Here is a 144179-nt window from a genome sequence, read left to right on the forward strand (position 1 = left end):
TATATATATATAGATATAGATATATATAGATAGATATATATATAGATAGATATTAGATATAGATATATAGAAAAATGCTATAATCTATCCCCTAATCCCCTATTTGGTTTGCGCAAAAGTTATAGCGTCTACAAATCAATATACGCTTATTGCAATTTTCTCAAGTCATCTTCCAGGACGGCACACCTGAGAGATGAGAGGCTCCTCCCTACAGGAAACACAATCAATCGACAGCTGTTTTAAGTCCCCACCCTTCCCCTTGATCCTCAGTTTTTGATTGTGTTTCTCCCTACACAGCGAAACTGTTTGTTTTTTTCCAAATGACCCGAAGCCTGGGGCTGGTGGTCTCCCCCTGGGAGCCGGACCACAAGCCTGGGAAGCCTCTGGGTCTGGTAGGATATTCTTGTCCTTCCTGGGGGGTTCCCCTATCTTTTCCTCAGGGCGGGCAGCAGAAATTGGAAGAGCCCCCCTGAGAGCTGAAGGACCCTGGGTACAGTGGTGTACCCAGAACTTCAGGGGCCATTATCCTGTCTCCCCCTCCTTACCTGTACAGGTGGCTGTTCAGACGGGGGTGCTGGCCATCGGTTCTTTCCAGGGGGCTTGTCCCCGACTCCTGGGTCCCCGGTAGCTCGCGTGGGCTGCCGGAGAGGGCGTGGCAACAAGCACCCGCGTCATTTTCAAACTTCGGGAAAATGGCAGCGGCGTTCTTACCCAGGAGGGAAGGCTGAGAGTCAGTAGGAGCAGGCGCCCACATCCTCCTTTCTCTAGAGCGAGGAGGCACCAGTTTACTACGGTGGATGTCTGCCTTAACCACCTCAGATATGAAGATAGGAATGAGGAATGGAAGGCATTGCCCCCCCCCCCCCCCCCCCCCCCCAATGTATATAGACTGACTGGTACAGTGCAGGACACAGCCTAACCTGGCACCTCCCTATGGGGACAGCAGTTGGGGGGGGGGAGCACTTTGGCGGCTATCCTCCTTGCGTGTGGACCATAAGGATGGAAAAGCAAGCCCGCTGGCTGTGGCAAAAAGAGGAAGACGACAACGGTGAGTACTTTACTTTCCTTTTGCCTTGGGAATTTAGCTGCAAAATCCCCAATTCCAGCCAGAGGGTTCCTGGGCATTTGAGATCTCACCTGGGGTCTGGATTCAAATAGCCCTTAAGCTTCTGCTAAAAACACCAGCCGCAGCTCCCTCTTACATCAGAGAAGCTGTATGGTGGACAGGTGGTGCAGAGGAACGAGTGTGCCTAAACCAGGTAGGCCATTGCTCCCCCTTCCCCGTGTATATACTGACTGGTGCAGTGCAGAACCTGGGGTCGGGATACAAATAGCGCAGACGCCACTGCTAAAACCACCAGCCACAGCTCCCTCTTACAGCAGAGACACTGTGGTTATCGCAGCAGTAGGTTGCCAGCCTCTCCCTACATGCCCAGTTGTGGTACATTAGTAGGGATGAATATAGCGTACAGAGGGGACCTGGTAGATACAAAGTTACTTACAGGCCAGGTATACCACTGAACAGGTTATTAATTGGGCAGTGGTTGGTGGATTCAGAAGCTCCCCTGGTCAGCAGGTGCACTAGGTTACCGGCCCTATTAGCCCAGCTGCTAGGAATCTGAAGTTGCTTCACAATGTTTAAAAGCTGACCTAACATTCAAGGATGGGCAGAGACCAAGCTATTGTGTGGCACAGTAGGGGTTCCCTTGTCACAGATCCTCCTTTTGGGGGTTGCCTGCTATAGTTAACTTTCATAAGCTCCAACCTCCCACTCCACCTTTACACTGTGTTTATATTATAGTGTAGGAGGTAAGAAGAAACTTTTTTTATTGGTTTGGGCTACAATCCACTCAGTGGCAGATCTAAAGGCGATTCACCATAGATCGCTCCCTACATCCTTTTAATTGAGGATTTTCTGTGCAAACCTATGCAAGAGCTACATAATTAATTGTTTGAAGCCTGCAAATAGCTATTTACCTCCCAGGCTAAACTGGTAACCACCTCTTCTAGAGAGGTCTTAAATTGGTCTCTAGGGCTGGGCTCATTGAGACTTTAGTTGCTAATCAGCACCACCTGGATATGTGCTGGCTAGCGTTTGCTCAGTCTATGGAGGTAAGGTAGGACAACAACTACTACTAATAGTAGGGTGTCCAACCATTTTAGGATCTGTTCCTTCTCTGGTGGTGAAGGTTTAGTATCTACAGCCCAGGCTATGCCTATGAAATAAATTGCCTGTTGGTTATTTCATAAAGGGATAGACCATGACGACTCATTGGCTGCACACCAGTAGACCTCAGTAGTGAAAGTTTGTCCTTGCTGGGATGTTTTTGTGGCACAGCAGAAATACACATTGAGATTTGTGACATCTCTGCTTATAAGGGCTATATTGCTGTACATCAGAAATGCACTGCACTGAAGCTTGTTTGCTGTCCTTTATATACTAAAGGTACTGCTTTGTTTGGCTACAGATCAGAAAAATACAACAGTGAAGGTGGTCTGTACTTTCTGGTTTTGTGTTGCACAGCAGAAATGCACATCGTTGAGTCAGGTGACATCTCTGCTCATAATGGTTATATTGCTGCACATCAGACATACACAAGATTGAGGTCTGTCTGTGGGGCTTTGTGTCCTGTTTTACTGCCTTGTTGGTTACTTATCAGAAAGGCAGCAGTGAAGTCTGATGATCCTGATTTGCGTGGCGCTGTGCTGATTCAGACAGTGCTATTAACGGCAATGGCTGCCGAGTTTAAACATGCGATTTGACATGTTGAGTTGCATGACAAATCATTTCAATATTGGTGTGCTATCTCTATTCATAGTGTTTTATTATTGCACATCAGATTTATACAGCATTAAGGTCTGTGAGGTTTTGTGTCCTGTATTACTGCCTTATCAGAAAGGCAGCAGTGAAAATTGATGGTTCGAATTTGTTGGGCTACATAGTAGAAATACAAATTGAACCCCTGCCAGGTGTAGTACATATACTGCCTTTGGTAATCCATGTAGCACCACAAAGTGGTGTTGTGCTGATTTTAGCCATGCGATTTGACATGTTGAGTCGCAAGGCCAAATCGCTTCAATATGGATGTGCTATCTCTATTCAGAATTGTTATATTGTTGCACATCAGACATATACAAGATTGAAGGTTGTCTGTCCTTTGTCTTGCATATACTGCCTTATTGGCTGCATATCAGAAAGGACACAGCAGTGAAGGTTGCTTGTCTTTTTCTGATTTTGTTTTTGCTGCTCAGCTGAGAGACACATTGAGGATGCTGGTCTCTCTGCTCAGTATTGGTATATTGCTACACATCAGACATACACAAAGATTGAATGTTTGTGTCCTGTATGTCCTATATTTACTGCCTTATCGTTTGTATATCAGGCTAAGCAGTGTTTCTCATGGATCTACCTTTCTGCATCTTAGGGATACACAGCAGGGGTTTGTTGGCTGCAATCCTCCAGGGAGTCACAGCATTGGGGACCCCTTACTTGTTCGACCTGAAAATTGCTATTTGTTTTTTTCCCTGCGACCTGTGTAATCTTGAGGTCTGTGGATCCAGGAATCAGGGACTGCTGGTGTTGCACAGACACAAATGGTACCCATTGGAAGCCATAGTATATGACTTCTCATGCGTCTTGCAGTCCCAAGTCGCAGGTTGGGTCGCACGGGTGTGGGAACCCTAAACTTATCTGTCCCTTCTGATTGAGGTTTTGCTACACAGCAGGAATACTCATCATGGCGTTATTGTTTTATTTTGCAGCAGACCAGAAAGATTGCAGCTGTAAAGGCTGTCTGTCTTTTTCCTCAGTGTCTGCTTTTATGTTGTTGCACAGCAGAAATACTCAAGATTGAAGCTTGTTGGTGCTTTCTGTTTCAGAAAAACACAATGCTGCAGGTTGCTTGTGTCCTTTCTCAGTGTTGGTTCTATCTGAACTACACTACAGAAGTGCATGACAGAAAGGATTGTCTTGTGTTCCATATTTTTCCCTGTGGCATAGCAGAAATGCACAACACGGGAGTTGGTGTTCATATTAATCTTATAACTGTGGTGGTTTGTCAGAAATACACAACATAGAAGTTTGGGTCTTTCTGTCTTTATAGCCTTATTTTGCTGTACATAGGTAAAGCACAACAGTAAAGGGGGTTCCTGTCCTTTCCGTATTTATATATCAGTTATGACCTAGCTAGCTGCACTAAAGAAATGCGCAGCATTTAGGGTTTGCTTGAGTCTTAATGTTTTTACGTCTTGGCAGCACATCAGAAAACCAGACTATGAGGACTGTTTGTCTACGTTGAGGTTCAGATTTGGGTCTCTTCCCATATTTGATATATTGGTTTAGCTAGTCACACTCAGGCACACAACATTGTTGTCTATGCTTGTGTCCTTTCTGTCTAAATCTATTGTGCCGTGCCCACAATCTATGATCATTTTATTTGTGATATTATTAATGCATGTATCACCTTTTGTATTTCAGCCTTCTTTTCCATGGAGGGGCCAGGAGTTCGGGCTGCAGCTGCCACATGTCAGAAAACCTTGACCACTTGCATTCAGGGATGCCAGAACCATTTCCTAGGGTTGAAGCCCTGTAGGGTTATGGGACACTGGAGGAAGGGGATAATGAATCGCCCTGTTTAGTAAGAACTTGGAGAGTTCTGTTCAGAGGAGTATTAGGGCCTGAGGATGAAGTATAAAGATGTATACCCGATCGAATAGGTTTCGGCTCGGTGCATGGCCTTCATTTTGCCCTTTTAGCAAAACTAGACATAGCAATATGGGTAGTCTACTCCTGCTAGGGACTTTAATCTCCTGAAGAAGGCTCTCAGGCGTAAGTAAGGACATAGATTGGGCGTGCCTTAAACCCAGGGTTCAAGCTTCTGTTAATCTATTTCCCTTAAGTAGGCTTCCCTTTAGTCTTTTGCTAACATAAAGATAAAAAGGAAGCAGTTTTATTTCCCTCAACAGGATAGTGTTAAGACAGGCCCTCTTATTGATTAATGTAGTGTCCTTGTCTTACACAGGTCTCTTATTTATCTTTTTAGTGGTTCTAAGTAGCACCTACAGGCATAATAGGCCATGGTTGTTAGATAGGCAACATTGCTAACCTACAAGTTTAACATGTTTTCTGATTCCATTTTTAAGAGCCCATTTCACCTAGATACTGCATCTGAAGCGGAAAAGGCAGGAACATCTGTGGAGCAGACCTGCAGATCAGCCGCATGATCCAGCTAAGATGCCTCCATCAAGCATATGAGCGTATGGAGTGGAGGTAAAGCTCACTGCAGAGCCAAGGTTCGCCAAGAAGGTTTTGCAGTGGCCCCACCCTAAGGTAGGCCTGAGGTACTTGTTTATCCTCTCAGGTGTGCCGTCCTGGAAGATGACTTGAGAAAAGTACCAGTTACTTACCGGTAACTGTCTTTCTGGGAAATCTTCCAGGACGGCAGGCCTACTTCCCGCCCGTTGGAGGAGGGAAAATTCTAGAACACTAGAAGGTGAGTACCTATGAGGAATGATTTCCCTTGTGAACCTGGTTCAGGAGTTACTTCTCTACAAACTGAGGATCAAGGGGAAGGGTGGGGACTTAAAACAGCTGTCGATTGATTGTGTTTCCTGTAGGGAGGAGCCTCTCATCTCTCAGGTGTGCCGTCCTGGAAGATTTCCCAGAAAGACAGTTACCGGTAAGTAACTGGTACTTTTTTTTACCAAAAATATGTAGAAAAATACATATCGGCCTAAACTGAGGGGGAAGGAAAAAAAAAAAATAATATATATATATATATATATATATATATATATATATATATATATATATATATATATATATATATATATATATATATATATATATATATATATATATATATATATATAATATTTTGTTCACTAGTAATGGCGGCGATCTGCGTTTTTTTTTTTTTTTTTTTTTTTTTTAGCAGGACCGCGACATTATATCGGACGCTTTTGACACATTTTTGGGACCATTGGCATTTATACAGCGATCAGTGCAATAAAAATGCATTGATTATTGCAAAAATGTCACTGGCAGTGAAGGGGTTAACACTAGGGGTGCAATCGAGGGTTCTAACTGTAGGGGGAACAGTGTTCCCTGTGTGTGTGTGTGTGTGTGTGTGTGTTCTAACTGTAGGGGGAGGGGCTGACCTAGAGGAAATGACAGATCGTGGTTCCCAGCTAATAGGAACACACGATCTGTCTCTCCTCACAGAGCAGAACAGCGATTTTGTGTTTACACGCACACACTTCCGTGTTCTGCCTCCCGTGCCCGCGATCGCTTGTGGCCAGCGGTTATCGCGACCGTCTGTCACGGGCATCAGCACTCAGTGGGAGGGGGCATGCGCCTCCGGCATCCCGATCCCATTAGCCGACTTATAGCTACGACGGCTCGCGGGATCGTGCCGACCTGCCGCAGTAAAATGATGGCGGCTGGTCAGCAAGCAGTTCCTTTATTACCGTGATGCAGTCAGGCTGCGTATACAGTAGTCAATCTGCTTTCATTATCGCTATGCTGGCAGCACTAGAAGAGTCAGACCACGTCTCTCATACACAAGCAATGGCCCGGCTCTCCTGAGGTCCGATACACTCAAGTGAACACTGATCTAATCGACATCACTCTCACTTCCCGAGCAGTGTAGTGGATGAGAGAAGTTTTGCAGGTGGACAGAACGGGGGGGGTGGGGGAGGGGCTGCTCCTTGTGTGTGAGCTGCGGTCCAACTCTCCAATGGGCTAACATTCCTTGCTGCAGCAAATGCAGGCAAATTAACTACTGTATGTGCAGCCTGATTGCATTAGAGTGATAAATTAAAGGTCGGGGCCTATTTGGGCGCTTTTATTGAATAAAAATGCTGGGAGGTGGAGGCAGGCATTCCAATCAAATGACAGCTGTGATTGGCTGACTCAGTACCTTGCATAATATATACCGCCACTTAAATATCCGGATAGATCACACCATGTTTCAGATCTCTGCACACATGCTGATTTTATTCCTTCGAGGGGTGTTTTTTATTTTTGGGAAGGGGGTTGGTTTCATTTATACCAGCCCCTCAGCCCTGGTTGCAGACATATGTTGGTATGCCACTGGACAGTGCTACCCTCCGCTGATAAACTTATATTGCCAAAAGTATTGGGACACATTAACTTTAATGTTGTCTTAGTCCGTAGGGTTCAATATTGGGTTGGCCCGCCCTTCGCAGCTATAACAGCTTCAACTCTTCTGGGAAGGTTTAGGAGTGTGTCTATGGGAAGGTTTGACCTTTTCTTCCAGAAGCGCATTTGTGAGGTCAGGCACTGATAGACGAGAAGGCCTGGCTCACATTCTCCGCTCTAATTCATCCCAAAGGTGTTCTATCGGGTTGAGGTCAGGATTCTGTGCAGGCCAGTCAAGTTCCTCCACCCCAAACTCACTCATCCATGTCTTTATGGACCTTTCCCCAATCGTCTTTCAGGACAGCCACCTTAGAGAGACACCGGCTCCTCCCCTCTGAGGAAACACCGCCTTCATTTTCATAATTTAAGCCTCCTCCTCCCTTCGTTCCTCAGTTATGGTGTTTCCTCCGGCGGGGAGACACCGCTAAGGAACCTTAAAGCTGAATTCGGTTGGTGAAACTGAAGCTAATCGAGCGGAGCCCCGGCCCCGTTCGGTTATCCGACCGTTTATCGGTCAGTCCGGGACAGTCCTACCAGCGGGGAGCTGAAGTGTTCGTACTGTCCATATACCCTAAACTTCGCTTGGGGAAAGTAGGAAGTTTATGGGGTCGTCCGTTCGTTCACCCGCGGGTGTTTCAACGGAACAAACAGTCCGGTCGGCTGGGGAAGCTGAACACTCGACTGACCTTTACACGCACTCCAATCTTCACTTGGGGAAAGCAGGAAGTCTTTGGGGAGGTTCATCCCTGCGTTTCGCCCAGTGGGGCGCTGAACGAAGGCGTCCAGGGCCCCCCTGTGTATGCAGCCGGCTGGGAGCTGGAAGCCGGACCGGTAGGCGGGCGACGTCAGTTCCGGTGGGGGCAGACCCCTTCGTTCGATCCGCGTCTTCCGGTTCCGGACGCGGCACGTGAAGGGGAACCTAGCGTTCGGCTGGTGCAGCCTCTCTTTCTACAGTTGCACAGGTAGCTGTTGGAGGCACGTTCGTACCACGCTTCCTCAACGGGAGAATGTCCGAAGCAGAGGCTTCAAGAACTCCTGGAGATAACAGCACCAGCCACTCAAAGGTAAGAGGAACCCTGGGGAGGTGTTCCCTTGTATCCAGTAGCTCCACTGGTGTTCCTCCTTGGTGGTCGGGGGGAAGGGTAGTGCGTCTGGGATCCTGGTGATGGTTGATCCTAGGGTGGGGCACTCCCGGTGGTCCTCTATGTAGCGCTGGTGTTTCTTTTCTTTTAGGCTTATGCTGCTCCTTCCTGTGTTTTGTGTCTTTCAGAAAGCCACGCGCAAGTCCCCCGATGGTTCTAAGAAGAAGTGCCCTTCATGTAGAACTCCTATGGGAGACTCCTGGTCTAAAGCAATTTGTAAACAATGTGTTGAGGATTTACTTAGGGAACAGGCAGCAGAGCAGGGTGCAGATCTGGTAGCTTCTATGAAGGAACTCTCTGGTACCTTTCAGTCCTTCAAAACCTTTTTCTCCAGTTTCCAATGGCCTCAGCCCTTAAGCACTCCTACACCAGCGCAGCAGAGTGTACCATCTAGCCCAGTGGACGTTCCTCCTGCAAGGGGAGAGAATCCAGGGGGTCCCAGGGAGGAAGCTGAGGAAGAAATTGACAGTGTCGTTTCAGACTCCCAGGGGGAGTCTGACGCCGAGGTGTTGGATGGGGAATCCAACAGAGTCTCGCGGTATAAGCTTTACCTGGAGGATGTGGATGAGCTCTTGGGGGCTATTCATACCACTTTAGGCATTCAAGAAGAAACTAAGACATTGTCACTCCATGATCAGATGTACAAGGGCATGGGGGAACAAAAAAAGCGGGTGTTCCCAGTGCATAACGTCTTGATCGATACCATCAAGAAGGAATGGCGGGATCCCGAAAGGAAACCTTTCTTTTCCGGGGCATTAAGACGAAGGTTTCCTTTTTCGGAGGAAGAGACTCTCGTCTGGAATAAATCTCCCAGATTAGATGCTGCTTTTTCCCAGGTGTCCAGACACACGGATCTATCCTTTGAGGATATGGGGGTACTTTCTAACCCTATGGATCGAAGGATGGATTGCCTTCTTAAAAAGGCCTGGGATTCATCACAGGGAAATCTTAAGCCAGCCATGGCAGCCACAGTGGTGGCCCGCAACATGGAGTATTGGCTCACCCAGATTAGCGCACACATTGAAGCAGGGACAGCAAAGGAGACTATTCTATCCTCCTTTCCCATGCTTCTTAAGGGGATAGCCTACATAGCGGACGCTTCGGCTGAATCCGTGAGAATATCGGCAAGGTCCTTGGCTCTGACCAACTCTGCCAGGAGAGCCTTATGGCTGAAGACCTGGCCTGGAGACAATGCATCCAAACTTAAACTTTGTGGAATCCCCTTTACAGGAGATCTACTGTTTGGACCAGGTCTTGAAGCGGTGCTAGATCGCACAGCAGACAAGAGAAAGGCCTTTCCTGTTAAAAGGAAATTTGGAGAACAAGCCAAAAGAAGGACTTGTCCCCAGAAAAGGGTTGTAGCCCCCCGTTCTGTTCAGCAGAAGAAAAGTTGGGGACTCAAAAGCAAGGGGCCCGGGGGAGCAATTTTTCGCCCTCCTGAACAGCCCAAGAAATCTCAGTGACAGGGTCACGGTGGGAGGAAGGTTGGGGGCCTTCCTCCCACAGTGGGAGATGATTTCCTCCAATCAGTTTGTCTTGGGGATCGTCAGAAGAGGTTACCATTTGGAGTTTTCAGGACTCCCTCCTCTGAGGTTCCTTGTCACCGAGCTGCCAAAATGCGCAGAAAAATCATCTGCCCTTCTTTCCTCTCTTCAGGAGTTGGAAGAACAGGAGGTGGTAGTACGGGTTCCAGTAGGAGAGACAAGCAGAGGCTTCTACTCTCACGGCTTCGTGGTTCGCAAGCCTTCGGGAAAATTCAGGCTCATCCTGAACCTGAAGCCTCTGAATGTCTCAGTTACCTACAGAAGGTTTCGGATGGATTCGGTTTACTCAGTAAAAGCACTCCTTCCACCGAACTGTTTCATGGCATCAATAGATTTGAAAGATGCATACCTGCATATTCCCATCGCAGAGTCCCACCAGCGTTTTTTCAGACTGGCAGTGAGAACTCCAATGGAAGTACTACACCTTCAGTTCAGAGCGCTTCCCTTCGGGCTATCCTCTTCCCCCCGGATCTTCACCAAAGTGATGGCAGAAGTTCTGGCATTTCTGCGTCTCAGGGGAATCTCGGTGATCGCATATCTCGACGATCTTCTTCTGTTTGCCCCTTCCCCAACACAGTTAATTCAGGATTTACAGGTCACAAGAAACTTGTTAGTAAGCCTGGGTTGGCTCCTGAACCTGGAGAAATCCAACTTAGTTCCTTCCCAGAGGGTCACCTTCCTGGGGTACGTGTTGGACTCAACAGTACAAAGGGTCTTTCTTCCTTTGGAGAAAATTCAAAAGGTAGACAAGGCTCTGTTGTTTCTTCAGGGCAACCACCAGATCTCCATAAGGAAGATCATGTCGGCACTAGGGTTGCTGACATCCGCTCTTCCAGCGGTTCAGTGGGCAGGGTTACATTACCGCCCTCTACAATTATTTGTTCTGAAAATTTGGGATCACAGCCAGGGATCTTTGGATTCTCTGGTTTCGATTCCAGATCAGGTAAAGAGGTCCCTCTGGTGGTGGAGGAAGGGAGCAAATTTGTCCCAAGGTCTAGAGTGGGTTATGCCAACCTCCAGCGTGGTCACGACCGATGCAAGCAGCTCAGGTTGGGGGGCACACCTAGACTCCCGATTAATACAGGGTATTTGGGAGAAGAGGGACTCGAGGAGATCCTCGAATTGGAGGGAGCTGAGGGCAGTAGATCTAGCTCTCAGGGCCTTTCAGAAAGAGCTCCGGGGGAATCACGTAAAGGTAAGGTCGGACAATTCCTCGGTGGTAGCTTACATCAACAGACAGGGGGGCACCAGGAGCAAATCCTTATGGGCCCTAGCGGAAGCCATCCTCAGATGGGCCGAAGCAAATATCCTGTCCCTTTCAGCAATCCACTTGAAGGGAGAACAAAATCAGGTGGCAGATTTTCTCAGCAGGAGAACTCTGAGAGAAGGCAATTGGGTTCTCAAGCAGGAAATATTCGAAATGATCACCCAGAGATGGGGGATTCCCTCAATAGATCTCTTTGCCGCAAGGGAAAACGCGAAAGTAGCCACTTTCTTCTCCATAAACAGGGGGGACGGGGCATTGGCGGTGGACGCACTAGCACAGAGTTGGGGTTTCTCCAGGTGCTATGCCTTCCCCCCTCTCGTGCTCATTCCGGCAGTATTAAGGAAGTTTCAAGTGGAGAACACTACCCTTATTCTAGTTGCACCTCACTGGCCCAGGAGGCCGTGGTTCTCGATCCTGAAGGGCCTGTCTGTAGAACCCCCCTGGATTCTCCCAGTGCAGGAGGATCTCCTGTCTCAGGGTCCGGTGTTCTGTCCTCAGGTAGGACGATGGAACCTGGCAGCGTGGCTTCTGAGGAAGAATTGCTGAAAGCCAAGGGCTTCTCAGACCGGTTGGTAGCCACTCTTCTAAACTGTAGGAAAAAGGAATTTACTTAAAGGTATGGAGGCGGTTTAACAGCTGGTGTTCAGAGGGTTCCTTCAACGTGCACAGCCCTGTAGCCGTTCTAGAGTTCCTACAGGCAGGGGCGGATAAGGGGTTAGCGCTTGGAACACTAAAGGGTCAGGTTTCCGCATTGAGCGTGTTTTTGGAGAAACATCTAGCGTCAGATCCTTGGGTCGTAAGGTTCTTCAGGGCCCTAGGTAGGCAGAGGCCGGTTTCAAGCTCCCCCTTCCCAGTTTGGGATCTTTCTTTAGTTTTACAGGTTCTCACAGGGGAACCTTTTGAGCCGTTAGAATCTTGCTCATTAAAGCTGATCACTCTCAAAACGGTGTTTTTGGTGGCGATCACTACAGCAAGGAGAGTAAGTGAACTCGAAGCCCTTTCTGTTAGGGCTCCCTTTTTTCAGGTTTTTCCGGATCGTCTGGTTTTGAAGATGGATCCGGCCTTTTTACCTAAGGTAGCCTCTAGTTTCCATAGGATGCAGGAGATTGTGCTACCTACGTTTTGTTCAAATCCAGTTAGAGAACAGGAACACATTTTTCACAGACTGGATGTGAGAAGATGTGTTCTTTATTATTTAGACTGCACAAGTCAGTTCAGAAAGACTGATTCACTTTTTGTTTTATTTTCAGGGGCCAGGAAGGGTTCCAAAGCCTCTAGACGTACGATAGCTAGATGGTTAAGGTTAGCCATTGGGCAGGCATACGTGGCAGGGGGGATTAGATCCTCCAGCTGGGATTAGAGCACACTCAACCAGGGCAGTGGCAACTTCTCAGGCAGAGTGGGCTGGTGCATCTCCGGAACAGATCTGTAGAGCTGCAACGTGGTCCAGTTTTTCTACGTTTGTGAGACACTATAGACTGGATCTTCTGTCAGCCAAAGACCAAGCCTTTGGTCGTAAGGTGCTGCAGGCAGTAGTCCCACCCTAAGGTAATATACTCGCTTATCCTCTCTAAGGTGGCTGTCCTGAAAGACGATTGGGGAAAAATGGAATTACGTACCGGTAATGTCCTTTTCCAGGAGTCTTTCAGGACAGCACCGGTTCCCACCCAAATTGTTTGCAGATCATCGGGAACTCATTACATGAGGCCGTCAGGTAAGACTTAAAAAGTTTATTTGTTTGACGTGTTCTTGTGTCTCCCCAGTTGGCCGGAGGTACTCTGGAAGAACTGAGGAACGAAGGGAGGACGAGGCTTAAATTATGAAAATGAAGGCGGTGTTTCCTCAGAGGGGAGGGGCCAGTGTCTCTCTAAGGTGGCTGTCCTGAAAGACTCCTGGAAAAGGACATTACCGGTACGTAATTCCATTTTTTTTTTTTTTTTGCACTGGTCATGTTGAACCAGGAAGGGGCCATCCCCAAACTGTTCCCACAAAGTTGGGAGCATGAAATTGTCCAAAATGTCTTAAGCGTTCCCTTCACTGGAACTAAGGGGCCGAGCCCAACCCCTGAAAAACAACGACACACCGTAATCTTCCTTCCACCAAATGATTTGGACCAGTGCACAAAGCAAGGTCTATAAAGACATGGATGAGCGAGTGTGGGGTGGAGGAACTTGCACAGAGTCCTGACCTCAACCTGATGGAACACATTTGGGATGAATTATTTATTTATTTTAGTTATAAGCGCCATCGATTTACGCAGCGCTTTTACATATACATTGTACATTCACATCAGTCCCTACCCTCAAGGAGCTTATGCTCTAAGGTCCCTAAATTTGCATTCATACATACTAGGGACAATTAACCTACCAGCATGTCTTTAGGGAGGAGACTCCGAGCCAGGCCTTCTCGTCCAACATCAGAGCCTGACCCCACAAATGTTCTTCTGAAAGAATGATCAAACATTCACATAGACACCCTCCTAAACCTTACATAGTAGGCAAGACTGAAAAAAGACACAAGTACATCAAGTCCAACCTCTGTGTGTGATTATATGTCAGTATTACATTGTATATCCCTGTATGTTGTGGTCATTCGGGTGCTTATTTAATAGTCCTTGTGGACGGCCTTCCCAGAAGAGTTGAAGCTGTTATAGCTGCAAAGGGCGGGCCAACTCAATATTGAACCCTACGGACTAAAACTGGGATGCCATTAAAGTTCATGTGCGTGTAAATGGAGGTGTCCCAATACTTTTGGCGATATAGTGTGTGTCTAGAAGAGGGCAGGCCTCGGTAATGATGACACTGCTGCCATGTTCAGTAAAAGTCAGACCTCTGTAATGACACTGATCCTTCCCGTTGTTTATGGTAACACATGTAGAAGAGGTCAGGCTTTTGTAATGATTATCATTAGACTAGGGCTGAAACAACTAATCAATTATGAAATTAATCGATTACTATTTTCATAATCGATGAATCGGCTAGTAACATAATGGGGTTAAAGCTAAAATGAGCCCAAAAAAGAGCAAATAATGGCTCCTGTAAATTATTACTTTCACAGTTCTTCAGTAAAAAAAAACCCTTACAGTACTGATTATCTTTTTTTTATTTTTTTATTTTTTTTGGTACTATAAAAGGCTAATTTTATTTTGTTATTTTTCTCTTTTCAAATATTTTATTGAATATAATGCAATAAAAAGAGTCATACAATAGATTTATAGTTAAGTAGAATGTATAAAAGTGTGAAATGAGGCTTCTAATTTTATTTAGTTATTTTTAACCCCGTTATGTTACTAAACGTCTTGGACCCGGTTCACATCTATGTGTGTTTTTTGGTGCTTTTTGCAGAAACGCACTACAGTCCATTTACATGGTTTCCTATGGGACACGTTCAGATCCCTTTTTTTTATTTTTATTTTTTCAGCCGCTGCGTATTTAGAAACGGTCGGGGATTTTTATTTTTTTTTTTTAAAACGCAACACTGAGCTTTTTTTGGTTCAATATACTTCAATGGAGAAGCTGCAGAAAAGCATGTAATGCGTTTTTGCAGCAATTTGTGTTTTTTAATCTGCCCAACAACAAATTGGCCAAAAAAAAAAAAAAAACCTGCAAATCGCAGCAAAATCACATGCGCACAAATCAAACGCACAGCAGAAACAGAGCAAAACTGCATAGGTGTGTACCGATAACGAGGCCACAACCATCAATTTTCAGACGGAAAAATCTTTGTACATTCGCTGAATGAAACAATGTTGTTTGAAATTTTCACTTGCTTTTAACATTCTGTTTTTAAAATGAATGTAATTTCTGAACGAAAACCACATACACTGTCTGAAGATTCCTGTGACCGAGAAATTTTCTGTTATTTCCAACTTTTCCCCTCACTGTGGTTAAAAATTAATGTCAATTTGACCCCACTAACGATTAGAAAATCGAACGTTCCTAAAATTTAATTGTATTTATTTTTGTTGAAGGAAGACATTGTTTTTTTATTTTTATTTATTATTATTATTTATTTATTTATTTTAAATAAAAAAAAAAAAAAGCGATCTCTGATGGTATTTACCAGATTCACCCTTTAATGGTATATACAGTATACATCTCTTCTAATAGTATATACAGTATAGCTCTCCTCTAATAGTATATACAGTATAGCTCTCCTCTAATAGTATATACGGTATATCTCTCCTCTAAGAGTCCAATCACACAGGGGCAACGTGACTTGCAGCGCGACTTTGGGAGGCAACTTACACGCGACTTGAGGCGACTTACAACACAACTTCAAGTCGCCCCCAGCCCAGGCAACTTTGGCTGTGGCCAATCACAGAATAATAAGCTCCAGGGGGAACTCCACGCAAATTTTAAATAAAAAAAACCAGCATGGGTTCCCCTCCAAGGGAATACCAGGCCCTTAGGTCTGGTATGGATTTTAAGGGGAACTCCCTACGCTGAAAAAAGGGCGTGGGGGTCCCCCCTAAAATCCATACCAGACCCTTATCCGAGCACGCAGCCCAGCCAGTCAGCAAAGGGGGTGGGGACGAGCGAGCACCCCCTCCTGAACCGTACCAGGCCACGTGCCCTCAACATGGGGGGGTGGAGGTGCGTGCTTTGCGACACCCCACCCCAAAACACCTTGTTCTCATGTTGATAAGGACAAGGGCCTCTTCCCAACAACCCTGGCCGTTGGTTGTCCCCCTTAAATAAGGGGGCCCCCAGATCCTGCCCCCCCTATGTGAATGATTATGGGGTACATCATACCCCTACCCATTCACCTGAGGGGGAAAAAAAAGTGTAAAAAAAAAAAAAATGTAAAAAAAAAAAATGTAAAAAAAAAAAAGTGCAGTGCAAATCACATCCGATCTCTGTGCGATTCGAGTTCAGCCATTCGCCGCACCCGCCGCAAATTCGCACGGGACCCTTTTTTTGGCCCGCAGCAGAATCGGATCGCATGGGTGTTCACACCATGCGATCCGAGTTTGCAGATCGCACTGCGATATGCGAACTGATCTGGGGGTGTCAGTAACATTTCACTGACACTCCCAGCAGTTCGCATAGGGCAGTGTGAACTGCCGCCGGGAGGCATGCGATGCGGGAACCCGCCGCGGATTCGCGGCGTTTCCGCATCGCTCCAGTGTGAACCCAGCCTAATAAGCGATCATTTTTCTGATCGCCGTATTAGTGTCACAGGTGACGCTAGTTAGGCAGGTAGGTATTTAGGTTCGCCGCAGCTTTTTATAGCGCCAGGGACCCCCATATACTACCGCATAAAGCCCCCTGATTGCCCCCTAGTTAACCCTTTCACCAGTGATCACCATATAACTGTTACAGGTGACGCTGGTTGGTTAGTTATTTTTTTATAGTTTCAGGGCACCCGCCATTTATTACCTAATAAAGGTTTAACCCCCTGATCACCCGGCGGGTGTCATTTGTGACTAATAACTGTTAGGGCAGTTAGGGTTAGCCCCCTTTAGTTCTAAGGTACCCCCCTAACCCCCCCAATAAAGGTTTAACCCCGTGATCACCCCCCGTCGCCAGTGTCACTAAGGCTGGGTTCACATTGCAGCGGTTTATGAGAACGGATGTGATTCGCACCGCACTGCAGTGCAAATCACATCCGATCTCTGTGCGATTCGAGTTCAGCCATTCGCCGCACCCGCCGCAAATTCGCACGGGACCCTTTTTTTGGCCCGCAGCAGAATCGGATCGCATGGGTGTTCACACCATGCGATCCGAGTTTGCAGATCGCACTGCGATATGCGAACTGATCTGGGGGTGTCAGTAACATTTCACTGACACTCCCAGCAGTTCGCATAGGGCAGTGTGAACTGCCGCCGGGAGGCATGCGATGCGGGAACCCGCCGCGCATTCGTGGCGTTCCCGCATCGCTCCAGTGTGAACCCAGCCTAATAAGCGATCGTTTTTCTGATCGCTGTATTAGTGTCACAGGTGACGCTAGTTAGGCAGGTAGGTATTTAGGTTCGCTGCAGCTTTTTATAGCGCCAGGGACCCCCATATACTACCGCATAAAGCCCCCTGATTGCCCCCTAGTTAACCCTTTCACCAGTGATCACCATATAACTGTTACAGGTGACGCTGGTTGGTTAGTTATTTTTTTATAGTTTCAGGGCACCCGCCATTTATTACCTAGTCTCACTAGTGTACCCCTAAATTTAGGGGTGTCTACTTTCCAAAATGGGGTCATTTGGGGGGGGTTTGTGCCATCTTGGCATTTTATGGCCTTCAAAACTGTAACGCCCTTAGAAAGCCTGAAGGCGGTGCTTGGTTTTCGGGGCCCCGTACGCGGCTAGGCTCCCAAAAAGTCCCACATATGTGGTATCCCCATACTCAGGAGAAGCAGCAGAATTTATTTTGGGGTGTCATTTCACATATGCCCATGGCATGCGTGAGCAATATATCATTTAGTGACAACTTTGTGAAAAAAAAAAAAAAAAAAAAAAAAGTTTGTAATTTTCCCGCAACTTGTGGCAAAATATAAAATATTCCATGGACTCAACATGCCTCTCAGCAAATAGCTTGGGGTGTCTACTTTCTAAAATGGGGTCATTTGTGGGGGTTTTGTGCCATCTTGGCATTTTATGGCCTTCAAAACTGTAATAGGTAGTGAGGAGTGAAATCAAAAAATTACGCCCTTAGAAAGCCTGAAGGCGGTGCTTGGTTTTCGGGGCCCCGTACGCGGCTAGGCTCCCAAAAAGTCCCACATATGTGGTATCCCCGTACTCAGGAGAAGCAGCAGAATTTATTTTGGGGTGTCATTTCACATATGCCCATGGCATGCATGAGCAATATATCATTTAGTGACAACTTTGTTAAAAAAAAAAAAAAAAAAAAAAAAGTTTGTAATTTTCCCGCAACTTGTGGCAAAATATAAAATATTCCATGAACTCAACATGCCTCTCAGCAAATAGCTTGGGGTGTCTACTTTCTAAAATGGGGTCATTTGTGGGGGTTTTGTGCCATCTTGGCATTTTATGGCCTTCAAAACTGTAATAGGTAGTGAGAAGTGAACTCAAAAATTTACGCCCTTAGAAAGCCTGAAGGCGGTGCTTGGTTTTCGGGGCCCCGTACGCGGCTAGGCTCCCAAAAAGTCCCACATATGTGGTATCCCCATACTCAGGAGAAGCAGCAGAATTTATTTTGGGGTGTCATTTCACATACGCCCATAGCATGTGTGAGCAATATATCATTTAGTGACAACTTTGTGTAAAAAAAAAAAAAAATTTTTTTTTTTGTCATTATTCAATCGCTTGAGGCAAAAAAATAAAATATTCAATGGGCTCAACATGCCTCTTATCAATTTCCTTAGGGGGTCTACTTTCCAAAATGGGGTCATTTGGGGGGGTTTTGTACTGCCCTGCCATTTTAGCACCTCAAGAAATGAGATAGGCAGTCGTAAACTAAAAGCTGCGTAAATTCCAGAAAACGTACCTTAGTTTGTAGATGTGACAACTTTTGCGCAAACCAATAAATATACAATTATTGACTTTTTTTTTACCAAAGACATGTGGCTGAATACATTTTGGCCTAAATGTATGACTAAAATTGAGTTTATTGGATTTTTCTAATAACAAAAAGTAGAAAATATCATTTTTTTTCAAAATTTGCGGTCTTTTTACGTTTATATCGCAAAAAATAAAAATCGCAGAGGCAATCAAATACCATCAAAAGAAAGCTCTATTTGTGGGAAGAAAAGGACGCAAATTTTGTTTGGGTACAACATTGCATGACTGCGCAATTACCAGTTAAAGCAGCGCAGTGCCAAAGTGTAAAAAGACCTCTGGTCATTTACCAGCAAAATGGTCCGGTCTGAAAGTGGTTAAGGAGAATTCTTCGCACTGACCATCACAATGTATGCGGAGTTGTAGACATCGTCACCTTTTTTCCCCTCGGGGCTTCTCGGAGAGAGGAAAGTTATTTCACAGGTTCCTCTGTGTTGAAAAGGTTGGGAAATGCAGCTCTACATTGTAGCACTGCAAAGCAATAAGCAGACTGTATATGTAATGAGAGAAGAACATGTCCGCTCGCTCCTGTGAACACATACAAGAGTTTGAAAACCCTAAACGGATCTCACCCCTTCACCTGGACTGTAAGCAAATATGCAGCTTCGGCTTGAAGGTGTTGTAGCGGGATGATATGCAGGCGCACACATCAGCCTTTTATATAAAAAAAAAAAAATCAAATAAAAAATCAAAAAAAAAATCAAAAAATAAATCAAAAAAAAAAACGTTGGCTTTTTTGGGATAACAATTGACGTGGCTAAAAGCCACTCGGCTGTTCTCACAAGGAGCGGGAGGGGAACACATTCATCATTGTGTTTACTATGCTTCAGTTTGTGAATAAGCAGGAAGCCTCAGCTCTTCCTAGTCATTCATTCTGTGCAGCTGAGGCTGTAGAGAAGGGGAATAAATCCAGGGCCCAATTGTCCTGCCTGTCAGTCAGTGCCTGGGATTAATTTATGGGCACCCGGACATGTTCGCCACTGTCCTCTTCATCGGACAGTGGCAAACGGCTGGCATCACATGGGTGGGAACCGCTAAAGGTAACTTTTTACCTTAACCAGCAGGTGATTGGTTGCTGGGCTATCCCCTCAACCAATCATCAGCCTGTTGATGTAAAAAGTTAACTTCAGCGGTTGCCAGACAGACATGATCAGTCCGACCCTGGGAAAGGGCCCGAATTGGGACACATATAGAAGGCTAGAAATTATTTAAAAAAAAAAATTATATAAATATTGTGTATATATAAAAACTTGACAGGGGTACTAATCCATCTCCACTATCCAAAACACTTTGCTTTTAGCTATACTTTAACCACTTTAGCACCAGATGACTTTACCCCCTTCCTGACAGAGCACATTTTTTTTTACAATTTGACACTGCTTAGCTTTAACTGACAATTGCGTGGTCGTGCGATATTGTACCTAAACACCCCCCCCCCCCTCACAAATAGAGCTATTTTGGTGGTATTTGATCACCTCTGCGGTTTTATTTTTTGCGCTATAAACAAAAAAAACATCAATTTTATTTGGGTGCATCGATGCACGACCGCGCAATTGTCAAAGTAACGCAATGCTGTATCACAAAAAAATGGCCTGGTCATTAAAGGGGGGTAAATCTTCCAGAGCTGAAGTGGTTAAGAAACCTCCAGTCCAGATCCGGGGCAAGGCCTGGAGCTCCAAGTTTTGCTCATCCTTCCGGTAAGGCTTCTCCAGCATGAGAGTGCCTCCCACCTTCCGAAACTTGTGCCGCTCCGTCTACATTCCAAGACAAGCGAGCAGGCGGGTGTTTAGTAAGTAAACCCTATTGCATTCTACGATAAAGGCAGATCCATTGTGCACTACAAGAGCACTTGGAAGTGCAGTCGCTGTAGATCTGAAATGAGGAGGGGGGGGGGGGAGAAGGAGGAGATCTGAAATGAGGAAGGGGGTGGGGGGGAGGAGGAGGAGGAGGAGGAGGAGGAGGAGATCTGAAATGAGGAAGGGGGTGGGGGGGGAGGAGGAGGAGGAGATCTGAAATGAGGAAGGGGGGGGAGGAGGAGGAGGAGGAGATCTGAAATGAGGAAGGGGGGGAGGAGGAGGAGGAGGAGATCTGAAATGAGGAAGGGGGGGGGGGAGGAGGAGGAGGAGATCTGAAATGAGGAAGGGGGGAGGAGGAGGAGGAGATCTGAAATGAGGAAGGGGGGGGGGGGGGAGGAGGAGATCTGAAATGAGGAGGGGGGGGGAGGAGGAGGAGATCTGAAATGAGGAAGGGGGTGGGGGGGAGGAGGAGGAGATCTGAAATGAGGAAGGGGGTGGGGGGGAGGAGGAGGAGATCTGAAATGAGGAAGGGGGTGGGGGGGGAGGAGGAGGAGGAGGAGGAGGAGGAGATCTGAAATGAGGAAGGGGGTGGGGGGGGAGGAGGAGGAGGAGATCTGAAATGAGGAAGGGGGGGGAGGAGGAGGAGGAGATCTGAAATGAGGAAGGGGGGGAGGAGGAGGAGGAGGAGATCTGAAATGAGGAAGGGGGGGGGGAGGAGGAGGAGGAGATCTGAAATGAGGAAGGGGGGGAGGAGGAGGAGGAGATCTGAAATGAGGAAGGGGGGGGGGGAAGGAGGAGATCTGAAATGAGGAGGGGGGGGGAGGAGGAGGAGATCTGAAATGAGGAAGGGGGTGGGGGGGGAGGAGGAGGAGATCTGAAATGAGGAAGGGGGTGGGGGGGGAGGAGGAGGAGATCTGAAATGAGGAAGGGGGTGGGGGGGAGGAGGAGGAGATCTGAAATGAGGAAGGGGGTGGGGGGGAGGAGGAGGAGATCTGAAATGAGGAAGGGGGGGGGAGGAGGAGGAGGAGGAGATCTGAAATGAGGAAGGGGGGGGGAGGAGGAGGAGGAAGAGATCTGAAATGAGGAAGGGGGGGGAGGAGGAGGAGGAGGAGATCTGAAATGAGGAAGGGGGGGAGGAGGAGGAGATCTGAAATGAGGAAGGGGGGAGGAGGAGGAGATCTGAAATGAGGAAGGGGGGGGAGGAGGAGGAGATCTGAAATGAGGAAGGGGGGGAGGAGGAGGAGATCTGAAATGAGGAAGGGGGGGGGGGGAGGAGGAGGAGATCTGAAATGAGGAAGGGGGGGTGGGGAAGAGGAGATCTGAAATGAGGAAGAGGGGGGGGGGGATCTGAAATGAGGAAGAGGGGGGGGGATCTGAAATGAGGAAGAGGGGGGGGATCTGAAATGAGGAAGAGGGGGGGGGATCTGAAATGAGGAAGAGGGGGGGGGGGATCTGAAATGAGGAAGAGGGGGGGGGAAAGGAGATCTGAAATGAGGGAGAGGATCTGAAACGAGGAGGGGGGAGAGATCTGTAATGAGGAGGAAGGGGGGAGATCTGTAATGAGGAGGAAGGGGGGAGATCTGTAATGAGGAGGAAGGGGGAGATCTGTAATGAGGAGGAAGGGGGGAGATCTGTAATGAGGAGGAAGGGGGGAGATCTGTAATGAGGAGGAAGGGGGGAGATCTGTAATGAGGAGGAAGGGGGGAGATCTGTAATGAGGAGGAAGGGGGAGATCTGTAATGAGGAGGAAGGGGGGGGGGATCTGCTGATTTCTATCATCCGATCACATATACTGTTTTTTTTTCCTTGCATGCCCCCCTCTATCTACAGCAACTGCATGTGGAAGTGCACGTGTAGCGCACAGGGGGATTTACCATTAAATAAATCCCAATGTCTCATTTACAATAAAGAGCGGGCCTGCTCGCAGTCCTAGGACCCCTTTCACACTGGGCAGATTTCAGGCACTTTAGCGCTGAAATGACCGCTGCTTAATGCCTGAAAACCGCCTCCCATCCATTCCAGTGTTGCCTTTTCACACTGGGGGCGGTGCGTTTGCGGGACGTTCTGAAAAGTCCTGCAAGCGGCATCTTTGGGGCGGGTTGGGATCCTTGTATTTAGCGGTCCGAAAGCACTTTTACTGTTAAAGGGGCCTAAAATGAAAGACTTTGGTTCCTCTTCAAGGCATTCACTTGTCTGCAGGTGTCAAAAGCAGTTGAGATTTTATATTCCAGTAGCAAGGCAGAATCATTTTGCACAGACATCCATCATATATACAAGACATCACAAAAAAGGAATTTCTAAAGATTTATTATAAAATGTTTAGTACAGAAACACATACAATTGTACAATAAAATATGATAAATATCCCGTTGTGTAAAAGTGTCTGAAATAAATGTTCTACCTCCCTGCAGTCAGACGGTCAGATTGACAAAATGCATTCCTGAGACCCGAACCCCAAATATTACGCGTCCCGCTCACTCCAAAAGTCCGCCAATCTCGGTCCAGCTGCATGAGATGGGAGTCAAAAATCCCTTCCGACATTCAGTTGAATTAAATGAACATCGTAACAAATAAATAAAATATGACACTTTAATCCGCTGAACATCGCTGACTGATAAATTCACATTGTGGAATATTTGACCCCCGTCTTGTCCCGTGTGGCTGCAGAGAATGAGATTTCACACACCGAAAAGCAAAAAAAGTGCCAACCTGACCCAGCACAACCCAGTATTCAAGGCTTTGGTTGGATGCACCCCCTGGGGAGGTAAGTACAAGGTCTCGAGCGCCAGGCTCACTGTGCCGTGTAGGACGTCTGCCCTGAAGTATGAACCCGGCAAAACTCCTGGCCGCTGATGGCTTTGTTCCGGCATGGCTGGCCGACTCTGGTGATGGCCTGGCAGAACTGGCGTGGAGACATCGAAGAAACAGAGCTGGATGGGAGACAAAAGAAAAAAAACGGTGAAGCTAAAGAATTCCTCTGCACTTCTTTCTGGTCAGTGACACCCAAAATGTGAGCATCACGGCCAAGAAATGAGCAAAGGCCTGCAAAGGCAGTCTCCAGATTTCACGGATTAGTTCACCTTTTTTGGAACTAAACCCTCCTTTTCTGTTTAGCCAAGGAAGCCGCCATCTTCGCCTCTGATCTGCAACTGCCGTGGTTTCTGCACATGCGATCAGTTATAACACCGGCCATTTGACTGACAGTTTTGTTGACAGCACCAGCAATGCCAGGAATCAGTGGTGGCTGGCGCTAAACTTTTTTTTTGGGTTGGGGGCAAACCACCCCCCAGGTTCTCCACGGTCGCCCCCCCCCCCCCCCCTTCCACTTAACCTCCAAGCCTCACCCCCTTACAACATTCAGCTCCTCTGTGGCTTCCTCTGCTTCTCCTCCTAGCCAACCCCGATCCACCTCCTGTCTCCTACCGGCCAATTGGGACACCAGAAGACTTGATGGCTTTAGTTCTGCTTTAAGCCCAACTGAACTTTTAGATTAACACCTTTAAATCTATTCCATGTGCATCAGAAATGGTGTGCAAAGTCTAATCAGTTACAACTTTCCATAGTACTAACACTTGCTGACCAGGTCTTTTTTTTTGGAACCTTGTTTACAAGTTAGAGCCTTGGTTCACAATGGAGCGATTTGGCATGCGAATTGACATGTCAGGTTACCTGTTTAGAGTTACAGAGGAGCTCCAGCGCTAGTTAATTATTGCTCTCACTCCAACGATCACAGCGATACCTCGTTTTGTGGTTTGAATGCCGTTTACATATGCGGGTGCAACTTGCATATTACGGAGGGATGGGGCACTTTACATTTTTTTCCCCTTATTTTACTTTTTTATGATCACTTTTATTCTTATTACAAGGAATATAAACACCCTTTATAAATCAGGATGACAGATCCTCTTTATTGAGAGATCTGGGGTCAAAAAAGACCCCAGATCTGTTAGACCTTCATTGCTAAAATTAAAACCCCTGCTGCTGACTTAGTACATGAAGCATCGGCTATAGCCACAGAGTTCAGGGTGTTTTATCAGCAGCTATATAAGGTTCAACCAACTATAGAGGATCGCAGCACCCGGGAACATGGACCCCCAAGCTTCATTCCTGGGGGCTGGGTGATGCACCCCAACTCCATCAAGTCTCTACCCCTGTAGTTCCTACGCTACTTTTTGAAAGTTCAGGTACGACTTGCATAGACATCTGTGCATGATGTGGCAGAGTTCTTCCAAGTAGCACTACTTCAATGTTGGGATCGGTGTGACCGGGGGGGCTTACTGAAGGAGTAGTGGACGCTCGACTTTCAGCAGAAGTACCAAGTCAGTCAACAGTATTTTAAAGTGATTGTAGAGTTTTTTTTTTTTTTTAACAATATTATACTTGCCTCCTCTGTGCAGTTGGTTTTGCACAGAGCAGCCCAGATCCTCTTCTCGGGTACCTCTTTGCTGCCCCTGGCCCTTCCCTCATATCGAGTGCCCCCTCAGCCAGCAACTCTCTATGGGGGCACTCGAGCCATGTCAGAGCTCTGTGTATCCACTCAGACACGTAGCCCCGACCTGGCCCCGTCTTCTCCCCTGATTGGATGCCTTTGATTGACAGCCAGTGTCCTGGGATGGCTTAGACACTTGGACATCGCTGGAGAGAGAGGGACCTCGGGTAAGTAATTTGGGGGTGCTGTGGTTCTCTCTTAAACACCTTATATTAAAAAAATAAATAAAAATCTTTTGCCTCTACAACTCCTTTAACTTTGTGATAGACGAGCCCAACCCCTTTTACTGCTCAAGTCAATCCATCTTTTCCACGATTCCCTGAAATCAGCCTGGTGCCAAAGCCCTAATCTTGCACCACTGCAATCCAGTATGCAAACAGGCGACACACCGAAGACGTTCAACTCCAGGCAAGGTTTATTGCAATGACAGATCATGATTAAGTCCTGCTGTGGGTGAAACATGTTGGGGGCATAGCTCTGGGTGGGAATGGCGTGCTACCATTGCAATATGCAGACCAACGTGGGAAGAGAAGCGCTGAACCACAGCAAAAAAATTAAGATGGACCTCAGGCGACTTAAGAATTTAATCCATAGGGAGTAGAAATGTGAAATACCAACACAACCAGCAGCCTGGAAGCAGTCAAGCAGGAACCATAATAGACCGCTGATTTGACCTGAAGGGGCTAGACCCTGAAAAACATGTCTTTCCTGGCGGCCATACCATCCTCCCTGGTTCTTTCTGGCATAAGTGCCTCTGGGTCGGTCTCAGCAGCAGGTGGTATGCCCATAGTCCATGGATTTCCCTGACTCCCACCAGGCTGTGACGTCACTTCTGGGCGTCAGGCACAGCTCGAACAGCTGCCTAGTCCCGGTTTCCTAGGCTCGGGCTCATTCCATCCAGCAGCTCCAGCACCCAGGCTCCCAGACTCTTTCTTGCTGCGGTCCCGGTTTGGACCTCCTGCGGCAATCTTGTGATATCCTGCCTCGCAGCCGAGCCGTGTTCTGAGCCCCTGCATCATCCATGCGGCTCCATCCTCCAGATACTGTCAGCTCTGGTCTATTATGGTTCCTGCTTGACTGCTTTCAGGCTGCTGGTTGTCTTGGTATTTTACATTTCTACTCCGTATGGATTAAAATTCTTTAACTCACCCGAGGTCCATTTTCATTTTTTTGCAGTGGTTCATTACTTCTCTCTCTCTCTCATGTTAGTCTGTGTTGGATGGCAACATGTTTTATTTCATAATACAAGAGGTGTTTGAAATATGAACTATGGCTATACCAAGCCTTCGCATTCTTGGGGGCTGTCTAGAATGTAACAAGTTGCACATCAAAGCTTTTATAGCATATCAGAATATTCATCTGAAAGCAGCAAGACTGAACAAAAACTTGGCTCCTGACTGACTGGTGTGATAACGCTCTGCAAGCAAGCTTTAAAAAAAAAAAAAAAAAAAAAAAAAGGACCATGGCTGACAAGATGATTGATGAATGTCCTGCTACAGAAGATCAAAGGGCCAGCTAAGACTGAAGGACCCATGTCGCATAGCAATGATACATGAACGAATGCTGCCCCTAGAGGCCAATACAGCAGGACGGACAGAAATATATATTGAGGACTGCCACTTAACTACTTTTTCATTAGAAACCTAAATGGGCTGGCAATGGGGTTGGGTCTGGACGGTGTATGGATGAAGTTTAAAAAAAGTGACCACAGAAGGGAAGTCGTACTTTTCGCTCTTGGCTCGTGCCCGATGGCTCTGTTATCATCCTGAGCCCAGCTGATGAGACCGTGCCTAGGGGGGACAGCCTTGCAATAAGTATCTTTGATGTTCTTGTGTTATATGCTCTATAGTATTTTCAAGTTAGCATCTTCCTATTTTCTTGGGAAATAAATAAGACATTGTTTTATTAAGCAGTGTGTTTGTTTTCATAGCTAACCTTATATTATTGTGCCATCAACAGTTTCATAGTTTCATAGTTAGTAAGGTTGAATAAAGACACCAGTCCATCCAGTTCAACCTGAGTGAGTGTCTACAATAGACCCCATCCCTGTACATTGCACACTCACATTGGTCCCTACCCTCAAGGCGCCCACAATCCAAGGTCCCCATTCACATACTAGGGCCAATTTTGGACAGAAGCCAATTAACCTACCTGCATGTCTTTGGATTGTGGGAGGAAACAAAAGTACCCGGAGGAAACCCATGCAGGCACAGGGAAAACATGCAAACTCCAGGCAGGTAGTGTCGTGGTTGGGATTTGAACCAGCGACCCTTCTTACTGCTAGGTGAGAGTGCTAACCACTACACCACTGTGCCGCCAGTAACTATCAGAGTTTTATAGACTAGCCAACTATAGGAAGAGACAAATTAACACATATATGGACTAAATAGAGGGAACCCATAACCACCCTCGGATAATATTTTAGAATTTTATTTCAGTCTGCTTGGTTTTATCTAATCAGTCTGAGTTTGGAAGAGCAGCGGCCTCAGCTTAATCTCCTCCCACCACTTGGGCCATTGTCCTTGCGCCTGGATACAAATTTGGTTTATACCATTGCAATAACCCTTGGATGAAGTTGATGGTCTTTGGTGTGCAGTATGTTATTTGGCTATTTAAAGCAGGAACTATACTTTTCCCCAGCACTGTGGTGTCCTTGAGCTCCATGTATGCACCTGACATTCCAACCATCTGCTTCCAGGTATTGCTGTCCAGCTGTATTCATTGGCCGGGCTGGGATGTTGTCACTCCCACACATGTAGTAAAACTTGATGTACCTCTTGGGTCTTTCTGCCATCACTATGCCTATAGGAGAATACTGAAAGAGTGACCACAACAGTGGTTCTCAATTTATGAGCTAAAGAAGGGCTTCAAATGTGGCCCCTCACATCACTAAAGGGCCACTCAATGTTTAATATATGTAATACTGGAGAGCCGTGTCAAAGACTGCCGCCCTAATAGAGGAAATGAGGGTCAGAGAGTGAGGACGGCATACATTGTTGGTGGGGAGATGCTGCAGAAGACAACACGAAGCTGGGAAGATGTTACTTGAGGCTAGTAGAGATCAACGTCATCACCCTAATCCAGGGGTCTCAAACTGGCGGCCCTCCAGCAGTTTAAAAACTACAAGTCCCAAGAGGCATTGCAAGGCTGACAGTTACAAGCATGACTCCCACAGGCAAGGCATGATGGGACTTGTAGTTCTGCAACAGCTGAAGGGCCACCAGTTTGATTAGGGCAGGGGTCTCAATGTCCCAAGACTGCTGAGGTCCGCACATCATACCAAAGTGCCGCAGGTTGGGCACCAGGGGTCCACAATAAAAGGAATTCTTTAAAATTAGTTAAAAAGAGATAACTTATTCCTGCTCTCGGAGAGGTAAGTAGACCCATTAAAACTCCTTTCATCCACATTCAAAGTGGAGCTTCTGTATATTGGAGCTCCCAACTTACAGTATTAAAAAGACTTGATACTCACAGGTTACTGGACATTGAGCTGTTTAGACTGCAATTCTTCGACTCCGAAAGTGCATCGAATGCAGCACCCAGGTGTCTCTGGGGTATTCGGTCCTGCGCCACCTGCTGGTACAAATGATCATATGTTAAGGGTTACACCATAAATCCTGGATCACACAGCACTGACCGGCTCCTATTCCTGGCTATGCTATCTAGATGTTCCTCCATCACTGGAGAGGGAGATTCAATAGAATTTTGGCCTGTGATGAGTGACACCTAAGGAGCAGGCAAGTAGTTTATAAATCATGTTACTGCCACCGAAAAACTGGTCCAAATAGTGGCAGTTGGTGTTATATGGGCACTATTAAAGTTAAACATCGGGCACATATTAGAGTGTGCACCCCAAAGCCCAAATGCACATAAGTGTATGGATCTATAGAAGTTGATAAAAAATAATAAATATATATATATATATATATATATATATATATATATATATATATATACACACACACACACACACGTGAACAAGCCCTTAACTTTGTTTTCTACTTTTTAAATTCTTACATTTTATCCACAATGCTTTTTGGGGGTGGGGGGGGGGGGGTGGGGCTTTGATCAAAAAGACCCCTGAATTCTCACTTTTTAAGCAGAGAAAGGGACCGTGGAAACTTTCCACAGTTCCTCTCTGAAGCCTCATCTGCGCAGAAACATGAAGAGCTCTGCACAGCCTTCTTGTTATTCATAAACTGAAGCATAGTAAACACAGCTTATTATGCTTCAGTTATTAATGAACAGAGTGACTTGTACCAATCACTCTGTTCATTCAGAAAAGGCAGAGGCTAGTAAACATGGTTACCATCCCCTTCACCGCTCTCCATCCTGAAGATCCTCCTGTGTGTCTGTAGCAGCTGGCAGGAGAGGAGACAAGAGGAGGGAAGCCAGCAGTGCTGCGAGGGGGGGGGGGTCAGGCACCAATGCTAATGCACACGAGGTGATTGGGGTGTGCTTAGAAACACCCAGCACACCTTGTGTGCATGCCTATTGTCGGGCACAAGAATGCTCATTTAAAAATTATCCTCAATAGCACAAAGGATGTAAAATCCAATTTGTGCAATAAATGTTGTTACAAACCAGAAATTTGTAACGTAGCAATGACATCACTGTGCAGAGCAGAGCTGTGGGAGAAACCCAACAGGCTCCACCCAGCAGAAAATTCCAGGAGGGGGCGGAGACAAGACCAGTCACCCTGTACAAGGAAAGAGCAGCATTGAGCAGTCTTTGTGCAGGAGACTCCTGAAATTGAGGAAGAGTCTCAAACTGGATTACATCACAGATCTGGAAGGAATACACAAAGCACAGAGAGATTCAAGATGAATACAGATGCATGGATTTAGACTACATTTTCTTATCCTAGCGTTTAATGTTATTTAAAATATAATTATATATATATATATATATATATATATATATATATATATATATATATATATATATATATATATATATATATTATATATATATTTTTTTTTTAAAGAGAAGTTGAGAATTTTTTTAGGATTATACTTACCTAGGTGGATGCAGCATCAATCGGATGCTGCATCTGTCCCCCGCTGGTCGCTTGGTTCTCAGTGCTCCATGTGCAGAGAGCTGGTGACCGTCATTCACTGTTGTCTGCTCTGGAGTGCTGGGCTGTGGAGGGGGCGGATCGGCTGGCTAAGCCGCTCACCGAGAGGTCGAGTCGGATGACGGTCCAGCAATCTGGGCAGATCCCGACCACTTGGTCGCAATCTTTCCCCAGCCTGGGCTGGTTCTGCGACATCAGGTCACACAAGCTCAGAACGAATTGCACTTTTGTAATCCACAGGGGAAGTACAGCCAAACAAGCTTTGGCTGTACTTGTTAAGTGAGCTAAAAAAAAAAAAAAAATTCTAATGTGGTCTATACAAAAAATAAATAAAAACAAACGTGTAAAGATTTTCAGCAAAAATTGGTACGCACCATTTGCCACTCTTCTCTAACTTACCTCAAGGGCCACCACTGCCTGCACATAGAAGGGTTTGCCTGAAGTCTGGAGCCCCTGAGCAGCAATAAATCTTTAGGCTATCAGCCTCTAGTGGCTTTGCTTTTCAGTACAATGCCAAAAAATGGACAGCAACTGAGCATGTGCAGAGCAGGGTGAGACAGTATTACTGGATTTTAAACAGTATAGACACTTATTTGTAATGTTTTACATAGCGAAACCTGCAAAAGAGGCCAGCCTGAAGGGACTTAATTTACTGACTAAAGTTCCACTTCAAAACAACTTCTCAACTTTTTATTGCTCAACGAATCTGAAGCCTCAATAGATCAATAAAATCTCCTTCAGTAGTACACAGATTAAAGGCAAGATCCACCCAGGACCGTTATGTTAAGAATGTCAGGATTGCTCTACAGTGAAGTCCATCAGTGATCTACTACTCACCACCTTGGAGGGGCTGTCATATACCCGGAGGGATTTAGTGAGACTGAGTCGGCGAAGCTTCATAGCTGGTGTAGAATGACCAGGAGTCCTCAAACCATGCTGCACCTTCCAGTCTACGGGTGTCGGAGATGCGATGATTGACACATCTTTCACCAAAGAGTCATCACCCAGCACTGAATCTGCAAGATGAAGGGAAAAAAACCTCTAGGTACATCATATCAATTGCACATTCCAAATCCTTAAAGCATGTGTTAGGTGGAGTCTGTTGGGTGAGGCCATCTGCTAGTTTTAGATGGGTTATCGACTCTAGGGGGCGAGTGCTCTCTTCCTTGGTTCCCAGCTCTGCTACTGACCACCATGAGGGTATGGGCCCTTCCACTCCTCTTGATAGGAATTTAGAAGTCTAGAAATGATGGTTGAAGCTCCTTGTAACGGGCAAGGAAACCATTTAGAAAAGGAAAATGCCAAATGGAAATTGGTGGCTTCACTGACTGGCATCCACCAAATACTGAAAAAAGCATTTTCAGTAGGTCATCATTGGTAGCCCCCACCCCATGTCCATCAGTTCAACTGCTCCTTAGCCCTTGTACACACGGTCGGAGATTCCGACGGAATGTGTTCTATCGGACCGTTTTGTCCGATAATCCGACTGTGTGTGGTCTCCATCGGACTGTTTTACAACTTGTCCATAAAATTTTCCGACAAAATGCTCAGATGGACATACTCCGATCATGTGTAGCCTACTCCGACGGACAAAGTGCCACGCATGCTCAGATCAAATTCCTACACCAAAGCTATTGGCTACTAGCCTGAACGTAGTCCCGTCGTAACGAAATAACGTCACCACATTATGTACAATTGGATTTTCCGACAACTTTGTCCGACCATGTGCATGCAACAGTTTGACAAAATCCAACGGATTTGGTTGTCAGAATGTCCGACCGTGTGTACAAGGGCTTAGAGTTTTAGCACAATTTAAAGAAATTCACAGACACCATCGGCTAATGATGCCTGGCCATCTCTCATTTTACTGAAATCAGAGACTTCAAAACATACAGCAAAGTGGGAATAAAACCCCAAAGTCCTCATCTCTTGGTTTGCCCAGTCTGCCAGATTTACCACACTAGGTACATTTTAAGCCAGCTCGGGTTCCCTTTGAAATATAGGATGAATTCTATCAGATTTAAGCTCCAGGTTACCATTTCTCACCATCTAAAAAACTGTCATTCACCAACTTCTTCAGCTCCTCCTTCAGCAGTGTCTCCTCGAATGTCCTGACAAAACAGTAGTGGTACAATAAGCCAGTGATGGGCCAGGGGAATTTTTTCATGTTTACGATATTTATTCAGTTTCCCGACATTTACCAAGGTTAAAAAAACAAGGGAATGTAGGATATTTTAAATTTTCCTTCAAAAGTTGGTTTTCCATGTTCTATTGAAGGGGAGATCAAAGCAAAAACAGACCATACAGGAGGTCAGTCTTAATACAAAAGTCAACTGACCATTAACAGAGGTCATCAGTCCTATAAGGTCATCTCACCATTAGGATGGAGCTGCCATGACAGAGGAAGTTGGCAGCCCTAGTATAAGGTAATCTGTCCACTTGCATAGAGTAGCCATGGCAGTAGAGATCAGCAGTCCTTGTTCAAGGTGCTCCACCCACTAACATGGAGCAGCTTTGAAAAATTGGTGTCAGGAGTCCTAGTATAAGGTCATCTGACCACCAACATGGAACAGCCATGACAGAGGTCAGCAATCCAAGTGTCAGGTCCTTTACCACCAGAATGGAGCAGCCATGTCAGTAGAGGAGATTAACGGTCTTAGTTAAAGGTCACCCGGCCACTAACCTGATGCAGCCATGACAGTAGAGAAGGTCCACAATCCCATTATAAAGGTCATATCCATTAACAGAGTAGCCATGACAGTAAAGGATATCAGAAGTCCTAGCTTAAGGTCCTCTACCACCAACAAAGAGCAACCATAATAGTAGGGGAGGTCAACAGCCTTAACATAAGGTGATCTGACCATTACCACAGAAGCCATGGCAGTAGGGGGTCAGCAGTCCTAGTATAAGGTCATCTCACCATTAGGATTAGGGATGAGCGAACACCCCCTGGTTCAGTTCGCACCAGAACCTTCGAGCAGACCGAAAATTCGTACGAACTTTAGAACCCTATTAAAGTCTATGGGACTCGAACGTTCAAAATCAAAAGTGCTAATTTTAAAGGCTAATATGCAACAGACAACACCAGCAATAAGGGGTATCTTCAGGTGTATACTGTGCTGGTGGCACACAACACCCACTTTAACTCCTGCAGATGCCTGTATTAGAGAACACCAGCAAAAAAAGGGTAGATACAGGTGTATACTGTGCTGGAGGCACACAATACCCACTAACTCCTGCAGATGCCTGTATTAGAGAACACCAGCAAAAAAAAGGGTAGATACAGGTGTATACTGTGCTGGAGGCACACAACACCCACTTTAACTCCTGCAGATGCCTGAGAAAAGAACACACTGTACCTTGCCTATCTAGCTCTTTCCCTGCATGCCAGAACACACTACACAAGGCCGCCGTGCTGGCAGCCTTATATAGTGTGGGGCGTGTACTAAACCCCTTGATCTATAATTGGTCACAGGCATCCTGCCTGTGGCCAATTATGGCTCTCCTCGCTGCCGGTGCTGTGATTGGCCAAGTATGTGGGGTCACAGTGCATGCTTGGGCAATCATGAGCCAGCAATGCACTGATGGCCCAGTGCATTGTGGGCCGTTCGTGCCACATGAATTTGGTGAGAACTGTCCACAAAGTTCTGAATTCGCCAGACAGGCAAACGGCCCGTGTTAGAGTCGAACATGCGTTCGAGTTGAACACTGAGCTCATCCCTAATTAGGATGGAGCAACCATGACAGTAGAGATGGTTAACAGTTCTAGTATAAAGATCATCTGTCCACTAACATGGAACAACCAATACAAAAGGTCCGCAGTCTTAGTTTCAGGTCCTTTAGCACCGGTCTTTGCTCTTCTGCAGTCAGGGCAGCTTCCCCTCCTGCTCACCCCTTGTCCCAACCCTGAATCCTAGTAAAAGGTCACCTGGCCACTAACATGGTGTAGCCATGACAGAGAAGGTCAGCCATCCTATAAGGTCATCTCAACCATGGCAAAGGTCATTTCAACCATGGCAATAAAGGAGATCAGAAGTTCTAGTTTAAGGTCCTTGACTATCAACATGGAGCAACCGTGACAGTAGGGGAGGTCAGTCTTCATACAAGGTCATTTGACAGAGCAGTCATTGCAGTAGAGGTCAGCAGCCCTAGTATAAGGTCATCTCACCATTAGGATGGAGCAGCCATGACAGTTTAGCAGTCCTAGTATAAGGTCATCTATCCCTTAACGGAGTAACTATGACAATAGAGATCAACAGTCCTAGTTTAAGGTCGTCCACCACCAACATGGAACAGCTCTGACAGAGGGGGTCAGCAGTCCTAGTATTAGGTAATCTGACCACTGAACATGGAACAGCTATGACAGAGGTCAGCAGTCCAAGTTTCAGGTCCTTTACCACCAGCATGGAGCAGCCAAAACAGTAGAGGAGATCAACAGTCCTAGGTAAAAAGGTCTTCACCATGATGCAGTCATGACAGTAGAGAAGGTCAACCATCCTATTAAAAAGGGAATCTCACCATTAAACAGAGTAGCCATGACAGTAAAGGTTATCAGAAGTCCTAGTTTAAGGTCCTCTTCCACACACATGGAGCAACCATGACAGTGGGAGGTCAGTCTTAATACAAGGTCATCTGACCAATAACAGTAGCTGATTTTTGTAGAGGCCGGCGGTCCTAGTAGGTCATCTCACCAATAGGATGGAGCAGCCATGACAGTAGAGGTTAGCAGTCCTAGTTTAATGCCCTTCACAGAGGGGGTCAACAGTCCTAGTATGTCATCTGACCGCTAACCTGGAAAAGTCAAGACAATTATAGGTCAACTGTCTTAGTTTAAGGACCTTTACCACCAGCATTGACAGTAGAGGTGGTGGCAGTCTCAGTACAAGGTCATCTGACCAGTTTCTTTAGCTGACTGCATAGTTGGGTCATTTAGGTTCACCAATGACAGCCCGTTCACACCTGAACGTTTTGTAGCCCTACGCCTGAAGCTACAAAACGCTGGAGGGGAAAAAATCCATTATTCTCAATGGAGATGGTTCACATCTCCACTCCATGTCGCCTGAAGCTCAAACAAGTTCCAGACCCTTTTTTGTCGCGCGAATTGGGCTGATTTGGGCGTTTTCATTCCCATAGAAACGCTCAATTCGAGCGTTTAGCGCGACAACGAGCGTTTCTACGGGTGTTTTGACGCTGTATCTGCTCAAGAAAAAATAAGCAGATGAAAAATATTTTTCCTATTGGCTGAAAAAAAACGCCGAAGTTAAAAAACGCGCGTTGTAGTGTGACAAAACGCTCGTTGTCGCGCGACAAAACGCCGGTAAAAACGTTCAAACACGCTACGCTCAGGTGTGAATGCAGCCTGAATGTTGAAAATGTCTATGCTACACAGCAGACAGAGAAGGTCTCAAAGTATTCGTCTGACCAGAAAAAGTAGCAATCTCTTCAACAAAATAGAAGTTGCTGCATACTCAGCTTGGTCAGCCAAGGTGGCTATTTTAAAACAATGCATTTGATGACGAACAATGACACAAGAAAGTAATGACAGAAGAAAATGGCAATCACCAGCAAGTTAGGTGTACGTGGATGGAAAAAATGTATTGCAACTGAACAAGACTACCCAGTATTTGTAGGGAATTGCACCTCCCCTGCAAGCACCTTGACATGAGGCTTTAGCATTATGTTTGGAATTCTATGCAACAAAGTCCTCTTCAAAATGTTAGAAACATGACTTGGGTAGGTCCCTTTTTTCTTGCTAGTCAAACTAAGTGTTCAGGCCATAATGTTGGTGCAGCCTCTTACTTCTCTGGTGTGGAGCTGAGGAACCCTTTCTCCTTCTCTTTGGAAGCCCCAAACTTGGGAAGAGGTTCAGCAAAAGGAAGGGCAGGGCAATGCTTTCGATTTTTCACCTTCACGAGGCAGCAGATAAAGTTCAGCAACATCCAGTGACCTACAAAAAAAAAAGAAAAGAAAAGGAACCAGTCACCTCTCAGACTATAAAGAATGGATATATCAGTAGACCAGATAGAAGTCCATGGAAGTCTACAATCTGGTACAAAGAACTGACAGAAATATTCCTCACATTGGGCCAATTAAAAATAGTATTTTTTGCATTATCAGAAAATCCTATTCTTTGAATCCATTGAAGGGACACAGGAAGACCAATTTCCATGTCATACAGACACCTACAAGAGGATTGGAGACTGGCAAACAATTGTAGGCCAGTCCAGGATGATCCTTCCTACTGCCAGCATGCCTCGGTTTTGTGGCAAGCAGTACTAAACGCATCATAAACTGAGGGCTGGGAGGGTTGGGCCCATGTCCCTCAGAAGATGATTTTACATTGAGTACACAAATCCTATTTTTTTGATCACCATTGCGGGACACCAAAATTAGTCCAACTGAGGGGTAGGCAACACCCCTTAGCCCTTGTACACACGGTCGAAGATTCCGACGGAATGTGTCCTATCGGACCATTTTGTCGGATATTCCGACTGTGTGGTCTGCATCGGACTGTTTCCGTCGGAATATCCGACGGACCAAGTTTTCCAACTTGCCGGTAAAATTGTCCGATCATGTGTAGCCTATTTCGACGGACAAAGTGCCACGCGTGCTCAGATCAAGTTCATAGACCAAAGCTATTGGCTACTAGCCTGAACGTAGTCCCGTCGTAACGAAATAACGTCATCACGTTATGTACAATCGGATTTTCCGACAACTTAGTCCAACCGTATATATGCAACATCACTTCCGGACCTCTTCCGGAATTAATCCGTCGGAATTACTCCAACGGATTTGGTCGTCGGAATCTCCGACCGTGTGTATAAGGGCTTAGACATCTGACAAGAGCCCTCGCCAACTGCTTTCTCGCCATGAACCCGTTTAACCCAAAATGAGGGTGCCTTGAGAACCCAACAGGGAAAACACTTTGGTGAATACTTGATGTGCAGACGAGAGGCCCAGAGGCAGGGCCATGAATTGGGAGTAAAGGGGCTCAATAGTAAAGGCAAAGAAAAGTTCCTGATGTGTTGCAATGATGGGGACATGCAAGTAAGCATCTTTAATGTCTACAGAGGCCAAAAAGTCTCCCTGGTGACAATGACAGATCTGGTGAATTTCTGGACCTGAAGGCCTCTTGTACACTGTTGCCTAAAAACTCTTATGCCGCGTACACACGGTCGGAATTCCGGCCAGAAAAAGACCGAATGAGAGCTTTTCATCGGAAAATGCGACTGTGTACACTCCATCGGAATTTAGCTGTCCGAATTTCCGCCAGCCAAAAATTGATAGCATGTTCTCAATTTTCCAGAAGGAAAAACTTTCCATCGGTAATTCCGATAGTGTGTATGCAATTCCGACATTTCAAAAAAATGACGCATGCTCAGATTCAACTACGAGACGGAAGCTATTGGCTACTGGCTATTGAACTTCCCTTTTCTAGTTCCGTCGTACGTGTTGTATGTCACCGCGTTCTAAACTATCGGAATTTGGTTTGACCGTGTGTAGGCAAGACAGCTTGAGCGGAATTCCGTCGGGAAAACCATCAGAGCTTCTTCCAATGAGAATTCCGTGTTCATGCGGCATTACTCATCTAAATGTAGCCCATTGTTTTAAATGCCGAGTACACATGTGCTATGTATAGAGTCATGGTCAGTATTTTATGCACAAATATCCATGTACACAGAAAATATTCATGTAAAGAGGTTAAAACATTTAGTGCTAGAATTTTGTTTACTCGTGTACACACAAATACATGCAAGAAATCTTGGCCAGGAATATGGATGTCCAATCATCAGTACCACGTGCAAGTACCTAAATGAGTTAAGAGCTTTGAGATCCAAAATGGTGGAAAAATGCCCTTTGGGTTCGGTTACAATGAACGGGTTGGCACAAAAGCCCCGAAACCATTCTGCTACAAGAGATGGGGCAATGACAACTTGATCCAGAAGACCTGAGAAAACTATTGAGAGCAGTTATTTATGCAGCAACACAGGATGTTTGGACAGCATGGAATGAGATTCCAGTTTATAGCCCTGGGAGACCAGTTCTGATTGAGAGGGTATCCCCCTTGAAACCCATCCACATCTGCAGAGCTGTGTGGCATCTTCCTAGTATACAATAAGTATGCATAGTGGTTCTGCATTTGGATATTTGTTGAGCATGCCCTTTTTTGTTTGTGAGTATAATTACCCATTTCCCCTTTTCTAATAAACCATATCTAGAGATAATACACTAGGCTAGTGCATCATCTTTGTTCTTTTAACCAAAAGAGATGAAAGTTGTCCAGGCCTCCAAAAAGGTTAATATCCCCCTCGATCTGATAAGTGGGGACACACCTTTATGCAGAAAAGGATTTATCTGACCATTTGGCAGTATCGAGCATAGGTGTGCTCAGCCTATTGCATTAGAGTGTGCAGACGAAAGCTCAAACACACATGCATGTATAATATACACATACATCACCAAAAGTATTGGGACACCTGCCTTTACACATACATGAAATTTAATGACATCCCAGTCTTAGTCCGTAGGGTTCAATATTGAGTTGGCCCTCCCTTTCCAGCTATAACTGCTTCAACTCTTCTGGGAAAGCCGTCCACAAGGTTTAGCAGTGTGTCTATGGGAATGTTTGACCATTCTTCCAGAAACGCATTTACGAGGTCAGGCACTGATGCTGGACGAGAAGGCCTGGCTAGCAGTCTCCACCTGAATTCATCCCAAAGGTGTTCTATCATGTTGAGGTCAGGACTCTGCAGGCCAGTCGAGTTCCTCTACCCCAAACTCGCTCATCCATGTCTTTATGGACCTTGCTTTGTGCTCTGGTGCGCAGTCATGTTTGAACAGGAAGGGGCCGTCCCCAAACTTCCCACAAAGTTGGGAGCATGAAATTGCCCAAAATGTCTTGGTATGCTGACGCCTTAGTGTTCCCTTCACTGGAAGCCCAACCCCTGAAAAACACCAAGACGATTTGGACCAGTGCACAAAGCAAGGTCCATAAAGACACACTCAGATCTCTCTATACACACTTACAGAATAAAAAAAAATATATAATATACATATATACACACACACACACACACACACACACACACACGCATAATTTTCTTTAAGGGTCAGTTCACACCACATGCAGTCCAGTGCGTTTTTGTTCTGCATCAAAAACGCATGGAAAGATGGTCATATGGTTTCCAATGGCAAAGTTCACACCAGTGCAGTCAGTTCCAGAGAAAAAAAAGTAGAACATGCTACATTTTCCTGCACTGGAACACAGTAAAAATGCATCAAAAACTCTGGAATGCATAAAAAATGCATCACACACACTAGACCAGGGATATGCAATTAGCGGACCTCCAGCTGTTGCAGAACTGCAAATCCCATGAGGCACAGCAAGACTGACACCCACAAGCATGACATCCAGACCATGATGGGACTTAGTTTTGCAACAGCTGGCGGTCCACTAATTGCATATCCCTACACTAGACCGTAGTATAGTTAAAAAAAAAAAAAAAAAAACACCTAGAACGCAGCCGGAAACGCATCAAAACTGCACCGAACACATTAAAAATGTACATGCAGAAAGGAGAATGGGATAAATATCTAAAGAGGACTCAGGAGAAAGGACTTTCTGGGTAATTCTAGTATGCACAGGTGAGTCAGCACTAACATGCAACACACCCAGTAGGTGGGGCACGCCGTGTCATGTGAAGAGGGACGGCTGTGCAATGACCATACATTCCTTCGATGGTTGAAACCTCAGGCAGGGGATGTAGCTCAGTGGTAGAGCGCATGCTTTGCATGTATGAGGCCCCGGGTTCAATCCCCGGCATCTCCACTTATTGCTGCTCTATTGTAGCTTTCCCCTTCAACACCAGGGGCCTCACAGGGGAGATCTCAATCTCTTGCCACGGAGATTTAACCACTTGCTGGTAGACACTTCTCCGTGCTCCATGTGATATATAGTAGTGGCTATATGATTTTTGAGGGGGGTGGGGCACGCCTATTCTGGCACTCCTCTCCATGTAAAAATCATGTTTTCGCTAGAAAATTACTCAGAACCCCCAAACATTATATATATTTTAGGAAAGACCACAAGGAATAAAATGGCGGTCGTTGCAACTTTATGTATTACAGTATTTGTGCAGCAATTTTTAAAAAAAATTTTTGGGTAAAAATATATATATTTTTTATTTCATAAAAACACTTGAGTTAGCCCAATTCTTTTATATGTCAAAGATGTTACGCCGAATAGATACCCAACAGGTCACATTTTCGCTCTGTCGCAGTTCACAAATGTGGGCGCTATCTTTGCTTCTGCGTGCAAGCACATGGGGATGAGGGGCACAGTAAAAAGAAATTTTACACCTTCCCTTTTAAAAAAAAAAAATATTTTTATCACTTATTCCTATTACAAGGAATGTAAATATCCCTTGTAATAGGAATAGTGCATTGATGGTGAACCTTGGCAGCCCAGATGTTTTGGAACTACACTGCAGAGTGCATGAGCATCATGGGAAATGTAGTTCCAAAACATCTGGGGTGCCAAGGTTCACCATCACTGGAATAGGGCATGACAGGTCCTCTTTGGAGCTTGGAAAAACAATCACGCAGCTAAAACAGTGCCACAGTGGAGAGCTGTGGGACGGGAAGCGCGGGTCAGGCGATGGCTCCTGTGTCCTCTGTGCGTCTCCTGTTCGCTTCTACTAGCTGGCCAATGGGACCGCCTGTTCCTTCAGCCAAACAGGTGGCCGGTATTAGACCCACGCCTCTTAATTGGCAGAGAGGTAGTTCAGCGTTAGAAAAGCAAATACCGATTTGCTTTTCTAACATGCCTGTGTGGACTGCGAGCGCCATGCTCTGCACTCCGCGTCAACCTTTTTTGAAAAAAATTATAAAATAAAAACATGGATAGATTCATGCAATGCAATAATCTATCCATTTGTCACATAGGGGGCGGCGTCCGCGCACCATTAATAGACGGGCCCTGCACTGAACACGGCTTTGTACATAGGATACTTGTTTTCCCATTTTCAATAAATTTGCAAAGATTTCAAACTTTTCATTGGAGTATTGTCTGTAGAATTTTGAGAAAAAGAATGAATTTAATCCATTTTGGAATAAGGCTGTAACATAACAAAATGTGTGAAAAAAAAAAAATAATAATAATAAAAAAAAAGGGACCGAATACTTTCCAGAAGCACTGTAAGGCCTCTTTCACAGGAGCGGTGTCGGCGGTAAAACTGCGCTATTTTTAGCGCCGCTTTACCGTCATTTTTTTGGCGCTATGCGGCTGCTAGCGGGGCGGTTTTAACCCCCGCTAGCGGCCGAAAAAGGGTTAAAACCGCCCGCAAAGTGCCGCTGCAGCGGTGCTTTGTCGGCAGTATAGCCTCACTGCCTCGTTGATTTCAATGGGTAGATACAGTGAATATACCGCTCCAAAGATGCGGCTAGCAGGACTTTCACCGCCCTGCCAGCACACCGCTCCAGTGTGAAAGGGGCCAGATTTTTTCAGGCGCTATACAGGCGATATTTTTAGCGCTGTAGCGCCTGAAAAACGCTCCAGTGTGAAAGGGGCCTAACTGTCCTAAACAGCTCGGTGCACCATGCAGCCCCCACAGCTGTCAGACTTTTACAGGCAGCCTGCAGCAGGGCTGGGTGGTGGACCTGTAGCTTCCATCTGCAACTACACTTGGGACCTTACACGCCGGGGCTAAATGCACAATATGCACAAAGCCTTACACTACTTTAGTGCTCCATTCCTGAATTGACACATCTGAATGCACCGCTGTCCATCCATACTCACCAATCAGCGTGCACACCAGCAGAACAGTCAGAGACCGGAAGTCCAGAGACCTCTGCTGGTTGAGCTCTGACAGTGCATTGATTACAATGAGAACTGATAGCACAGCCCGGGAAAAGGCAGGTGTCTGCAGGAAGGTCATCAGGAAAGCCAGGAGAAGGAAATAGGCCCCGTGAAGTACACATGTGTGGATGGCATTCAGATTCCCTCCTGGAATAGTGTGGATATAATACACAATGATTATACAAGACAGATCTTAAAGGTTTATGTATCACTTTCTATACGTTACAGGTGGGAAACATGTAGCTTGACAGGTAAGGCCCCTTTCACACGTATGCGACTTGGGACTACAAAGTCACATGACAAGTCGTACCCCATGATTTCCAATGAGTATCGTTCATATCTGTGCAACTTCAAAATAGTCCAACTACTTTGGTTCCGACTGATGCGACTTGAGATCTATTGACCTCAAGATTACACAGGCATTGCTTAAAGTCATGGCAAAATCCCACGATTTAGGTCGCACAAGTGTGATAGGAGCCTAAAGGTTTCTCCATTCAAAAACAAATTTGTATATTAGTTATGCATAGTACCTTTAATCCACATTGACATCATGGCCATATTTTACCTCCAGTCATATCCCTGTTGTGCCATACATGTCTGGTGAAGGGCTGACAACTGGGTGGCAGGTCATTTTATTTCCTGGTTGGAGGGCTTAAAACAAGAATGCATATTGCACAGTACAATGTGGGGGGGGGGGGGGGGTCAGGAGGGCACACCGGACAGCGCGCAAAAAGGGGGGGGGGGATCCGGAGGGCACACCGGACAGCGCGCAAAAAGGGGGGGATCCGGAGGGCACACCGGACAGCGCGCAAAAAGGGGGGGATCCGGAGGGCACACAGGACAGCGCGCAAAGGGGGGGGGGTCCGGAGGGCACACAGGACAGCGCGCAAAGGGGGGGGGGGGTCCGGAGGGCACACAGGACAGCGCGCAAAGGGGGGGGGGTCCGGAGGGCACACAGGACAGCGCGCAAAGGGGGGGGGGTCCGGAGGGCACACAGGACAGCGCGCAAAGGGGGGGGGGTCCGGAGGGCACAGGACAGCGCGCAAAGGGGGGGGGGGGTCCGGAGGGCACACAGGACAGCGCGCAAAGGGGGGGGTCCGGAGGGCACACAGGACAGCGCGCAAAGGGGGGGGTCCGGAGGGCACACAGGACAGCGCGCAAAGGGGGGGGTCCGGAGGGCACACAGGACAGCGCGCAAAGGGGGGGGTCCGGAGGGCACACAGGACAGCGCGCAAAGGGGGGGGTCCGGAGGGCACACAGGACAGCGCGCAAAGGGGGGGGGGGTCCGGAGGGCACACGACAGCGCGCAAAGGGGGGGGGGGTCCGGAGGGCACACGACAGCGCGCAAAGGGGGGGGGGGTCCGGAGGGCACACGACAGCGTGCAAAGGGGGGGGGGGGGTCCGGAGGGCACACGACAGCGTGCAAAGGGGGGGGTCCGGAGGGCACACGACAGCGTGCAAAGGGGGGGGGTCCGGAGGGCACACGACAGCGTGCAAAGGGGGGGGGGGGTCCGGAGGGCACACGACAGCGTGCAAAGGGGGGGGGGGGGTCCGGAGGGCACAGGACAGCGTGCGGGGGGGGGGGGTCCGGAGGGCACAGGACAGCGTGCGGGGGGGGGGTCCGGAGGGCACAGGACAGCGTGCGGGGGGGGGGTCCGGAGGGCACAGGACAGCGTGCGGGGGGGGGGGGTCCGGAGGGCACAGGACAGCGTGCAGGGGGGGGGGGGGGTCCGGAGGGCACAGGACAGCGTGCGGGGGGGGGGGGTCCGGAGGGCACAGGACAGCGTGCGGGGGGGGGGGGTCCGGAGGGCACAGAACAGCGTGCGGGGGGGGGGGGGTCCGGAGGGCACAGAACAGCGTGCGGGGGGGGGGGGGGTCCGGAGGGCACAGAACAGCGTGCGGGGGGGGGGGGTCCGGAGGGCACAGAACAGCGTGCGGGGGGGGGGGGGTCCGGAGGGCACAGGACAGCGTGCGGGGGGGGGGGTCCGGAGGGCACAGGACAGCGTGCGGGGGGGGGGGGTCCGGAGGGCACAGGACAGCGTGCGGGGGGGGGGTCCGGAGGGCACAGGACAGCGTGCGGGGGGGGGGGGTCCGGAGGGCACAGGACAGCGTGCGGGGGGGGGGGGTCCGGAGGGCACAGGACAGCGTGCGGGGGGGGGGTCCGGAGGGCACAGGACAGCGTGCGGGGGGGGGGGGGTCCGGAGGGCACAGGACAGCGTGCGGGGGGGGGGGGGTCCGGAGGGCACAGGACAGCATGCGGAGGGGGGGGGTCCGGAGGGCACAGGACAGCATGCGGAGGGGGGGGGGGGGGGATGTAGCCTGCAAGTCAGTAAGCCAGATATCTAATGGCACACTGGGACTTACGAGTCTTCCATTGTTCTAGTGTGCCAAAGAAACCTCGAACTTGCAGAAAGGATGTGACGGTGGACACTCACCTGCCCAGCTTACGAAGCCTTGTATGTAACTCAGCCTGTGCTCCACGCTGTGCTGCATGTGGTCCATGACGTACAGCACCGTGCTCAGACTCTGGTTCATACGATGAAGTTTCTCCATCAGTACATTATAGTACTCGGCACTTCTGTTCTGATAGGCCAGAAAGAGGGCCAGGTTCGACTCTGTGCAGACAAACAGGAACTGTAAAGCCTGGCATTACCGCTAATAACTATCACCTATCAAGCTGTACTCTGGGGAAAGTCAGTTCAAGTCTTAATTTCTGCACTCACATCTACAGAACCTCTGGTCAGACCAAGAGAAACTAGGATAAGGAGCCAGAACTCCATTTTACCAAAAGGGACACAAAGTGGAAAGTATCACAGTAGCACAAAGTAGGGTCTCCTGGAGGCCAATATGCCAGGAGGTTTATAGCCCAGATACTTTCTAAGTACAGAGCCATTTATCCAACTGTCCATCCAGAACTGCCCAACTATTCAACCACTTCTAACTTCGATACAGCTTATTGTCCTCTAAGCCAGGCTTCCCTATTTAGCACAGGCAATGATCCTAAAACAGCTGTACGCAAGCGGACATAACTATAATGGGAGAGAAGCCAACTGTGTGCTATATGTCCACATCCTAGCAAGTCTTACAACTATGAACAGAATATATAGTCATGGACTTTGTGTCGAGAAATTGAGTATCAAAAACAAACAAGTACCCTTAAAAAAAGATGCATCGGTTACCCGCCGTCTACACCGAGAACCCAGCTATCGAGCACTGCCGATGGCTCGGTTCTTGCACCTCCGAGTGGAGAGCTGCTGACTGTCAGTCAGCAGCTCTCCGATCTGCCTCATTGCACTTATTGGAGTGCTAAGCTGTGGAGGGGCAGGAGTGGCCATCTCAGGCTCTCAGCGGCTCACTGAGAGGCTGAGACTGGCATCAGTCCACCTGGCGGATCCAGACTGTCTTGATGAGGCGGTGTCTGGACTGATTTCTGTGATGTCAGCAGAAAACAGCTCACTAGAGAGCAAAACATTGCACTCCTGTGACCCATAGGAGAAGCCCAGGCAAACAATCTCAGGCTGGATTGTCTTTAAACATTAAAAATGACTCCACATAGGTGTTCACAACATGCAGATTCCAATGACAGTTCACATGTGGACTTGACATGATTTGGAGATCCCTTCAGGAGCACATGCGACAGAATCCATACACTGGAACCCATACCTAATCTTTAATAGAGTAATATCAGCCAGTAGGGTAGACTGGAATTCATAGCGTATGTTGCCCATTTGGCTTACTCATTTGCACCTCTATGGGCAAACATACAATACATATGTTTTGAATTCCAGTCTACCCTACTGGTTGATATTACTCTATTAAAGATTAGGAGTGGGTCCCAGTGTACCGATTATGTCACATGTGCTCCTACAGCAGGGGTAGGCAACCTGAGGCCCTTCAGCTGTTGTAAAACTACATTTCCCATGAGGCATTGCAAGGCTGGTAGTTACAATTATTCCCAGAGGCATGATGGGACTTGTAGTTCAACAGCTGGAGGGCCCCAGGTTGCCTACCCGTCTTACAGGATTCTCAAAACGCGTTGAGTCCACATGTGAACTGTAATCGGAATCTTTGCATGCTGTGAACCCCTATGTGGAGAGCAATTTTAATGTTGTGTAAGATTTTTAATGGTAGAAATCATTTTTATGGTGCTCAGTTTCTCTTCTATATGTCCACACAAAGTCCATGACTATATATTCTGTTCATAGTTATGCAAGCTGACATAAGTGATAGTTTCTGATGGCTGGCTATGTTGGCTATGTTGGCTCTGTTTCACATGGAATGCGGGAACCAGAAAACTCACCAATTTTGAAGTAGACCTCCTGGGATCTAGTTCGGACCTCGGAAAGATCAGCTAGGATGGCCTTGTGTCCCTCATGTAGCTCAGTATCCTGTTCTGCCAGATGACTGCTCACATTCTCTGTAGGAGTGATTAAGAAAAAAAAAAGCCAAACAGATGAATTTCAACAAGGACCGATGCAGTACGATCATGGGTGTTAAAATGCAAAATAAGGAATTACCCATTTGTATGGACCACCCAGCTACTCTGATAAGAATTTTGAGGGAGAACATGCATATTACGCTGCATTGCCTGGTTCATGCTCCCCACCTCAAGGATTTCTTCCCAAAAGATTTAACTTCTTATGGATCAACTATGTAGGTGCCCTGCACCAAGCTGCAGCTTCCATGACCAAAATAGTTTTTTGCAGCTATGCTGTAGCCAACCCAAGCTTTGTTTAGGTTTTTTGTGTTCATTGGGTTTGTCCCAAGCACAGGGGATCAATTACTTCTGCCTGCTGAGTGTTCTTCGGTAATTACAGTGAGAATTTACAATGTATTGGATTATGAATATTTATTCTGGCTTGACCCATCACTGGGGAGGGTTATTCCACTGATAAGTTTTGAAGTAGTGAGGTCCTTTCCTTTGAGGCTGCTGCCTAAGGATACAGCTGAGAAGGGTCCTCGTCTCTCAAGGCCCTCTCCCTGGGGATGAAAGCTGTGAGATGTGCATTGCCTCCTGGGCTGTCTGCTTGGGCATGAAAGCTGAGAGACTTGCATTGCCTCCTGGGCCCTCTGCCTGGAAGAGAACACCAGAAGAGTTTTGCTTCCTAGCTGCCTATCTGGGCCTACAGTCAAATCTGACTAGTGGCAAAGGTCTAAAGAACTTAAAGAATCTAAGCTGGATCATGGTAGAGAGCTAAGATACTGTATAGATAGTAGCCGATTTGGGCCTAAAGAATTCTTGGGGGGAAGTCTGCTGTGTAGCAGGATTTTTGGGTATCCTAAACCCCCCCCCCCCCCCCCAAGACAAGCGAGCCAACAAATTGGAAAATTAAGCCCGACAGCACTAAAGTCTGATTTTCATTACTGGTGGGTCAGTGAGTGACTACATGCAGCTGCAGGACAGGTCACCTTTGGGAAGGCTAGGAGCTTGCGAAATCCAGAAGATCCCGAGGAGGCAATTACTACATGAGGGTTTGGCATTTTTCCTGAGTGCAGATTTTTTTCTACTGGTTGGATTGGGATTTTTTTACTTTACATGACTACGCTACCAAATCACTGGGATTGTGGTTTACCCATTTTCTTGGTGATCCCTTCTATCATTTCTGCCACCAAGTGGTGCCCACTAGCGATCAGGGCCTTCTCCTCTGTGAGCATCTCCAGGTTGCCGCTGATTGAAGTCTCCATCTTCTCCTGGTTGGTCTGCAACTGCTCCTGCTGGCTCAGGATATCACTCTGGCTGCTCAGGACCTTCTGTAGCGACTCAGAGGTCAGTTCCTTCAGCTCTTCTTGCCCATCCTGCCAACAGAGAAAGCAACATCAACTCAACTGGATATCGGCTAGCTACACAAGCTTTACCAGCGGAAGGATGGTTGAAAATACAACCCCTACATTCATCAAGTTTGATTGGTTTGACATCTGTTACATGACTGCGTTGTGCACCCCCACTCATGCTTTATGTGCAGATTCCATACAGGTGCTGAAACCAGAACACACATACGACTCCACCCACACCAATTTGAGTTTTGTATGGTTGCTGGCACTTGCCAACTTATATCGCTAGAGGACTTTAGGTGGTAAAATGCCTCCACTAGCTTTCATAGACCTGTGCAACCGTCAAAGCCATTACAAAGCCAAATGCTGGTGTCCTTGTACCACCCATGGATCTCCATAGTGTAAAATACATTATCAGGGAAACCAGCTGCAGAATGTAACAGCTCCCTTATGACCTGTGGGTGGGACCAGGACCCCAACGTCTGGGGACAGACCACCATTGAAGGCTCCAAGAGATGAGATAGACAGGTGATGAGATTCCCAGATAAACTGGCAGGAGACTCGCAGTGCTGCTACTCTAAAAGTCAAAAGGACGGAGGGCGTGGCCTAATGAAGCATGGAGTAGCACGCATGTGTGAGGAGCACCATCTATTAATCCTGCACACTAATCCTGTGACCCTGGGATATCCTGTTTGACCCAAACTACCTTGGGAAAGATCCTCCAACTGGCCCTACTATGTCTCTGGACAAGACTCAAAAGTCCACCTTGGCAAAACTGGATCAATACCACCAGCAGGAGAAAACTCAGGGGAAGATGGCAGCTAGAGGCAATTACATTCTGCCGTACCTCGCTGACTGTCCAAATCGAGGAGGTTAAGGTAGACATCTCGCTCATTAGGCAAGACTTCCAGAGGCTTCAAGAGCAGGTAAAAACAAACAGATGAGATTCAACTGGGTGATGTGGAAGACGCCATTCCACCATTGCAGACAGGATCAGAGCACATGCAACTACAAATCAACCAACTCCTGAATAAACAGGATACCGATAACGGGCTCTGGAGATGAGGGTGCGGAAGCTAAAGACCCAACTACCTTTAACAACTGCATGTCACCACTTATGGACGTGAGGCCTTCTCCCCCACCCTGGCAGTGGAGAGAGCTCACCGCATGCCTGCTAGACCTCCTTCCTCAGGGGGCTCCCCCCGTACGTTCATAGCCAAGTTTCTTCATTTCAAGGACTGGGATGCAGTTGCATGAATGGCAATATACCCTTCGGAAACTCCCAGGTGGCTATTTTTCCGTGTTTTTCTGCAGAGGTCCAGAATCGCCGTCAGTTTCACGGAAGCAAAGAGAAGATTGTGGATCCGACACCTCAATTACTCCATGTTATATCCTGCTCACCTCAGAGTAGAGGGAGATGACCGCATGTTTTCACGATCCTGAGGAAGTTCTCACCTGGCTGGAATGCCACGAGGCTTCTGGAAAAGCTGCAGAGTAAACTGCTTCTACTTGGCTCTGACCAGGTAGTCTAATAGCCATTAGCGGTATGCCGATATCTCACTGTTCGATGCCTCCAGATCACACCGATCTCTGGTAGGTTACCCCCCCTTGTTACTTGCCTTTTTGTGACTTTGCTGCCTGATGGGATACCTATGGCCAGCCCCAATTTGTTCTTTCCTATCCCGGGGGACCTAGATTTAACCTGTAACGGCCTGAGGAGAACACTAGTGCAGACCTCCCACCAATGACTCCCGGGGAATGTAGATACCTTACAGGGTCCTAATGACATGTTCAGATACTGACTTATATGCTCCTAGTGACATGACCACTGAGTCAATGCAGTCCTACAAAATACATGCAAAGTGCAGCAGATTTTCATCCCACCAGCAACTAGAAAGTTTAGCCTGGTTAGTTGGCATGGCTGCAGAAACCTGCTTCCTATTTACCCTACAATGCATTTAGGGTCCACAGTGTGGTTGGAAATTGCTGTACTACTGTGGATCTTTTACCGGCAGTCTCCCTTTATCACACCAACTATTTTACCTTTTTTTCTCTGCAGCTGGGTAATTTTTTTTTTTTTTTTTTTTTTTTTTTATAGTTGACACGTGCAACATGCTTTGGGTATATGGCCGCACCAGTTGAAGGTGTATGGCAGGGAGGGGATTGTCATTACCATGAAAAGATGCAATACAATTGAATTGATGCTGATACAGATGCCACAGGCATGGATATTTCTTTATTTACATCACTTATGTCCAGGCTTACTGCTAATACTAAAATACGAACATTATAGCATATTTCATAAGATACATGCGATGTGATGAGCGGGGTTCAAGTTATTACTGTGCTAAACCATGAACGCGATAAAGTTACTTATCTGGAATGTGCGTGGCCTGGGGATAGGGTGAAAAGATCAGCTGTCTTTATTCCTCAGGCAACAGAATGCCGATATTGTGGTGTTGGTTGAGACGCACGTAGAGGGTTCACTGCAACTGGCACTCAGACGTCCATGGATTGGGTGGGCCTTTCATTCAATCCACAACACCCACGCACGTGGAGTAGGGATGAGCCGAACACCCCCCGGTTCGGTTCGCACCAGAACTTGCGAACGACCCCCGCGTTCGGCACGAACGTTAGAACCCCATTGAAGTCTATGGGACATTCGAATTGGAAAGTGCTAATTTTAACGGCTAATATGCAAGATAGTATGCTAAAAAGGGTTTGGCGATCTGCCTCCTGCCTCAGGGGACATGGGTCACTGCAAAAAAAAGTTTTAAAAACTACCGTTTTGGCGGGAGCACTGATTTTAATGACGATTAAAGTGAAAAAAAAAAGTGAAATATTCCTTTAAATATGGTGCCTGGGGGGTGTCTGTAGTATGCCTGTGAAGTGCCACGTGTTTCCCGTGTTTAGAACAGTCCCTGCACAAAATGACATTAAACGGAAATAACACCATTTAAAACTGCTTGCGGTTTTAATGTTATATCTGGTTCCTGCAATATGGTTGAAAATCATTCAGAAAAATGGCATGGGTAGCCCTCCCTGCCCATTACCAGCCTATTTGGGTCTTGTACGCACATTAAGGGGAACCCTGTACCCATATTAAAAAAAAGGAAATGCGTGTGGCCCCCAGGCCCTATATACTCAGAACAGCAGTATACAGGCGGTGCAAACAAGACAGGGACTGTGTAGGTTTGTTGTGTTAAGTTGAATCTGTTTGTCATTTTCAACCGGTACATTTTTAAAGTGTAGCTCCAGTCAAAAAAAATATCTTTAAGCTTTTTGGAAAACATAGGGAAGGGTTATCACCCCTGTATAATTTGTTTTGTCGTCCATCTTTTTTCATCTCACTTGCTGTTGTCTCCTTCCGTTTGCAAGTAGGAGATGTTTGTAAATTGGATGTTTGAAAGTAGGGGCCTGCCCTATATGCTCTGCAGAAATGGCGGAACAAGGTGTTGGTTTTGCAACAACATTGTAAGCCCTCAAAGTGACTCTTGGTGGCCGCTGGAGCGCCCTGCTGTGAACGATTATATCAAGAATTGTAATTACATGCCATTGTTGAACAGTGGTAGAAAAATTGACCTTTGGTGGTTGTGGTGCTGGTGCCACAACACTATAAGTCCTCACAGTTACTCTGGGTGGGCACAGGAAGGGGCCCTCCTGTGAAATATTATATCAAGAATTGTAATTACATGTCCCTGTTAAACAGGGGCAGAAAAATTGGGCCTTAGGCACTGGTGCCATCACACTGCAACCTCTGCCATACACTCTAGTTTTTTTGCAGGAATTAGCCCTGCTGCAAAGCATTGCATCAAAAATTTTACTTAAACGCCCCTGTTAAACAGGGGCAGAAAAATTGGGCTGCTGGCATCACCCAGAACCAAAAATGTTCTTCCAACATATCAGCGGAGGAGGAAGAGGATAGACAATCAACATAACAGGACAGTCACTCAGCATCAGCATAGGCAGTCTTGAAGGGATGTGGTATTTCAAAAAAAATTATTCGGTTACATCAGCTTCAGGTGCTTGGTAGCTGTGGGTGATCCAAGACTGATTCATCTTGATGAAGGTCAGTCGATCAACTGATTCGGTGGACAGGCGCACCCTGTGATCGGTAACGAAGCCACCAGCAGCACTGAAGGTGCGTTCCGAAAGAACGCTGGATGCAGGACAGGCCAGTAGCTCAATTGCATACTGTGCAAGCTCTGGCCAGTGATCCATCCTCAAGACCCAGTAAGCCAGAGGATTTTCAGTGGGAAAGGTGTCCAAGTCTGACCTTGCCCCTAGGTATTCCTGCACCATGTAAATTAGACGCTGGCGATGGGTGCTGGAACCAATCGTACCTTGGGGCTGCGGACTAAAAAATTGTCTGAAAGCATCAGTCAGACGGCCACCTTCTCCACCGCTCCTTCTGACTGATGCCTCAGCAACACGTTGTCCAGGACCAGGAGTTTGTGACCTCCCAGTCTCTGGGAACGCGTTGCACAGAGCTTTCTGCAAGGCCTCCCGGAGATGTCTCATCCTCTGCTCCCTCTGCGATGGCAAGATAAGGTCGGCAACCTTACCCTTGTACCGTGGATCAAGGAGAGTGGCCAGCCAGTAATGGTCCCTCTCCTTGATCCGAAGAATACGAGGATCCTTCCGCAGGCTTTGCAGGATCAGGGAGGCCATGCAGCGTAGGTTAGCTGAGGCATTCGGTCCGGAGTCCTCTGGGTCACTAAGGACAACATGATCCGCAGCTACCTCCTCCCAGCCACGTACAAGTCCACGTGTTTCTTGGGACTGTAAATCATCCCTATAAGACTGCTGCTGCTGATGCTGAGTGCCAGCCTCCACCTCCATGCTGACACAATCATCCTCCTCCTCCTCTTCCTCCTCCTCACCCTCTTCCTGTGTGATGGGTGGCACAGCAGGAACACTGTCTGGATAAAGGGGGCCTTGAGAGGCAAGGAAGTCCTCCTCTTCCTGCCTCTGTTCTGCCTCAAGTGCCCTGTCCATTATTCCACGCAGCGTATGCTCCAAGAGGTGGACAAGAGGTATAGTGTCACTGATGCATGCACTGTCACTGCTCACCATCCTTGTGGCCTCCTCAAACGGTGACAGGACAGTGCATGCATCCCTGATCATGCCCCACTGGCGTGGTGAGAAAAAACCAAGCTCTCCTGACCCTGTCCTGGTGCCGTAGTCGCACAGGTACTCATTGATGGCCCTCTGCTGCGTGTGCAGCCGCTGCAGCATGGCCAATGTTGAGTTCCATCTGGTGGGCATGTCACATATAAGGCGGTTCTTGGGCAGGTTCAACTCCTTTTGGAGCTCAGCCAGCCGAGCACAGGCATTAAATGATCGGCGGAAATGCACACAGACTCTCCTGGCCTGTTTCAGGACATCCTGTAAGCCGGGGTACCTGCCCAAGAACCGCTGCACCACCAGGTTAAGGACGTGAGCTACACAGGGCACATGGGTCAGTTGTCCCTGTCGGAGGGCGGAGAGGAGGTTGGTGCCATTGTCGCAAACCACCATTCCTGGCTTAAGCTGGCGTGGCGTCAACCACCTCTCGGCCTGCCCCTGCAGAGCTGACAAAACATCCGCCCCAGTGTGGCTCCTGTCCCCCAAACAAACCAGCGCAAGCACGGCATGGCATCGTTTTGCCTGCGTACTTGCGTAGCCCCTGCAACGCCTACGGAGCACCGCTGGTTCTGAGGACAGAGCACTGGAAGAGGCCATGGAGGAAGAAGAAGAGGAGGGGGTGGAGGAGAGAGGTGTGTCACAACCAATAGTAGCATTTTGGAGGCGTGGTGGCGGAACAACCTCCAATACTACTGCACCTTGTCCTGCATCCTTCCCAGCAGCCAGAAGAGTGACCCAATGGGCCGTGAAAGACAGGTAACGTCCCTGTCCATGCCTGCTGGACCATGAGTCAGCGGTAATATGCACCTTACCGCTGACCGCCCTGTCCAGCGAGGCAAGGACATTGCCTTCCACATGCCGGTAGAGAGCCGGAATTGCCTTCCGTGAGAAAAAGTGGCGTTTGGGGACCTGCCACTGAGGAACCGCACATTGTACAAACTCACGGAAGGGGGCCGAGTCTACCAACTGAAAAGGCAGCAGTTGAAGTGCTAGCAATTTAGCCAAGCTAGCATTCAACCGCTGGGCATGTGGATGGCTGGGAGTAAATTTCTTCCGCCGGTCCAGCAGCTGGGGCAGGGACATTTGTCTGCTATAATCGGACGTGGATGTACCACTAGCAGAGTTCCCGGAAGCACTTGGCTGTGACACACCTAATTCTACACCTTCATTCCTCTCAGAGCAGGTTTCAGAGAGGACTGAAGGTCTAGTGGGGTTGGAGATGCCAGCTGATGAGGAGCAAGGAGAGGTCCGCTTTGTTCTTTGGTGTGGGTCTTTGAGGTATGCTTGCCAACGAGCTGCATGGCAGGTCAACATATGTCTGGTCAAGCATGTGGTGCCCAAGCGGCAGATGTTTTGGCCACGTGAGATACGCTTGAGACATATGTTGCAAATAGCAGCGGTGCGATCTGATGCACTCGTCTCAAAAAAGGCCCACACCAAAGAACTTTTAGAATAACGCACAGAGGAAGCGCTCTGCGCAGGCGGAGCTCTGCGGTGTGATTCAGTCGGTGTGCTGCCCCTAAGCTGGCCCCCGGAGGGCATCCTGCCTCGTTGGACATGTGCCTCCTCCTCCTCCTCCTCCCTCCTTCCAGGCACCCACGTGGAGTCAGTGCCCTCATCATCCCCTCCCTCTTCATCGCTGTAGCAAACCTGGCAGTATGCTGCAGCTTGTGGAACATGACTGCCAGATTGCTGTCCTTCTTGAGCATCCCCTCTCTCTGTGCTCACGCTACTGCCTTCCTCTAGCTGAGTGTCATCATCAGAGCCCACCAAACACTGGGCATCCTCCTGGAGCATGTACCCAACACTGTGCTCAAAGAGTTCAGGAGACTCCTCAGGAGGACGTGGTGGGTCTAGGGAAGGAGTCACTGATGATGACATTGAGAGGAGGGACGACGATGTGTTAGCAGCTGCTTTTCTACTACCCTGAGACTGGGTGAGAGAGGATGAGGAGGATGAAGAGGGCTTGGTCATCCACTCTACCAAGTCGTTGGCATGTTGCGGTTCAACATGTCCAGCTGCAGAAAAGAAGGACAAGCATGTCCCATGGCCACGTGCTGATGACAATGCACCGCGTCCCCGACCAGCACTGTTGTCTCTAGACACAGAGCCTGCTTGCCCTCTTTTATCGGCTCGCGCCTGTCTGCCTCTCCTTGCTGGCCTTCCAGACATGGTAATGGCCTGAAGGGAGTTGGGTAAAACAGTAGTTGGGTAGTTTATATTGTGCTGGAGGCACACAACACCCACTAACTCCTGCAGATGCCTTTTTTATAGAACAGCAGAGTTAAAGGGGTATATACAGATGTATACTGTGCTGTGCTGGAAGCACACACAACTTCCAATAACTCCAGCAGATGTCAATCGGGCCCAAATAGAGAACAGCTATGTAGGTGGATAATAGCGGTATGTACTGGGTACAGAGCAGGCACACAGCACGCACTATCTCCTGAGTGACACTGCTGACTGCAAGCTCTATTGTTAAAGATGGACCACTAGCTATATAGGGGAGGTGAATATCACGGTGTATACTGCGGTCAGGGCACGCAGACAATAACAAGAAAACAGCAGAGTTAAAGGGGTATATACAGATGTATACTGTGCTGTGCTGGAGGCACACACAACTTCCAATAACTCCAGCAAATGACAATCGGGCTCAAATAGAGAACAGCTATGTAGGTGTATATAGTGGTATGTACTGGGTACAGAGCACGTAGACAGCACGCACTAACACTACTGACTGCAAGCTCTATTATTAAAGCTAGATCACTAGCTATATAGGTGAGGTGAATATAGTGGTGTATACTGCGGTCAGGGCACAGACAGTAACCACTACACAAGAGCAAAATAGTAAATCAGCCAAAAACGATTGGTGTGTAACTGTGTTGAAGGTACACAGAACACCCACTGCTTCAGATGCTAACAAACACTACACGAGGCCGCCTGAAAGGCAGCTTTATATAGTGTGGGGCGTGCACTACACAGTCTGAGCTATGATTGGCCACAGGCAGGATGCCTGTGGCCAACCATTGCTCTTCCCGCTACTGGCGCTGCGATTGGCCAAGCATGCGGGGTCACAGTGCATGCTTGGCCAATCGTGAGACAGCAATGCATTGCGCCATCGCAGTGCATTGTGGGCCACACGAATTTTGCCGCGAACGGCCCAAACGTTCGGAATTCGGCGAACGCACGAACGACCGATGTTCGAGTCGAACATGCGTTCGACTCGAACACGAAGCTCATCCCTAACGTGGAGTCTGTTCTTATTGCTAAATCCATGCATTTTGAGTTCCGACGTCTGACCCACAGGGACGGTATATCTTCTTGTATGTTAAACTATATGGAGAGCCCTTTCTGCTGCTAGCCTTTTTCTACCTCCATTTTGCTCTTCTATTACAGCAGGGTTCATGTCTCATCATCCCTCAATTCAGGCCATCTGTTTACAGGGGTTAACACCATGTTGAATCAGCCAATATGGACCCCAGCCATCACAGCCACCTACAGTGACCATAACCACTTCTAGATTCTCTAAACTCATTTCTAGCTTTAATTTGACTGACATGGCGGCATAAGTACCCACCCACAAGAGCCTACTCCTGCTTCTCGGCCACCTATAGCACTATGTCCAGCATAGCTTATCCTAAATCCCAAACGCTTACCCCTACACTTAAGGACACCGCTTTCCCCTCCAGACTTTTTTCAGATCACAGCCCTTATTGGATTACCCCGAGTATGCCAATTGACAAACCACCCCCCACTTGGTGACTGAACCAATTCTGTCTTTCACTGCTACCAGAGGATGACGAGCTCCTGAACAAGTGGAGACTATTTTATGGAGAATGATAGGTCTGCTTCCCCAACCATAGTCTGGGAATCCTTTAAATTGTATACTTGATTGACCCCGACCTCTCACATTAAAAGACTTGAGGCTGATTTGGCTACTGCATTTGACAAGGCAGTAAAGGAACTAACCTCCTCGGATCAGATGCATAGTTCACACTCCTGCTCGGGCTGACCTACACAGGTTGCAAACCAGAGTGGTAAAGCAATTGCAGTACGAGACGCCCAGGCGGAAGCTTTTTTCCCCTCTAGGCAAAAGATGTTTGAGAATGGAGAGAGAGCAGGTAAACTGCTTGTATGCTTGATCCACAGAGAGGGTAGGGTTCAGATCTTTCTTATTACATGGCCCAAACAGGGGAGCAGATTACAGAATCTTCTGCTTTCACTGCCAGATTCAGGGATTTTTTTGCAAAGTTATACACATCTCATCCCAACTGATGTAGAACCGTTGAATCACTTGCTTGAGGGAATCCGTTTCCACAACTAAAAAGACTCCCAAATTGACATCTAGGAGGTGCCCCTCCCAACCGATGAAACAAAGGCAATTGCTAGTTTTGCCAGATCCAAGTCTCTCCCGGTTAAGATGGGTTACCAGTACAATTCTACTCACAATATAGAGAGATACTCACCCCTAAATTGTTAGCCCTATATAACCGCCTCAGACTTTTACATTGCCTCACTCAATGAGTGAGGCAATCACAGGCCTTATACCCAAGCCAGGAAAAGACCCAGGTTATCCTGAATCATACCAACCTATTTCACTATTACAAGTCAACGTTAAAATATTAGCCAAAGTCCTTGCCCTTCGCCTCAATCAGGTTATAGTAAATCTAATACATGTTGATCAAGCAGATTTCATGCCAGGTCGCAACATCTCCTTTAATCTCAGAAAGTTACACTCAGCAAGCTATACACGAAAATGTTGGTTCACGAGTTGTGGTGACTTTAGACATGGCCAAAGCATTTGATTCAGTGGAGTGGTGATAACTTTGGAAATGTCTGACAGGGTTTGGATTTGGACCTCATTTTATTAAATGGATCCAGTTGTATCTGGCCCTGACGGCTAAAGTGGTGGCTAATGGCTGACCCTCTCAGACGTTTGGCCTAACCAGAGGCATGTGACAGGGCTGCCCATTATCCCCACTACTATATGCCCTGGCAGCTGAGTCTCTCGCCATATCCATTAGGGAAAACAGATTCACAGTCTTTGCATAGGATCTTTAACAGAAAAAATAAATAAAAATCAGTCAGTACCACTTGTTTTTGGCCAACTGACTCCTCTCTAAGCGGCACTCCAATCCAAGGATTCGGTTCATGCTCTGGACTCAATTGGGAAAAATCCCAAATCCTACCCATCAATAGCTTTCCCCTGCCCAGAGTACAGGAATAACTACCGTTACAGCAAGTAAACACTATTAAATATTTGGGAATATCTGTATCAAGCCCTGGCTGATTATATACCCCTTAACATAGAACCTCTACTCTAATCTAATCCAAAAGTCAAATATGGGCCCGTCTTCCACTAGGTGTATGGGGGCACAATAACACTTATTGTTGCCCAAAATACTATATATCCACACACACTATACGCCAGTATACCTGCCCCTGAAATATTTTAAGTCCATGGAAGCTTTGCTCATACCATTCGTTTGGGGTAACAAAAGACAAACTCGCCTTTAGGATTCTCATGAATCCCACTGACCTAGGGGGAACAGCCCTTTGATTTTAGTCTATACTATTTTGCCTCTCAACTATCTTAATTATATCAGACAAAAAAAGGATAGAGTGAGATACAGCACACTGCTGTGCCCAAAGGGCGCAACAGACCTCAGACCCACTTAGTGCAATCGCAGTGGGCTCTGGGGCATATAGTGCTGAAGGAGACTGCAAATTTCTTATATCATAGGCGAATATGGGATATTGCTTCCAATAAATTAGGGATTCCCAAATACAACTACGTCGCTCCCCTTTGGCACAATAAGTCACTTTCGGGATTCCAGCAGATTTCCAATACAGAGATCTGGAGCACAAGTGGCATCTACTACTTATACCACATACTATCCAATGGTGAACGTAAAGCACTTGATAACCTCCAAAATACATTCACGCATCCAAATTTCATGTTTTTTAAACTCCTACAGGTCAGACATGCTGTACATGCTGTACATGCTCAGATCCCCCAATCCCTTCCACAGCCCACCTCTAATGCCATTATGGCAGTGGTTAAAGGCACAGACCCACAAAAATTGATCTTCGACTTTTACAGCATGCTCATTAGCCCTTCATCTACTAAATTAGCATATGATAAATTGCACTGGGAAAGGGAGGTTGAAACACTAGAGGACAAAGAATGGAGTGAAGCACTCGATTCCTGCAAGGCTGTCTTCCTTAAACTTTGATAGGCCAGGGATATGCAATTAGCGGACCTCCAGCTGCAAAACTACAAGTCCCATCATGCCTCTGCCTCTGGGTGTCATGCTTGTGGCTGTCAGACTCTCGCTATGCCTTATGGGACTTGTAGTTCTGCAACAGCTGGAGGTCCGCTAATTGCATATCCCTGTGATAGACTATCCCAGATCAGGGCTGGACTGGGACAAAAATTTGGCCTTGGACTTCATCATGGCCGGCCCACTTTAATTTTGAGTGTCTCCACCAGCACTTCCCCTTACATCAGAGTGTCCTCCCCCTCCCACGTGTACTCACAGTTCTGAAGGCAGCTTCTCATTCCTCTCTCCAGTCATGCGATAGTGACAAGTGATAAGGGGAGAGAGGATGGAAAGTCTGCCAGCTGTCTATAATGCCTCTGCAGGCTGGAGGGAGCAGAAAGCCTAATGCTCTCTCCAGCAAGTGACGGCAGCTGCTCCTCCTAACAGGAGTGAAATAGCAATCACTCACTGTCAGAGAGAATTGGCTCCAGGACTGCACCTGACTGGCCCACTGAGCCATCGGCCCACCGGGAAACTCCCTGTAGTCCCAATGGCCAGTACATGCCTGTCCCAGATATATATTCTACACCGTTTATCTCACTCCTTTAAAGTGGTTATAAATTCTTACAGACCACTTTAACCTACAGGTAAGCCTAGATTAAGGGTTACCTGTAGGTGCAAGAAATATCGCCTTAACCTACACGGTTATTTCCCTAAAAACGGGCACCGACGCGCGCCGTAGAATACGATGCAGGTGCACTGACAGCACCAATAGTGAAGGCAATCATGCCGTCACTGGCGGCTCCCGAATGCATGAGCCGGAGTGACGTCATCGCTGCTCCGGCCAGTCACAGCACCGGAGCAGCGTAATGCGGAAGTCACTCTGGGTATCATGGCAGCGATGGAGGACGTGGACAAGGGTCACTTCAGGGGCTTTGATCTCAGGTAAGCAATTCATAATGAGCTATGCATAAAGCTTGTTACGCCTTTGTCCTGCAGGGTGTTTGTTTTTTCTTAGAGAGGGTTTACTTCCTCTAAGAATGGCTCGATTTCAGCACGGACACCCCACCACATGCTTGCTATGTAATCGAGAGGCGGGCACGTTCTTTAACGTGATATGGGCATGCCCATTACGCCAGGGTTTTTGGAAACAGATTGGGGATTTCCTGCATGATACTATGGGCTCCCCCTGACCCTAGATCCCAAACAATGGTTGTTGGGGATATTCCCTGACTGATATGGATAAATTTACAAAGACATTCTTGCAGGAAACGCTGTTCTCGGCCAGGAAAATTATTGCCAGCCAATGGATGAGACCATTAGCCCCTAGCTTTAATGACTGGAAAGCAGACAAATACACTACCCTACAAAACATTCATATACATCAGAGGGTGCCTGGACAAGTACAATATAATGTGGGACAGATGGCTATGAGGCACAGAAACCTGCACAGAATCAGCGTCTTAAGGTCTTAAATGCAACCCAACAGCCCGACTCGAAGCCAATGCTCATTAACCTATGGGAATTTCTTGCTAGATTTTTTAGATTATATGATTATATATATATATATATATATATATATATATATATATATATATATATATATATATATACACACACACACACACATTATATATATATATATATATATATATATATATACACACACACACACATACATATACACACACACACACTATAAACCAAGAGATCAATCTATGTACACAAGACATAGTACGCACAAACCTCTCATGTGTAATTGTTGTATTGCCTTATATGGTGCAAAATTATGTTCAATATGTACATCGTTTAATAAAAAAAAACGCTTGAAACCGTGCCCCCCCAAAAAAAGTAAAAAAGGACGAATTGTTACCTTCAGGATTTTCATTGCTTCAAGCTGGCTCACAGCTGTGTGTACCAATGTGTTTACTGTCATCTCTGTGCGCCGGCGGAAATGCAACTGGCGGGTGGCATAGCAGACAGAGCGTGCCCGATTGCTGACTATATGGTAAGCGTTCCAGGTATCAGGATCCATAGAGGACGTGCATTCTGCAAGGGTCTGACCAATGACAAAAGCTGAATCAGGCAATGCCAACAAGCAGATCAGAATACATAGAGAATTACTAAATCCACCAGTCAGGTAGATGATCAATAATTCTACTCAAACCAAGATGGCGATCAACCTTTACTGGAACCATGAAAGACATAGCTCTTAATAGCAGCAAAAGTAAAACCATCTTGAGCTGCCTGTGTATTAACCCAGTGACTAACCACAGACACACCCAACGCGCCCCCAGGGAGGTTAAAAGGTACATGTGGGCTCAACACTTCCCACACAATGTGCCTAGAAGTCTCAACACCCTCTAAGGCTGGATTCACACCTATGCATTTTTAGTGCTTTTTGCATATTTGCACTACAGAACCTGTTCCATAGGAAACCATGGTGAATGGACTAGTGCAAAACTGAAAATGCAAAAAGCACTAAAACTGCATAGGTGTGAATCCAGCCTAAGAGGACTACTAATAAGCTCACAAAAAACATTTCCCCCCCGATTGCCCGATCACCCCCCCCCTTACACACGTCCAATGGCCCACCTGGGCACATCTACCGCCTGGGCACACCACCCCAGAACAGGCAGACTTTAGCTATACACTTCAAAGAATGAACTAAGCACCGTTTCCTGTCAGAGGTACTGGGGGATTCTTCCACAGATCAAGCTTTACACCACCAGGGATTAAGAACCCCCACTCTTGGCTCTACCTTAATGCCAGGGCTGTTTTAATAGCATCATAGGCCCCTGGGCAAAGTAATTCACGTGGACCCTTCTCAGCCTCTTCCAAATTTACACACCTACTCTCAAGAATGAAAGTATACATAGTTGAAATAAACACACATTAGTACTTTCAGAATGTTTTATTCTAAAGAAAACATGCCATAAACTAAAGACTAAATCAACAAAGGGCATAATATAGGTGGGGGGGGGGTGTGATCAGGAGGGGAAAAGTACAGGTTCTGGGACGCTGGCCATCCTGGAACACTTAGTAAAAAGCGTGACTATCCCAGCAGAACTGGGACAGTTGGCAAGTATGATGTAATGCAAGATTATCATAGGGCCCCCCCCCCCATGCACCTTGGCAGTGCAAAAGCATTGAGATAGCACTGCTCGATGCTTTACGTCCTCTTGCTTGGCTCTCCTATGTTGTCCTCTTAACCCGTCTCCTCGGCTTTCATCGTCAGAATTGCAGTGCACTCCGAGATCACTTCCTACCCCAGTTCTTCTCTAATGCATCAGTTAGCATCCCCCCTCTTCTGTCACGGCTGCTCTTGTTCTCTCCAGTATTCAGGTGTTTTTCTTCTGCGCCTCTTCCTAAAAGGTCTCAGTGTCTCCAGTCTGTCCTGTAGCACAGTGGTTCTCAACCTCAGTCCTCAAGTACCCCCAAAGGCCAGGTTTTTAGGTTTTCCTTTATTTTGTACTGCTGCTTTAAATCAATATCAATGACATGGTATGGATAAGAGCCATTTTTATCTAAGAAAAGTTCCAAAAACATGGCCCGTTGGGGGTACTCGAGGACTGAGGTCGAGAACAACTGCTTTAGCACCCCCCCCCCCCATCTGCTGCTGCATGTTACCCAATTTATGAAACTGAAGAATTTTCTACAGGAGCAGATATATGAATTTTCTTACCACACTTCACCAGTCTGACTGCCATAGTGGAACCCAACTCCAGATTCCGAACTAAAAAAAGTTGACATTTATTGGTGCCAAACCCTGCTGTGTGCACCTCAGTATGATGTGAATGGTTCCTAAATTTGAACTTTCACATCAGACAAGTAGTGAAAGGAGAGGACAGCACGTCCTGCAAGACTGAGCGCTCACAATGCCCAACGCACATTCCCATAGAGATGGCTTTGTTTGTAAGCAGGTGCTGAAGCAAACACCGGCTGGAACAGTGTATAGCCACCAGCACACCAAGATCTCCAAAATGGGTCAAAAGCTTTAATCAGAGATCAAATCGATACAACTGAAAGCAATGTTTCAGAGCCACGCAGGGTTCCTTCACCCTCCATCACGTGCCTGATGAATGGCTCTCACCCATCTGCTCTACAGAATACAAAACCACTGTCCTCATCTCCGTACCCTGGCCCTACACTCAACCAACACCCCGCACTTTTTTCCAGGCTTCCATTAAAAACACCAGTCTGTCCACCGTTTCATCGCATACAGTATGTACAGTGGATATAAAAAGTCTACACACCCCTGTTAAAATGTCAGGTTTCTGTGATGTAAACAAATGGCAGATAAATCATTTCAGAGCTTTTTCAACCTTTAATGTGATCTATAAACTGAAAAACTTTGTTGAACAAACTGACATTTTTCAGGTGGAGGAAAGAAAAAAAAAAAAAAAAAAATATGGTTGCACAAGTGTGCACACCCTTAAACACTGCTGAAGCACCTTTTGATTTTATTACAGCACCCAGTCTTTTTGGGTACGAGTCTACCAGCATGGCACATCTTGACTCACGCTTTGCAAAAACACTCAAAATCTTTAAGATTGCAAAGACCTCCTGTGCACAGCCCTCTTCAGATCACCCTACAGATTTTCAATGTGATTTGGGTTTGGGCTATGGCTGGACCATTCCAAAACTTTAATGTTCTGCTGGTGAAGCCATTCCTTTGTTGATTCGGATGTATGCTTTGGGTCATTATGCTGAAAGATGAAGTTCCTCTTCATGTTCAGCTTTCTAGCAGAAGCCTGATATTTGTGCCAATATTGACTGGTATTTGGAACTGTTCATAATTCCCTCTACCTTGACTAAGGCCCCTGTTCCAGCTGAAGAAAAACAGCCCCCCAAGCATGATGCTGTCACCACCGTGCTTTACAGTGGGTATGGTGTTTTTGGTGAGGTCTAGTGTTTTTGCGCCAAACATTTTTAGAAATTATGGCCAAAAACCTTCAACCTTGGTTTCATCAAACCATGACATTTTCCCACATGCTTTTGGGAGACTACAGATGTGTTTTTGCAAAATTTAGCTGGGTTTGGATGTTTTTCTTGGTAAGAAAAGGCTACAATCTTGCTACTCTATCCCATAGTCAAGACATATGAAGAATACGGGAGATTGTTGTCTCATGTACCACACAGCCAGTACTTGCCAGATATTCCTGCAGCTCCTTTAATGTTGCTGTAGGCCTCTTGGCAGCCTCCCTGACCAGTTTTCTTATCGTCTCTTCGTCAATTTTAGAGGGATGTCCAGTTCTTGGTAATGTCACTGTTGTGCCATATTTTCTCCACTTGAAGACTGTCTTCACTGTGTTCCATGGTATATCTAATGCCTTGGAAATTCTTTTGTACCCTTCTCCTGACTGATACCTTTCAACAATGAGATCTCTCTGATGCTTTGGAAGCTCTGCGGACCATGGCTCTTGCTGTGGGATGCGACTAAGAAAATGCCAGGAAAGACCTACTAGAACAGCTGAACTTAATTGAAGTTAATCGGCGGCACTTTAAATGGCAGGTGTGTACCGACTCCTATTCAACCTGAGTTTGAATGTAATTGCTTAATTCTGAGCACAGCTACATCTCTAGTTATACTACAAGGGTGTGCACACTTATACGACCACATTATTTTCGTTTTTATTTTAACTACCCCTCCCCCCCCCCCCCCCCAAAGATTTCAGTTTGTATTTCAACTGAGTTGTACATTTTATAGGTCACATTAAAAGGTGGAAAATGTTCTGAAATGATTTGCCTTTTACATCACAGAAACTTGACATTCAAAACAGGGGTGTGTAGACGTCTATCCATTTTACCCAATTTCATTCAACCAAATGGGGAGCCCAATGTTTCCTTGGCCCCTGCACGACATCAGCTCCCTTGCCAGCTCCTGCCTCCTTCCCCATTTGTCAAGCTCACCCTTACACCAACAGCTCTCGCTTATCCACACTCCAGAAGATGAACCCCCACTGTCCTTTGATCTTGATACCATGAACTCACCCCAGTCCCCCCTGCACCTTTTTCCATACTTCCACTAAAATCCCCAATGTGTCCACTTTCCATTTTGCCTCTTCATCTGCTTTCTTCATATACAGCATCTCACAAAAGTGAGTACACCCCTCACATTTTTGTAAATATTGTATCTTTATATATCTTTTCATGTGACAACACTGGAGAAATTATACTTTGCGACAATGTAAAGTAGTGAGTGTACAGCTTGTATACAAAAAGAAAAAATGAGATTGCGCTATGGACTAAAAGAGGAAGAAGGGAAGTGGGTATGAGCTGCCTCTACTTAATACCTCCTCCCCGAAACTGGGGGGGGGGGGGGGTAACGCAAATGGAATGAAGGGGGGGGACGGACGACGGACGAGTAGATTTTGGTGCTATACCTAAAGGTCACATGTAATTGTGGTGAGACACCAGAAAAAATCCCATATAAAAGTGAATCCCTTTATGTATGCAACCCTATGTGAACAGGGTAACCTTAGCGTGATAGCATTATAATTAGAGGGTACTAGTGCGCTTCACCTTGCTAATCAATGTGTAAAGAACAAAAAAGTATAAATAATATTAATGTGTGGAAGCAGCCTGCAAAAATAGTGATCTCCACACTACTAGTGATACAGTAAAAAATAAATAAATTGCGGCGCTAACCATAAAAAGCATATACAATCAATAATTGACAAAAAAATATATAAAGTGCAATAAGTGTGAATCACCTCACAAAGTGCAAATTGTGCGATTCAATAAATGCAACTAAAGTAATTACTGCGATAATAAATGTGCTCACATAATATATACATGCCCGAAAAGAAAAAAAAAAAAAAAAAAAAAAAAAAGAAAAAAAAAAAAAAATGTAAAATCCAAGGACATTAAAAAAGGGGCGACAATAAGGTCATCAAAATCAGTCAGGCTGAATCCCGCTGGATACACGAACTCCGCACGTTGACTCCGTTAGGCCATAATGTTGAGTTTGATCTCAATTGTTTTATTTCGAATTTTTAACAATTATTTCCTCTTTCGGTTTTAGTTTTTGTATTATATACTCAGTCTTTTACATGCCCCCCTTTTTATAACACTTTTTATTTTTATTTTTTGTGGTTCTAATATTTGTAGATGATACTGTATGGCTTCATTCATATTTTAGCTCTGGGTATTCTTTTCGATAATATCCTTTTCGATAATATTTACAAGGAGACACCCATAAAAGTGATGATAGTAATAGAGGGAAAAAAAAATGGGGTATTGCTTCCGAATTACTCCTTTTCTGATAACCTTTTTTTTGATAATATTTTTTAATTATATTTTATATATTAAAGGAGAATTATTATAGATTTCTTAAAGAACCCTTTTTTTATACATGTTTTTTAGCAATTTTTATCTAAATGCTTATATAGATTTGAATCTATCCATGTAGAATTATATAAAAAGTGAAATTCGCGATTTAACCACAAGATGTCACTCTCCATCTAATAGTATATGTGAGATGTTATGATCTATATTTTTAACACTAGATGTCATTTTTTAATGTGTTATTTAGTAATCTAGAATGTCTAGGATATGAATATATTTAGTTTGTTGCAATGTCGAATGTTGTTTTTAGAATAAGACACTACTACAATCTATTAGTATTAAGATAGTTATTCGTCATTGGCCTGCGACGGCGCCGCCGTGATTACTATGGCGACGGCGCTGATCGAATAAATAGCTCCGTACACACCACACTCCCATTACCCTTTGAAAAAGTCATGTGATCGTGACGCAACGCGTCAGGGAAGGAGCTGTGGTGTTGCACTTGCCACTTCCGGTCGCGGCCGAGACCGGAAGTTCGGATCGATATTACATCTATTCGCTGTTGTCTACTTAATTGTAAGTTGCTACTTTTTGTTATTAAAATCGTTTAATCTGTATACTACACATGAGAGCCCCCCTGTCCTTTTGTTCTATACTTATGTGAGAGGTGAAGAACCTGGGAAAGAAAGATTCAGCTGGATACTAGCCGCTGGACGATTGTGGATGGAATAGCTTTGGCTTTTAAATTGTGCTTCTTTATCAAGTATTTGAGGTGAGAGGCTGGGGGAAACAGGTGGTGCACTGGCTTGGCACTGAATTGAATCACTGGATTAGTACACACTGTGGAAGTCACCTTTATGCATGGACTTTGTTTATTGTTCACGAAGCATTTGCATGAACTGGAATTAATGAGCATTTATTATTTACATATTTGTTTGGTTTTATAAAATTGTTTTTTGCACATTTTTTTTAATGTCCTTGGATTTTAAATTTTTTTTTTTTTCTTTTTTTTTTTTTTTTTTCTTTTCGGGCATGTATATATTATGTGAGCACATTTATTATCGCAGTAATTACTTTAGTTGCATTTATTGAATCGCACAATTTGCACTTTGTGAGGTGATTCACACTTATTGCACTTTATATATTTTTTAGTCAATTATTGATTGTATATGCTTTTTATGGTTAGCGCCGCAATTTATTTATTTTTTACTGTATCACTAGTAGTGTGGAGATCACTATTTTTGCAGGCTGCTTCCACACATTAATATTATTTATACTTTTTTGTTCTTTACACATTGATTAGCAAGGTGAAGCGCACTAGTACCCTCTAATTATATTTTTACACCATCTCGTTTTCCTAGTGCAGCACACCATGGAAGTATTTAATTTTTTAAATAGCAGAACCTTAAATGTAGATGAATTTTTTGAAAAACAAGAAGTTAACAATATAGGGTCTATTGAAAATTCGTTTAGAAAAATGGGACATTTGATGGAAAAGAAAATTAATGCATGGTGGGACATTGTGACCCATGAAAAATATATTAAAGAAAAAATAGTCCCAAGGAGGCTTAGATGGGATGTTCCCATGAATGATGGCCTAACCGATAAAGAATCCCTAGATGAATGGTTCCACTTCTTTAATGATAAAGGTCTGGAGCTGCTGAATTTTTTAATAAAACGTAAACAGAAAAAGATTAGGCTAATAGAGAAAATGGTGGGAGACATTAGAACTAATCTTGAGCCACTGAAGGATCTCCCAGAGTTTATTGCATTATCAAAACAATTGAATAATGACCTAGAACAAAAGGATAAGGAAACAGCTGCAAGAAAAAAGAGAAAATACCAGAGGGATATAAAGGATTTTAATGATGACTTGGTATTTAAATGGCAGAAAAAAGTAGAAGAACCTGTCATTAACTCTAACAGCAGCTCTCCGATTAAAGAAGAAACGAAAATAAACAGAAGAATTAGTTCCTCCGCAAACCTCCCAAATCAGATATGCCACACCGACGAAAAGGTATGGCTGGAATGGGAATCGAAAAAATTGGAAGAAGCCTTTCTGGAAAAGGAATGGATACAATAACAACAACTCTAAAGACAATAATTTTAAAGGGAAACCTTATAGATCTCCTTATTACGGGAGAAGATCGCCTTCTCCCCCAAGGAGGTATCATGAGGAGAATCACACTAGATATCAATATGTAAATCATCAAAAAAGAAGGGAAGAAACACGTGGATATACACCCCATTATGATAGAAGAGACAGATCTCCCCAAAATTACTATCATCAATATACAAGACGAAGAGAAAGATCTCCCCAAAAGGAGCACTATGCAGTGCCTGTTCACAATAGGTATGAACAATTGAGCAAATACAATGATGAAAGACGTTATGAAGACAATAGGACTCCCACACGTCAATATCATCAGTCTCAAAGATATAATTATGAAAAGACCCCGTACCATTTTTTAGACCAACGTCGGTGGGATCCCCCTCGATATCACGATCAAAATGTGACTCCATGGAGACCAGATCGCTACTCTCCGATATCCAGGGAAAACAGGAGCCCCAGGAAACAAGAATATCAGAAAAATCAGGAAAAAGAAGTCCTGCAAGTAAACAAAACTCCCAGAAGATCTCCAGAAAAACAGGACAGAAGAAACGGCAAAAACGAAAAACGAGAAGAGGCTGTAGATCCGGAGTCAAAAAACAAAAGAAAAAGAGAACGATAGGAGAGGGTATCAATCTTAGTGGAGCCGTTTTGACAAAAGAAGAGATTAAAGTGTTGGATAAGGGGTTAAAATTTGCTCCAAAAAGAAATTGGAGCAAGTTTAACACTTATGTAGATATCAATAAATTTATCAGGAGCATGAACATAAAGAAATACATGCTGACTGACTCAGGAATTGGAAGAGGAATAAAACTTCCAGAGCAGAACGGCACACAATATACTAATCTACGAAACAAATCCCTTTTCAATCCATCAGTGGTAAATGATGGGCATATCGAAGTATTCAAGAGAATGGTTTTAAACGATATACAAGAATTGAAAATCAAGAAAGTGTATGATCCTGTGGACATTCGGAAAGGTATTAAACAACTTGAATCCAGAAAGGACATTGTTATAAGACAAGCTGACAAGGGTGGAGCTATCGTGATACAGTCCAAAGATGACTATAATGAAGAACTGTATAGACAGTTAGGAGATGAAACCACATACTTAAAGTTGCTTAATAACCCCACCCTACGATACAAAAAGGATCTGTCCAAAATTATACAGAAAGGCCTTGATAAAGGTCTATTGAATAAGAAAGAAGCAAAATACTTAGTGCCCAACACTTGTAGGGTGCCGGTCATTTACACCATTCCTAAGATACATAAAAACGAGACAAAGCCGCCTGGTAGGCCCATAGTGAATGGTATTAATTCGGTCTGTTCCAGACTAGGAGAATATATTGATTTCTTTCTACAGCCCATTGTAAAGGAGACCAAATCGTTTTTGAGAGATACGAAACACCTTATTCAATTACTAAATGAAATCAGATTAGATAATGGCCCTATTTATCTAGTTACCGCTGATGTAAATTCTTTATATACTATCATTAACCACGAGGAGGCAATAGAAGCCACTAAATGGGGTCTAAGAAATTTTAGTAATCTTAAATGTAAACAAAGAAAATTTATTACTGATTGCTTGCGTTTTGGATTGGAGTCAAACTACTTTTGGTTTAACAATTGCTATTTTAAACAAATATGCGGTATCGCTATGGGAGCTAAATACGCACCGAGCGTAGCCAATTTATATATGGCCCAGTGGGAGGAGGAAACGTTATATAGAAATCTGCCTAAACAAGTCACACTATATAAAAGATATATAGATGATATCATTCTAATTTGGTCAGGTGATAGAGAGAGCCTTAATGATTTTTGTTTTAATTTAAATACGAATGAGAAAAATATTAGACTAACATGGGAGATCAGTGAAGAGAAAGCCAATTTTTTAGATTTGGTGATTGAGAAAGAAGACAACAAAATAAATACTTGTACCCATTTTAAAACAGTGGACAGAAATAGTTATTTACCCATGGACAGTTGCCATCATCGTAGATGGCTGGATAATATACCTAGGGGACAGATGATTAGGCTAAGACGGAACTGCACCAATGAATCAATGTTCCTTACACAGGCAAAATTAATTGGGGACAGATTTATCCAGAAGGGGTATCACACCGACTTCATTGAGGACCAAATAAAAAGTGTGGCACTACTGGATAGAGAAAAATTAATACAAGATAATGTCACCAAATCAGAAAAACAAGATTTAATACCCATTGTCATGGATTAGAATATCCAGTATAAACAAATAGAAAAAATCATAAGAAAACATTGGGAGATTATCAGAACGGATAGACATCTCCGAAATATCTTACCTGAAATGCCCAAGTTTGTATATAGAAGATCTCCTACGTTGAGGGACAATTTGGCAAAAAATGTCCTTGATCCCCCCAAAAAGCCTTTCTCTTTCTTTGAAGGTAAAGGCTTTTATCCATGCAAAAGGTGTTACGCATGTAGGCATGTAAATGAAAAACAAAAAAAGAAATCATTCATATCTACAGTAACACAAAAAGAATATAAGATAGATGACTTAATCACCTGTTATAGTGAAGGGGTAATTTATGTTTTGGAATGCCCATGTCGCATCCAAAATGTGGGAAGGACAAAGAGACAGCTATGGAAAAGACTCAGAGAACACGTCCAGAACATCAAAAAAGGTTTCGACAAACATAGCTTGTCTAGACACTATGCTAAGTTCCACCAAAAAGACCCCTCATCACTAATTATATGTGGCATTCAGAAGTATAAACCACATTGGAGGGGCGACAATAAGGTCATCAAAATCAGTCAGGCTGAATCCCGCTGGATACACGAACTCCGCACGTTGACTCCGTTAGGCCATAATGTTGAGTTTGATCTCAATTGTTTTATTTCGAATTTTTAACAATTATTTCCTCTTTCGGTTTTAGTTTTTCTATTATATACTCAGTCTTTTACATACCCCCCTTTTTATAACACTTTTTTTATTTTTATTTTTTGTGGTTCTAATATTTGTAGATGATACTGTATGGCTTCATTCATATTTTAGCTCTGGGTATTCTTTTCGATAATATCCTTTTCGATAATATTTACAAGGAGACACCCATAAAAGTGATGATAGTAATAGAGGGAAAAAAAATGGGGTATTGCTTCCAAATTACTCCTTTTCTGATAACCTTTTTTTTGATAATATTTTTTAATTATATTTTATATTTTTTTATATATTAAAGGAGAATTATTATAGATTTCTTAAAGAACCCTTTTTTTATACATGTTTTTTAGCAATTTTTATCTAAATGTTTATATAGATTTGAATCTATCCATGTAGAATTATATAAAAAGTGAAATTCGCGATTTAACCACAAGATGTCACTCTCCATCTAATAGTATATGTGAGATGTTATGATCTATATTTTTAACACTAGATGTCATTTTTTAATGTGTTATTTAGTAATCTAGAATGTCTAGGATATGAATATATTTAGTTTGTTGCAATGTCGAATGTTGTTTTTAGAATAAGACACTACTACAATCTATTAGTATTAAGATAGTTATTCGTCATTGGCCTGCGACGGCGCCGCCGTGATTACTATGGCGACGGCGCTGATCGAATAAATAGCTCCGTACACACCACACTCCCATTACCCTTTGAAAAAGTCATGTGATCGTGACGCAACGCGTCAGGGAAGGAGCTGTGGTGTTGCACTTGCCACTTCCGGTCGCGGCCGAGACCGGAAGTTCGGATCGATATTACATCTATTCGCTGTTGTCTACTTAATTGTAAGTTGCTACTTTTTGTTATTAAAATCGTTTAATCTGTATACTACACATGAGAGCCCCCCTGTCCTTTTGTTCTATACTTATGTGAGAGGTGAAGAACCTGGGAAAGAAAGATTCAGCTGGATACTAGCCGCTGGACGATTGTGGATGGAATAGCTTTGGCTTTTAAATTGTGCTTCTTTATCAAGTATTTGAGGTGAGAGGCTGGGGGAAACAGGTGGTGCACTGGCTTGGCACTGAATTGAATCACTGGATTAGTACACACTGTGGAAGTCACCTTTATGCATGGACTTTGTTTATTGTTCACGAAGCATTTGCATGAACTGGAATTAATGAGCATTTATTATTTACATATTTGTTTGGTTTTATAAAATTGTTTTTTGCACATTTTTTTTAATGTCCTTGGATTTTACATTTTTTTTTTTTTTTTCTTTTTTTTTTTTTTTTTCTTTTCGGGCATGTATATATTATGTGAGCACATTTATTATCGCAGTAATTACTTTAGTTGCATTTATTGAATCGCACAATTTGCACTTTGTGAGGTGATTCACACTTATTGCACTTTATATATTTTTTAGTCAATTATTGATTGTATATGCTTTTTATGGTTAGCGCCGCAATTTATTTATTTTTTAGCGTGATAGCATTAAAGTTAGTGTAAATTATGCATATAGTACCATGTACCGACTTATTAGGGATTTGGTGACCTATCAAAAGGTAAAAAAAATATTTAATAATTTCTAAATATTAATAGTCACTCTTTATACATTTTTTTTGTTTTTTTAATCACGGTCACTAAACTACTAGGGAATTGATATATGCTATAGTAGGAATTATTAACCCTTTTTTTTCACATTTTGGTTGATCTAATCAAGGCAATTACAAATTGATACACATTATATTTAGAAAGTATTTAAAAAAATGTTTTTACCTTTTGATTGGTCACCAAATCACTAATAAGTCGGTACATGGTACTATATGCATAATTTACACCAACGTTAGTGCTATCACGCTAAGGTTACCCCTTTCACATAGGGTTGCATACATAAAGGGATTCACTTTTATATGGGATTTTTTCTGGTGTCTCACCACAATTACATGTGAGCTTTAGGTACAGCGCCAAAATCTACTCCCCCCCCCCCCCCCCCCCTTCATTCCATTTGTGTACAGCTTGTACAACAGTGTAAATTGCTGTCCCCTCAAAATAACTCACACAGCCATTAATGTTTGGAAACAAAAAAAAAAAAAAAAAAAAAAAAAAAAAGGAGTACACCTCTAAGTGAAAATGTCCAAATTAGGCCCAATTAGCCATTTTCCCTCCCCGATGTCGTGACTCGTTAGTGTTACAAGATCTCAGGTGTGAATGGGGAGCAGGTGTGTTACATTTGAGGTTATCGCTCTCACTCATACCGGTCACTGGAAGTTCAACATGGCACCTCATGGCAAAGAACTCATACGCCGCACACTATCAAATTGGTCTGCATGGCCGTCGCCCCTGAAGAAACCTCTTCTAAAGATGCACAAGAAAGCTCGCAAACAGTTTGCTGAAGAAAAGCAGCTTAAGGACATGGATTACTGGAACCATGTCTTGTGGTCTGATGAGACCAAGATAAACCTATTTGGCTCAGATGGTGTCAAGCGAATGTTGTGCCAACCAAGCGAGTACAAAGACAAGTGTGTCTTGTCTACAGTCAAGCATGGTGGTGGGAGTGTCATGGTCTGGGGCTGCATGAGTGCTGCCGGCACTGGGGGGCTACAGATCATTGAGGGAACCATGAATGCCAACATGTACTGTGACATACTGAAGCAGAGCATGATCCCCTCCCTTCAGAGACTGGGCCGCAGGGCAGTATTCCAACATAATGACCTCAAACACATCCAAGATGACCACTGCCTTGCTAAAGTTCAGGGTAAAGGTAATTGACTGGCCAAGCATGTCTCCAGACCTAAACCATATTGAGCATCTGTGGGGCATCCTCAAACAGAAGATGGAGAAGCGCAAGGTCTCCAACATCCACCAGCTCTGTGATGTCATCATGGAGGAGGGAAGAGGACTCCAGTGGCAACCTGTGAAGATCTAGTGAACTCCTTGCCCAAGAGGGTTAAGGCAGTGCTGGAAAATAATGGTGGCCGCACAAAATATTGACACTTTGGACCCAATTTGGACATTTTCACTTAGGGGTGTACTCACTTTTGTTGCCAGCGGTTTAGACATTAATGGCTGTGTGTTGAGTTATTTTGAGGGCACAGCAAATTTACACTGTTATACAAGCTGTACACTCACTACTTTACATTGTAGACAAGTGTCATTTCTTCAGTGTTGTCACATGAAAAGATAGAAGAAAAGATTTACAAACATGTGAGGAATATTTATAAAAATGCGAATGTACTTTTGTGAGATACTTTATACCCAATGTATTTAATTGGGATCTTTTTTGGTACCTTCGCTAGATCCACTTTTTTGCAAACTTCTACCCCCCTTTCAGCGATCAGCTCTTGTTCTCCGCTTTTTTTGAAGAGCCATATAATCACCCACTTCCCCATTATCTCCCCTTCCAACTGCACCAGTAAGGCTGGGCTTATTTAAGTGACTCTGAAAGACTCACTGGTGTGCTAATAATGTTGTATGTACTGGTCCTGGGCAAAAGTTTTCGTACAAGAACCTGAACCCTACATACCCAGAGGGCACCAACACTCACCATGTCCTCAGTACAGGGATAAGTCTTGCGGCCCTCTACTTCTGCTTGACAGTTGAAGAGCACCACACCGAGTTTTGCGATCTCTTCCTCCGACATCTCCGTACAGGAAGCTCTCAGTTGACCGACAACCTGTCAATTCACATCTTCACATTAAAACATTTTCTGAAACATCTACTGACGCGGGCTCTGTAGACATATTGATTTGACCATTTAGTACATGTAAATCGCCCTGTGATGAGGGAGAGAAATGCTTTCAATGTTGATCAATGGCCCAGTACACGTCTTAAAAGAGCTATGGGAATGTTTATTTTTTTTGCAGAATCATACTTACCTAGGTGGATGCTGCATCCGTCCCCTGTCAGCCCTAAGAATGAGAACCAAGCGATCAACCACTGATCACTCCGTTCTTCGAGAGCGGGTGACGGTCAGCGGCTCTGTGCTCTATTGGGGTGGGAGCTGCTGGCTCAGGCTCTCAGAGGCTCAACCAGTTGATCCCAACCATATTGGCGCAATCTCGCCCCAGCCTGAACAGGTTCCCCCATCAGCCGATTGTGGGCTTCAGCCCACTGTGTTGCAAATGGGCCACAGGAGTGCAGAACAAACTGCACTCCTGTGATCCACAGGAGAAGTTTTTCTTGCACGATTGAATGATGGAAGTCAGCAGAGTTTCTGCTCATTTACTAAGCTCTGGAGCAATTGCACTTTGCAAAGTACACAGTCTATTTGCCTTTAGGGTCGGTTCACACTGGGACGACTTGTCAGGTGACTCAGCCGCCTGACAAGTCGCGTCCTGTTCCGTACAATGGAACCGACTTAGTAAAAGGTTCCTGTATGACTTTGGGGGCAACTTGAGGCGACTTGCATTGATTTCTAGAGAAGTCGTTTTGCAAGTTGCCGCAGCGGTCGTGTCCAGGTTGCCTGAGGCAGTTGCACTGCAAGTCTTGCTGCCTCAGTGTGAACCGACACTTAGTAAATCAACCTCTTAAAGCGGGAGTCCACCGGGACTCCGCGTTTTTTTTTTTTTTTAAAGCCAGCAGCTACAAATACTGCAGCTGCTGACTTTTAAAATAGTGACACTTACCTGTCCAGCGCGCCCGCGATGTCGGCACCCGAAGCCGATCTCTAGGTCGCCTGTCGGGTCCTGCTGCCGCCATCTTGGGTATGGGAATCAGGAAATGGAGCCTTTCGGCTTCATTTCCCGGTTCCCTACTGCGCATGCGCGAATCGCTCTGCGCAATAAGGACGCTCCCCGCTGCCTCTGGGATCTGTGTGTTTCCCAGCAGGCAGCGGGGCACTTGCGGGAAGGGGCGGGCACTTGTGGAAAGGGGCGTACGTTACGCCCCTTTCCGCAGAGAGCTATCCCGGAAGTGGGAGCAGTTACATGGATTATCCGGAGGGGGGCACCGGAGGGGGGGGGGAGGGTTCCGATGAGCGGAAGGTCCACTTTAGGGTGGACCTCCGCTTTAATGTCAAAAAGTAGCTAACCCATTGTGTAGACCAGCCTTTCTCAACCAACGTTCCATGGAAGTTCTGGGTTCCTCCAGCAGTTGCTGTTCGTTCCCTGAGCAATGAGCAATTTCTGCCTCTTCGGTAAATAACCACTGACAGCATTGATTTCTTTAGCGATCTGTAGGAGATTATTCCCAAAGTAGATGTAGCACCCTGATGTTTAGGCAGGGTTTCTCACAAATTTGCCAAGTGATAGTTGCCTTAGCCAATTGCTAGGCCAACTAACTTTTCCCCAATTCTGAAATTGCTGCACTTCTCTCTTCTGTCGCTAGGTGGCCGGGTACCTGGTGGCATTAAATAAGACAAGGGGAGTGCAAGGACAGATTAGGAATGAATGGGGTGTCTCAGCCAATGGGCAGGGATTTTCTTGGGTTCACTGGCCTGCTGGGAGAGCCTATATATTTTGGTGGAGTCAGGTGATCGGGGGTTCTGTGCCACCTGGATGGCTGTCTGGGTGGACATGTGTCGTGTTACCCCGGGCTGCTAGGCCAGAGACCTGAGGCCTATCCCGAGGGCATCTGGCTGCTAGGCTGTGTGAGGCCCTATCCAGAAGCAAGAGAGCAGCGCAGGGTTGGGATTGTGGCTTGCAGTCCAACCAGAAGTGACGGATCTGCCGGCCGGAGAACCTGTCATGGTCGGAGGCAGAGGGGAAGCCGTCGTCACCAAGGGACCCAGCCACCTTATTATCAGGGACCACTGAGTAGCTGAAGTACCAGAGCAGTATTCTCACCAACCAGGGAAGGTGGAGAATTGGGAAATTTCAGCAGATGCCAAGCCAGGGACCCAACCAGTGGAGGTGACACTTGCAGAGCATTGTATGCCAGGCCAGGGACCAAGCAGGCCAGTGAGGTGAAGCTTGAAGAGTGTCTGAGTGCCAAGCTAGGGACCCGGAATGGATGCGGAGGGGACGCTTGAGAAAGATACTCAATGTGAAGATTGGAAGAGCTCAGGAGATCCAGCGGCAGTGGATCAGCAGGTCTAAGTGATAGACTGGGAGCTCAGTTGAGCGAAGATCTAAAAAGGAGAATGTGGAGGAAGTGAAAGTTCATTACAACCTTTGTTAGAAACTGTTCCTACCTTCCTGTTTCTACACATGCAGATGTGCTGTCCGGCTGGGTACCTTTCCCTGCATGGCTGTCTACCTATAGAAGTCAAGGAGTCTGCCAATTAACATTGCAACTACTAAAGGGTGTCCTGGCCCCAACCCTCTCTCAGTTCTGTTCAAGAAAAAAAAAACTCTGCATTCAAGAAGTGTCTGGTGCACATTAATCCACCTTGCGCTACACCCACCATGCCTTGCAACCCCCTCTACACAGAAGGATATCAGCTGTCCCTTACTCTGGAGGTCACCATTAGGCCTGGAGAGGCTCGGAACTTGGCTACATAAGGAATATTCTTCCCAGTGACCATACCACTAATGACTTCTGAGCTGCAGATACAGTAAAATTAGCATATTAGCAGGGGGTACCTCCCATCTTTATTTCGGAAGCAAGATTACCCTTCTCTTCCTGTCTTGGAGAAACAGAAGGCAGTTGGAGGAAATCTCTCCAAAGTGAGGAAACTCTTAGAACGTTGTCACCATAAGGCTGGGTTCACACTGCTGCGGGGGGGGAGATCCGGATGCGATTCGCACCCGCACTGCAGTGCAAATCACATCCAATCTGTCTGTGCGATGCGAGTTCAGCCATACAGATAGTATGGCTGAATTCGCATCGCACCCGCAGCAAACTCGCACGGGACCCTTTTTTGGTCCGCAACAGAATCGGATCGCATGGGGGTTCACACCATGCGATCCGATTCCTGTGCGAGTCTGCAGATCACACTGCGATATGCGGACGGATCTGGGGGTGTCATTAACATATCATTGACACTCCCAGCCGTCCGCATAGGGCAGTGTGAACTGCCGGCAGGAAGTGTGCAATGCGGGAAAACGCCGCGGATTCGCGGCATTCCCGCATCGCTGTGGTGTGAACCCGGCCTAATAGATAAGAGGGGGAAATCTTTGTTTTAATTGACCTACACACATTTAAATGAGTGCAAACTGTTTCCAGCCCTCACAGCCAAAGCTCCCAATCTAAAGCCCTTTGTTTTTGATGGAGCGTGGAAAGGTTAAAAATTCCATTCAGGGGTTTTTGATCCGCGTCACATTGGAGATTTTTCTTCACTTCCTGTCCCAAAACAATCATACAAGTGAACTGAAATCTCTCCAAAATGAGAATGCAACTAAATTGTTAAACTGTCCACCATGACAGAGGGGCGAATTTCCCCAGTGGTGGCACAAGACACCAATAAAAGCCTGATGGAGCTTCCAACACTTCCACCACACTCCACCCAAAACAAAATAGTAATCTTTGGATACATTTTGAAGACCAAGGGATGAGGAATGATTCCCAAACATCTGATTGGCCAATTCTATATGCCATCTGGCAGCCCGTATCAGTGGCTTGGTGTCTGGGGGGGTCACCTGGTAGTGACAGCTGTCCAATGGGGACATCTCGAGCTGCTTTGCTTCGGCCAGAAACTTTTCATCGGTGGCGATCATCTCGAAGGGAGCATTGGGCAGGCTCTGAGGATCTGGAGCCTGTTCCTTCTGTGTACCAGAGGACCGACCGGATGTCTTGCGGGTAAACCAGCCGAAAAACGCCCCGGTGTGTTCGGGAAGGGTGAGGAGGGCGAGAAGAAGCAGGAGATGACCAGGGAGATGCATTGTTAGACCTACAGAAAGGAGCAGAGGAAGTCCAATCATTCCATCATATTGAAATAGAAACGGCAATCACACAAGCTCACCGTGCCCTGTACCATGTTACCAAACCAGAACTGCCCTTCCATGTCCAAATATTAGGAGAACCCGGAGTTCTGCTTTAACCCTTTTGCTGCCAGAGTTTTTTTGCGCACATTTAAAAAATAATTTAGGTCTGAAGACTCGTTAAAACCCCCAAATTTTCTGAAAGCAGACACTCTAGAGCAGGGGGTAGGCAATCAAATTGAGATCCACCTGGACAACATGAAGGAAATCAAAGACCCCCGGGAGGGTTTAGGCAGGAGCCCTAAAAAAAAAAAAAAAACACCACAGTAGTGTTTTCTGACAACCCCCCACAGTATGGCCCTGCAACCCCTTTCCACCCCCCCCCCCCCCTGTGCAGTGTCCTCTTCCCCCTTCACATCACCCTCCCACTGTACCCCCCCTATGCGCCACCAGTGTCCTCTGCCTCCTTCACATCATCCCCCCCCACCGCCCAACTGTGGTGTCCGCTGACTCCCCTCCCCCCCCAATAGCATTGTCTGCTGCTCACTCTCCCCCCCCCCCCAATAGCATTGTCTGCTGCTCACTCTCCCCCCCCCCCCCCCAATAGCATTGTCTGCTGCTCACTCTCCCCCCCCCCCCCCAATAGCATTGTCTGCTGCTCACTCTCCCCCCCCCCCCCAATAGCATTGTCTGCTGCTCACTCTCCCCACCCCCCCCAATAGCATTGTCTGCTGCTCACTCTCCCCCCCCCCCCCAATAGCATTGTCTGCTGCTCACTCTCCCCCCCCCCAATAGCATTGTCTGCTGCTCACTCTCCCCCCCCCCCCAATAGCATTGTCTGCTGCTCACTCTCCCCCCCCCCCAATAGCATTGTCTGCTGCTCACTCTCCCCCCCCCCCCAATAGCATTGTCTGCTGCTCACTCTCCCCCCCCCCCCCCCAATAGCATTGTCTGCTGCTCACTCTCCCCCCCCAATAGCATTGTCTGCTGCTCACTCTGCCCCCCCCCCAATAGCATTGTCTGCTGCTCACTCTGCCCCCCCCCAATAGCATTGTCTGCTGCTCACTCTGCCCCCCCCCCCCCCCCCAATAGCATTGTCTGCTGCTCACTCTGCCCCCCCCCAATAGCATTGTCTGCTGCTCACTCTCCCCACCCCCCCAATAGCATTGTCTGCTGCTCACTCTCCCCCCCCCCAATAGCATTGTCTGCTGCTCACTCTCCCCCCCCCCCCCAATAGCATTGTCTGCTGCTCACTCTCCCCCCCCCCCAATAGCATTGTCTGCTGCTCACTCTCCCCCCCCCCCCAATAGCATTGTCTTCTGCTCACTCTCCCCCCCCCCCAATAGCATTGTCTTCTGCTCACTCTCCCCCCCCCCCCCAATAGCATTGTCTTCTGCTCACTCTCCCCCCCCATAGCATTGTCTGCCGCTCACTCTGCCCCCCCCCCCAATAGCATTGTCTGCTGCTCACTCTCCCCCCCCCCCCCAATAGCATTGTCTGCTGCTCACTCTCTCCCCCCCCCCCAATAGCATTGTCTGCTGCTCACTCTCCCCCCCCCCCAATAGCATTGTCTTCTGCTCACTCTACCCCCCCCCCCCAATAGCATTGTCTTCTGCTCACTCTACCCCCCCCCCAATAGCATTGTCTTCTGCTCACTCTCCCCCCCCATAGCATTGTCTGCCGCTCACTTCCCCCCCCCCCCCAATAGCATTGTCTGCTGCTCACTCCCCCCCCCCCCCCCCCAATAGCATTGTCTGCTGCTCACACCCCCCCCCCCCCCAATAGCATTGTCTGCTGCTCACACCCCCCCCCCCCATAGCATTGTCTGCTGCTCACTCCCCCCCCCCCCCCCAATAGCATTGTCTGCTGCTCACTCCCCCCCCCCCCCCCCCCCAATAGCATTGTCTGCTGCTCACTCCCCCCCCCCCCCCCAATAGCATTGTCTGCTGCTCACTCCCCCCCCCCCCAATAGCATTGTCTGCTGCTCACTCTCCCCCCCCCCCCAATAGCATTGTCTTCTGCTCACTCTACCCCCCCCCCCCAATAGCATTGTCTTCTGCTCACTCTACCCCCCCCCCAATAGCATTGTCTTCTGCTCACTCTCCCCCCCCCATAGCATTGTCTGCCGCTCACTTCCCCCCCCCCCCCAATAGCATTGTCTGCTGCTCACTCCCCCCCCCCCCCCCCCAATAGCATTGTCTGCTGCTCACACCCCCCCCCCCCCCAATAGCATTGTCTGCTGCTCACACCCCCCCCCCCCATAGCATTGTCTGCTGCTCACTCCCCCCCCCCCCCCCAATAGCATTGTCTGCTGCTCACTCCCCCCCCCCCCCCCCCCAATAGCATTGTCTGCTGCTCACTCCCCCCCCCCCCCCAATAGCATTGTCTGCTGCTCACTCCCCCCCCCCCCCAATAGCATTGTCTGCTGCTCACTCCCCCCCCCCCCAATAGCATTGTCTGCTGCTCACCCCCCCCCCCCCCCCCCAATAGCAGTGTACTTTACCCCCTTCCCCTAAAGCATTGATCTCTGCCTCCCCATAAGCAGTGTCCTCTGTCCCCTCCACATCATCCTTCATTACGATCTACCTGTCAGCTCCCCATGGTCGACTGGTAGATAGCGATTGACAGCTTGCCGACCCCCGCCCTAGAGAATAAAACATTGGTCCCAAATTTTTAATTCACATATTTGCCCAGCAGTTCAAGCACAAAATTTCAAAGTTAATGTTGGTGAACAAATGCATTATAGTATCCAATTTATCAGGGGTGCAAAAAAATAAAAGAGCAGGTTACACCGAGTAAATAGTTACCAAACATGTAAAGCTTTAAATTGAGGAGGAACTTCAGTGAACCATATTTTTCATAACTGAAGCTTTAAAAGCCCCCCAAAGGTCATTAGTTTTGAGCAGCGATTCTCAATTGGGGTTTCGCGGGAAAAACAAAAACAAAACAAAATAACTGTCCCAACCCTGTATATTGGGACCTGAGAGCAATGCGGTTTTAACTGCTGTATACCCAGGAGGGAGAGCGCACAGCCCACACCTCCACCCCGCTCTCTCCCCCCACCCGCTGCTGTCTGTCTAATGTTGGCACCCCAGAAAGCTGTGCTGGCTGTCCGCCCACATCCTACCAATCAATGACAGCTTTCCTGTGTTGCCGACTTTAAGACCGACAGCAGCCGGTAGGAGAAGAGAGCTGGAAGGAGGTGTGGGCTGTGCTCTCTCCTCTGCCTACAGGAGTGAACACAGGATCAGTCTCAGATCCAAAATGTACGGAGGCTGAATACTGTCCCCAATCTCTTCCCCACACTGCTCCTGTCCTGGCAGCAGTGGCGGTCGGTGATCTTTTTTTGGAGGGGAATGGGGCTGCAAAACTGACATGGCCTTTAAATCTGCCCATATGGTGCATTTTTTTTGCTTTGGACCTAGCAAAACATTGCATCCGTGATGGGATTTAATAGACTTTTACAGATTATTCCTCCAGACCAACCATTATGGGGCTGAAGGAAATATCAATAGACATCAATAGCCTCTCCATGCACAGATCCCAGTGAATGGATACTGCAGATGTGCAAAAAAAGAAAAATTGAAATGCATAAAAAAAATTATGAAAAATTATTATATGAAATAGGGAACACACACACACACACACACACACACACAGAGGAAGAACACCATGACTCAAGGTAAAAAGGGAACAGGGAGTGGACTAGAAAATGTGGCTCTAATATGGGTGCAACATGAAAGAAATGTGGACATGGCCTTTAAATCTGCACACAATGCATTTATTCATTTGTTTTTATTGCATGGGATACAACAAAGTATTGCAACCATGATGGGGCGCAACAGGGTCCTGCAGACTATTCCTCCAAACCAACCGTCACGGAGGAAATAATCAAAAGACATCACCATGCGCCACAGAGAGCGATGGGTCTTCTGCAGTGGAAGACGGGACTTGTAGCCTCTCCATTCACAGATCTCGGTAAGTGGATAATGCAGATGTGCAGCCACATGAAAAAATAAATTATATATATATATATATATATATATATATAAATAAAATCAAATTAAAATATAGAAAATTAAATATAAAAAAAAGGAATCTAAAAATATAAAAGAAAGTATAAAAAAATTAAATATTAAAAAAAATATATATATAAAAAATATCTAAAAGAATAAAATTAAAAATGACATTTCGGGGGGGGGGGGGGGGGGGTTGGCAGGTATCCTGCAGATCTCAGATCATCCCTCCAATGCACAGTCATGATGAAACCCTTCCATTAACACCTGCAGGAGTCTCACTCCTCCTGCTGCACTCCCCATAGCAAAAAAAAAAAAATTTCCATCGGAGAGTCTCATCCAGATACAAGAAGCTGCACTTCATTCCAGAGGCTCCGTTATTAGCGCAGTATTGTGTATAACCTCCAAGGACACCTCACCTGTTCTCCCTCCTACTTACTCATACACCCCTGCCCACTCCCCCCACTATATAATGTCGTATAGGTGACGTCACCCCCACAAGGACCAGTGGCATCCGGCGCTGTCAATGTGGCCCCGCCCTGATCTGTTACTACACGTGTGACTTGGCCCCGCCCCTAGCCGGCTTCTCTTCAATACGTGCCCTTTAGCCCCGCCCCCTATCCGACTTCTCTTCAATACGTGCCCTTTAGCCCCGCCCCCTAGCCGGCCTGTCGTCAATACGTGCCATTTAGCCCCGCCCCCTAGCCGGCCTGTCGTCAATACGTGCCATTTAGCCCCGCCCCCTAGCCGGTCTCCTCCGTCTGGTTTTGGCCCCGCCCTCGTTCCCCACTTCCTTCTGCACGTGACCTCGGTTCCGCCCCCCCTCCTGGTCCCCCGGTGGAGATGGCGGAGGTGTCGGTGGAGGAGATCCATGTGGGATGTATCGGGGCCGGGAAGATGGCGCGGGGGGTGCTGGGAGGACTGCTGATCACCGGTACATACCCGCAGCATAGCGCTCACGCCGTCCGGGTGCAGTACTGGACTCGTACACTAGGTGGCAGTGCTCAGTCACTGATTGTGCTAAAGTGTACCTGTCTTCTCTTCCACTAACACTCTGCTGGGGTTATTATCAGGTCTGGGCAAATGTTGTCTGTGTGAGATGTATGGTGGGGAGGAACACTGAGGGGTGACCTCCAACTTATATCTGGTGAGGGGGGACCTTCAAGCTAGAACTGGTAGGATGAAACCCCCCTAGATGTGGAGAGGAGGAGTCCTCAACATATCTGGTGAGGAGGAACCCTCAGGATGGCCCTCAAGCTAGATCTGGTGAGAAGAAACCCTTGTGGGTGACCCTCAAGCTAGATCTGGTGAGAAGAAACCCTTGTGGGTGACCCTCAAGCTAGATCTGGTGAGAAGGAACCCTTGTGGGTGACCCTCAAGCTAGATCTGGTGAGAAGGAACCCTTGTGGGTGACCCTCAAGCTAGATCTGGTGGGTAGGAGCCGTCAGGATGACCCTCAAGCTCGATCTGTTGGTGATGACTCTCAAGCTAGATCTGGGAGGGAGGAACCCTCAGGGTGACCCCCAAGCTAGATCTGGTGAGAAGGAGCCCTTGTGGGTGACCCTCAAGCTAGATCTGGTGAGAAGAAACCCTTGTGGGTGACCCTCAAGCTAGATCTGGTGAGAAGGAACCTCTGTGGGTGACCCTCAAGCTAGATCTGGTGAGAAGAAACCCTTGTGGGTGACCCTCAAGCTAGATCTGGTGAGAAGAAACCCTTGTGGGTGACCCTCAAGCTAGATCTGGTGGGTAGGAGCCGTCAGGATGACCCTCAAGCTCGATCTGTTGGTGATGACTCTCAAGCTAGATCTGGGAGGGAGGAACCCTCAGGGTGACCCTCAAGCTAGATCTGGTGAGAAGGAGCCCTTGTGGGTGACCCTCAAGCTAGATCTGGTGGGTAGGAGCCGTCAGGATGACCCTCAAGCTCGATCTGTTGGTGATGACTCTCAAGCTAGATCTGGGAGGGAGGAACCCTCAGGGTGACCCCCAAGCTAGATCTGGTGAGAAGGAGCCCTTGTGGGTGACCCTCAAGCTAGATCTGGTGAGAAGAAACCCTTGTGGGTGACCCTCAAGCTAGATCTGGTGAGAAGGAACCTCTGTGGGTGACCCTCAAGCTAGATCTGGTGAGAAGAAACCCTTGTGGGTGACCCTCAAGCTAGATCTGGTGAGAAGAAACCCTTGTGGGTGACCCTCAAGCTAGATCTGGTGGGTAGGAGCCGTCAGGATGACCCTCAAGCTCGATCTGTTGGTGATGACTCTCAAGCTAGATCTGGGAGGGAGGAACCCTCAGGGTGACCCTCAAGCTAGATCTGGTGAGAAGGAGCCCTTGTGGGTGACCCTCAAGCTAGATCTGGTGAGAAGAAACCCTTGTGGGTGACCCTCAAGCTAGATCTGGTGAGAAGGAACCCTTGTGGGTGACCCTCAAGCTAGATCTGGTGAGAAGAAACCCTTGTGGGTGACCCTCAAGCTAGATCTGGTGAGAAGAAACCCTTGTGGGTGACCCTCAAGCTAGATCTGGTGGGTAGGAGCCGTCAGGATGACCCTCAAGCTCGATCTGTTGGTGATGACTCTCAAGCTAGATCTGGGAGGGAGGAACCCTCAGGGTGACCCTCAAGCTAGATCTGGTGAGAAGGAGCCCTTGTGGGTGACCCTCAAGCTAGATCTGGTGAGAAGAAACCCTTGTGGGTGACCCTCAAGCTAGATCTGGTGGGCAGCAGCCATCAGGATGACCCTCAAGCTCGATCTGTTGGTGATGACTCTCAAGCTAGATCTGGGGGGGGGGGGAGGAGCCCTCAGGGTGACCCTCAAGCTAGATCTGGTGAGGAGGAACCCTTGAAAATGACCCTTGCAATGGGAAGGGGTCCTCAGAAAGACCCTCATTCTGTGTTTGGTGGGGAGGATCCCCTCATAATTACCCTAACGCTGGGTCAGGACAACCCTCGCGGTGGGAAGGAGCCTTCAGGATGACTCTCATGCTGGATCTTCCAGGGAGCAACCCTCGGGGTGACCCTTAGGATGGAAAGTATTCCTTGGAAAGGCCCTCACGTTGAGACTGGTTGGGAGGAACTCCCTGCGACTACCCTCATTCTGGGTCTGGTGGGAAGGAGCCCTCCGAACAACCTTCATGCTAGGTCTGGTGGGGAAGAGCTCTCAGGACAAGCCTGATGTTGGATCTGGTGAGGAGGAGCCCTTAGCATGACTCCCACACAGGGTCTGCTGGGACGGATCCTTTGGAACAACCTTCACATTAGGTAATGCTAGGGAGGAGCCCTCAGGGTGACCTTCAAGCTAGATCTGGTGAGGTGAAACTCTCGGGGTGACTCTTACAATAGAAAGGAGTCCTTAGAAAGACCTTCATGTTAGGACTGGTGGGGAAGATCCCCTCATATTGGGTCAGGACAACCCTCATGTTGGGTCTGGTGGGAAAGAGCTCTCAGAACAACCTTCATGCTAGGTCTGGTGAAGAAGTGTCTTTAGGTACACCTTATCCTAGGTCTGGTGGGGAGGAGCCTTCAGGGTGACCATCGTGCTGGATCTTTCAGGGATTAACCCTTGAGGGGACCCTTATGATGGGAAGAGACCTCAGAAAGATCCTAACATTGGGACTAGTGGGGAGCATCCCCTTATGACTACCCTCATTCTGGGTCTGGTGGGAAGGAGACCTTAGATCAACCTTCATGCTAGGTCTGGTGGGGAAGAGTTCTCAGGACAACCCACACGCTGGATCTGGTGAGAATGAGCCCTTGCCATTACTCCCACACTGGGTCTGCTGGGGAGGAGTCCTCGGGGCAACCCTGACACTGGATCTAGTGGGGAGCAACCCTCAGGAATACTCTCACTGTGTATCTGTTGGGGAGGGACCCTCAAAGTGACCCTTACAATGGGAAGAAGACCTCAGGATCCCCTCGTGATTACCGTCAGGCTGACGTTCTGATTAGTCTGGTAGGGAAGAGACTTCTGGTTGACCCTAAAGGTAGATCTGGTGTGAAGGAGCTCTCAGAATGACCCCAACGCTGGATCTGGTGGGGAGAATCCCTTGGAATGACTCACACTGGGTCTGTTGGGAGGGGCCTTCACGAAAACCCTAATGCTGCATCTGGTGGGGAGGAACCCCCAGGGTGACACAGTCATAAAGCGTTCTCCTGAAGACCCTCACGCTGGGTCTGGTAGGAAGAATCTCCTTAAGATTACCCTCACACTAAGTCAGGAAAATCCTCACGTTGGGTGTGGTGGGAAGGAGCTCTAAGAACAACCTTCACACTGGGTTTGGTAGGAAGGGGCCCCAGGTTGGACCCTAACACTAGGTTTAATTGTAAGGAGCCCTCAAAACGATCCTTGCACTAGGTCTTGTGGAGAGGAGACTTCAGGATGGCATTTACGCTAGGTCTAGTTAGAAGGAGCCCTGAGAACAATCCTTGTGCTGGGTCTGGTGGAGAGGAGACTTCAGGATGGCACTTGTGCTGAGTCTGGTGGGGAGGAGCCCTTGGCACCCCTCATGCTGGGTCTAATGGGCAGGAGTCTTCAGGATCACCCTCACGCTGGGTCTGACCTGGAGGAGCCCTTAATATGACCCTTGTGCTGGCGCGGGGAAGTTGTAAGGTTGACCCTCATGTTAGGTTTCTTTGGGAAGAAATCATCAGGACAATCCTGGTGGGCAAAATCCCTGGGGACAACCCTCACATTGTGCGGCTGGAGCTACCTTGTTACACCAACAGGAGGTAATGGAGAAGTCTGTCAACAGGGACACCAGTCTGGGTGACCGCTATCCATGTTAGAATTTTTCTCACTCATTTCCTTACAAAAACAAAATACCCAATCCCTCTTCCTAACACCAGGAGCCCAACACCAGGATGTAGACAACTTAGGGGAAACACCATGATTGGGGTGGGGGGGAGGTTGTAGAACTACTGAATTTGTCCTTTATCTCACTTTTGGTTGGCTTACTGAACCTGCCTGGCTGGGTATGCTAAGACTTGTAGCCCTAAAACAGCTGGAAACAATCAAGGTAGGCGGTCTGCTCCCACTGACGCCCATTGTCCCCTTTCCTGCCATAATTTGCCCTCAATGCTTCTTTTCCAGGTAAGGTGCCGGCAAAGAATATCACAGTGAGCGCGCCGACTGATACCAACCTGCAGTATTTCCGGGTGAGTTGGAAAAAACATTAAGCTGCCAAAAGTATATTCTGGGTGGCAAATTTTTCTTTGGTACACTTTTGTGACCGTGCAGCTTAAACACAGGTGATGTTAAAAGACGGCACCTAAAGGGGCCACGTGCTTGCCGACATGCCTTGTACCCCACCCAAGGAGCCCTGAAATTGGGGGTGCTGTGATACCCACATTTCCAGCAACCCCTGTAGTTCAGCTTTGGGCAGAGCATTGCAGCCACCTTCAGCGGACCAAGGGTGCAACGCACAGGCTCCCGCTGAGTCTTCCTCCAGCCCCAGGTTGGTACAGAGATATAGATATTTCGGTTTTGGAGCTGAAGGAAGTGACTACGAATGTGGTGATCTCATCACAAGTGGCACTCCCATTGACCACGGTCACGGTGGAAGATGGGACTTGTAGTCTTTCATTCACGGATCCATGTGAATGGATGGCATAGCAATGCAAGCTGAGCCACACCATAAAAAAAAATATTACATGATGCTGCAGGGAGAATAAACCTTGCGATTCAGGTAAGTGGGGGGCAGTTTGATGGTGGGGAGATCGGGGAATGTTGCCATGTTTCATTTTATACCCTAAATGATACGTGGTCATTAAGGTAAAATTAGCCTTAATCTGAAGCTATCCCCTGCAGTACTTCTTTTATACCACTAGATGTCCTCAGTCTTCCAGATTAAATGACGGTCAGTGTCCTGTAAGCCTAGGTTGTCATGGCCACGCCTCCCAGGATGTGTGTCATCCAACTACCCTGAGCTCACAGAAAAATGCTGCCAGGAGCAGCAGCAATAAAAATAATTTTAGCATAACTACTTAACGTGGTGTGCCCATTTAAAAAATAAAATAAAAGTCAGCAGCTACAAATACTGCAGCTGCTGACTTTTAATAATCGGACACTTACCTGTCTCGGGGTCCAGCGATGCGGGGGATCGAAGCCCTGCTCGTCTCCCCCTCCATTCGGCAGTGCCGGCATTGTAACTGTGGGCACTCGGCTGCGGCTTCACAGCCGGGCACCCACTGCGCAGCTCCCAGTGCCATGAATGGCCGCGTAATCATCTAGGACCTGTCCACGTGTCCCAGATGATTGACAGGAGGCATAGCTGAGCCCTTCCTGCACGGAGGGGAAGTGATGTCACCAGCCCAGGCACTGAAGGAGGCAGACTATGAGGGAACCCCTAGCAACAGGCATTTAGAGGTGAGTTTAAAAAAAAAAAATCCAATTTTTTTTTTTTTTAGGAACATTGATGATTAAATTTTTTTTTGGGGGGGGGGGGGGGCGCAACTCCACTTTAAAATGCGCACTGCAAATACCCATACACTGGGGGTCACGTGATCAGACCGGTAGTCATGAATACCTATAAATCAGTCATTGGGTGTTGTTCGGATTGTTGTTCGGCGCTTTGCAGCCGCATGGCGTGCATTGCGTGCAAACGCACGATGGGGGGGATGTACGTGCTGTACCAGTCCAGTCCTTGTGGGCGGGGAGCCTGACATTTTCCCTCTCTCATTCTCAGGGTCGCGGCTGCAGCACCACTCATACCAACTCCGATGTGGTGTCCAAGTGTCGTGTCATCTTCCTGGCCACCAAGCCGCACATTATTCCCACCGTACTGCAGGAGGTGTCGTCTGCGTTCACACCGAATCATGTGATCGTTTCCATGGCCGCCGGGGTATCTCTGCAGACCCTGGAGAAGGTGAGATGGTAAATGGTGTTCAAGGGGTTGCATAGCCGTTTTGGGTGGAGATTAAACTGCTGCCAGTTTGAGGTCCACACATAGAGAAAGGGAAGCCGCTCACCATTTAAAAGCTTTAACCCCTTCGATACCGGCCACTTTCATCCCCCCTCCTTCCTACCCAGGCCAATTTTCAGTGCTGTCGCACTTTGAACGACAATCGCGCGGTCATGCTGCACTCTACCTATAAGAGATGTTTATCATTATTTTTCCCCACACAAATAAAGCTTACTTTTGGTGGTATTTAATTACTGCTGTTTTTTTCTTTTTTTTTTTTTTTGCTAAAAAAAGACTGAAAATGTTATTTGTTTTAGAAAATTTTGTAAATAAAGAATTTTTCTTCATAAATTTAGGCCAAAATGTATTTTGCTGCATTTTGTTGGTGAAGCAAACTCAAATCCGTGTATATTATTTAGTCTGTATGAAAGTTATAGAGTCCACAAACTATGGGATATATACGAAAAATCGGGTGTAAAAAGTGTGTGCGTGTGCGTGTTATATGCCAATACTTCAATTTTAGCTGCCTCGGAGGGGACAGGGAGTGTGGGAGGAAACCAGAGTACCCAGAGGAAACCCACGCAGGCACAGGGAGAACATGCAAACTCCAGGCAGGTAGAGTCGTGGTTGGGATTCGAACCATCGACCCTTTTTACTGCTAGGTGAGAGTGCTACCCACTACACCACTGTGCCACCCGCTACACCACTGTGCCACCATTGCCATCAATGCAGCCTGATCAATGGTGGCACAGTGGTGTAGCGGGTGGCACAGTGGTGTAGTGGTTGGCACTCTCACCTAGCAGTAAAAAGGGTCACTGGTTCGAATCCCAACCACGACTCTACCTGCCTGGAGTTTGCATGTTCTCCCTGTGCCTGCGTGGGTTTCCTCCAGGTACTCCGGTTTCCTCCCACACTCCAAAGACATGCAGGTAGGTTAATTGGCTTCTGTCCAAAATTGGCCCTAGAATATGAATGGGGATCTTGGATTGTGGGCTCCTTGAGGGTAGGGACTGATGTGAGTGTGCAATGTACAGGGATAGGGACAATTGTAGACACTCAGGTTGAACTGGATGGACTGGTGTCTTTATTCAACCTTAATAATTATGTAACGGTGAGGCTGCATTGATGGCAATGGTGAGGCTGCAGATGGGCATTGACCCTTATTTTGCTTCAAAGTTCCTTATTTAAAATTTACATTTATTTATTTTTTCTGAAATTTCACTCTTAAAATGAATGTGCGTGTCATACGCTGATAAATACGGGTATCTTAAAATTGATCAATACTGATGGATTATCTAATCAAAAATGCCAGGACAGTACAAATACCCCACACACACACACACACACACTTTTTGTAAAGTAGACCATCCAAGGTATTTAGTAAGAGGCATGGGGATTTTTTTATTTTTTAAGCTAATTTTTGGTCACAATTTTTGGAAAAATTAAGAAATAACTTTTTTTTCTTTTTATACACCAGTGCAGTACAGCGTTATCATTTTTTTGTTTATAGCTCAAAAATTAAAAAACGTCAGAGGTGATCAAATACCACCAAAAGAAAGCTCTATTTGTGGGAGGAAAAAAAAAGAAAATACATTTTACTTGGGTACAGCGTCGCACGACCGCGCAATTGTCAGTTAAAGTAACGCAGTGCAGTATCGCAAAAAATGGCCTGGTCATGAAGGGGGGTAAATCTTCTGGAGGTCTAGTGGTTAAAACAAGGTTTAAGTAGTTACAGACCGCCCGCCAACAGTTGCACTGTGGCAGGTTGGCTCTCCTGTGCGAATTGCCACCATTGTACGTCGGGTGCGTACACGGCGGTTTGTGGGCACGCGCCCATTCACGAGCGCGGGGAGCCAACCAGCGGGTACGGCAGACTCTATGTCTCTCCAGCCACCTGTGGTCGCTCCAGAGACAGGCAGAACGCGGATCAGTCGGTGTAAACAAACCGATTCCCGTTCTGTCAGGGGAGTAGAGAGATTGTCTGTTCCTAGTGCTTAGGAACAGCGATCTTTCTCCTCCTCCAGTCAGTCCATCCCCCATACAGTTGGCAACACCTCCCAGGGAACAGTTAACCCCTTGAGCGCCCCCCTAGTGTTAACCCCTTCCCTGCCAGTGAAATTTATACAGTAATCAGTGGCTATTTTTAGCACTGATCGCTGTATAAATGTCACTGATCCCAAAAAAAGTGTCAAAAGTGTCCGATCTGTCCGCCGCAATGTCAGTCGCAATAAAAATTGCAGATCACCATTACTAGAAGAAAAATGCCATAAATCTATCCCATAGCTGGTAGACGCTATAGCTTTTGCGCAAACTAATCAATATATGCTTATTCCGATATAATTTTTTTTTTTTTTTTTAAACCAAATATATGTAGCAGAATACATATTGGCCTGAACTGAGGAATACATTTTTTTTTTTTTGTTTTGTTTTTTTGAATATTTATTATACCAAAAAGTAAAAAATATTGTTTTTCTTCTTTTTTTTTCAAAATTGTCGCTCTTTTTTTTGTTTATAGCGCCAAAAAATAAAAACCGCAGAGGTGATCAAATACCAAAAAAGAGAAAGCTCTATTTTTGGGGATAAAATAAAATAAATTATATTTGGCTACAGCACCGCACAATTGTCAGTTAAAGCAATGCAGTGCCGTATTGCAAAAAAATGGCCTGGTCACGAAGGGGTGGGGGTAAATCTTCCAGAGGTCAAGTGGTTAAAATTAGTATTAAAGTGTTTGCAAACCTAGTGTTTTACCTACAGGTAAGACTGTAATAAGGCTTACCTGTAGGTACTGGAAAGATCTCTTAAATCTGCACGGGCACTCAACTTCTTTGGTTACCGTATACAGTGCCTTGCAAAAATATTCACACCCAACCCCCGGGCATTTTTTGTGTTTTGTTGCCTCACAACCTGGAATTAACATGGATGGATTGAGGATTTGCATCATTTAATTTACAGAACATGCCCACAACTTTGAAGATTTTTTTTTTTTATTGTGAAGCAAACAACAAATAGGACAAAATAACAGAAAAAGTCAATGTGCATAACTATTCACCCCCCTAAAATCAATACTTTGTAGATCCACCTTTTGCGGCTATGGAAGAGATAAATGCAAGTGGGACTTTATATGAGCCGTGACCATCCAGTACACAAGACTCCATCCCCGATAATTGATTAAGGGAAAGGGGCCAAAAGGGAAGGTGGGACTTTATATGAAACAAGATACTTGGGGTATATTATATTAATTAAGCGCACGCCGATGGGCACTGACTGGCACCATCATGTACCAAATAAAATCAGTGATGCCCAGCATTGCCACCCATCAGTGCCATCCATAAGTACCCATCAGTGCCATCTATAAATACCCATCAGTGCTGCATACCAGTGCCCATCAGTGCTGAATACCAGTGCCACCTATCAGTGGCTGTCAGTGCCACCTCATCAATACCACCTCATTGGTGCCCATTAGTGCAGCCATATGAGTGCCCGTCATTGAAAAAGAAAACTTACTTATTTACAAAAAAATTTAACAGAAACAAAGAAAAACTTGTTAAAAGTTTTCTGAATTTTTATTTGTTGCGCAAAAAATAAAAATTGCAGAGGTGATCAAATACCACCAAAGAAAGCTTGTTTTTGTGGGAACAAAACAATAAAAAATTAGTTTGGGTACATTGTAGCATGACCGCATAATTGTCATTCAAATTGCGACAACGCTGAAAGCTGAAAATTGGCCTGGGCAGGATGGTGTCTAAGTGCCCGGTATTGAATTGATTAGACTATTGTGTTCTGATCCAACACATATCTTTCAGATTAAAAAAAAACATTGAACTAAAGGCTGTAATGTAACAAAATAGGTAAAACGCCAAGGGGGGTGAATACTTTTGCGATGCCTACTAGCCCATTATGCTTTTACTTTGCACAGGAAAAAAGGTTATACTTCCTCTTTAAACCGAATTCTGGGTCCGCCGACATTATTGCGTTGCGTTTCTGTCTTGGAAGTGGTGAACAGGAATATTACACAGTGGAAAGTAGAGTAAGGTGATTGGAGTTTTGTCAATCGTGTTTTTATTTTTTTTCCCTGCAGCTCTCTCCCCCCGGGACCAAGTTCCTCCGTATGAGTCCTAACCTGCCGTGTTTGGTGCAGGAGGGAGCCGTGGTCTTCGCCCGCGGTTCCTGTGCGGGGCAGGGGGAGGCGGACATGCTGAAGAACCTTCTGTCTGACTGTGGGCTGTGTGAGGAGACTCCGGAGACCTACATCGATATCCACACCGGGCTGAGCGGCAGCGGGGTGGCCTATGTGAGTACACAGAAGGGTGTGTGAGATGGGCCAGCTTTTATACAGGGTCTCTCCTTTTAGGACCCGGGGGGGGGGGGGGGTGTTTGCCATCATGTGCTATTATAACACATAGTACTCTCGCTCTACAATAAAGCTAGCAAACAAGTGTGCACCCAACTTTGTAGACAAGTGTGCACGCCAGGAGCCCCCGAAAGCCATGGCACCCAATGATGCAATTCCAAAATTCAGCAGAGAAATCGGGTAAGTGGGCATCGCACTGAGAGAAGCAGTAGTGATCTGTGAGTGGCGGGGGGAGGGACTTCTCAGATTTGCATATCTCCCAACTTTTTGAGATGGGAATGAGGGACACCTATCAGCAAAAGTATGCAGGCATAGGACACACCCCCTTGCCACGCCCCCTTAAAGGAGAATTGTACAAAAAAACAAGATTGGTTAAACCCACAAGTGCTTTTTTTTTTTACCACTACTATTCCTTTATATTGGCTTTTGGAATTTACAAATGCAGCAATTTAGATGAAAGGTTTAGTGCTGGAAAACATGTTTTGAACTCCTATAGATCAGACCTAAATGAGGGACAAATGAGGAGGAAGGAGGAACAGAGGGACATTGCTCCAAATCAGGGACAGTTGGGAGTGATGGATTTACATAGTAGAGTGTTCCAGGTTTTGGGACGATTGGCATCGATGTCACCTGCAGCTGGCAGTTGCTCTTACCCCAAAATAAAGAATTTTCGGCATTAATAATAATGGTGCTGATCTCCCGTATTTTGGCCTTCTCACGGTTCTTGTTTCCTGTGCCCAGGTTTACCTGTTTGCAGAAGCTCTGGCGGATGGCGCGGTGAAGATGGGGATGCCCAGTGCCTTGTCCAACCGCATTGCAGCCCAAACCCTGCTGGTGAGTATATATTCATAGAAGAGGAGGAAAAAAATGTATGATTCAGGGTCCAATTAAGCACTTTCCACCCGTATAACTTATACGGTGGCAAGGTGGCACTGCTTGTGGCAATCTTAGAAGAAAACCTGTTAAGAGTCTGCAGAAGACTTGAGACCGGGGCGGAGGTTCCCCTCCCAGCAGGACAACGACCCGAAACATACAGCCAGAGCTACAATGGAATGGTTTAGATCAAAGCATATTCATGTGTTAGAATGGCCCAGTCACAGTCCAGACCTAAATCCAATTGAGAATCTGTGGCAAGACTTGAAAATTTCTGTTCACAGACGCTCTCCATCCAATCTGGCAGAGCTTGAGCTATTTTGCAAAGAAGAATGGGCAGAAATGTCCCTCTCTAGATGTGCAAAGCTGGTAGAGACATCCCCAAAAAGACTTGCAGCTGTAATTGGAGAGCAAGGCGGTTCTACAAAGTATTGACTCCGGGGGGCGCCATACAAATGTACCCCCCACACTTTTCACATATTTATTTATAAAAAATAAGTTAGAGTGGAAGCCGCTTTGCTGCTCTGTTTTCAATCTTCACCTCCTGGTAAGAGTTCTATTCACTTCCTTTCATGGTGACACCTTGAGAGGAAGTGAGGAGGAAACGTCCCAATGAGGACACAGATAGGAGTTGGAAGCTCTGGACACGTCAAACGGTATTCAGCACTGCCATAACCAGAGACCATCTTTGTTCCATATGTGTCAAAATTGTGTTTTTCATTGGGAAACTCCAGTAAGCCCCCATTACGTTTTTTCCCCAAGTGTGTCTGGTCTCAGTGCAAGGCCGTCCTAGAAGTTATTAGTTATCAAGCCTTTGTGGTGCTTTTTTTTATCTTGTATTACGTTAACCCCTGATTCAATTTCTGTAGATCTTGGTCTCCAAACTTTCTAAACAAAGGGCCAGTTTACTGTCCTTCAGACATTGGGAGGAATAGTGCCCCATTATTGGTGTTAATGGGAGTAATAGTGCCCCATTATTGGTGTTAATGGGAGTAATAGTGCCCCATCATTGGTGTCAATGGTAGTAATAGTGCCCCATTATTGGTGTCAGTGGAAGGAATAGTGCCCCATTATTGATGTCAGTGGGAGAAATAATGACCCATCATTGGTGTCAGCGGGATAAATAGTGTCCCATCATTGGTATCAATGGGAGGAATAGTGGCCCATCATTGGTGTCAATGGGAGGACTAGTGGCCCATCATTGGTGTCAATGAGAGGACTAGTGGCCCATCATTGGTGTCAATGAGAGGACTAGTGGCCCATCATTGGTGTCAATGGGAGGACTAGTGGCCCATCATTGGCGTCAATAGGAGGAATAGTGCCCCATCATTGGTGTCGGCTTGAGGAATGGTGCCCCTGGTATCAATGGGAGAAATAGTTACCTGTTGTCAATAACGGGAATTATGCTCCATGGTTTGTGTCAGTGTCTTGCATCAGTGGGAGGAAAAGTGCCCCAAGGGCCAGGTAAAAGGCAAGCAAAGCGCTGCATTCAGCCCTCTGGCCACAGTTTGGAGACTACTGCTCTAGATCAGCCATTGCCAACCAGTGGTCCGGTCAACAAGAACATTTTGGTGGTCCCCAGGGGTTCTGCCGCAAATCAACATTGTGGCAGATGCATACCACCCAATGTTGTTTCCAGTGTTGTTCTCAATGTGTGCTGACAGTCAAGAGCCGGGCATTGTGTGTAGAAGACTCTGTTAACTTATGAGAATCAGATGCGTTTTTAACTGCATCCGATTCACATAGCATAAATCGGCCTGGCTTTCAATGGAGCCGGTTCACACATGTCAGGGGCGACCGCGGTCCATTTCTGAAAAGGGTGCCATGCAATTTTGGGTCCGATTTAGGTGCGAATTCAAGTAAAAATGTGCACCTGAACCGGTGAACAAAACCGATCCAGACTGCAAACCGCAGCCAGATATGTGTGAACCCAGCCTAAGGCACCAGTGTGGTGCGAGGGGAAGGGGGAGGGGTCAGATAGCCGGAGCATTAAGTGTATAAAGCAGCAGTTTGGTGCAGTGCGCATGGGGGGCAGAGAGCCAGAGCATTGTGTGGGGGGGGGGGGGGGGTTGGGGGTCAGAGAGTCTGAGCATCGTGTGTGATCTGAGGTGGGGGGGGTCAGAGAGACGGAGAATTGTGTGTGTGTATAAGGCAGCAGTGTGTTCCGAGGGGAGGGGGCAGAAAGCAGGAGCATTGCTTTGTGTGTATGAGGGCAGAGAGACGGAGCTTTGTGTGTAAAGGGCAGCAGTGTGGTCCGAGGGGAGGGGGCAGAGAGCCGGAGCTTTGTGTGTATAGGGCAGCAGTGTGGTCCGAGGGGAGGGGGTAGAGAGCGGGAGCATTGCTTTGTGTGTATAAGGCAGCAGTGTGATCCGAGGGGAGGGGCAGAGAGCCGGAGCTTTGTGTGTGTATAGGGCAGCAGGGTGGTCCGAGGGGAGGGGGTAGAGAGCCAGAGCTTTGTGTGTATAGGGCAGCAGGGTGGTCCAAGGGGAGGGGGCAGAGAGCCGAAGCATTGTAAAATTCATGTTGGTGGTCGGCGGGATTCAGAATTTTGAGTTTAGTGGTCCGCGAGGTCGGAAAGGTTGGCCACCACTTCTGTAGATAACTCACCTTGAATCTCTTATTTCAGGGGGCAGCAAAGATGATTCTACAAAGTGGAGAGCACCCTGCAAAGCTGCGCTCTGATGTCTGCACTCCCGGAGGCACCACCATACACGGACTCCATGAACTGGAGAAGGGGGCCCTAAGGGCCACAGTAATGAATGCTGTGGAAGCTGCAACAAATCGAGCCAGAGAACTGGACAAGCGCTAACCGCTCTACATGCATTTCCATTCATTGAGAGTATTCAACAAGAGAGCTCATTCCAATTCATCATCGACTTCCCCGCTGTGAACAGAAAATGGATGGGTTGTAATGTATTACACTACCTGCAGAGCAAGAACAGCAATGTGTACCTCGGGGGAGGAGCTGCCACGCCCATATCGGAGCTAAGCAATCCCAGGAGGACCAAATAAGAACTTTTCTGATTCTTAAAACAGGAATATACAGTGCAGCACCTCGCTGTCCCCCTGTGCGGTTCTACTCCAATCTATGGGAGTTCTATCAGTGGAACACAAATAGCAATGACTAAATTGCAAGCAAGTTTACCCAAAGGGTTACACTGCTCTTAAAGGAGTAAATGCAAAATCCAGATGGTTTTCCCCAACATTCCCCAGTGCATACTGTGTCTTTGTGTCAGCAGTTCTGTGTTCTGTTCTAGAAAAATGTTGCAAAATAAACTCTGTATATTTAAATGTGTCATAGTTATTCTTATTGGGGTTTTATATATAAAATAAAAAAATAAGCAAAACTTTAAAAAAAATAAATTAAATTTTTATTTATATATATATATATATATATATATATATATATATATATATATATATATATATATATAATATTGACTTGCTACCTGTTTGTCTACACACAGAGCTTTTTTGATGGTATTTAATCACCGCCGGGTTTTTATGTTTTGCTAAATAACAAAAAAAGACAGAAAATTTTGAAAATAAAAAAAAGTTTTTCTTAATTTCTGTCAGTAAATTTTGTAAATAAATCTATAATTACTGCGCTTAAACCACCAAAAAAATAAATCTCTTTTCATTGCTGGAAGCTACAGATACAGCTTCTATGAATGGAGGCGGGGTAGGGAAAGGGCAGCATTGTCAGCACTCTATATGAGTGCATAGAACAGGTCCAGCGGCTGTATTAACTCCCACAGCACCAGGGTATGGGAAGGGAAATTCAACTATGACGGGTGGCATCAGTACAAGGGACACCTCTGTTAAATGTAAGTACTGTCCCTTGTGCTGTATTTTTTATTTATTTTTTATTTATTTTTTTAGAAAATGTTTTACCTAAACTTAGGCTTTAATATTAATTTCTACATGGCTGTTGTTGGTCCTGTTCAAACTTGGGGCTTGAGCACAAATAAATGGACACCGGGAATGTGGTCACAGCAATAATTGGGGTGTTTTTTTTTAATGGAAATAAATGATATTAATAGTGATTTCACATCATCATGGCTGTTGGTGTTCAAATTAAAACCTAAGTGTAGCTAAAATAAAGGATCAGCACAAGGGACGTTGCATAATCAGCACTAGGTATGAGCTCGGCGAATTCAGAACTTTGTGGACCATTCGCACCAAATGCGTGTGGCACGAACGGTCCACAATGCACTACGCCATCGCAGTGGGCGTATGTGAGCACTATGTGCAGTGGGCGTATGTGTGCACTGTGACCCCCCCCCCATTGCATGCGGGGTCACAGTGCATGCTTGGCCAATCACATCGCCGACAGCAAGGAGAGCCATAATTGGCCACAGGCAGGATGCCGGTGGCCAATTATAGCTCAGGGGGGTTTAGTACACGCCCCACACTATATAAGGCCGCCAGCGCGGTGAACTTGTGTAGTGTGTTGGCATGCAGGAAAAGAGCAAGATAGGCAGGGAGAGTGTCTTTTTGCTTGGGAACCTAGCGCTGTTACAGTGGTTGTTGTGTGCCTCCTGCACAGTATACACCTGAAGCTACCCCTTATTGCTGGTGTTGTTCTGTAGCATATCTTGCATATTAGCCTTTAAAATTAGCACTTTTGAATTCGAACATTCAAGTCCCATAGACTTTAATAGGGTGGTGTTCGGCTCATCCCTAATCGGCACAAGGGACGTTGCATAATCAGCACAAGGGACGTTGCTTATCCTCAGTAGGATGCGTCCCTTGTGCTGCTGTATCCTCCTTTAGATTCAATCTTCCTCCTCCAATGATGTGACAATAAGTGGAATTCCTTCCACCTCTCCCATATATGTGACTTCACCAATGCAATCCACTTGCTGTAGGTTTCCCCCTCTACACTCCGGGGGGGTCCATCCCTCTGCTAAGCCTTTGAATTAATGTGGGGTTCCCCACTGACAGCTGAAAGTAACAAAAATAATTGCCAATCGTCGGCAACTGTTGACAATTAAAAAATGAGGAAAAAACGCCCTTCGCCCTTCTAGTATGGATTTTGAAGGGAACCTCCATGCCACAATTTTTTTAAAAAAATGGCGTGGGCCCCCCCCCCCCCCCAATCTATAGCAGACTCTTATATATTTTTTTTCTTTTTTATTGCCGGCAATTCTTTTTTTACATTCAGCTGTCAGCAGGGAACCCCTCTGGCACTCTGCCCTCTCCTGTCGCACTGAACCCTCCTATCACATTCTGCCCCTTCCTGTCACACTCTGCCCCCTCCTGTCACACTCTTCCCCCTCCTGTCACACTCTTCCCCCTCCTGTCACACTCTTCCCCCTCCTGTCACACTCTTCCCCCTCCTGTCACACTCTGCCCCATTCCTGTCACATTCTGCCCCCTCATGACACACTGCACCCCCTCCTGTCACATTCTGCCCCTTCCCGTCACATTATGACCCCTCCTGTCACACTCTGCCCCCTCCTGTCACACTCTGTCTCTTCCTGTCATACTCTGCCCCCTCGTGTCACATTCTGCCCCCTCGTGTCACATTCTGCCCCCCCTCCTGTCACACTGGGATACTGATGTAAAGAAGATTACTAATGTAAAGGGAGATTTGAAAGAGGGGCTCTTGATTTAAGGAGGGCTCTTCATGTAAAGGGGCCCTTGATATAAGAGGAGTTACTGATATAAAGGGCCCCTGCTGATGTGAGGGAGGACTCTGATGTAAAGGGGGACTCTGATCCAATAAGGGGACCGTTGATGTTCAGTGCAGAGCTCCTGATGTATAGGGGAAACCAGTTGTAAGGGGGGGGGGGGGGAGGAAATACTGATGTAAATGTGGATCCTGAAGTAAATGGGGAAACCTGATGAAGGGGGACTCCTGATGTGATGAGTCGACTCCTAATCTAAGGGGGACTTTGATGTGAAAGGAGAGATTCCTGATCTAATGAGGGGGGGTCATTAGGGGGGCCACTGATATAAAGGGACTCTTGTCTAATGGGGGGGGGGTCTTTAATCTAATAGAGGTGCTGATATAAGGGGACTCTGTTCTAATGGGTGGTCTCTAAGGAGAGGGGAAAATTTCCTATGTGCTGTTAAAGTGTTCGGGTTTAGTGTGAAGAAAAGGTGGCAACCCCATCTGCACGTCCGGAGTAAAGTCATTCAGGAGGGATCCTTGGCAGATGTCGGTGAGTGGAAAGCACAGTGGAGAGATCTGGAAGAGACATGCAAGGGGAGCCGGATGTAGAGACTGTAGGAGTTTTGTGTCAAGTCGCTGTAGCCAGAAGGGCGGGCAGGATTTGCACGTCGGACTTCCTGGGATCAGTAGTCCATCTACATTTATTCTTCTCAAGTAAATCAGTTGCTGCCACTAAGGGGTACTGCAGGCCCCGGCCTACAAAAGGCCATTAAGTAAAGACACCGGGACTTATTCAGAGTGAGGCCTAGTCATGTTCTGATGGTGTGACAGGAGTACTAAGACTGGACGGTGAAGTCGTGTGCTGAGGAAGAAGTGTTCTGAGATAAAAGTCTCGGTTTAGGGTCAGCCATCTTGTTCTACTGAGAAGTGTGACGCAGTTACTTTATTCTACAAAGTACTAATTTTTCCTATGGCAGACATCCCAACCTGCAAAAACTCATTTCAGGGAGGTTTTGCGCCGCCACTGAAACCCCCCCCTCCCAATTAAATGCAGCCTCGCTGTGCCCATAATCGCAGCCTCACCGTGCCCATAATCGCAGCCTTACCGTGCCCATAATCATAGCCTTACCATGCCCATAATCGCACCCTTACCGTGCCCACAATTGCAGCCTTACAGTGCCCATAATCGCAGCCTTACAGTGCCCATAGTTGCAGCCTTACAGTGGCCATAATTGCAGCCTTACCGTGCCCATAATTGCAGCTGTACAGTGCCCATAATCGCAGCCTTACGCACACCAGGCACCCCCCGCTGTGTCTCGGAATTCAGTGTGAAATCTTTGACCGCGCTGTGACAAATGTCCCGCCCTCCTCCTAGACCAGCTCGTGTGATAGACGCAGTGTTCTGTCCATCACAGCGCGGCCAAAGTTTTTTTACACTCAGCTCCGACCGCTGTGTGTGACCGACGTAGTGGAGGAGAAGGGGGAGGAGGAGGGAGGGGAGCGCCTCCTGTTACTCAGCCATAGACAGAGCAGTCCGAGCGCTCGCGGGGGACTGGGAGCCCACACCCAAATGCAGGAAACTCCTGCGACTCGCGCGAGAGGTGAGATGTCTGCTATGGACAGCCCATGTCCCTTTTCCCCAACCAAGTTCAATCCCCTAATAAAAACAACAGAAACAAGCAAGAGACTATTCATTGACTGAGAAGTGTGTCTGATGGACATCTGGCAGCGGGGTAAAATGTGTGGATGCCGCAACACCTAGCAACCCCACGGGGTCAGCGCTACATTAAAGTAAAGTTTTGAGTTTTTGTATTCACACACTAACGCGGGTATTGTGGTTTCGTTTTCTATTAGAGCAAATGATTCGCTCTCTTCCTGGTCAGACCCTCCCAGGTTTTGTTTACAATTGTTGTTGGGGACCAGTAAAAACACATGGTTGAGCTAGGGTTGCCACCTCATCCCTTTAAAACCGAACACATATTAATTAAACAGGTTCTGTGGCCAATTAAGGGGGTAATCAAACTGACTTGGTGCCTTATCTGCATTCAATTAGCCTCAGAACTTGTGTAATTCATATGTGTTCGGGTTTAAAGGGATGAGGTGGCAACTCTAGGTTGAGCCCCATTTTAACACGCAACTGCTCCCCCTTCCGCTAGGTTCACACCTATGCATTTGCTGCGGCTCACATTGGCACAGGCATAGCAGCCTATTCATTTGCTGTACCTGCAGGAAATGCAGGAAAAAGATCCCTGCACTTTATTAAAAATGCAACTGCAGGGAAATGGCATGGTGCTTTTGCACTAGGGATGGCCGAACGGTTCGCCCGGCGGTCGGTTCGTGGCAAATTTTGCCTGTTCGCGATTCGCCCGATCGGCGGACTATTGCCGCTGTTAGCCCGGCGGATTTATGTGTGTACAGTGTGAAAGAACTTTGACCCATGATGCAGTGGTGTACTAACTAGGGGGAGGGGGGTGCGGACCGCCCCAGGTGCCACACATTGGGGGGGTGTTAGGCGGCTCCCCTGTATGAAACAGTGAGAGTGAGACAGGCTTGGTAGTGCAGCCGATGTGACATGCTGAGCAGGGAGAGGCAGACTGACCCATTGTCACAATGCTCTCACTCTCTGTTAAAATCTAACAGCCCAGTGAGTGAGTACAACTTCCCCCTCCCTCTACAGAGATGGAAGAGTCTGCATTGGCTCTGCCCCCTCTCCCCCCTGCGTGTCCCATCCATGCTCTGTGCAGCCTGTGTGCTGAGCTGTGCTGCGTCACTCTGAAAGGAATGTGGGGGCGGGGACATTTAAACAGTGTGAGCAACCTGGGAACATCCAAGTAAGTTATCAGCACTGTTCCTGTGTCCCAACTCCGCCCTCTCTCTCCTAAATCTCATTCACTCCCCCTCTTTCCTCTGTTGTCCTCCAGAATCTTTCCATCATGTTCCTTTACCAGGGTTTACACTAGTGTGTTCATAGACATTGCATGTGATTCGCACCGAATTGCTGTGCAAATCACATGTAATGTCTGTGCGATGCAAATTCAGCCATACAAACTGTGCGGCTGAAATCGCATTTGCACCAAAATGGTGAGAGACCCTTTTGTTGGTTGCACTGGAATTGGATTGGATGGGTGTTTACATTTCTGCAAACCAATTCTTGCACCATTTCACAGTTCTCACTGCAATTTGCAAACCGATCTGGGGCAGTGGCGACCCGTCCATAGGGTAGCGCCTGGGCGCCGCCAGCCCCCCCCCCCCAGTCACCAAAGAAAAAAAATGAAAAAAATATATATTTTTTTAAAACTGGCCCTTTAAAAAAAATTTGAAAAAAGGTCCTTAAGTGCACTGTGTCCAGGCGCCGGACGCAGTGCACTATGGGAAGCACCACGTCAATGCAATCATGAGATTGCAGACGTGGCGCTTCATTTGCAGGATTTTAACCCGCCTTGTGGAGCAAACGAAAGTGCCGATTAGCTTCCGCCCGTAGAATCACTATGGGCGGGAGCATTGTTGTTTAACCTCCTCCTGCCCGCCCTATAGCCGAATGATGGCCTTAGAGCGGGCGGCTTCCTTCGCCTGGCCGTCCCTGGATGGCCTGGTATTTGCCGTGTCTCCCGGAGACAGGCAAATACAGATCGCCGTGAACGGCCAATCAAAGCGGCCGTTCACAGCGCGATCGCAGCTGCCAATGGGAGATGCTCTCATATGTAAACATATGAGATCATCTCCCATTGCCGTGTCTCTCCCTCCTCACACAGAGACAGCGTGTGAGGAGGGAGAGCGATCAATGTGTCAGCCCCAGTGCCAGTGTCAGCCCCAGTGCCTGTGTCAGCCCCAGTGCCAGTTTCAGCCCCAGTGCCAGTGTCAGCCCCAGTGCCATCTGTCAGCCCCAGTGCCAGTGCCATCTGTCAGCCCAGTGCCATCTGCCAGTAGTGCCAGTGCCGCCAGCGCCACCTGCCAGCGCCTGCCGTCAGCCCCAGTGCCGCCAGCACCAGTGCCACCTGCCAGCGCCACCTGCCAGTACTGCCCATCAGCCCCAGTGCCGCCCGTCAGCCCCAGTGCCGCCCGTCAGCCCCAGTGCCGTCCGTCAGCCCCAGTGGCGTCCATCAGCCCCAGTGCCGTCCGTCAGCCCCAGTGCCGTCCGTCAGCCCCAGTGCCGTCAGTGCCGTCAGCCCCAGTGCCGCCAGTGCCGTCAGCCCCAGTGCCACCTGCCAGTGCCACCTGCCAGTGCCACCTGCCAGCACCAGTGCCACCTGCCAGTGCCATCCGTCAGCCCCAGTGCCGTCAGCCCCAGTGCCGTCAGCCCCAGTGCTGTCAGTGCCGCCAGTGCCAGTGCCACCTGCCAGTGCCACCTACCAGCGCCAGTGCAACCTGCCAGCGCCAGTGCCATCCGTCAGCCCCAGTGCCGCCAGTGCCATCTGCCAGTGCCACCTGCCAGCGCCAGTGCCATCCGTCAGCCCCAGTGCCGCCAGCCCCAGTGCCACCTGCCAGTGCCACCTGCCAGCGCCACCTGCCAGCGCCAGTGCCATCTGCCAGCCCCATTTGCCAGAGCAATTAGCCAGAGCAAATAGCCAGCACCATCTGCCAGTGCCATCTGCCAGTGCCAGCCCCAGCCCCATCTGCCAGCCCCATCTGCCAGCCCCATCTGTCAGCCCCATCTGCCAGCCCCATCTGCCTCCAGTGCCATCTGCCTCCAGTGCCATCTGTCAGTGCTACGTGTCGTCAGTGCCACATGGGGTCACTTTGTGGGCATTTCCATTGTCCTGGTGCTCCAGGGCCTTCAAAACTGTAATAGGTGGTTGAGAAATAAGATGTGTAATTTATGCTCCTAGAACGCCTGATGGTGCTATTTCAATATTGGGCCTCTGTATGTGGTCAGGCTATGTAAAAGTCTCACACATTTGGTATCGTTATACTCAGGAGGAGTAGTAGAACGTATTTTGGGGTGTCATTTTTGCTATGTACATGCTATGTGTTGGAAATATCTTATAAATGGACAACTTTGCGTAAAAAAAATGCGTTTTCATTTTTTTTCCACATTTTCCCAAAACTTCTGGAAAAAAAATGAACCATTCAAACGACTCATTATGCCTCATAGATTATACGTTGGGGTGTTAGCTTTCCAAAATGGGGTCACTTTGTGGGCATTTCCATTGTCCTGGTGCTCCAGGGCCTTCAAAACTGTAATAGGTGGTTGAGAAATGAAATGTGTAATTTATGCTCCTAGAACGCCTGATGGTGCTATTTCAATATTGGGCCTCTGTATGTGGCCAGGCTGTGTAAAAGTCTCACACATTTGGTATCGTAATACTCAGAAGGAGTAGCAGAACGTATTTTGGGGTGTCATTTGTGGTATACACATGCCATGTGAGAGAAATAACCTATTACATTGAAAATTTTGTGAGAAAAATAAAATAAAAAAAATCTTCATTTTGCAAAGAATTGTGGGAAAAAGATGACAACATCAAAAACCTCACCATGCATCTTAGTAAATACCTTGGAATGTCTACTTTCAAAAAAGGGGTCATTTGGGGGGTATTTGTACTTTCCTGACTTTCCTGATAGGCCACCACAGATTGTAGACTCTCTAACATTCACAAAGACCAAATAATATCCACTAATTTGGGTTATTTTTACCAAAGATATGTAGCAGTATAAATTTTGGCCAAAATTTATGAAAAAAAAATTATAATTTGCAAAATGTTATCACAGAAACAAAGAAATATGCGTTTTTTTTCAAAATTTTCGGTCTTTTTTCATTTATAGCGCAAAAAATAAAAACCCCAGAGGTGATCAAATACCACCAAAAGAAAGCTCTATTTGTGGGGAAAAAAGGACACAAAATTCATTTGGGTACAGTGTTGCATGACTGAGTAATTGTCATTCAAAGTGTGAGAGCACCAAAAGCTGAAAATTGGTCTGGTCAGGAAGGGTGTTTAAGTGCCCAGTAAGCAAGTGGTTAATTTAGAGGTTACTTCCGGGTTTTACGAAAACAGGAAGTGACCTCACAGCTCCCTTCTTTGCATGGCCCAAGCGGAGTTGGAAGCAAGGTAAGAGCCTTGCAGCCCTGAGGCATTTTGTTAGTACTGTGTACTCAGGAACATTTTCCAGCTCAGCTGCCTAGCTGATGTGTGTAATTGTAGTGCCTTTGTGCAGTCCTGATTTTGCACATAATCTTGTCAGTATTCCTAACCTCCCTGACCTGCTCTATATAGCCGTGACAATGCTTTCTCCTTGCTATACATCCCACAATTACTTGATAAGACTGTCTTATCTCTGTGCAGTTTTCTGGACATCGTCCTTCAGTCATTCCTCATCCCTCCAACTCCAACACATAATATCATCCTTTTGGTTTCTTATTTTCTGAGTTCCTGCGTTAGTTTACTGCCCTTGCATTCTTGTCTGACCCTGCTAATTATGCCTTAAAGCGGGAGTCCACCGGGACTCCGCGTTTTTTTTTTTTTAAAAGCCAGCAGCTACAAATACTGCAGCTGCTGACTTTTAAATAGTGACACTTACCTGTCCAGCGCGCCCGCGATGTCGGCACCCAAAGCCGATCGCTCGCTCGGCTGCCGGGTCCCGCCGCCATCTTGGGTATGGGAATCAGGAAATGGAGCCTTTCGGCTTCATTTCCCGGTTCCCTACTGCGCATGCGCGAGCCGCGCGGCGCAATCCGGACGGTCCCCGCTGCCTCTGGGAGCTGTGTGTTTCCCAGCAGGCAGCGGGGCACTTGCTGAAGGGGGCGGGCGCTTGCGGAACGGGGGCGTAACGTACGCCCCGTTCCGCAGAGAGCTAGCCCGGAAGTGGGTGCAGTTACCTGGATTATCCAGGTAACTGCACCCTCCTCCCCCCTGAAAGGTGCCGATTGTGGTGCCGGAGGGGGGGGGGGGATTCCGATGAGCGGAGGTCCATTTTAGGGTGGACCTCCGCTTTAAATTCTTATATTTCTATGCATTTTCATTTAAATTTAATAATGAGGATTTGAATTATAATGTTAATGCTTTGGTTCTGCTGTTGTGTTTTATATTAAATTGCAGATTCTTTTATTACTCATTAACTCTTCCACTGCTTGAATTCTTGCACAACTATTAGTCATAAGGACAGAGTTTAACCACTTGACCACCGGGCACTTAAACCCCCTTCCTAACCAGACCAATTTTCAGCCTTCGGTGCTCTCACATTTTGAATGACAATTACTCAGTCATGTAATACTTTACCCATATGAAATTGTTGTCCCTTTTTTTTTTTTTTTCCACACAAATAGAGCGTTCTTTTGGTGGCATTTAATCACCGCTGGGTTTTTTATTTTTTGCGCTATTAAAAAAGACTGAAAATTTGGTAAAAAAATAAATAAAATTATTTGTTTCTTTTAAAATTTATTGCACAGTATGGGCAGAGTATTGCACAGTATGGGCAGAGTATTGCACAGTGTGGCAGAGTATTGCACAGTATGGGCAGAGTATTGCCCAGTATTGCACAGTATGGGCAGAGTATTGCACAGTGTGGCAGAGTATTGCACAGTGTGGCAGAGTATTGCACAGTATGGGCAGAGTACTACAGATTATTGGCACTGAGCAGCACTGGGGGCACTTCACATCCAGCCCACAGAGCTGCTGCCATCTCTCCCGCTCTTTCTTCTCACTGTACACATCTGTACAGAGAGGGGAGGGAGGAACCGGCGACATGACGTGACACAGGTTTGTTTACAAGTGATGGAGTGATCACGTGGTAAATGGCCGCTATCAGCGGCCGTTTACCGTGATCCCTGATGCGCCCGGTCACGGATGCTATTCTTCATACATACACATATATATATATTATGCAACATGTCCGATGATATTCAAGCATTGAGCTGTTTGTGCTGCTGAGGGACTGAGGAACCATTGTCATAGGCATGGACAGGACATCCTGGGACTTGTACTTCCACAGAAATCAGAACACCATAGGTTTGTTATTTGTGAACATGCATTTTAAGTAATAATACCTTGTGTAGATCTGCTCTGAGTTATGGATTCATGTGATATTGAACCCAAATGCAAACATGTAAGATATTGCATTATTCCAGTCCCTAAATGTGATGACCGTATTCGTTTTATTTTTTTAGTCTTTGTTAGACTAAACGTACATGATGTGCAGAGCTCTGTGTATAATGTACAGCCTGGTATATGATGTAAAGATCCCTGTGTATAATGTACAGCCTGGTATATGATGTACACAGGAGACGGAGTGGGTGGATTCTATAAGGGGTGTGGCTTGTGAAAAGTGGCAGGAGTCTGAAAGGAAGGGCGGAGTCTGGCGCCCCCCCATCTTAAAACTTCACCAGCCGCCACTGATCTGGGGATGTCATTAATTTTACATTGACACCCGTAGCTTGCAAAGGGCAGCGTGAACAGCCAATAAGCAACATGTGATGCAGGAATCTGCACTGGAATCTCACCGAAACCTGCATCGCATATATGTGAACCAGGACTCAAGTGGGTTCACACTGATGCGCTGTGGTTCAGTTGCCTCAATTTTCACTACAGTCCCACAGACTTCTATTAGGTTACACATTTTTGCACCATTTTCTGAAAGCGCACCGAATGTCCTCTATACTAAATCTTTCATAAAACACAGTAAAATGACCCCAACTAATAGACGTCTGTGGGACTGCAGCTAAAAATTAGGATTATATGCAGAAAAACTGCATATACCCCAGCACTGCGACAAACTCCAGGACACCAGTGTAAACCCAAAGGCTTCAGGGTGCTGTGTAATGTAAAGGGGTCCTGAAGTGCAGGGAGTTGTGTAATGTAAAGGGATCCTGAGGTGCAGGGGATTGCGTAATGTAAAGAGATCCTGAGGTGCAGGGGGTTGTGTAATGTAAAGGGGTCCTGAGGTGCAGGGGGATTGTGTAATGTAAAGGGGTCCAGAGGTGCAGGGTGCTGTGTAATGTAAAGGGGTCCAAAGGTGCAGAGGGTTTTGTAATGTAAAGGTGTCCTGAGGTGCAGGGTGTTGTGTAATGTAAAGGGGTCTAGAGGTGCAGGGTGCTGTGTAATGTAAAGGGGCCCTGAGGTTCAGGGGGTTGTGTAATGTAAATGGGTCCAGAGGTGCAGGGTGTTGTGTAATGTAAAGGTGTCCTGAGGTGCAGGGGGGTTGTGTAATGTAAAGGGGTCCAGAGGTGCAGAGGTTTTTGTAATGTAAAGGGGTCCAGGAGGTGCAGAGGGTTTTGTAATGTAAAGGTGTCCTGAGGTGCAGGGTGTTGTGTAATGTAAAGGGGTCTAGAGGTGCAGGGTGCTGTGTAATGTAAAGGGGCCCTGAGGGTTGTGTAATGTAAAGGGGTCTAGAGGAGCAGGGGGTTGTGTAATGTAAAGGGATCCAGAGCTGCGGGGGGCTGTGCAATGTAAAGGGGCCCAGTTGTGGAGAGGGGGTACAAAGTAGTGAACAAAATTCCAAATGTTAAATTATAGTGTAGCGCTATAAAAGAAAAGAAAAGTAGCCTATTTATAACTACTTAGTGATATAACAATATTATATAAGTGTCAAACTTAAATAACATTCATAAATGATGCTTCTCAGAATACACCACTGTTTTATATCCTTGTGATCGTGTTAGCAGCTTCTTTTCGTTTATAGTTCTTGGGGATAGCGCAGTGTTGATTGTTATTGACAGTTTTGGGTACAAAGTAGTGACAAAGAGATATTGGGGGATGCAGAGGTATGCAGGGGTCACAGTGCGGTGTTTTTACCTTTTTAAAGTGAGGGGGGGTGCCAGATATAGGAGTGCCCCGGGTGCCGAATGCTCTAGGTACGCCCCTGCCATGATGACAAATCCATCATGAGGTACAGGACAGCCAATTGAGACATTTCAGCACATGGACAATTGGACACTCCCCCTAACTTATAAATAGACCCGATCCGGTTTCGTATGTCACTATAGGGAGAGGTTGCTGTGTGGAGCAGGGAGAGACTGCAGTGACACAAATCGCTAGCTATTAGGTCCACAAAAGTCCTTTTAAGGACTGGTATGGTATAGGTGTAGTACAGTATATAGGGTTGAGTGCACTGCTGTGCTTGTGATTCCAGCAGCCTGTCTTTAGTGAGTGCAGGGAGGGACAGGACGCTGTGTGTAGCAGGGACAGTCAGTTTAATCATTGGCTATTACTATTAGGTCCACAAAGGTCCTTTTAAGGACTGGTATGGTATAGGTGTAGTACGGTATATAGAGTTGTACACGTATAATATTCTTTCTTCCAAATATAGAAAGAATATTATACTTGACTGCTGCCCTATTCTGCAGGTGTAGCAGGGACAGTCAGTTTAATCATTAGCTATTACTATTAGTTCCACAAAGGTCCTTTATAAGGACTGGTTTAGGACCACAATATATAGGGTTGTGGTGCACTGCTGCAGATTGCTGCCCTATTCTGCAGCAGTCCTTTATCAGTGTAGGGACTGAGGTACAGTCTGCTAATCACTAGCTACTAGTTCCACAAAGGTCCTTATAAGGACTGGTATAGGTGTACTATTTGGTGTGCAGTATATAGTTGTGTAATACATGTATAAAATACTTGCACATATAGAAAGCATAGTATAGTGCGTTTCCACTGTGCAGCATTGTGACTGCTGAGAGGTTCTGCAGCGATACTACAAAGAGTGACAAACGCAATAAAAAAAAAGTATTATAACTGGTGTGATAGACCAGTGGCCCCCAAAAACAACAGATCGAAGCAGGGTGTTATATACCTTCTTCCACATACATACTGCACTTCTCTAGAGACTTTTGTCACAGGGTCATTTAAAAAATGACAGGCAGAGGAAGAGGCAGGCCCTTCCGTAGGGGTGGTAGGGGTAGGGCAGGAGCAACAGGCTTGAGCCAAAGTGGCAAATTGCAGAAGGTGCGTGCAATTATGTCAAAGGAAGCACCAGACTTGGTTGAGTGGCTCACTCAGCCTTACTCTTCTGCACCCTCCTCATCCTCTTGATCTGCACCCTCTTCTTCACTCTCTGCTATGTGCACCCCCAAAGACACTTCCACCAACACCACCACCTTATACCTTCCACTTGAGTCACAGGAATTATTTTCCGATCCATATCAAGACATTTCCGATGCGCAGCCACTCTTGGCATTAGATCAGGAAGAGGAGGCAGCAACAACCGCCACTCAGCAGTCTGACGACAGTACCCAGATCAGCCCAAGGAGGAGGTTGGTCCCCACTGTTGCTGCCTACTCTGAGATCTCTAATTATAGCGGTGGAGAAGGTGACGTTGATGATGACGTGTCTAGTGATGTCACGTGGGTGCCCACAAGAGAGGAAGAGGAGGGGAGCTCAGAGGGAGATATGGACCAGCAGATAGGGGTGTCAGTGCTCTATATCACGGTGCTGGTGCCAGTGCTCTATATCACGGTGCTGGTGCCAGTGCACTCTATCACGGTGCTGGTGTCAGTGCACTCTATCACGGTGCTGGTGTCAGTGCACTCTATCACGGTGCTGGTGTCAGTGCACTCTATCACGGTGCTGGTGTCAGTGCACTCTATCACGGTGCTGGTGTCAGTGCACTCTATCACGGTGCTGGTGACAGTGCACTCTATCACGGTGCTGGTGTCAGTGCTCTATATCTCGGTGATGGTGATCATCTCCTGCACTCTCTTCATAGCCTACCCTGACCTTTCCTCTCCTCCATTGCCTTCATGCACTCCTGAATCCTGAATTGTCAAAATTTCACATATAAAAAAATAATGCTTGTAGTTGTCGATCCCAGATTCACTTCATACATGTGTTATGTCAGTGGCCATGTGGTGGGACTATGTGTGCACAGCTAGTAATTATTTTGTGGCTGGAAATATGACCTGTAGGTTTTGAAAATTCGCCTGCCATTGAAGTCAATGGGGCCCGCCGCAAACTTTTCTCTTCTTCAGTGACAGGCACTGATATGGCTGCACTGACGGGCACTGATAAGGCGGCACCAATGAGGTGGCACTGGTGAGGTGGCACTGATGAGTGGCACTGATGAGCACTGATAGGTGGCACCGATGGGCACTGATAGGTGGCACTGGTATGCAGCACTGATTGGCACTCATAGGTGGCACTGATGGACATGCTTCGGCAGCACTGATGGGTACTTATGGGTGGCACTGATAGGTGGTGCGGATGGGCACTGATAGGTGGCGCTGATGGACACTGATGGGTGGCACTGATGACACTAATGGGTGGCATTTCTGGACATTACTCAATTCATATATTACTCTATGGTGCCAGTCAGTGCCCATTTGTGGTCACTGATTGGCATAGATTGGGCACATGTGGATGGCCATGGGGGATGTACCTGGCCATCCACATGTTGGGGGGTTCCCTGGTGGTCCTGGCGCTTCCCTGGTGGTCCAGTGTGGGCATCCGAGTGGGGGACCTGCGCTGATAAACAATCAGCGCAGACCCTCACCCTGTCAGGAAAGCCGTCGATCGCCTCTCCTCTACTTGCGTCTGTGAAGAAAAGCCGGTCAACGGCTTTTCCTGTTTACATCCTGATCAGCCGTGATTGGGCACGGCTGATCACGTGGTAAAGAGCCTCCGTCGGAAGGCTCTTTACCGAGATCGGTGTAACGGTGTGTCAGACTGACACACCGCACCACCGATCGCCGTGTAACGCCCACCCCTACAGGCGCACGGTGGCTGTTATCCTGAAGGACATCATATGATGCCCAGTCAGGATAACTGAACCACCGCCCAGCCATCATTTTGCTATAGGCCAGGCGGGAAGTGGTTAAGAATGAATGGCAGCCAATTGATTTTAGGTGGCGATTTTAATGCTCCTCTGATTCCATCTGTAGACACCTCCTCAGGTGGTTCCTCTTTCCCTCCTGGTTCCAGGAACCGAGTAGCACAAGCCTTACACAAGGTGCAACTTATAGATGTGTGGCATTTGCAGTATTCAGGGGAAAGAGATTACACTTTTTTCTCTTCCCCTCATAAAATATACACTCGTATAGACTTCTTTCTGATCCCCCATTGTCAACTACAAGCCGTAAAAGATACTTCTATAGGTGACATGGCGTGGTCAGACCATGCCCCTATAGTTTTGACTTATGCGCTCTCGAGACCCGAATCTGGAGACTAAATAAGCGTCTTCTCCAGACTCCGGAGATTTTGGAGGAGGTGACCAGGGAATTGCAGTATTATTTCCAAATGAATGACCAACCAGACTGTGACCCAGACATTCTTTGGACAGCACATAAAGCGGTAATCAGAGGAGAACTCATGAAGCATGAAAAGCAACGGACAGAGAAACTTGAATCTCTTCTATCTGAAATTCACAACCTTGAGTCCTAGCATAAACAGGACCCTACTCTGGAGCTGGAGAGAGATCTCATGGCTCTCCGCCGACAATTAACAGACCTGCTGAAATACTACCAGGCTACTCTCCTTGGTAGATTGATTGATTGGCACTGTCACTCTACAAACAAACTTTGGGTGCAAATCGAGCAAGCTCAGACATTTCACTACTGGGAGCCTCTTGATGCTATCGTGACCTACCACGTACGTTAAAACTACACCCCCTGATCGTACCCACACTGCGAACTTGCGCTCAACTTTTCTCACAAGCCTCTTTGTCTACGTGTGACTCTCCCCTATTTCCAGTACTAGGGAACCCCCCAATTCCTACCAGGCTCCCATGATCGACGACTCTGACACTTGCTACAATCCTGACGTCACCAAGCATCTCACTTTTTGGTGAATGGCAGTTGGCTTTCCCTTGCATCCTTAATGGCTGCTACAGGCCTCTTTTGCCTTACTTTTTGGACCGCTTTACAGCTGCACCACTTGCTACTTTCTCTACCAAGCCCTAGAGGCTTTAGTCCCCAGTTGACCACTTTTGAAGGATATTGCTCTGAGGAAGGTACCCTACCAAGGGTTCTCTCCAAAGCCTAGAATTTACTGACCTGTCCTATTGAACAACCAGATCTACCTTGTCTGAAACACCGGGAAACACTGGGAAACAGATCTACGGCGCGGTTTCTCGATAACGCAAAAACATAACATTATAAGGTTCGCTCTTAAATCATCCATTTGCACGAAAACCCAAGAAACCAATTACAAAATCCTAACGAGGTGGTATCACATGCCATACCTTTTACATAAATTCTACCGTACCACCACAGATCGCTGCTGGCAGTGCCAGAAAGGGAAAGGGAACACTTCTTCACATTTTTTGGTCTTGCCCTAAAATTTTTAATTTCTGGAAGGAGGTGCGGAGGATTACTCAGGAGTTCACTGACTTTGAGATCCCGGACGACCAGGCCTTCTTGTTGCATGGCTCATCCATTCCAAAGAAAATATATAAGAAGTCCATAATACGTCACCTGTTAAATGCTGCCAAATCCTGCTGCCAGAAACCATGAATCAGACCGAGACAGAAGTACAGTTAAATCACACTTGTTTAATAATAAAAGTAAAAAGAACAAACGTAGTCAAAACATAGCCAAAGTTCAGCAACCGGAACGGATAATCAGCCAAGCCAGAAGTCAGGGATCAATGTAGTGGAACAGCAAGCAGGATCTGGAGCCAGAAGGGATGTAAGCAAAGCTAGTCTTTAAACAGGACCCCCGGAGATAGGCTCTGTGATGTTGACCAAGGTAAAGGCAGAGATTCACTGGGCTGAACAGCTTAAGTAGGCAGGAGTGACGAGCAGGATATCATCAACAGCTGAGTACCGGTGGAGAGATAGGAGCTGGCAATCTATCTGACAGCTGAGTGGCCAGCTCTGAGAAGGAAGGGCTGAGCCCAGCCCTGACACCTGCATTCCCCTTGAATTTTGAAAAACCCTCATCCCCCTACTATAGGCTGTTGTATTCAAAAGGTGGAAGAAATTAACAAAATGGAAGATTTGATTATAATGGCACAACACAAACAGGAAAAGTATTCCAAGACTTGGAGACTATGGAATATATAATTTTTTTCTGACAAAGGGAAAGCCCTGGTGGGCCCATAACCGGCCTAAAAGCAGTTACCACTGGCATACTGTCTTTAGCCATGGTATTCCTTGGCCTCCCCAATATCCCCTCTCCTGACCCCATCTCCCCTCCTTCTCTTTTTTTTTTTTTTTTATACCCCCCCTCCCCCTCCCATCTCTTTTTTTCTCTTAGCTGTTCTATTTCTCAATTTTGTCTCAATCTTTTATACCATTACAAAATAAGGAAAGGGTAGTTCTATACCCCTTTCATAGGGCTGTTTTCTATACACACCCACCTGTAGATACAAGAGTGATATCTATTGCGGAATTAGTATCAGTAATGTTTTAATGATGTGTCATTTCCTCAAAGTGGGGTGCCCCCTAAAAAAAAAAAATTTTTTTAAAGTCAGCAGTTACAAATACTGCAGTTGCTGACTTTTAATAATGGGACACTTACCTGTCCCAGGGTCCAGCGATGCGGGGGAACGAAGCCTCCCCTCATTCCCCGCTCCGTTTGCAGCACTGGCATTCTTACTGTGGGCACCCGGGCTGTGGCTTCACAGCCGGGCACCCACTGCACATGCGCAAGCGGCGCCAGGCGCCATGATACGCCGCACAGTCATCTGGGACACGTGACAGGTCCCAGATGACTGTGTGGCATGAGGGGAAGTGATGTCACCAGCCTGGGCACTGAAGAAGGCAGACTACGAGGGACCCCCTAGCAACAGGCATTTATCCATTCAATTATTATTATTTATTTATTTTTATGAATTTTGAGCTATTTTTTTTTGGGTGGCAACACCACTTTAATACTGACTTTCAGTTTGGCTTACATATGTACCTTTTCATGTTTATGTGAACAATTGTGCAATGTAGATTTGAAATGTTGGATCTGCCTCTTCCTGTTTCCTATAAATAAACAATTTGAAAAAGAATGAATGGCAGCCCCCGTACATCTGCAACATAGAGCAGTGCGTTATGGCTGCGGGTGGGGGAACAGGTGCAATTTACATGTTGTGCCCGACCTGCAACAATGTGAGCCTAGCCTTGAGCTGCAAAGGCAGCAGACAGGGGTGTACACATTAAAAATTCTGGATGAACCCGCTTCACACTGCTATACACCCTTTCTAGTAAACTTTGAATAAAAAAGGTTCACATACATTGCAATACATGTTTAAGCCGGCCAACTACATCAAAGTAATCCCTCTCTGGCCAGTCCCTACTTTACTCTGCACAATGCAAATGCTCCAGTGGATATAGTGCCAATCAATATGAGGCAGATGGATACATGTTGTTTGGGAACTACTGATTCAGGTCTGGTCATTGACCTGGACTATGTGATGGAAATAAGATATACCTATGCTCATATGCCAATAGTTTATACATATAACCCATCAGGCGCTAAAGAGGTGTGACCACATGAATGGAACCTCTGTACACTGCTATACACCCTTTCTAGCAATTGTTGCACAATAACAGGGATTTGTAGTTCACATGCATTGCAATATGTGTCTATGGCGGCTAACTTCGTTAGCCGCTTCAGCCCCAGAGGATTTGGCAGCTCAATGACCAGAGGACTTTTTACAATTTGGCACTGCGCTGCTTTAACTGGTATTTGTGTGGTCATGCAAACGAACAAAGCAAAATTTGCGTCCTTTTTTTTCCCCCACAAATAGAGCTTTCTTTTGATGGTATTTGATTAGTGGGACTGCTTTAGCAATCCCACTATTGTTATTCGTTTTTTTATTTATTAATCATCATCATCATCATCCTTTTTAATTTTATTATTCCGTACGTTTTTTGGCTCTGCGTAACTTCGAAATACTTTCAGCTATTAAAGCCATTCAACTTTTAAAATGTTCTGCTCTTTCAGCTGATGTGTGCACTTCTTCAACTTTTTTTCTACTATTTATATTTTTAAAAATATTAAGCTTTTTAACACTTTTTTTAACATTGCAGTCAATGAGAGCATGCTTAAAATCCTTAAAATCTTCCGCTGCCTAAAGTTTCAGATCCTTCATACTTTCACCTACAAACGCCATACAAACTTTAAAATGTTCAAACAATATTCAGCTATCTGGCTATATCTTTTCAGTTTGATATATTTTACAGGTTTTTTTTGTGAAAAAGCTGTTTAAGTTTAGTAATCATTTCAGAAAATTTCATAAAATTTAGGGCATCCAGGCTTTTGTTTGCTTTGTTTCCATGGTTACCAAAGCTTCTTATACACAGTGATGGGCGATGGGGGAGAACACAGACACACCATGTACTGATTTATAATAGAAGAATATGATGGGGCAGTTTTGATGGGGGCAATATGATGGGGCAGTGTTGATGGGGGCAATATGATGGGGCAGTGTTGATGCTATTTAGCATTCTCACGCATTTTCTCCAGGAAATGCATTTTCTAGTTGCCTCTGCAATTTTAATTTTTTTGCGATATAAATGGAAAAAGACCGAAAATTTTGAAAAAAATTATATTTTCTAGTTTTTGTTATAAAGAAAATTGAATAAACTCAATTTTAGTCATACATTTAGACCATGTATTCAGCCACATGTCTTTGGTAAAAAAAAAATTCAATAAGCGAAGTGTACATTTATTGGTTTGCGCAAAAGTTATAGCATCCGCAAACTAGTGTCTAATGTCACATTTTCTGGAATTTACTCAGCTTTTAGTTTATGACTGCCTATCTCATTTCTTGAGGTGCTAAAATGGCAGGGCAGTACAACCCCCCACCCCCCAAATTACCCCATTTTGGAAAGTAGACACCCCAAGGAAATTGCTGAGAGGCATGTTGAGCCCATTGAATATTTAATTTTTTTGTCACAAGTGATTGAAAAATTACAAAAAGAAATTACACAATGATGTCACTAAATGATATATTGCTCACACATGCCATGGTTATATGTGGAATTACACCCCAAAATACATTCCGCTGCTTCTCCTGAGTACGGGGATACCACATGTGTGGGACTTTTTGTGAGCCTAGCCCAGAGGCGAAGCTTGAAGTTTGTGGGACCCAGTGCAAAAGTTGGCCTGGGCCCCTCCCCCCACTACATCCAACGTGCATGCAGATACATCCACCGCACAACAAGAAACTCAAATTGCCTTAAACGTTTTGAGTTCCTCTTCATATCAGAGGACAGGGGTTGCCTCTGGAGAATCAGAGGACAGGGACCCCTGGCAGGTTACTTACAGAGCTCCTTTCCCATCCCATCCCAACACTGTATACAGCTCCCCCCCCCCACACACAATACACAGGGCTTAAATCACATTCCTTTACACACAGTCTCTGTCTTCACAGGGTATTTCTGGCCTTTATGTTGCCCTTCTGACCTGTGAAATTCTCTGGTCGGAACGGCAGTGTAGTTGCAGTAGGCAGATACACCCTGTGCAGATCATGGCTAGCTGGCTGTGTTGTAAAGGAATGTGATTTCAGCCCTGCGGAGGAGGAACAGTATGGAGTGCTGTAATGGGAAAGGAGCTCAGCAGCCGAGCATAGCATGCAGGGTGGAGGGGAAGGTCAGGGAGCTTTGGGGGGAGCAACTTAGATCTGGGGGGGCAAAGCCACGTGACACACAATCTGGAGCATGCAGCCCTTCAGGTGCCCCCCGATGAGGTGATAAGGGATTTGTTTTAGCAATTTCTGAAGATTTCTCTGTCAGTGTTGGCAGGTGTTGGGAGAAGGTCATTTCCCTGAGGTGTGTGTGTCTTTCCCCCATTTGTCAGGGAAGTGAGTTAAGTGGACATCCCCGGGTGGGGGGGGGGAGTACAGAGAATCCCAGCTGGTGACTAGGAGACACTGAGTGGTGTCTTACCTCATCAGTGACATCGGTCCCATCGTGGCTACAGGACGGCACTCTCCTCCTCTTAACTCACTGTGCTTGGTTACCATTCCATGTTGCCAGCACACAGCACAGAAACTTCCCCATCCTGGGCTGCTCTCAGCTCGTGCTCCTCTCCATTCAGAAAATGGCTTACAGCTTCTCCACAGCCAATGAGAACAGAGGGGTATGAACTGTGGAAGGCAAAGTAGAAGCCCAGTACTGGAGCGTGGCTGTGGGGCCCTAGGGCAGATTGGGGCTGGATTTTGTGGAGGATATGATAATATGACAGGGAGGCTGGAGGGGCCCCCTGGAGCTAGGGGCATGGTTGCGATTGTGACCCCTGCAACCCCTTATGCTACACCCTTAGCCTAGCCGCATACGGGTCCCCGAAAACCAATCAGCATTTCTAAGGGTATACATTTTTTATTTCACTCCTCACTACCTTTTGAAGGCCACAAAACCCCCCCAAATGACCCCATTTTGGAACGTAGACACCCCAAGCTATTTGATTAGAGGCATGTTGAGTCCATGGAATATTTTATATTTTGCCATGAGTTTCGGGAAAATTTAAAAATTGTTGTTTTTTTTTTTTTTTTTTTACACAACGTTGTCAGACCCCTTTCACACTGGGGCGTTTTTCAGGTGCTTTAGTGTTAAAAATAGCGCCTGTAAATCGCTTGAAAGAAGCCTCATCTGCAATCCCAATGTGAAAGCCTAAGTGCTTTAAGAGCCCTTTCACTCTACCAGCGTTTTTCGAGCGCTAGCGGGGTGCTTTTAACCCCCACTAGTGGCCAAATAAAGGGTTATAAGTGCCCACAAAGCACTGCTGCCAAAATCGCTTTGCAGGCGTTTTGCAGGCGCTTCCCATTGATTTCAGTGGGAAGGGGCGCTTTAGGAGCGGTGTATTCTCCGCTCCAAAAGCACTGCAAAGAAGTTGCTTGTGGGACTTTTTTGACGCTTTGCCAGCGCAGCGCCTCAGTGTGAAAGCACTCAGGCTTTCATATTGGGATTGCAGATGAGACTTCTTTTTGATGCTTTACAGGAGCTTTTTTTTAACGCTAAAGCGCCTGAAAAACGCCCCATTGTGAAAGGGGTTTAAATTATATATTGCTCACTCATGGCATGGTTATATGTGGAATTACACCCCAAAATACCAAAATACATTCTCCTGAGTACAGGGATACCACATGTGTGGAACTTTTTAGGAATCTAACCGTGTACAGGATCCCGAAAACCAATCACTGCCTTCAGGCTTTCTAAGGGCGTACATTTTTGATTTCACTCCTCATTGCCTATCACAGTTTCGGAGGACATGAAATGTCAAGATGGCACAAAACCTCCCCAAATTACCCCATTTTGGAAAGAAGGCACTTCAAGCCTTTTACTGAGAGGTAGTGAGGAAGTGAAATCACCATTTTACGCCCTTAGAAAGCCTGAAGGCGATGATTGGTTTTCGGGGTACCGTACGCGGCTAGGCTCCCAAAAAGTCTCACATATGTGGTATCCCCGTACTCAGGAGAAGCAGCAGAATGCATTTTAGGGTGTAATTCCACATATAACCATGCCATGTTTGAACAATATATCGCTTAGTGACAACTTTGTGCAAAAAAAAAAAAAGTGTAATTTTCCTAAAACTTGTGACAAAATATAAAATATTTCATGAACTCAACATGCCTCTCAGCAAATAGCTTGGGGTGTCTACTTTCCAAAAAGGGGTCATTGTTTTATGCACAACATTTAGAAGCTTATGTCTGGATGGACTTGTGTCTTTTTTCAACCTGACTAACTATGTAACTATGTCACACATCACCCACTCTTCTAAACACTTGAAGACAAAGCCCTCTTTGTTTACATGAAAAAAATATATATATATTTTTTTTTTGCAAGAAAATTACTTTGAACCCCCAAACATTCTATATTTTTTTTAAAACAAAGGCCCTACAGATTAAAATGGTGGGTGTTGCAAATTTTTTTTCACACAGTATCCGCGCAGCAATTTTTCAAACGCTATTTTTGGAAAAAGCACACTTTTTTCATTTTAATGCACTAAAACACACTATATTGCCCAAATGTTTGATGGCATAAAAAAGATGATCTTATGCCGAGTACATGGATTCCAAACCACGACATGCTTTAAAATTGCGCACAAATGTGCAGTGGTGACAAACTACATACATTTTTAAAAGCCTTTAAAAGCCTATACAGGTAACCATTTTAGATCTACAGAGGAGGTCACTGCTAAAATTACTGCCCTCAATCTGACCTTCGTAGTGATACCTCACATCTGTTTACATATTGCACCAGACCGATGCTTGCATTCGCCTTTGCGCATGAGCATGGGGGGACAGGGGTGCTTATTTTTTTTATTTCATTTGCTTTTTTAAATATATTTTTAAACTGTTCTTTTTTTTTTTTCTTTTTTTTTATCATTTTTATTGTTATCTCAGGGAATGTAAATATCCCCTATAATAGCAATAGGTAGTGGCAGGTACTCTTTTATTTTTTTTTTAAATTGGGGTCTATTAGACCCTAGATCTCTCCTCTGCCCTCAAAGCATCTGACCACACCAAGATCGGTTGTTACAAAATGCTTTGCCATTTTCCCAATGGCGCTGTTTTTATCCGGCGAAACCCAAGTCACAAAATGCTCGTAGTTTCCGGTTTCTTAGGCCATAGAGATGATTGGAGCCATTCTGGTCTCTGATCAGCTCTATGGTCAGCTGGATGAACCACCGGCTGCATTCTCGGGTTCCCTGTTGGGACAGGAGAGCCTGAGAAAACCATGGAAGAGTGTTGGGGGTCTAGAGGCCAATTAGCTGCTAAGATTGCTTTTATATGAAAGCTGACTGCTGGCTAAAAAAAATGATACCAAGATAATACCCAAATCCGCAGGCATCATTCTGGTATAAACACTCAAAGCCCAGCAACATACCAGTACGCCGCTGATCCTTGTTGGGCATACATTGTAATGTTAATTTTTCTATGCAGCCTGTGGGCTGAATGGAAAAAAAAAGGGATTGATCAGTGGATATGCCCACCATTAGAATACTGCCCTTCATCCACCCACTTCTAATGATGGGCATACATGCACCATTTTGTTTTTAACTGTGGTGGTGAAATCACCTCCAGCAGCACTGGAGTCGCAGCTTTACGTATCGTGGGAGAAAACGCTGTTGCTGTCAAGATAAATAAACCTGTGCTGCAGCTGAATGGCATACCTGCTAAGCAAATGATGGTTAACAATAAAACAAAGTAACATTACAGTATAACAGTAATGCCCTGTACACACGGTCAGATTTTCTGCTGGAATGTGCGATCGGATCATGTTGTAGGAAAATCCAACCGTGTGTGGGCTCCATCTGACTTTTTTCGTCAGATTTTCTAACTCACAAAGTTTGAGAGCAGGATCTAAAATTTTCCGACAACAAAATCCGATCGCATAAATTCCAATCATGTGTAGATAATTCCGACGGACAATGTGCCACGCATGCTCAAAATAAATGAAGAGACGAAAGCTATTGGCTACTGCCCCTTTTATAGTCCCGACGTACGTATTTGACGTCACCTCGTTCAGAACGATCGGATTTTCCAACAACTTTGTGCGACCGTGTGTATGCAACACAAATTTGGCCAAAATCCGTAGGAAGCAAATACAATAAAGCATATTAAAATAAAACTTTGCAACCTGTGCCTAAAAAAATATATGCCGAAGCATGGGGGCAATCCGACCCTAATGTTAGGAGCAAATCGCTCCTCCACCCCTGCCCCATGTTTTGGCATATATGCTCTTTTTTTTAACTGTGGTGGTGAAATCACTTCCGACAGCGTTGGAGTCATGCCTTTATCTATCGTGGGAGCAAACGCTGTTGCTGCCAAGATAAATAAACCCATGCTGCAGCTGAATGGCGTACCTGCTAAGCAAATGATAGTTAACAATAAAACAAACATTACAGTATAACACCATACCTGCAAAGCAAATACAATAAAATATAGTAAAAATAAAACAGAGAGAAAGCGATAGATATATGTAGCACTGACCCCCAAAGGAGCTGCTGGTTTTTATTTGGGCCAGGGGCGGACTGACAACTTATGGGGCCCCCGGGCAATAAGAGATTATGGGGCCCCCAGGCTTACAGATGGCCGCCACGTCGCACCCTCTTTTTTTTTTTTTTTTAGAGGAGGGGCACCAAGCTCGGCGACATGCTGGGTGGCAGGAGACCTAGAGCTGGTGACCCAGTAAAGGCACCACGAGCCTCTCATGGGCAGTGCCACCTTAACATCATGGGCCCCTGGGCAAAATACTGCACTGGGACCCCTACCACGGAGATGATGATCTGTGGCATGCATAGTGAACCAGGCGAACAATGGGCATGGTCAATGGGAGAGTCTTAACCACTTCAGCCCCGGAAGTATTTACCCCCTCCCTGACCAGAGCACTTTTTGCGATTCGGCACTGCGTCGCTTTAGCTGACAATTGCGCAGTCGTGCGAGGTTGTACCCAAACAAAATTGATGTCATTTTGTTCCCACAAATAGAGCTTTCTTTTGTGGGATTTTTAGTTTTTGCGCTATAAACGAAAAAAGGCAGACAATCTTTTTTAAAAAGCAATATTTTTTACTTTATACTATAAAAAAAAAAGTAAGATGGATAGATAGATACATAGATATACACACACACAAATTTTTTTTTTCCACAGTTTAGGCCAATATGTACTCTTCTACATATTTTTGTTAAAAAATAAAATCACAATAAACGTATATTGATTGGTTTGCGCAAAAGTTATAGCGTCCACAAAATAGGGGATAGATTTATGGCATTTTTATTATAATTTTTTTTTTTTTTTACTAGTAATGACGGCGGGACTGTGACATTATGGCAGACAGATTGGACACTTTTGACATGCCCTACAGCAGAGCCCCCAGAGTGCCACCTTCCATGAATATCCCCTCACACACACACACACACACACCTTTGCACCTTGGTGCTTGGTGAGGTAGGCAGCTGGCGGGCAAGGTCTTTAAAAATAAAAATAAAGCCACATGTTGCAGGCTCTGAACTGCACATGTGCTGTCGTAGAGCCAGCGGAATAGTGAACTGCAGTGGTTGGCCTCAGATCGGGCAGTGGGGCATATGAATAAAAGCTGTGCACCATGTTATCACTGCACAGGTGTGCACCCTGACCTGCCTTGCTGCCTGATCCGAGGTTGAGCTCAGCAGTGCACCAGATGGCTCCAAATGGCAACAAGGGCATTTTTCACGGCCACAGGATTGTTGGATCAAATTCTGTTGAGTGGCAGTGAGCACACATGGATCATACAGTATACACACACGCATGCACAGTACACACAGATGCACAGTATACATACACGCATGCACAGTAACACACAGACACGTGCACAGTATACTTACAGACACAGACACACACACAGTAGTGCACAGTATACACACACATACGCCTACACAGTATATATATATATACACACACACATATACACACACACACATGCATGCATACACAGTATACACACAGTATATATATATATATATATATATATATATATATATATATATATAATGTGTATACTGTGCAGGCATGTGTGTGTGTGTGTGTGTGTGTATACTGTGCACTAGTGTGTGTGTGTGTGTGTGTCTGTAAGTATACTGTGCACGTAGTATACAAACACTAGCATGCACAGTACACATACAGTATACATATACACAGTACACACACCAGCACTTTTACCCAAAAAGTCTAATGGAACACACTGCTGCCTCCATCTGCTGGCATGCTGGGACTTGTAGTGTTTTGGATCCCAGACAAATCTCTGGCCGAGTTATCTGCACCTGGTCTAATTCAAATGTCCATGCATGCATGTTTAGAAGGAGTACGCTGACACACACTGTTCAGTGAAAAACTTCCTTTTATTGCTCTGGGCATATAGCCCCCTTTTATAGTAGAAGACGACTCATTGTTTGCAAAGCATCATCTCAGGTGTATTCTGTGCTGTCAAGCAGAGATTGGAGGACCCTTATCTAAGGGGTCGTCTGGCCAGTTTCATCCAGGTTTTCTGCTGATGGCTTGTGGACTCCTGGACTCTCTCCGATGGGAGGGGGGTCTCTAGGTGAGGCATTTTGAGTAAGGAGATTCAGCATATATCTTGGCATAATAGAAAATAGTCATTTAATCAAAGTATTAAACAATCCATAACAGTCCCCCCTTGAAATGTCTATTTCCTATTCTGTCCCTAGTAGGTGGTCTAACTCATCTGTCCTCATGTGCCTTGGAACTTTTTTCTTGCTGTACGTTAGACGGTTGATGGCTAGCCCATCACCCCCCTTGCCACAGTCTTTGCACATGTGGAAGTCAGATGCTATCCCTATGGCTGAATGATCTTATAATTTGTAGATATGGGGAGGGACTTTAATGGGGCATAGGGCTTCTTATAGTCCTCATCTTCTGCATCCTGCTGTATCATCACTGGGGTCGCTTGGTCAACTGTTTTGCCTAGGAATTTCTTTACACATTGAATAACATAACATACTATAGTGGCTAGAAAGACCAGAATAACTAGTATTACAGTACCTATCCGAGCCAAGGTCTTCTGCCAACCACCCAAACCACTGGTCCCTTGGCTGATCTATACCCAAATTCTTCTTCAGCTCTACTGATAGGCTTTCCAATATTTTATGGCCAGGGTGACCTTACCATTTGGACCGGTGTTGTCAGGTATGTATGTATAGCATGTCCCTGTACCTTCTATTATTTTACAAACAACCCCCCTTCTCCGCTAAAATCATGTCCAAGGCCATCCTATTCTGAAATGTCATGTAAGATGTGGGTGCTAATTGGTCAGCAATCCCCTGCAGGGCATCTCTAGTGTAATTTACAAACCACTGCTGGTTGTAATATATGTCATTTATCCAGTCTACATTTTTGTTGACAGTGATGGGAATCGAAGACTCAAAACCTGCCTTTACTTGGTCTCGGGCTTTAAATTCATTTGGGACCCCTATGGCATCTATATACACATGTGGGTGAAAACTTCCCTCAGGAGCACTCCTCTTAGTGATAGCCACCTGTTGGGCCCTCACCAGATTTAACAGAAAAAGGATATACAATGTAGACATCATGGTGCAGTCAATGTCTTGTCCTCCGGACTTGGGACTTTCTTACAGTGGAAGGGGTGGATTCAAGTGTTTTTCCCAGCCAACTTTACAGATTTGCTTGTGGTCAGCAGCACCCGGAAAGGGACCATCATATCTGAGTTCAAGAGAACTTTTTCCCACAAATGTCTTTACCAGCACCCAATCTCCAGGTAGTAGTTAGTGTGTTCGTGTATCTAATTCAGGATCTGGAATGGAAGAAAACACCTGGGCATGTATTCGGGTTAATTCTCGTGATAATGCGGTTACATAATTAGTCACTACATCATACTGCAATTATAACTGTGGAAAATAACAACCAAGTCTAGGGGCTAAATCAAACAAAATCTCATAAGGGGGTAGGGGAGTGTTCTCCCCTTGGTGTGTATCTGATGCTGAACAGGGCAATGGGCAGGCTGTCCAGCCAATGCATACCAGTCTCTTGGGCCATTTTTAACATTCAAGTCTTTAATGTGTCATTAATTCTTTCTACCTTCCCGATACTCTGGGGGTGGTAGGCTGTGTGAAACTACTAAGGTGTACTCAAATCATTCAATCTTTGGCATTTGGATGTGGTCAAATTGTATTCGCTGGAAAGGGTACGAGGGCTTTGCCAGGCGTTTCTGCGGCATCTTCTCTATGCATCCCGGGTTACACTTTGCACAAATGGTGCATGACTTACAGAAGTTGCTAGTCAGTGGAGTGATTCCTGAAGCTACATTCATAAGAGTCTTTGACAGATGGGCAGCTCCATGTGCCCATTGTACCACACCCAAGTACATATTCCTGGGTAAGCAAGGCTTCTTGGTGCACTCAAATAGTCCATCCTTGAGGGTTGCTCCCCTCTGCTTCCAGCTTTCCTTCTCATCCGCACTTGCTGCTTCTTGTAGTTCTTTCAGATAAACTCTGTCCACTGGGACAGTCTGTAGAGCAAGCACGGGGTGGTCTTCTACCACTCTATTTCAACTTCTCGTGGACCGTTGGTTGCCTGTTTGGCAGTTGAATCGGCTAGATGATTGCCTCCGGCTTCCTTCGAGTTCAGTTTGCCATGTGCTTTTACTTTCAAAATAGCCACTTGGGTTGGGAGAAGTAAGGCGTCCATCAGGTCATTGATAGCTGGACTGTGTTTCACAAGTGCTCCTGCAGCTGTCAGGAATCCTCTGGCCTTCCAGATAACACCAAAGTCATGGCCAACACTAAAAGCATATCTTGAGTCTGTATGAATGTTGGCTCTTTTTCCCTCTGCCAGTTTATATGCTATAGTGAGTGCTTGCAGCTCTGTCTCCTGTGCAGACATCCCCGGTGGTAAGGCTTCAGCTTGTAGAACCGTGTTAGACCTGAATTTATGCAGGGGTATTTCACTCACATTGGGAATATGTGTGGTTTCCAGATGCATTAATTGAAAACAGTCATGGGGTGGCTCCTCCTCTATTCCCCCCTCGGGAAGTGGAAAAAGGGTTGAAGGGTTCAGTGTTTGACAATGTAATAGAGTAATGTTGTCCGGTAGAAGGAGGAAACATTGGAGTCTCAAATGTCTGGCAGTGGACAGATTTTCCGCTGGATCTGGTTGAGTATGGCAGCAATGTCCCAGACGTTCAGATACAAAGAGCTTGAATGTTTTTTCGTAGTCTGGGAGCCCTAAAACCAGAGCTGATGAAATGGCTTGTTTGAGGGCCTTGAAGTTGGATATTGCCTCTGAGGACATTTGGAAGGGCTCAGACTTCAGGCCATCATAAATGGGTTGCATCAGTAAGGAGGCTTCCGGACCGTAGCTTCATTATCTGCTCGGAGGCAGGGGCGTACCAAGCAGGGGGCGGGGGGGGCGTTCCGCCCCAGGTGCCACACATTGAGGGGGTGTAAGTGGCTGGGTGCCATTGCTATTGGGTTCACTCTGCACTCAGACAGTCTAACATAATCCTGAAGGGAATCCCTGGCTCTGGCTGCTCTGTTTTTTGTGAGTTTTTTTGTGAGCTGGAACACCCCCAGCACTGTGGCCGAAATAGTATGGTCTAGTTTCTGTTTTCCCCTGCTAGCTCCACCCACCACTGCTGAGCAGCCGAGCTGAGTGTGTCATCATTCAGCGCGGGGGTGGTTGCTGTTACACACTGTGTCCACATCATCTTCCAGAGTCTAAACCTCCCTAGCTGAAGCTGAGAGCCAGGTGAGCTGGTGATAGGGGATGTGTGAGCTGTGAGAAGACGTTGGAGGAGTGTGTCTGTCCTGCCATCCTTACTGTGCTGGCCTGTCATAGAAGGGGGGGGGGTTGCTGTGTAGTAGGTATAGTGTAGCTGACCTGATGGGGGGGGGTGCAGAATCCAGGTGTGGGCTATGTACAGGTTGCAGAATCCAGGCGTGTGCTATGTACAGGTTGCAGAATGCAGGCATGTGCTATGTACAGGTTGCAGAATGCAGGTGTGTGCTATGTACAGGTTGCAGAATGCAGGTGTGTGCTATGTACAGGTTGCAGAATACAGGCGTGTGCTATGTACAGGTTGCAGAATACAGGCGTGTGCTATGTACAGGTTGCAGAATGCAGGCGTGTGCTATGTACAGGTTGCAGAATCCAGGCGTGTGCGGTATACAGGTTGCACAATCCAGATTTGTGCTATATACAGGTAGCAGAATACAGGCATGTGCTATGTACAGGTTGCAGAATGCAGGCGTGTGCTATGTACAGGTTGCAGAATGCAGGCGTGTGCTATGTACAGGTTGCAGAATGCAGGCGTGTGCTATGTACAGGTTGCAGAATGCAGGCGTGTGCTATGTACAGGTTGCAGAATGCAGGCGTGTGCTATGTACAGGTTGCAGAATGCAGGCGTGTGCTGTGTACAGGTTGCAGAATCCAGGTGTGTGCTGTATACAGGTTGCAGAATCCAGATGTGTGCTGTATACAGGTTGCAGAATCCAGGTGTGTGCTGTATACAGGTTGCAGAATCCAGGTGTGTGCTGTATACAGGTTGCAGAATCCAGGCGTGTGCTGTATACAGGTTGCAGAATCCAGGCGTGTGCTGTATACAGGTTGCAGAATCCAGGCCTGTGCTGTATACAGGTTGCAGAATCCAGATTTGTGCTGTATACAGGTTGCAGAATGCAGGCGTGTGCTATGTACAGGTTGCAGAATGCAGGCGTGTGCTATGTACAGGTTGCAGAATGCAGGCGTGTGCTATGTACAGGTTGCAGAATGCAGGCGTGTGCTATGTACAGGTTGCAGAATGCAGGCGTGTGCTATGTACAGGTTGCAGAATGCAGGCGTGTGCTGTATACTGGTTGCCGAATCCAGGCGTGTGCTGTGTACAGGTTGCAGAATGCAGGCGTGTGCTGTGTACAGGTTGCAGAATGCAGGCGTGTGCTGTGTACAGGTTGCAGAATGCATGTGTGTGCTGTATATTGCTGTGTGTCTACCACCCACCTATAGTAGCTGAGCTGTGATCTTACCTGGTAAGGGGGGGGGGGTGGTGTTGCTGTGTTCACAAACCAGGTATAGAGTAGATGAGCTGGTCTGATAAAGGGGGGGACTTACACCCACATCTTGCAGCCATCAGATTCATCCAGCAAGCAGCAGGTCACAGCGGCATCTTGCCATCTTCCCTGCGGCTATCAGATCCCATCCACGGTCCAGCAAGCAACACGCCTTGTCAGAAGGTCAGTTCCCAAATCTGAATCAAATCATCAATGCCAATGCTGTCCCCAGGGACAGATCCGATCCAGAGATCGCCATACAGTGGGATATCTGGATTAGATCTGTCCCTGAGGACAGTAGACATGGGCCATACTTTGTATTGTCAGCTGTATCACTCTGATGTCTCCCTCATAGCAGCTCCAGTCCGGCTCTCCACTTTCTGGACCGCGGCACAATCTGTCCAAAAATGTGGCATCTGCTAACACCTGAGTGACTGACACCTCTGTCCTGTCCTGTCTATTGTCACTGGCTACCATGGATGAACAGCATCGGCTGTTATTACAAGGAGCGGGAGGGGACGTCCCCATCCCCCCACAGCTCCGCCCAGGTCTCCCATCCCACCCGCAGACTTGAGCCACCAGCCAGCTGGCCAGAGACCCGAACAAAGCCGAATTTGCCTTTGATCAGGTCTCCGATGTAGAAAACTGGAAGCGACAGCACAGTGTCACTTCCGGTTTACTCGGTAGCCAACAGCGCCATTTAAAATAGAAAGCAGAATTAAAAAACGCTGATCTTGGCAGAGGAGGGTGTTTTTTTGTGGGTGTTTTTACAGTTGGGCGGGGTGCCAGATATAGGATGGGCCCTGGGTGCCAAATGCTCTAGGTACGCCCCTGCTCGGAGGTCCTGGACCATTCTGTACATGTCTGGTTCTGCCTTGGGGATTCTCTTCTTCACAGGGAACAGAAGTGTGCTGTATGGAGATGTACAGGGTATCAGGGCGCCATTTGACATGAGGGTTTTGACATGCTGTGAAATAGATTTGCAGATTGGGATAACTTTAGAGGGTTTCCAGGGCAGGGGAGCTCCAAGTTTCAACTGCACCATGACTGGTGGCACCTTTAAATGTCCTACATCCTCAGCTCCTGTGGACCATAGCAGAAGTGTCCTTAATGTCCAGGGGAGAAGAGACAGTAATAGATCCATCTTCAAAGAAGACAATGGAAGCCTGAACTATAGACAGTACATCTGCTCCCAAGAGATTGAGTTGACAGGTGGAAGAGACAAAGAATCGAGCCAGAAGGTCTTGGGTACTTTCCAACTTGTAGGGGGCGGGTCAATGGGTTAGTTCTGGGAGTTCCATCTATGCCCACACAAGATATGTCAATACTGTAAACGTAGGAGTGGTCAGGTAAATCCTTTTCTCTAATCACGCTTCTGGCTGCACCTGTGTCACTTAGGAAAGCGGTTGGATGTCCCTCAATGGGTAGGGTAACCCTCGCTAATGGGCCTTCTGAGTTCTTTGAAGAGGTTGCCCTGACATGGGTTAGTGACACAGGCTTGCCCAATTCCTAGCATAGGAGATCCTGGTGTTCCGAGGTGGGATGTCCAGGGTTTTGATATTGTTGCTGCTGCACATGGTACTCCGGTTGGGCCATGGTGAGGCCTTTTCGGATTGACTTCTTGAGGCCTGCCACAAAGGCTGAAGACAGCATCTGGCTGTGTGCCATATTATGGGTGATGAATACCAAATCTAAAAAAAAATTGTGACAGTCCGGTGTAAAACTTTCCTACTGACTCCGTTTTGTCTTGAGTAACATCTTGGATACTTGTAGCTTGATCAGCCAGTCTGCCCTCCGCCCAATCGCACAGCTACTCACAGAATTCCACACCAGAATTAAAGGTATTGTCATCGACAATCCTTGCATCACAGAGACTTTTCTCCATGATGGGCCAGTGAGCGTCTCCAGCTTTAATTTCACATAAACTGACTAGATTTCTCCATACTGCTAAGTAGGGTTTTTTCCCACTGCCTATTACTCGGCAACTTTCATCAGGAGACTCGTTTTCCTGCAGAAAACTCTCCATCTCTTCTATTGTTTCCTGTGAGTGGTCTTTGCTACATTTAAAGTAATCAAAACATTCTCAGCCTTTTCTTTCATTCATCTTTGCATATTTCTTCATAACATCCATTCTAAACATATATTCTCTTTTGTACTGTTTCATTGTCTAACTACTGTTTTCTCAACTTGCAAAATTCCTTTAATATTCTAGCCTGCTAGAATAATAACTAAATCAACCCGGTCCTGTATATCCCACACATGCAAACATCACATTATACCAGTAATCTCACAGCCTTTCAACCGTTAACATCCCTACAGACAGTCTCTCACACAGGGATCTGAAGGGAGGGGCACCTCACTCCTTGCAGTGAAGCGTAAGGATGGGGGTGAGGAGCACAGCTGCAGAATGCTCTGCCATGCTCAAAAAATGAGTCTTCAGGCTTATATTTCTTTTATCTCAGCGATACTTCTAATGTACAGTATGCATTGCCTGATATTCTATTTTGCTAGACCCATCAGTGATATGCATTATAAAAATGTTGACAGGCTCATAACTAAAGTTTCAGCACACATTATACTAGGCTTCTGTAGTTTTCTGTAAACCATTGTCAGGTAACACCTCTCGTTTTTCCTTCAGTATTTTCCACCATTCCTCCGGCTGCAATCTACCCCCTGGAGGAATGGTGATGCTACAAATCTTCGCTAATTTTTTCCTTTCTCTCTCTCTCTCTCCCTTTCTCTGGCTTAAAGTGGAGGGCCACCCTGAAAAACAAAAAAATGTTAAAAATTACAAAAAATCTAAAAAAAAAAAAGAATGAAAAAAATTTTTTTTTTTTACTTGCCAGAAATGCCTGTTGCTAGGCACTTTCTCCTAATCTTCCTCTTCCTCCTCCGCGGAGATCTTCTGTCTTCTCTCTTCGTCGTGGCGTCTTCTGGGTAATGAGTCGCGCTGTGTTCTGGGAACTGTGTGTTCCAGAACACAGCGCGTCCCATTCAGAAAGCGCTGCGGGACTCGCGCATGCGCAGTAGCTGCGGGACTCGCGCATGCGCAGTAGGAAACGGGCAGTGAAGCCATAAGGCTCCGCTGCCTGTTTCCCTTACAAGGGATGGCGGCGCCGGGACCCGAGAGCCGAGGGACGGGTCGGCCTCGGGCGGCCGACATCGCGGGCGCCCTGGACAGGTGAGTGTGTTTATTAAGTCAGCAGCTGCAGTGTTTGCAGCTGCTGACTTTTTTTTTTTTTTTTTATAACCGGCCCTCCGCTTTAACCAATTTCTGCCCCATTATTTTCTGTCTTGATGACTGAGATATTTATGTGTCTGCTCAGGATTTTAGACGGGTCACGAGGTTGCCTTGGATTCTGAAAGGGTCTGGCAATTCCTCTATTCGTCACCTGGTACCGGTTCAGACTATATCCCAATCTCAAGTTAACGAGGACAAAACAGATAGTATGACAGAGAGAGGTTTTGTCTACAATGCTCGACTGCCACCTGGGTCGCCCCTGATGCGTCTTCCCAAAACGTAGACTCAGTCACGGTTCTGCCCGTCCGAGACGGCCACAGAATAGGGGTCGGGTAGTGCGTGACCACTCACTTCCCTCAACAAGACATTTAACAGACAGATAAGTACAGCAGTTAATATTGAACAATGAGATCCTCAAATTTTCACTTCCCTCTGTTTCTTCTAAATCTCCCACTTGTTCAGGACACCTTATCGGTTCCTGTCCACTCTTTCTACATTCACTTTCTATAGACCCAATTGACCTTCCAACCACCTTCAAAAATGCTGAACATCAATCCACAAACACAATTATAACATGACATTTGTATGATTTGTAATAGATGTGCATGCTTGAATTATAACAACCCCACAGCCACGCTACCTGCGTCCCTGACGCCCCCTTCTCGGTGACGTGCTATACCACACCATCACCTTTACCAAAGGAGTTTATCCACGTCCCCGACGCCCCCCTTCTGGGTGAAATGCTACACCGCACTAACACCTTTACCAAAGGAGTTTGTCCACGTCCCTGACGCCCCCCTTCTGGGTGAAATGCTACACCGCACTAACACCTTTACCAAAGGAGTTTGTCAACGTCAGCTGGGACCCAGCTGTGTGTCAATCTCTTTCAACATCATACATCATCTATCACAGACCCATACAACACAATCACAGACTCATACAACACAACAACACAGACTCGTACAATACAACAACACAATGTTCTTACAGGCTGCAGATAATCGGAATACAGGTTCATATAATGGACCTCGGGCAAGTATTACCTGTCTTTTGGCGACCTTCGGCAGCCGACACGGACACAGAGACGGACCCACACGGGAACGGGATATACTAGCAAGACATGAATGTGATATCTTACTGTATTTTCAGAGTTGATCAGTCTCTGTCCCTCCCGTGGTGATTCCTCCTCAGTGGCCTCTTGGTCGGCTGTTCCTCCGGTTCGCAACCCGAGAGCCCCACGTTGAGCTGCCAAGCTGTTTTGGATCCCAGACAAATCTCTGGCCGAGTTATCTGCACCTGGTCTAATTCAAATGTCCATGCATGCATGTTTAGAAGGAGTACGCTGACACACACTGTTCAGTGAAAAACTTCCTTTATTGCTCTGGGCATATAGCCCCTTTATAGTAGAAGATGACTCATTGTTTGCAAAGCATCATCTCAGGTGTATTCTGTGCTGTCATCAGAGATTGGAGGACCCTTATCTAAGGGGTCCTGGCCAGTTTCATCCAGGTTTTCTGCTGATGGCTTGTGGACTCCTGGACTCTCTCCGATGGGAGGGGGGTCTCTAGGTGAGGCATTTTGAGTAAGGAGATTCAGCATATATCTTGGCATAATAGAAAATAGTTATTTAATCAAAGTATTAAACAATCCATAACAGTAGTACCCCAGCAGCTCACAGACACAGGAAGTAGTAATGCATGGGAGGGGACTGTGCCTGTGTACTGGTAGGCAGGTAATGAGTAGGGAGGTGTAGCAGAGATGGGGGGGGGGGAGATATTCAGCACATCCTCCAGAAGCAGTTCACTTCTCCTCAGACAAACGATCTAACTGCTTCAGAGACAGGAAGAGCCCTGCTTGAGCAAACACAGCCTCCCCCTCCCCCCCCCCCCCTTGCTGACAAGGGTAAACCACTCATAATAATACATTCAGCTCAGTTACTTACCTTCTATCAGGCTGCAGGCTGTCCCCCCCTCCTCCTTCTTCTTCTTCTCTCCTCCAGCTGTCGGCATCTCCTGCTCATATCTCAAATAAGCCGCGCTGTAGAAGGGGGCGGGTACACTGTTTTCCCATTGGCTGAGGAGGCAGTGGAGAGGCGGGGCAACTACAATCTCGAGATTTTTACATTAAAAGTATGTCGTAAGGGACATGTCAGGGACAGAAGTAAAAAAAACACAGATTTTTTACATACTGTCCCTGGTTTTTATTATGGCTGACAACCCTGATGGGGCCCCCTAGTGGCCGGGCCCTAGGTCTCTGACCGAGTGACCAAATGGTCAGTCCACCCCTGGGTCCCTCCTGGGATGATGGGGGATGGTAGTAGAGCTCAGCCTATGATTGGCCCTCTGTGTGTGTTGGGGGAGGGGGACCCTCTATAGGGGACACTCCGCTCTCCCCCATGATGCTCCGGGGTGTCACCTGGCGAGAGATGATCATGACTACCAGACACTGCGCGTTTCCATCCCTGCCCCGTCCCTTCCGCTACCGGCCCCGCCTTCCTTGCTGGTCACTTGTCCCGCCGCTGATTGGAAGCCTCCATTTAAGTAAACAGAGAGGAGGAATGAGGGGTGGGGCTGCATCTCTTATCTCCTCCCCCTGCAGTGTACGGTTACCACGGAGATGAGTGAGAGGAGGGTGGAGCCTGTGTGATAGGGGGAGGAGCTGAGAGACGAAGGGTGGAGAGCGAAGATTTCATACAAGAGAATCGGGCGGACTGACCGCTGCAGCGCTGGCTCCGGTGTTCCGTCAGATTCCGTGACCCCTCAGAATTAGTAACGGAAGTGACGATCCGTCGCCGCCATCTTGCTACACCTCGCACTCTTCCACTGTGAGGATAGACCGAGAAGGGGGGAAGGCGGACATCTTTTTACACCCACCGGAGTTTTGCATTTTACACTTTTTATAAAACACAAATCGGAGCTTATATGGTGAAATCCCACATGATTTCATTGGCTGAGTCACTGTGATTGGCTGAGCCAAAGTCACTGTGATTGGCTGAGCCCCATATAGTCAGTCGCAGGGACAGAAGGCATCAGAAGCTCACTGACCAGTGAGGACGTGTCTTTTTAACTCTCCTGAGAGTTACCTTGCGATTTTATTGGATTTGATTTAGTTCAATTCAATTTCATTGCGATTTCTATTGTCATACATTTAAAGCGTGTTTATTCTTAATAATGAACCGATTTAAATGTAATCAGATTCTTTCTCTGAAAAACACCAAAGAGAAACCCAGCAAAGGAAGGGCCATGGTAGGAGGTATTAGTGAGCAGCCTGCAGATACCCCAACCAAAAAGCCCTCCAAGATGAAGAGGACCCGAGCGTTTGTGCGTGGCTGTTTCAGAGCCATCGTTGGATGTTTCGGTTCCGGCTGTAAAGCCAATGGACATCACCAGAATACAAACACAGAGATTGGTATGTGTTTTTTTTCAAAGATTATTATTTTTTTCATAATTTTTTTTTTTTTTTTTCACATTTTCTTTTTCCCCAAAAATTTTTTGTCACATTTTTTTTTTCAAAAAGTTTTTTCTAATTTTTTTTTCAAAAAAATTATTTTTTCAAAAAAATTTTTCTTTTTTCAAAAACATTTTTTGGGTCACATTGCCATAGGTACATATGTTTTTTATTACATTTTTTAGTTAAAATCAACACAAGACATACACCATGGCTCCACAAACCCCAGGCGCCAGGTTGCCAATGAGACCAGAAATCACAACCTGGCGCCTAAGCTGCCACCAGCCCACTCACTATTGATGCCCCAGACATGCAGCAGCATTAACACTGACTGCTGTCCTCCTCCCTCCTCCACACTCAGCGGCGCACTAAGTGTGTGAAACTGACAAGCAATGGAGAGATTTGAGCTTGATGTCGGTGTGGGCGGGAACCGGCCGGGGTGGGCGGGAACCGGTCGGGGTGGGCGGGACCCGGCAGCTATCAAACACCAGCCAATGGAATCTGGCGGGCCGCTACGTGTATGTGGCCCGCCCCTTTTCTTAAGCAGCCCAATGGTTGGCCGGTGTTTGATAGCTGCTGAGTCCCGCCCACCCGGCCGGAACCCGCCCATCCCGGCCGGGTCCCGCCCACCCCGATATCAAGCTCAAATCTGACATATCCGCCTCTCTGTTACTTGTCAGTTTCACACCCCGGCTGGGTGTCGCCCATTCCGACATTAACCTCAATTCTGACAGCTCCTCTGTTACATTTCAGTAACAGAGTGCTCTGTGTGAAACCTGCCAGTGCCACCTGCCAGCACCAACCATGGCATCTACCAGTGCCAACCAGTGCCACCGCCAATCAGTGCCACCTGCCACCAATCAGTGCCACCTGCTAGTGCCAACCAGTGCCACCGCCAATCAATACCACCTGCAACCACCAACCAATGCTACCTGCCACCACCAACCAGTGCCACCGCCAATCAGTGCCACCTACCAGTTCCAAACCAGTGTCACCTACCAGTCCCAAACCAGTGTCACCTGCTACTGCCAGCCAGTGCCACCGCCAACCAGTGCCACCTGCCAACACCAACCAGTGCCACCACCAATCAGTGCCATCTGCCAGTGACAACTAGTGCCACCGCCAACCAGGGCCACCTGCCTTTACCAACCAGGGCCACCTGCCACTTCCAAACCAGTGCCACCTGCCAATCAGTGCCACCGCCAGTGCCACCTCTGCCAGTGCCAATAGTGCCACCTGCCAGTTCCAAACCAGTGCCACCTGCCAGTTCCAAACCAGTGTCACCTGCCAGTTCCAAACCAGTGTCACCTGCCAGTTTCAAACCAGTGTCACGTGCCAATGCCAACCAGTGTCACCTTCCGGTGCCATCTGGCAGTTCCACGTGCCTGCCAGTGGCAACCAGTGCTACCTACCGGTGCCAGCCAGTTCCATCTGTTGTCAGCCTTACTCTCTTTCTGGTCAGCCCATAACCCTGATGTAACAGCGTTTCAATGGAGTTATTGACTGGGTGCTCCATTATGAGTTAGGGATAGGGGGTCAAAATGAGTGGCCTTACCCCGGGAGCTGACAATCCATACCACTCTAAAAAGTAGTTGCTTGCTGAGCCTCGCTCATCCCGCTCACTCTTCCCGCTAGTTTGGGGACACTGACGGGAGATATTCGCTGCCACTCACACGCACCGGTCAGGCAAATTAGGCGATCGCGGGGCCCCTATGAGTTGCGAGGCCTAAGGCGATCGCCTAATTTGCCTAATTAGAGAGCCGCCTCTGGTTGCCACCTTTTCTTCAAACCAAACCCGAACATTTTCACGACACATGGCAATTTTTTTGTAGTACACGCTATAGGATTGTAAAATACCTTGGGTTACCCAAAAAGAGTAGTAATGAAGTGTGCTACAGTGAACAGTTGCTATAGCCAAATTGCATTAAAAGTGGGGTGACTTAAAGGGGCATGATTAAATAAAACAAAAGGATTTAGTGTACGCATAAAATATGATTCGATTAATAAAAGAAATGTCAGTGAAAATAGCCTACCTTAAAAGGGGACACTGTCAGCCAGTAGAGCAGTGGACGGTGTCAATAGAGCAGTAAATGGTGTCAGTAGGGCAGTGGACAGTGTCAGTAGAACAGTGGACAGTGTCAGTAGAGCAGTAAATAGTGTCAGTAAGGCAGTAAATGGTGTCAGTAGGGCAGTAAATGGTGTCAGTAAGGCAGTAAATGGTGTCAGTAGGGCAGTGGACAGTGTCAGTAGGGCAGTAAATGGTGTCAGTAGGGCAGTGTCAGTAGAGCAGTAAATGGTGTCAGTAGGGCAGGCAGTAGACAGTGTCAGTAGGGCAAGCAGTGGACGGTGTCAGTAGAGCAGTGGACGGTGTCAATAGAGCAGTGTATGGTGGGGGAGGGGGGTGTAAGTATAATGTATGGTGGGGGAGAGGTGTATGTATAGTGTATGGTGGGGGGAGGGGTGTATGTATAGTGGGGTGTATGGTGGGGGGAGGGGGGGTGTATAATGTATGGTGGGGGAGGGGTGTTTGTATAGTGTATGGTGGGGGAGGGGGTGTATGGTGGGGGGAGGGGTGTTTGTATAGTGTATGGTGGGGGGAGGGGTGTATGTATAGTGTATGGTGGGGGGAGGGGTGTATGTATAATGTATGGTGGGGGAGGGGGGTGTATGGTAGAGTTGCCACCTCATCCCTTTAAACCCGAACACATATAAATTACACAGGTTCTGAGGTTCTGAGGCTAATTAAATGCAGGTAAGGCACTAAGTGAGTTTAATTACCACCTTAATCAGCCACAGAACCTGTGTGGCTGAACCCCGGACAGGTGGAAACCCTATCGGGTGCAGATTTACTTCAATGCGAGCCTGTGCCCAGACTATGGACATTAAAAATGGAAATCTATCAATTTAAACTGGGATTAAACCCAACACCAAACATGTAATATAGTGCAGCTTACCAATCATTAGATGTGGTGGCTGCATTCGCTTTCTTTTTTTTAAGGTCTTTTCCCCTGTGTTTTCACCTAGTGATCTGGCCAGTAACACGCCTCCAGTATTAAAGTGCCTCCATTCTGGGTCAGTTATCCTTTGGGACAGCAGTATTGTCATTCTAATGTGGAGGGGAGTGTCAAGCCGCGTACACACGGGCGGACTGTCTGGCCTACTTAGTCCGCCGAAACACATTTCAGCGGACAGTCCGCTCGTGTGTGGGCTTCAGCCGACTTTTTCAGCGTGCAGTCTGGCGGACTAAGTATTTCGGAATGTTCGAAATACTGTCCGCTGGACTCGCATTTCGGCGGACAATCCGCCCGTGTGTATGCCAGTCCGCCGTACTTTTGAAATGAGCGGACTTTTCCCGCCCGGAGAAAAGTCCGCTCATTTCGAGCGGGTCTCCAGGTAGGCGGGGCCCGCGAAGGAGACGTCGCTGGCCCCGCCGCCTGGTATGGACTTAAAGGGGAACCCCTACGCCGAAAAAATCGGCGTGGGGGTCCCCCCCAAGTCCACAACAGACCCTTGTCCGAGCACGCTACCCGGCCGGCCAGGAAAGGGGGGTGAGCGAGCGCCCACCCCCCCCCCCCCTGAGCCGTACCAGGCCGCGTGCCCTCAACATGGGGGGGTGCCTTGGGGAAAGGGCGGGCCGCGCGGCCCCCCCACCCCAAAGCACCTTGTCCCCATGTTGATGAGGACAAGGGCCTCTTCCCGACAACCCTGGCCGTTGGTTGTCGGGGTCTGCGGGCGGGGGGCTTATCGGAATCCGGGAGCCCTCTTTAATAAGGGGGCCCCCGGATACCGGCCCCCCACCCTATGTGAATGAGTATGGGGTACAATGTACCCCTACCCATTCACCTGTAAGATAAAAGTACAAAAAAAAACACAACACACGAGATAAAATACTTTATTGCACAGCTCCGGGGGTCTTCCGTCTTCAGGGGTCTTCTCGCTGGACTCCTCCGCTATCTTCTTGTAGCTCTTTTGCTAGCGGAGGAGTCCGGCTTTCTTCCTCGCCGCCGGCCTCTTCTACCGACTTCGGGGGTCTTGTCCCCCTCTTCGGTTCTTCTGCCGGTCTTCTGTCGCCGCCGCCGCCCGTTCTTCTTCTTCTTCTTCTTCTTCTCCTTCTTCTTCTCCAGGAGATGTTGACACGACGCTCTCTCCGGCCACAATGCCAGGGCCGCGCTGCGCGGCCACTTGTATAGGGACAAGGGGCGGTGTCACATGGCTTTATGTCACATGGGTTGGTCACATGGGTTGATGTCACATGGGGACTATGACATCGTAAGGGGGCGGGGTCACCATGTGACACCAACCCATGTGACATAAAGCCATGTGACACCGAAGACCCCCGAAGACGGAAGACCCCGGAGCTGTGCAATAAAGTATTTTATCTCGTGTGTTGTGTTTTTTTTTTTTGTACTTTTATTTTACAGGTGAATGGGTAGGGGTACATTGTACCCCATACTCATTCACATAGGGTGGGGGGCCGGTATCCGGGGGCCCCCTTATTAAAGGGGGCTCCTGGATTCCGATAAGCCCCCCGCCCGCAGACCCCAACGGCCAGGGTTGTCGGGAAGAGGCCCTTGTCCTCATCAACATGGGGACAAGGTGCTTTGGGGTGGGGGGCACCCCCAAGGCACCCCCCATGTTGAGGGCACGCGGCCTGGTACGGCTCAGGAGGGGGGGCGCTCGCTCGCCCCCCTTTCCTGGCCGGCCGGGTAGCGTGCTCGGACAAGGGTCTGTTGTGGACTTTGGGGGGGACCCCACGCCGATTTTTTTCGGCGTTGGGGTTCCCTTTTAAGTCCATACCAGGCGGCGGGGCCAGCGACGTCTCCCTCGCGGGCCCCGCCTACCTGGAGACGGGCTCGAAATGAGCAGACTTTCCTCCGCGTGTGTGGGCGAGTCCGTTCATTCGTTTTGAATGGGCTCAAATCACACTGCATCGCACCACAAAAGAGCAGACACCTACCTATCTACCTACCTATAGACATCTACAGTATATATATATATATATATATATATATATATATATATCTATCTCTATATGCATATATATCTATATCTATCTATACACATATCTCGACAGACAGACTATATATATATATATATATATATATATATATATATATAATATTATATGCATCTATCTATATATCTATATATCTATGTATATATAGATAGATATAAAAACCCTCTATATAGTATGTTTCCCATATATTCAATCTGCTTCTATACTGTATTTATATAAGCTGGAAAGCTGATATAAATAGAGTATAAGCAAACCTTGTGCTGCATCAGAGCAAATTCACATTGGTGAAGGAGATAACAGGAGATGAGTGTAAAGATGATGAGTTACAAATCGATAATCAATAATTATGAACCTGAAGGTTCAAAATCCATGAAGTGTTGAACTCATGGTGGAAAGGTCTTTTGGGGCGGTGCCCCTCTTTATGCCTTTGAGATCTGGGTACTTTATGATGGTGTTTCCCTTGTATCTAATGACTCCTAATATCAGCTATGGCTTTTTTTTGGAATTTTTTCCACCTCCAGTTAAATACTGACAGCATCCGACCCTTTAGGATCATAACCAGGCCCCTTTAAGCCAGGCCCAATATTAAGCGATATGTAGCCACACCCACATATTTGTAGTATCTTTGGCACCACACTTCACCTATACATATTTTCTAATACAGATTAGAATAATTTTTAATTAGGATGATTAGAATCATAGTAATTAAAATTAAAAATGATTCTAATCTGTATTAGAGACTATGTATAGATGAAGTGCGGTGCCAAAGATACGAATGGAATTGCATTGAGAAGGATGAAGAGTAATACAAACCACTATCAGGCAGGAAGTACAGCCTACATATGCAGTATAATAATATAAGCCAATATGGCTTCCCCCTTGTAGAAGATCAGTGGGCCAAGGCACCAAGATCTCAGCGCTGTGATATATCACATTAGAATTGCTGTCTTTTGGTGACCTGAAGGTCTAAGTCTGATTATCCAGGGATTTAGCCATTAGAGACATTAGGGTTGATTTACTAAAGGGAAATAGACTGTGCACTTTTTGAAAGTGAAGTTGCATTCTCCAAGTGCAGTTGCTCCAGAGCTTATTAAGTGACGGAGAGCGCTGCTGATTTCCATCATCCAATCATGTGCAAAAAAAAAATGCTGTTTTTTTTTTTTTTTTTCTAATTTCCCTTGCATGTGATTGGGTATTCTTTGTAATGTGAAGCTTCACCTCATTTACTAAGCCTTGGAGCAACCGCACTTTCAAAAGTACACAGCCTATTTGCCTTTAGTAAATCAACCCCAATATCACGGGGCACTTTCACTTACACTTGTTCTGGCACAGAAAGCCATGTGCAAAGATTGGACTGCCAAGCAAAAAAAATTACTATTATTGTCTATCTATATATAGGAAAAACATGAAACACAACATTATTTAATAACAGACAACATTCACTTATATATGTAAAAGAAAATTTGTTGAAATGTCCACAAATTCTGTGTAATATAAATACATGATTGATGTATAAATAGCAGGACTAAAAACTATTCTTTTCTCTCTCCAGGAGTAAATGATGTCCTATCCACCAGCGACAGAGAGACAGCTCAACGGACTACCACCGAGGACAACCATCAAACTCCAACCACCCTACCTTCACATGGGTCATTCAACAGTGACATCAAGGGCAAGTCATGTGTGGTAATGCCCAAAACTGGTGCCATTGAGGACCAGCCACACACTGTTATTCCTGGCACTATTGACACCACCACCATGAAGCCACCCCCACCAGTCCCATCCAACAATACTAAGAAGGACTGGTCACATGCAGTGGTTCCCAACACAAGTGCCTTGAAGGATCAAACACACACAGTGATCCTCAACACCGATGCCATGAAGGATCGGTCAAGCAGTGTTCTACCCTGCACTGTTGATCGATTGAATGCAATGGTGCACAACACTGGTGCCATTAGAATCCACTTGCACACTGTCATACCGGACACCATTGGCACCACCATGAACCATAGGCCATCTCCCACAGTTCCATCCAACAGTGCCAAGAAAGATCAGTTATGCATAGTGGTTGCTCACACCAGTGCCATGAAGGATACTGCCAAGGATCGATCATGTGGAGTGTCACCCCCAATTACTGGCACCACCATTACCCATAAGCCATCTCCACCAGTGCCATGCAACAGCTATAAGAAGGACTGGTCAAGCGCAGTGGTCACAAACCATGGTGTGCTGAAAGATCAGCCATGCACA

The 144179-nt window shown here is 46.6% G+C and overlaps 2 protein-coding genes and 1 non-coding gene across 4 annotated transcripts; 2 read left to right on the top strand and 1 right to left on the bottom strand.

Annotated features, from left to right (window-relative positions):
- Positions 1-22715: 22715 nt before the first annotated feature.
- On the bottom strand, positions 22716-79115 carry LOC143995898 (protein brambleberry-like). Of its 2 annotated transcripts, none has more exons than XM_077490650.1 (12): positions 78846-79115; positions 74873-75001; positions 60883-61068; positions 47421-47643; positions 46148-46264; positions 44283-44462; positions 41788-41994; positions 35790-35937; positions 32037-32101; positions 30828-31006; positions 28386-28486; positions 22716-23354 (listed from the first exon to the last, which is right to left on the bottom strand). In XM_077490650.1, exons 1-12 carry the CDS (start codon positions 79086-79088, stop codon positions 23216-23218), a joined length of 1917 nt encoding a protein of 638 aa, XP_077346776.1. In that variant the 5' UTR covers positions 79089-79115; the 3' UTR covers positions 22716-23215. The 2 variants fall into 2 exon arrangements, with proteins under 2 accessions (XP_077346776.1, XP_077346775.1); XM_077490649.1 differs by having other exon boundaries at positions 28386-28489.
- TRNAA-UGC (transfer RNA alanine (anticodon UGC)) lies at positions 39748-39819 on the top strand. The gene has a single exon. It is a non-coding gene; the product is annotated as a tRNA-Ala (tRNA).
- A 4810-nt stretch (positions 79116-83925) lies between the features above and the next one.
- PYCR3 (pyrroline-5-carboxylate reductase 3) lies at positions 83926-98544 on the top strand. Its single transcript, XM_077490651.1, has 6 exons — positions 83926-84077; positions 88220-88284; positions 89814-89993; positions 94108-94320; positions 95122-95214; positions 97880-98544. The coding sequence occupies exons 1-6, from the start codon at positions 83987-83989 to the stop codon at positions 98060-98062; spliced, it is 825 nt and encodes a 274-aa protein (XP_077346777.1). The 5' UTR covers positions 83926-83986; the 3' UTR covers positions 98063-98544.
- Positions 98545-144179: the final 45635 nt, after the last annotated feature.

The sequence above is a fragment of the Lithobates pipiens genome, unplaced genomic scaffold (genome assembly GCF_037356315.1).
Source record: "Lithobates pipiens isolate NorthernLeopardFrog02 unplaced genomic scaffold, aLitPip1_a1.2 Scaffold_19, whole genome shotgun sequence".
Lineage (NCBI taxonomy): Eukaryota > Metazoa > Chordata > Amphibia > Anura > Ranidae > Lithobates > Lithobates pipiens.

Bases quoted from the DNA above. Each gene is read 5' to 3' on its own strand.
- LOC143995898 (XM_077490649.1), bottom strand. From the start codon at position 79,088: ATGCATCTCCCTGGTCATCTCCTGCTTCTTCTCGCCCTCCTCACCCTT. The intron at 75,002-78,845 runs GTGACCCCCCCA...GTGAATTGACAG, and splicing joins TGGACAGCTGTCACTACCAG to GTTGTCGGTCAACTGAGAGC. The intron at 47,644-60,882 runs GTAACAATTCGT...CTCTGTTGGCAG, and splicing joins AAGCAATGAAAATCCTGAAG to GATGGGCAAGAAGAGCTGAA.
- PYCR3 (XM_077490651.1), top strand. From the start codon at position 83,987: ATGGCGGAGGTGTCGGTGGAGGAGATCCATGTGGGATGTATCGGGGCC. The intron at 84,078-88,219 runs GTACATACCCGC...CTTCTTTTCCAG, and splicing joins GGGAGGACTGCTGATCACCG to GTAAGGTGCCGGCAAAGAAT. The intron at 89,994-94,107 runs GTGAGATGGTAA...TTTTCCCTGCAG, and splicing joins CTCTGCAGACCCTGGAGAAG to CTCTCTCCCCCCGGGACCAA.